The 144179-nt window shown below is 38.6% G+C and overlaps 1 protein-coding gene across 1 annotated transcript; it reads left to right on the top strand.

Annotated features, from left to right (window-relative positions):
* The first annotated feature begins 34359 nt into the window (after positions 1–34359).
* LRIG3 (leucine rich repeats and immunoglobulin like domains 3) lies at positions 34360–82127 on the top strand. The gene is made up of 19 exons (XM_059403588.1): positions 34360–34714; positions 40374–40445; positions 40649–40723; positions 63219–63350; positions 63903–64046; positions 65071–65214; positions 65530–65673; positions 66097–66240; positions 67174–67254; positions 68178–68249; positions 71123–71194; positions 71678–71841; positions 73834–74154; positions 75280–75561; positions 76702–77154; positions 77941–78099; positions 79718–79861; positions 79961–80236; positions 81467–82127. Exons 1-19 carry the CDS (start codon positions 34446–34448, stop codon positions 81709–81711), a joined length of 3393 nt encoding a protein of 1130 aa, XP_059259571.1. The 5' UTR covers positions 34360–34445; the 3' UTR covers positions 81712–82127.
* Positions 82128–144179: the final 62052 nt, after the last annotated feature.

Below are 144179 nucleotides of genomic sequence, written 5' to 3'. Positions count from 1 at the left end.
GAAATAAAAGAACTAAAATCTAACCAAGTTGAAATCAAAAAAGCTATTAATGAGGTGCAATCAAAAATGGAGGCTCTCACTGCTAGGATAAATGAGGCAAAAGAAAGAATTAGTGATATAGAAGACCAACTGACAGAGAATCAAGAAGCTGAGCAAAAGATGGACAAACAGCTACTGGACCATGAGGGGAGAATTCGAGAGATAAGTAACACCATAAGACGAAACAACATTAGAATAATTGGGATTCCAGAAAAGAGGAAAGAGAGAGGGGAGCAGAAGGTATACTGGAGAGAATTACTGGGGAGAATTTCCCCAATATGGCAAAGGGAACGAGCATCAAAATTCAGGAGGTTCAGAGAACGCCCCTCAAAATCAACAAGAATAGGCCCACACCCCGTCACCTAATAGTAAAATTTACAAGTCTCAATGACAAAGAGAAAATCCTGAAAGCAGCCCGGGAAAAGAAGTCTGTAACATACAATGGTAAAAATATTAGATTGGCAGCTGACTTATCCACAGAGACCTGGCAGGCCAGAAAGAGCTGGCATGATATTTTCAGAGCACTAAACGAGAAAAACATGCAGCCAAGAATACTATATCCAGCTAGGCTATCATTGAAAATAGAAGGAGAGATTAAAAGCTTCCAGGACAAACAAAAACTGAAAGAATTTGCAAATACCAAACCAGCTCTACAGGAAATATTGAAAGGGGTCCTCTAAGCAAAGAGAGAGAGCCTACAAGTGGTAGATCAGAAAGGAACAGAGACCGTATACAGTAACAGTCACCTTACAGGCAATACAATGGCACTAAATTCATATCTCTCAATAGTTACCCTGAATGTTAATGGGCTAAATGCCCCTGTCAAAAGACACAGGCTATCAGAATGGATAAAAAACCAAAACCATCTATATGTTGCCTCCAAGAGACTCATTTTAAGCCCGAAGACACCTGCAGATTTAAAGTGAGGGGGTGGAAAAGAATTTACCATGCTAATGGACATCAGAAGAAAGCAGGAGTGGCAATCCTTATATCAGATCAATTAGATTTTAAGCCAAAGACTATAATAAGGGTTGAGGAAGGACACTATATCATACTCAAAGGGTCTGTCCAACAAGAAGATTTAACAATTTTAAATATCTATGCCCCCAATGTGGGAGCAGCCAACTATATAAACCAATTAATAACAAAATCAAAGAAACACATCAACAATAATACAATAATAGTAGGGGACTTTAACACTCCCCTCAGTGAAATGGACAGATCGTCCAAGCAAAAGATGAGCAAGGAAATAAAGGCCTTAAACGACACACTGGACCAGATGGACATCACAGATATATTCAGAACATTTCATCCCAAAGCAACAGAATACACATTCTTCTCTAGTGCACATGGAACATTCTCCAGAATAGATCACATCCTCGGTCCTAAATCAGGACTCAACTGGTATCAAAAGATTGGGATCATTCCCTGCATATTTTCAGACCACAATGCTCTAAAGCTAGAACTCAACCACAAAAGGAAGTTTGGAAAGAAGCCAAATACATGGAGACTAAACAGCATCCTTCTAAAGAATGAATGGGTCAACCGGGAAATTAAAGAGGAATTGAAAAAAATCATGGCAACAAATGATAATGAAAATACAACGGTTCAAAATCTGTGGGACACAACAAAGGCAGTCCTGAGAGGAAAATATATAGCAGTACAAGCCTTTCTCAAGAAACAAGAAAGGTCTCAGGTACACAACCTAACCCTACACCTAAAGGAGCTGGAGAAAGAACAAGAAAGAAACCCTAAGCCCAGCAAGAGAAGAGAAATCATAAAGATCAGAGCAGAAATCAATGAAATAGAAACCAATAAAACAATAGAACAAATCAACGAAACTAGGAGCTGGTTCTTTGAAAGAATTAATAAAATTGATAAACCCCTGGCCCGATTTATCAAAAAGAAAAGAGAAAGGACCCAAATAAATAAAATCATGAATGAAAGAGGAGAGATCACAACTAACACCAAAGAAATACAAACTATTATAAGAACATACTTTGAGCAACTCTACGCCAACAAATTTGACAATCTGGAAGAAATGGATGCATTCCTAGAAACATATAAACTACCACAACTGAACCAGGAAGAAATAAAAAGCCTGAACAGACCCATAACCAGTAAGGAGATTGAAACAGTCATTAAAAATCTCCAAACAAACAAAAGCCCAGGGCCAGACGGCTTCCCGGGGGAATTCTACCAAACATTTAAAGAAGAACTAATTCCTATTCTCCTGAAACTGTTCCAAAAAATAGAAATGGAAGGAAAACTTCCAAACTCATTTTATGAGGCCAACATCACCTTGATCCCAAAACCAGACAAGGATCCCATCAAAAAGGAGAACTATAGACCAATATCCTTGATGAACACAGATGTGAAAATACTCAACAAAATGCTAGCCAATAGGATTCAACAGTACATTAAAAGGATTATTCACCACAACCAAGTGGGATTTATTCCAGGGCTGCAAGGTTGGTTCAACATCCGCAAATCAGTCAATGTGATACAACACATCAATAAAAGAAAGAACAAGAACCATATGATACTCTAATAGATGCTGAAAAAGCATTTGACAAAGTACAGCATCCCTTCCTGACCAAAACTCTTCAAAGTATAGGGATAGAGGGCACATACCTCAGTATCATCAAAGCCATCTATGAAAAACCCACCGCAAATATCACTCTCAATGGAGAAAAACTGAAAGCTTTTCCGCTAATGTCAGGAACACGGCAGGGATGTCCATTATCACCACTGCTATTCAACATAGTACTAGAGGTCCTAGCCTCAGCAATCAGACAACAAAAGGAAATTAAAGGCATCCAAATCGGCAAAGAAGAAGTCAAATTATCACTCTTCGCAGATGATATGATACTATATGTGGAAAACCCAAAAGACTCCACTCCAAATCTGCTAGAACCTATACAGGAATTCAGTAAAGTGTCAGGATTTAAAATCAATGCACAGAAATCAGTTGCATTTCTCTACACCAACAGCAAGACAGAAGAAAGAGAAATTAAGGAGTCAATCCCATTTACAATTGCATCCAAAACCATAAGATACCTAGGAATAAAGCTAACCAAAGAGACACAGAATCTATACTCAGAAAACTATAAAGTACTCATGAAAGAAATTGAGGAAGACACAAAGAAATGGAAAAATGTTCCATGCTCCTGGATTGGAAGAATAAATATTGTGAAAATGTCTCAGCTACCTAAAGCAATCTACACATTTAATGCAATTCCTATCAAAGTACCATCCATCTTTTTCAAAGAAATGGAACAAATAATTCTAAAATTTATATGGAACCAGAAAAGACCTTGAATAGCCAAAGGAATATTGAAAAAGAAAGCCAAAGTTGGTGGCATCACAATTCCGGACTTCAAGCTCTATTACAAAGCTGTCATCTTCAAGACAGCATGGTACTGGCACAAAAACAGACACATAGATCAATGGAACAGAATAGAGAGCCCAGAAATAGACCCTCAACTCTACAGTCAACTAATCTTCGACAAAGCAGGAAAGAATGTCCAATGGAAAAAAGACAGCCTCTTCAATAAATGGTGTTGGGAAAATTGGACAGCCACATGCAGAAAAATGAAATTGGACCATTTCCTTACACCACACACAAAAATAGACTCAAAATGGATGAAGGACCTCAATGTGAGAAAGGAATCCATCAAAATCCTTGAGGAGAACACAGGCAGCAACCTCTTCGACCTCAGTGCAGCAACGTCTTCCTAGGAACATCACCAAAGGCAAGGGAAGCAAGGGCAAAAATGAACTATTGGGATTTCATCAAGATCAAAAGCTTTTGCACAGCAAAGGAAACAGTTAACAAAATCAAAAGACAAATGACAGAATGGGAGAAGACATTTGCAAACGACGTATCAGATAAAGGACTAGTGTCCAGAATCTATAAAGAACTTAGCAAACTCAACACCCAAAGAACAAATAATCCAATCAAGAAATGGGCAGAGGACATGAACAGACATTTCTGCAAAGAAGACATCCAGATGGCCAACAGACACATGAAAAAGTGCTCCATATCACTCGGCATCAGGGAAATACAAATCAAAACCACAATGAGATATCACCTCACACCAGTCAGAATGGATAAAATCAACAAGTCAGGAAATGACAGATGCTGGAGAGGATGCGGAGAAAGGGGAACCCTCCTACACTGTTGGTGGGAATGCAAGCTGGTGCAGCCACTCTGGAAAACAGCATGGAGGTTTCTCAAAATGTTGAAAATAGAACTGCCCTATGACCCATCAATTGCACTACTGGGTATTTACCCTAAAGATACATACGTAGTGATCCAAAGGGGCACGTGCACCCGAATGTTTATAGCAGCAATGTCCACAATAGCCAAACTATGGAAAGAACCTAGATGTCCTTCAACAGATGAATGGATCAAGAAGATGTGGTATATATACACAATGGAATACTATGCAGCCATCAAAAGAAATGAAATCTTGCCATTTGCGACAACATGGATGGAACCAGAGCGTATCATGCTTAGCGAAATAAGTCAAGCAGAGAAAGACAACTATCATATGATCTCCCTGATATGAGGAAGTGGTGATGCAACATGGGGGCTTAAGTGGGTAGGAGAAGAATCAATGAAACAAGATGGGATTGGGAGGGAGACAAACCATAAGTGACTCCTAATCTCACAAAACAAACTGAGGGTTGCTGGGGGGAGGGGGATTGGGAGAAGGGGGTGGGATTATGGACATTGGGGAGGGTATGTGCTTTGGTGAGTGCTGTGAAGTGTGTAAACCTGGTGATTCACAGACCTGTACCCCTGGGGATAAAAAATATGTTTATAAAAAATAAAAAAATTATATTAAAAAAAAAAAAAAGCTCCCTGACATAGGTCCTGGTAATGATTTTTTTGGATATGACATAAGCCACAAAATCAAAAATAAACAAGCAGGATTATCTCAAATAAAAGCTTCTGCACAGCCAAAGAAACTATTAACAAAGTGAAAAGATAGCCTATGGGATGGGAAAAAATATTTGCAAATCACATATCTGATAAGAAGTTAATATCCAAAATATGTAAGAACTCATACAACTCAAAAGCAAACAAGCAAAAAGCCCAAATAACCCAATTTTAAAAAGGGCAAGGGGCCTGAAGAGATATTTCCAAAGAAGATCAACAAAAGTTAAGGTTTCCGTGAAAAGATGCTCAACATCACTAATCATTAGAGAAATGTAAATTAAAATCACAATGATATATTACCTCACACCTGTCAGAATGGCCATCATTAGACAAGAGATAATAAATGCTGGTGTGGAGGTGAAGAAAACGTAACCTTTTTGTACATTTGGTGGGAATGTGAATTGGTACAGCCATTATGCAAACAGTATGGAGGATCTTCCAAAAAAAAAAAAAAAAAGAACTGCCATATGACCCAGAAATTCCTCTTCCGGGGATATATCCAGAGGAAATGAAAACACTAACTCAAAAGGTATCTGTAGCCCCATGTTCAGCGCAGCATTATTTCCAATAACCAAGATACACAAACAACCTAAGTGTCCATCAATGGATAAATAGATAAGGAAGGTTGTGGTGATTATAGAATATTATTTAGCCATAAAAACAACAAGGAAGTTCTCATTTTGACAGCATGGGTAAAACTTGAACGTAATATGCTAAAAAAATAAGTCAGACAGAAAGGAAAATTCTGTATGATCTCACTCACATGGAGAATCTAAACAAAACACACACACCAACTCATAGAAAAAGAGATACAGGAAAGTTGTCAAGAGTATAAATCCTATAAGATCTCATCACAAGGAGAAATTTTTTCCTTCTTTTTTATTCTTTGCTTGTTATTGTATCTATATGAGAAAATGGATGTTTGCTGAACCTATTTTGGTAAGCATTTCACAATATACGTAAATCAAGCCACCATGCTGTATGCCTTAAATGTAAATAATGATGTGTTTTAATTATTTCTCAATAATATTGAGAGGGGTGCCTGGGTAGGTTAAAGCCTTTGCTTTTGGCTCAGGTCATGGTCCCAGGGTCCTCGGACTAGCCCCACATAGGGCTCTCTGCTCAGCAGGCAGCCTGCTTCCCTCCCCTGCCCCCCCTGACTGCTTGTCATCTCTGTCAAATAAATAAATAAAATCTTTAAAAAAATTAATATTGAGAAAAATGCATTAAGGTGAAACCTGGGGAAATTCAAATGTTAATTTCTTAGGTTTGATGAATATACCATGGCTCTATATAATGTTTATATGAGGTATTACGTTACATAAGACGCTAACATTAGGGGCATCTGTGTGGCCCAGTGGGTTTTAGCCTCTGCCTTCAGCTCAGGACATGGTCTCAGGGTCCTGGGATCAAGTGGGGAGCCTGCTTCCCTTCCTTTCTCTCTGCCTGCCTCTCTGCCTATTTGTGATCTCTCTCTGTCAAATAAATAAATAAAATCTTTAAAAACAACAACAAAAAAAGACACTAACATTAGAGGAAGCTCGGTGAAGGGTACATAGAAAGGACTGTACCGGGGCACCTGGGTGGCTCAGTGGGTTAAAGCCTCTGCCTTTTTCTCAGGTCATGATCCCAGGGTCTTGGGATTGAGCCCCGCATCCGGTTCTTTGCTCAGCGGGGAGCCTGCTTCCCTACCTCTCTCTCTCTGCCTGCCTCTCTGCCTATACTTGTGATCTCTTGACTTTCAAATAAATTAATTTAAAAAAAAAAGAAAAAGAAAAAAAGAAAGGACTGTACCGGCTTTGCGAAAACTTCTCAAAATATAGAATTACATTAGAATAACATAGGTAAAAATTATCATATAAAGATAGTATTTCCATTTCACAGTGAAGAATCTGACTTAGGAGAGAGTTAAAGAGTGAATTTTTAACTTCAGCCTGTCCCTTACTCTTTTTTTATCCTAGTCACCAACATTGTGTTGAGAGACTCCTAGGGAATGAGTGGGCAGAGTCTTGTTTTGACCTCTTTGACCAGTTTCTGACACTTAGAAACTTAGGCAAATTTCCTAGGATATAAAATGTCAGGGTGATTGGCACAACATGTGAGCTCAACAACTGTTAGCCACCTACTGCATACCCAATGAAATCACAGAAGCTGACGTAGCTAATATCCAAGCAGCCACTTAAAACAGCAGTTCCCAAAGCTGTCTAAGCATCAGAATCAGCTGGAGAACTTTCGAAAAATATAAATGCATAGGCCCCATCGCTTGTTTATAAATCTCCCCAGGTGAATCAAATGTGCAGCCAAATTCGGGAGCCATTGCTTTTTAGAATTTAGGTTCACCAAAGGGAGTTCTTTAATAGTGTTCCTTAAAAGTCAAGAATTTAAATCTAAAGCTTCTGAATAAAGAACTGCTAGATTCTTTATAATAGGTAACATTATACATAGTTCTACCCTCTCTGAAGGGAGCATTGGAAAGGGGGCATTTCTTTGTTATTTAAGGAAAGGTGTAACTGCAGGAACTTAATCTCCTAATGAATCCTGAGTGCATATTGAGGTATTCTCATTGTAATCACTTTGTATTTAATCCTCTTGTTTTCATTTTTCAGTTTACCAGAGCCAGGAACATGTCCTTTCATCTAGCTTGAATTTGCTCATTCAATTACTGAGCTGCTGTCATTTTTCAGAAAATGGTCGTGACAAATTTGGGCTCAGGTGGGAAAACCTGCCCGTGACACAGGACAGTAAGAAAACACTGAATGAGTTAAGAAAAAGAATAAAAAAAGACAGAACACTGAATAATGACTCACATTTTCAGCTGGGAGTCAATCCTTTGGTTAGTGAAGATGAATATACTTAAAATATCCATATTCTTAAATATATACACACATCTCCATACATTAAAATATACATACATTATTTATATGTGTAAACATGTGTGTATGCATGTCTATACATATAAGCCATGCACAGGTGCACACGGATATGTACACATGTGTACATGAATATGTAAATGTATGTATGTACATAAAAACATAGGTAGACCCAAATAAATGGTTCTCTAACTTTTAGAGTGCAGGGAATGAAAGCAAAATAGGAAATATAGGAGAACTTACTAGTGGACAAAAAGGAAGCAGCAAGTTGGTTTAGTAAGACTGGGTCAGGGGATGGGACTGATAAAGCCAGGAGAAACAACAGAAGAGAAGTACTGTATGCAAGAAGACAGCAAACAGCAGGTGAGTAACCAAAGGAAGCCGGCCACATTTTCAGCTACTGAGTCTCACCAAGACAATCTTAGACCTACTCACTTTATTGGAACTGGCTTCTGCTGTGAAAATACAGACGTTTGTAGAGAGCTCATCATGCCTTTATTTCATAATGTACCTCCAAATTCCCATATTCGTGCTAAATGCTACTTTAGAACTGAGTTCTGCTTTGTTATTTTATTTTCATGTTACAAAGAGGTATTTGTGAATTGTGATTAAAAACAACACTGCATGTTGTGACTTTTAAACATCTATAGAAGCTTTGCAATCTCTGGCCTAATTTCTTTTCCTTATGTGTGCCCCTAAAAAGCTGCTCTAAGACAGCTTATTCAAAATCAATGGGCAATCCGTGTGTGGATTAGCTCCAGGGGTTTCCTACAAAGATAAGGCTGTGGCTTATTAATGAGCAAAGGTCAGGCTGGAGTTAGAGAATGGTTTCCCATTGCTTGGACCCCTGCCTTCTCTCATCACATCATAAAAGCTTCTAAAACATTGGTATTCCCATTAATTAACTTTTAAAGAAGACTTGGAGTTTATTTGTAGATGTGGCAATTCTTTTTCAAAATTAACTTGTACTCATTGTAATTTTAAATAGCATGACCTTAAAATGTCTTCATAGAAGCAATAATTCTAGACTTATGGAAATCTATCCTAAGAAAATGATAAGAAATGCTAAGATTCACGTAAAAGTAATTTAATCATATCATTATTTATAACATCAACAATCTGTAAATAACCTAAATGCAATTTACAATAATCTGTAAATAACCTTAAAGAGAATAACTACATATAACGGGATGCAGTCATATAATGACCCACTGTGTGACTAAATTATGTTTATGAATTATTAACATTGGAAATCCTTGTTATAATACATTTGCATAAAAAAGCAGATAGTACATCGCTTCTGCAGTATGATTTAAGTTAAATATAAATGAGCATGCATGTGAGACAGCAAAGGGTAATGGTTAAACGTTCAGACCAAGGGGTAAGACTACTTAAATTTGAATTCAATACTCCACCACTTTACTCTACGTGCTCTTTGGCAAGTTACTCAACCTCTCTGTATTTTAGTCTCCTGTAATATGGGAAGAGTAGTATCACCTACTCTATAATATGCTTGTGAGGATCAAATGAAGAAACCTCCAGAAAGCACCTACAATATATAAAGCACTACTCTATGTGCTTATATTAATTTCTTCATTTGATAGATTCAATAAAGAAACTGTTTATTGGTTCATAATTCTCAATAAATGTTATTATAACTATTGGCATGGTTAGTATTATTATATTATGATAATGATTAATTTAACTTATTTTAAATCTAGGAGAAAAGAAGAGCCAAATGTTTACAGTGGTTACTTCTACACAGTAGGTTTAATATGGGACTATAATTTTCTATTCATGTTTTTTTTTGTTTTTTTATAAATTTAGGACAAGATGCATGCAATCTTTTATATTTTTTTAATTTTTAAAATTATTAAATTTAAAAATTTTTATAATTTAAAATTTTTTAATTTTTAAAATTTTTCTGTTTTTTATAAATTTAGGACAAGATGCATGCAAGTCTTTTAAAATAAAGAAAAAAATCACCTGATATAAACATTAAAAAAATATTGGTGTGATTATTTTTAGACCTTGAAATGCCAAAGTGCATGCACAATAGTGATACTCATTGCAAATAAGACTTACGTATAAGAACTTCTAACACACTAGTGTTATTTCTAAGTTACAGATTTCAGCCAGAGAGTAAGAAGGGTTTCCTCAACAGCTAAACTATAATTTAAGCCTGTTCCTGCCCACCTAATTGTTAAAGTTAGACCAACCCATTCCTAATTGATACACTTTATTTATGTCTTCTCTTTGAAGGAATACCCTTAAATACAACACAGTCAGCAATGGGTATTGGTTTGTTTTGCTTAGTTGTGCTCAATCTCTAGCATCAAAAAATATAATTACAATGAAAGACAAAAGTCCAAGGAATAGAAAAGAACTTCCAATTCTGAAACAAAATGACATCAACACAAACTAAGCAAAATTATTACTCCAGGAAAGTGTTGACAAACTATCATGGGATTTAGATACCAACAGTGACACATCTTAATTTGTTTTACACACTACCACCCCCAAGAGTGTAAATAAGATTTGATAAGACCTAGAAGCTTTCCAAGTCTGACTTATTTGTCCCTTCAGTCTAACTGCCTACCACTCTCTGAAAGGCTCAAATTTCCACTCTGGGAATCCCATGTCATGTTTAATTCAGTTGACACATGCAGAACCACCTCCTCGAAGAAAATCTTAAAGTCTCAATTTTCAAAAGAATCTTTTCATATGTTTTATATTTAAATCTATAAAACTAGAAGCGATCAAATTCTGGGACAAATAATATACCAGTTCTAAAATAGGTTTATTTTCATTTTTCTTTTATTTTTTTTTTTTAAGATTTTATTTTTCTAAGTAATTGCTACACTCAAGAGTGGGGTTTGAACTTACAACTCAGATCAAGAGTCACATGCTCTGTCAACTGAGTCATCCAGGCACCCCTCATCTTCATTTTTGTATACCGTACATCATGCCATGCAAATGTTAAAGCCGAAGAAGTCCTCCAAGTCAATTCTCCCGATGAAGGGGATAATTAGGAACCAGACCACTCCCAGCTGGTTTAGAAGAGCCCCCGTAAGGCAGCCAGAAATTGTATTTCTGACAGCCAGCTCCTATCACATACATTGGTAAGAGAACTTTCAAACAGACCTAAATTAGATCATCCAGAGTAATAAGAGGATGTGCCTACTGCAGAGGCCCCTACAACAAAGTATAGATATCCTTTTAGAGGAAAAGGGTGAAGAGAACAAAAAAGCATCCACATGTTTCTCGTAAAGTGCTAACTGTATGCCACAGGATAAAGCACTAGAATTCAGGGCAGGAAGCCTCATTCATAGCTTCTGTTGCGTTACAACCAGCACTATGACCCCAAACAAGTTACCTCATCCCTCCAGATCTCTTAGTTTTTTCTTCATTCTGAAAATGAAGGTTTGGGGCAATAGATGAAAAATATGTAATATATGCTTAAAATACATAAAAGTAAAATTGATTTTTTTTCTCTACTTCTGCCTCATGGATTTTCACTAAATTTGGAGGATGTTTTGGGGGATCTGACTTAAGATATAAGCTCCACAGATTATTCACACTGAAGGCCTAGTGGCATCTCAAACGTAAAACATTCTCCACTGCCAAAGGACTGAGAGAAAATAGACTGTGATTTCAAAGTCAAAAGGACAGACAATCTGAATATCAGGAGATGATTATTAATAGAGCTACTTTTTACTTGGGTAATTCCAATAGCTAGCTCAAGGGTGAAAAGTGGTGAGAACTTATTAGCTTGAAGATTGCTAATTATTTTTCTGGAATAACGCCAGTCTATTTGTAAGACAGATTTAAGTTGGCATAGAGAGAGAAAGGGAGAGAAGTATTGTTTTAACATGTGTTTGCAAAGCACTTCAAGGTGGTCTGCTCAGAAAAGTAGGTATCACTATTTTGTCCATGGCAACTCCATTCCTACTCTACCCCCAACACCATCTCTAAAGAGCCTACTTTATCCATTACCTCCATATTAAAGTACTTTCTACCATTCATCCTTCTCCAACTCCTTTTCAAATCCTAAACACATGCCATGCCTCTCTCCCTCTGTCTAAAAGACTCGACACCTTATATCTACCCACATTCTTGAGAAAGTTGTCTGTCTTTACTCTTGCTGCTCCCACTACGCAACAAAACTGGACTTTCGGTCTTATACCCTGACCAAAGTACCAATGACTTGTCCCACAGCCAAATCAATGATAACCTTTCAGTCCTTGTCCTGGCCCTTTCGGTAGCATTTAATGCTGTTTGACCTACTCTTTCTGGAATGTTGTACCTACGACCATGATTTTCACCACCATCTCCACATTGGTCTCTATCGCTGGCCCTGACTTCACTCACATCAGATCTATCTGCTGATTGTCTATTTCTCCCTGGATGGACCATGGACATTTGACACTCCAAATCTAGATCCATGAATTTTTGCTAAATCTGCTTAGCCTCTTTATCCCATCTATCAGTTGTGACAACACCCTTCACTTAGTCACTCAAACCGGTAGATACCTTGAAGATACACTGATTTCTTCCTTTCTTCAGCACCTTTCTAGCACAGTTCTACACCTAAATTGTTTTTGCTTTCCACGTTGACTTCCATTCTCAATGTTCTCAATAACTCACAGAAGAAACATAGGGCCAATAATAACTGAAATGGTCTCCTTGCCCCCAATCTCACCTGCTCAAATCCATGGCCCATACTCAAGTCTCTCAAGGTTCTGTCCTTGGCTCTGTTTTCTCCCCGAAACCTTTTTTCTGAGTAATTTCACACTCTCAGAATTGTAGTCATTATGCATCAGCAGGTAGCTCTTCTATGATAATCACTAGCCCTAAATTCTGTTCCAAACATCAGTTTAAAATTGTCAGTTGTCTGGTGGATATTCAGCATATAACAAACTAATGACAAAAGCTTAAAAGTTTTTTTTTCCTCCAAAAATCTCTTCCTCCTTCTCCTGCATTCAATATTTGGGTTAATTGCGACACTCAACAATGTCTAAACTGAACTCAATTCTCTTCCTCCCTCCTCATCTTATTTTGGAGAAGACATCTCATTCTTCAGGAAAACTAGGAATCACCTTCAGCTCCTCCTTCTTGATCATCAAGCACATACACCGGTCAAGAAGCCTTAAATGTCTCTTTCAAACATATTCTTGCTTTTCTGTTTTGGTTTTTTTCTTTATTCATTCCTTTCTATTATAAAAAATAATTAAATTGCATTATTTAAAATTTATAATTAGAAGAAGAAAAATAAAATCTTCATAACTTGATAAAACCATTTGTTAGCATTTGATGTATTTTTGTGTTTTTTAAAGAGTACCTTTTAAAACATAGTCATAATCATACATGCAACTTATAATCTGCATATGCTTATTATTATTTTCATCACTTTTCTTTATGATGCTACATAGACTTTATGTTATCATCTTTAATGGCTGCAATAATTAACTTAGTGCCATGTCCCTCATTTATTTTACAGCTTCCCTAAAAGAAATTCTTTGGAACATCTTTTATTCTGATACCCTTTGTTCTGAACCTCCATGGGCAGTTGGAAATCTGACAGATATTCATAAAACAATCTTTAGCCAACAGATGGAACATTTAAAGAATATTTTCTTCAGCTTATCTAAATTACAACAGGCAATGTTTGTTATCAGAGCTTACGTATTTACCACTGGTCACCCAGAGGACATAGACATTCTACTATGTCCTCAAATCAAACTGATCAAGAATATTAGTATCAAATGAATACTTAATCCTGGTGTCACAGTAGGATCTCCTATACTGGGAGTCATTAGGTCTTCTCTTATTCCTGAACCACAGTGAGAAATTGAAAATAAAGGCTATGGAATCAGAGACCTAAATTCAAAACCTAGCTAATTCATACACTTAACTTGTGATTTTGATCCAATTTATTTAGCTTCTTGTGGCCTCAGTTTCCTCCTCATAATATGGTGAAAACAAAGTAACTCCTATATAGTGTTATCAGGAAGGTCAAGAGATGATACGAGAGATATTAAATTCTTGTCAAGTTTCCAGGGTATCCACAAGCACTAAATAAAAAATATTGGCCATTATAATCATTTCTCAAACTTATGGAGTTTGGACTCTGTCATTTATGTTCTTATTGCTGTGAGTTAATAAGCCTGAGCCTAGCTCTCATTTTTCACTTTATTTACTAACACACTTGGGTTTTCCTGCCTGCCATATTCCTCCATCCTTCATCACTGAGAGATGGTAAACAGTCTGAGTGAAACAGTCTCAGTTCAGTCCACAGCTCACCTTTTCTTCTGCCACCCATCAGAGAGAGCTACGGGCATTGTAACCATCAGATCCGCTTTCACAAGGATGCTTATCCTACCAAACCAACACTGAGATTTGCTCCTCTCCATTTAACTCTCAAAAAGCAAAACATACATTCAGATCATTTGTTTTAAGAAGTCATAAGACATTCAACTGGATCTTACCAAACTGAATTTTTTTAAATTGCTATGATTGAATGTATCCATGCTTTTCATCTATGTAAACATTACATTGGTCATCACCTATTTTCTCCTAGTTGTGATACTGTTGTGGAATTTTTCTAATGAATGTATTCCTTGGCAAGAATGTCCATTATTCCATGTGTATTTATTTGATCTTTTCCTTTTCTCATTATCTAATTGGATCGACATATGAAAATGTAGGAAAGACCAAGTGAATGACAAAAAATTATTATTAGAATTGATCAGCCTACCACTACCCTCCATGCATCCCCACAAATTTCAAAGACTAGCTCCCTCTTCAAGAAAATCTAACTTCTCCTCATATGTAAAACATACTAAAATCACCTGCAAAGTGGTTCTATATACACGTTAGTTTGGTGATTAGTATCTTAAATGTTAAAATATTACAAATATGATAAATAAAAGATCACCTACTTAATCAGTTTGAAAATTACTAGACAGATTTTTCAGGTTTTCCATAAAGATGCAAAGTTTCCATTTTCTTTGTCTTTATTTTCTTTTAAAATATTTCTGAAGTTAATTTCTTAGAGTAGCTGTGTATAGCCCCAAGCATTAAATAATCGAATTCAAAAGTCAAGTGAGATTGAAATAGTATCTCCATAAAATATAATTAATAATTTAAAGGTAATATTTCAAGTTTCACCTTGAAAGTTGTATGTTTTTCTCCCAAGGCAATGCATATTTTTAAAATCTTAAAGTAATCCCATCCATGTACCAAGACATGACTTTATTGTTCTTACTATTAAATGGGGGAGAAAAGTTTTGAGCCATTAAAGACTGAATGTTCCCAATAAAAAAATAAAGCAGGAAATTCAACCCTTATCAGCACAATTTGGGTTGTATAGGCAGTTGATTTAAATTATTCACTCAAAACTGTGACAGTCTTCCCTCCTTTTGCAAGGGCTCTTACTTTCCTTCCTTTCACACACACTATTTTTTTATTATAACTGAGCTTCCCACAGGAAAGAGATGCTCACAACTCAGAATTTAAATGCAAGTAAGCCCAGCTTTTACCCATTTATCTCTTGCAGAAATCTAGGAGTGAGTTGTATATGTTCAATTTTTTTTTCTCTAAGGATACACCCCAAATCACAGAAGTATGAGATATGTTCTGTGAAATCATAACTAGTATTACTCAGTGAATGTGCCCTTTCCAAAGTCATTGAAAGAAAAGTAAATGTCTCAAAGTATGAACTAAAATAAATCCAGTTGTTTTATCCAACATTTCCTTAAAGTGATGGAGGAAAAAGCAATACCAGCAAAGCAGCAAAGCTGCAAACTATGTGGCTGATATTTCCACTTCTAAAAATATTATTATAAATACACCCAGATAATGTTAGAGGAAAAAATTAACCAGTTATTTCTTTAAAAAGACCTAATTATATTTATTAAAATATCATATTTTCATTACTTGTTATTTATTTATTACTTGTCAAGTTTTTATTGTGTGGAATACAACACAGTTAAGTACATAAGAGCATTATATTAAGCCCCACAAACACTATCTGAAATAGATATCATTATGCCTATTTTACAGATTAGAAACTCAGCTTTAGAAACATCAAAAACATTGCCAAAGATCACTCAGAATTGAAACCTGGACTCTTAACCACGTAGTAAGATGATCAGATTTCTTCTCATGTTTCTATGTTCTAAGCAGGTCTATTTGTATGGAGCCAGGGGTTGGTTTGTTATTCATTAAATAATCTTAACATGACCTATTCTTTCATTATGTCAAAACAAATGCTATTCAAATTTACTTGGGGATTTTTACAACAAATGTTTGTTTGTTTCTTCTATTTTGTGTTTATTGCAGTAAACATTTCATTTAGGCTCTTCTAGGAGGAAATTACTTGGTTTACTCAAAAATTCTTTAATAGTTTTTCCTTCGTTTTCTTAAATATTTATAACAAGTGCTCAGAAAACATCAAAGAGACCCAAATTGTCAACAACATCATAACAACAAAAGTTCACCTAGCTTATCCATCCTTCCCATTCCCTCTACCCAAGTCCTTTATATCTGTTCCCTACACATGCGGTATTCTTAACTAGACTGCCTAATACTTCTTCCTCCTCTCTGGTTTGTCCTGAGTACCAGAGTAATCTTCCTGAAACACTACTTAACTTGATCACATACTACAGTTGTTGTTTGTTTGTTTGTTTGTTTTTTAAGTAGGCTCCATCCCCATCATGGAGCCCAATGCAGGGCTTAAATTCATGACCCTGAGATTAAGACCTGAACTGAAATCAAGAACTGGATACTTAAACAACAGAGAAACCCAGGTTCTCCAGTTATACACTATAGTTAAATTGATATTTTATTACAAAATACCACATAGACAAAGGTAGATAACATGTATATTTAGCATTTAAAGAATAAAATAAAACCTAACCAAAAGATCAAATGAGTTAAGAACAGCACAGGCCTGTATGTTAGAAGCCCTTATGTAGCCTTCCCAGAGCATATTCTATCACTCCTCAAAGACATGGACACTAGCCTGCCCTTTGTATAATCATTCTATTGCTTCTCAACTGAGTTTTGTCATCTTATATGTGATTCTAAAAAAGGTCTGTTTAGTGTTGTCTCTTTTGAACTTTATTCAGATGGGTTAATACTGTCTTCTGTGGTGACCTATTCCTTTTCTTCAACACTATAATTTTGAGATACATCCATATTTTCACCTCTAGCTATAGTTCACCCATGTTCTCTGCTATACAGTATTTCTTTGCATGACTACTTTAAAATAAATTTATCCGTGTTATTGGTGACATACATTTGAGATTATTCTCTATTTTGCTATAAACATCCTGATATGAACATTCCTGCATAGGCCTCCAGTGTACATGTGCTGGAGTTACTTTATATCACATATATAGAAGTGGCTTGTACATGGACTCCTGGGTTTATAACTTCAAAACATATATGCCCATGTGATTTCTCTTTTCTCTGTATCAGAGGTCAGCAAACTACAACCTATGAGCCAAATGAAACCAGCTACCTGTTTTGTAAATAAAGATTTATTGGAACACAGCCATCAATTGGTTACTTATTGTCCTTGGCGGCTTTCAGGAATCAAGCAGAGCTGAATTGTCACAGATCTTATAAACTTCAAAGCCTAAGATATTTATTATCTGGGTCTTTACAAAAAAGTTTGCCAACCTTTATATTCTTGCAAATACTTGGAATTTTCTGACTTTAAAATCCTTGCTAACTTGGTGCATATGAAATGTTTCATTGTGGGTTAACATAAAAATACACTAAATTGAATTTTATTTAATTACTAATGATATTTACCATTTTTTCATATGCTTATGAGTTTTTCCTGTTTCCTCTTATGTGAAACATTTATTTACGCCTTTTGCCAATTTTTCTATTAGGTTTTATTGGGTTTTCTTCCCAACTTTCTGAGCCAAAGGAATTCTTTACACAAGATAGCAAAAATTTTCAGTGACATGTATTGGAAATATTTTGTGCCAATCTCTGGCTTATTTTTTACTCTTTTTATTTATGGTTTCTTTTGCTAAACCAAATTATTGATTTTAAATGTCTATTAAATATCTTAAGAGATGCTTCCATACCCTAATATCAGAATATAAAAATATCCTGTTATATTGTCTTCTCTAAGTATCTGTTTCAAATATTGCATTTAAGCCTTTAACCCACCTAGAATTAATTTTTATGTTTGGGAGGAGACAGGACTCCAATTTTATTTTTTCCACAGGAATTATCGCTTTTCCCAGCATCATTTATAACATCGTTCCTTCTTTTCCCACTGATTTACAGTGCCTATTCTTCCAAAGGTCACACTCCAAATAGGAAAGGATCTGTCTAGATCCTTTATCTGGTCCGTTGGTCTGTCTTTCCTCTGTGACAATACACACTGTTATAACATCTGGTTGCGCAAGTAACATCACATCGCTCATTTCTGCTCTTCCGTGTATATTTTAGAATTAGTTTATTCAAGTCCATGAAAAATCAAGTTGGAATTACTTTGAATTTTAGACAAAATTCAAAAGAATTCACTTCTTTTTAGTATAGGACCTGAGAACATGGTATATATTACCCTATTTAGATCTTATTTAATATCTTACAATAAAATATAATGATTTTCTCCATAAAAGGCATGCATATTTTGATAGGCTTTTTTGTTGTGGGTAATGGTGGGTAGTTGTTGTTATCAATTTAGAGGATATTAGAAAGAACATATTTTTCCATTTTATTTTAATTACCTTTCCTGATTTTTATTGGTACTCGGATATAGAACTGAGTTTTGTATTTTGATTTTTATACGAAATAAACTTGTGAAACTTCCTTACTGGCTTAACATTGGTTAGAACCAATGATAAGGGCATTTTTGGCTTGTTCTGGATTATTAAAAACATGCTTCTTACATTTCATATTGAGTAGAACACTTGCTGTACACTTCTGTATACAATATTTTTCATGTTAAAGAAGCTCCAATTTATTCCTAGTTTGGGAAGATCTATGATCACGAATGAATTGTGAATTTTGTCCAACTTTTTTTTTACTGCTTTCATTAATATAATTAAACACTTTTTCTCAATTAATGTGCTAATGTAGTAAATTACATTAATTGATTTTCTACTAAACCATCTTTTATTATGAGTATAAACAATCTAAATCATTTTGAGCTCACTTCTGTTGTATTTATAGCTATAAAACCCATACCAAAAGTTAGTCCAGTTTCTACATCAAATTTTTATTTATAGTATTTTTGTTATCAATTAGTTCTAAATACTTGTAACTTCAATTATGATTTTTTAAAATCAATTAGTTCTCTGAAAATGTGTTCCTAAGGGTTTTATTTTTTCCTCCTAGATTCATACTTATTATTAATTTCTAACTTCACTAGATTTAGGAAATATGAGCTGTATTATATCAATATTTATTTTCTAAACGTGGAGTGTAATGTTCCCTGAATGTTAAACAGATCAAACTTGTTAACTGTACTGTTCAATCTTCTATTGCTTTGCTGATGTTTTTGTCTGCTTTGATCTATCAGTTACTGAGAGATATATTATAAGCTCTCCTAGTGCAATTTGAGACTATGTTATTAGATGCATATAAAAATAGAACTGTGACGGGTGCCTACCTGGCTGAGTCGGTAAAGCACGCAATTTTTGATCTTGGGGTCATGAGTTTGAGCCCCATGCTGGGTGAAGAGATTATTTTACAAAACTAGAACTATTTCATCTGAGGGGTGACCTGAAGCCTTCATATTTAGGAATGTTTCTTGACTTTAAGTTTACTTTTTCTGACAATAAAATACTACGTCAATTTGTTTTATTTACCACTAGGTGATAAACAAACTTTTTCTGTCCTTTGACTTTAAATCTTCACCCAAATATTTTAAATACATATACCATGAACTGAACATGGCTAATTTTTGTATTTGGTCTAAAATTCAATCTGAGATTTACTTTTTAATTGGAAAGTTTAACTTATTTACATTAATTATGATATGACTACTACAATGTTTGGATTATTTCTATAATCTTCTTATGTGCTTTCTACTTTTTTAAAATTAAACTTTTAAAAACAAAAAGAGAGGGTGCCCAGGTGCCTCAGTCAGTTGAGTGTCTGCCTTCAGCTCGGATCGTGATCTCAGGGTCCTAGGATAAGGCCCCGTGTCAGGCTCCCTGTTCAGTGGGGAGCCTGTTCTCCCTCTCCCTGTGACTACCCCCTACTTGTGCCCACTCTCTCTATCTCTCCCTCTGCTCTCTCTCTCAAATAAACAAATTTTAAAATATTTTAAAAATAAAAACAAAAAGAAATTTAAAAAATTTTTCCATAGGCAAGATACATTCATCACCGAAAATATGAAAACACAGATAAGAAACAAGAATTTTAAAATTCAATTAAACTTTTCATATTCCTTACCTTTGTGTATAGCTGTCCAAAATTTTACTATTTTTCATATGTTCAGTTAGATTAGGTATGATGATATCTGTACACATATTTGGTGTTAAAGATTTTAAGGATGAAAATCACACTATGAAATAATATTTAAGATTTCCTTAACAATATAGGTTAGATAGGAGGAAAGAGATTAATATAAAATGTAAAATAAAAAGAATGCTGTAGTTTTTTGAGTATAAGATAAAAGCATGGTTAAATGGACATTTGAGCACTCAGCACATACTTACCTTTGATAAATTTGTCACTAAAGTAAAAGCCAAAAAGTCATACTATGTTTAAAAGCAAATCTTCATATCCCCACCATTATTAATGTAAGACAGTGTTTTAAGTCATAATTCAAGCATAGTTTAAAGTCATTGAACCTTGGCTCTTTAATGATACCATAAATCTCAGTTGTGTGAAATAGAAATCAGTTTACTTTTGCAACATCTTGACAAGTGATTGGAAGGTGAATTAGTTAATCTAAGGTCTATTCATCTACATGTCATCAAATTAAATTGTGGCAATAGTTTCACTGAATTAACCAGTTGTTTAAATGTTGCATAAATATAGCCTTAGTTTTAAAATTAAGACCTGGCAGCATTTGTTTTGAGGGTTGCCAAGTCTGGGCTATTAAAGGCTGTTCCATCCCAAGAACTTTCCACTTGTAGCTGTCAAAGATCTTTTTTCTTAATTAAGCCAAAATAGCTTGATGTCTGAGTTACTTCCTGATTGCAAATTAAGTGTCTTTGGAAACCACTCTACATCTCCCAGGCCTAGAGGCCAACCCATGGTGTTCTCAAGATTTCTGTGTACTCTAGTGGGGAAAGTAGGAGGGGGTAGCACAAGGGACAAATGCACTGGACAGCGGGGCAGGTGTTACTAAGAAGGACTTAACCACAGGAGGACATGTGCCCATTGCAGGGTCTGTCCCTGCCAGGAGCAGTTTCTGTAAGCTGTCAGGACAGCCCTGTTGTCCACACTATGAGGAGCTTTTAGAAAGGCATTCAGTATCCTTACCTTGCAGAATGTACCATCCCAGTCCTGAACACACACACTGATCTTCAGTCTGTTCAACAGCCTAGCTCTTCCAGTTCAGGGATCCATGTACTTCTCTGAAAATGGCCACATACCACTTTTTCAGACCTGATACTCAGCATCCTTTTTGTTTTCCAACTTCAAGTTCCTTCCTTTCCCTTTTATTCATTCCATCACACACATACATACAGCCCTTTCCAGCATATAGAATGTGTTCAGTGCTAGGCACATGGCTAAGTTCAGGGGATATCATGAAAAATAACTTAGAAATAACGTATGCATTCTCAGAGCTCATGAATACATACGCTCAGAACACAGCTAGAAAAGGCATTTTCCACATTCACTTTAAGCCTTCGACCTTCCTGGATAACCATACTTCCCCATACAAACCTAACCCAGGAGGCTTTATTCTTGCAATGACTTGAATAAACAATTTTTCTGCAAAATGTGGCGAACCACGGCCCAGACAGACAGATGTCTCGGGCAAAGGCAGCAATCTGCTCAGTCACATTGTATCAGATGTGGGACATACAGGTGAAGGACTCTGAACATAAGCAGTGACTTCACTTTCTCTATACCAAATACAGCTGCTTCTATTCAGCTGCTGGGTGTTGTTTTCCTTTCCCATTTTGGAAAACTCTCTTCAATAAAAATTCAATGGTGAATCATCGAGACCCCACAAGGAGAGAATTGTGCTCCGTGGAGGACACCTGGGCAGAGGGCCACCATGGCAGCTGCCCACAGAATGGGTCTGCTGGGCACACAGCCATCCCCCCCAGGCCGGCTCTGACCCAGGTTACAGTAATGCTAACGATTTGCTTTAATCCAACCAAAATAAGAGCAGGCAATCTTAAAGCTTTTAAAGAAAAAAAAAAAAAAATCTAGCTCTACCTTTGACCCAAGCTATTTTTCTTCAAATATTTAAAGTTCAAAGGCACCATGTGCTTATACTTTTATTTCAAACCAGAAAATCACCCTTATTGTACTTGATCACCCTCTTATTTTAATTTGCAGACTTGCTTAATAATAAAGCATGTACTGCATGTTAGCCCAATATATGATGTATATAATAATACCAGAACCTCTTTTTTCACTTATTAACTAGAAAATACATAAAATATTGACCTTGTGGGTAAATGTCCTTAGCATCCACTTTTAATCATTATTATTTTACTAAAGAGTTGCAAGGTGAGGTTTTAACATGGCTCCTGGGAGAATTATACCAGTCTTTATGGAACACATTGCTCACAGCTGTGGTGAAATGGCCATCACTAAAAATCACAGCACTTTTTATTCCATGTCAATGACATCATTGGTATAACTCAAGTATAATTCACATGTGGGAAGCAGTTGTCCACCAATATGAAATTATCCTCAAACTGAATTCTAAGTGGGAGGATGGGGGACTGTAACAAAAGGAAATTTATTAGTTCATTTGCATTAATCATCAACATTATTTCCCAAACATCATAGATAATATCATCTGATATAGATAATATCATCAACATTATTTTCCAAACATCATAGATAATATCATCCAAAGCCATAGATGCTACTTTTCAGATATTTCTTAAGGTATTAAGAGGAAGACAGCTTTCCATAAGACCACTGTACCACTGAAAAGTCTTCAGCTTTTCAATTATACACGTTCTGAAGTGTCCATTCCATAAAGATAGACTTTCTGTTTAGAAATGTGACAGTGAGGCAGTTAGTGTCTAAAATCTAAACTGGTGTCCTCTGAGAATCTGATGAGAAACCTGAAACATGTAATGGGAAGAATTTCAGTAATAGGTAGATTAGTACACAGAGTATTTAGATCCTCACTGGCATAGAGAAAGAAAGAAACAAGGGACAAAGGCCCATTATTACGTCTGTTGTCTTATTCCTACTATTGCCTTGCTTCATGATAACTTGAATATCACTCTCTATCCTTTCGCTGGGCAAAATTAATTTTCAGCTTATTTTATAGGACGAAATGAGCTCCAAATTGCTTTTTATCTAACAACTGTAAATATGTATGCCCACAACATGGGATCAGCCAATTATATAAACCAATTAATAACCAAAATAAAGAAACATATTGATAATAATACATTAGTAATAGGAGACCTCGATAGTCCACTCATAACAATGCACAGATCATCTAAGCAGAAGATCAATGAAGAAACAAGAGCTTTGAATGATACATTGCACCAGAGGGACTTTGTAGATAAATACAGTACTTTCCAACCTAAAACAAAAGATACTCATTCTTCTCATATGGAACTTTCTCCTGAACAGACCACATACTGGGTCACAAATCAGGTCTCAACTGATACCAAAGGATTGAGATTATCCCCCACATACTTTCAGACAACAATGTTACTTTTTACTTAATAAGAACTAACTTCTCATTAACTTTCTTTCAATCCAAACAGGAAAAAACAAATCTGTTTTGATGGAAACAATACGACCAAGGAGACAGAGGAGAGGACCAGGTAACGGTACTCAACTGGAAGGGGGCACATTCTGCTTAAGGGGAATATTGAAACTGGAAACACAAAGCTTTTAATAGTCATTGAGACATTCAGCCCCATATACAAACCTCTCATTATGTGACTGCTCTGGAGATACAAACATTTAATGAAGTTTCTCTGATTACTCTGCCATGCCAGACAGTGTTGTAGGCATGGAGTTTTAGTGGTAAAACAGGACCAAGTTTCCACTCTGCCAAGGGGCTACCTTCTGGTGGGAGATAGAAGAAGAAAGAAAGAAAGGAAGGAAGAGAGAAAGATAAGGAGGGAAAAGAAAAAAGAGAAGATAAAAAAGGAAAAGGAAAGGAAAGGAATGGAAAGAAAAAGAAAGGAAAAAGAAAATAGAGAGTATGTAATCACTATCAGGTAATGATAATACAAAGAAGTAAAATAAGGCAAGAACTAGAGCTTATCTAGGGGCAGGGAGGGAGGAAAGGGAGGTTATTTTGAAGCTGTGGAAAGGAAGATTCTCTGGGAGGTGAAATTTGAGTAGGGGGTGATCAAGGAAGCACAGCCTAGGCCTGGCTGAATGAACAACAACTGAAACTATCTTCAGGTGAGTATAACCTTGGCATGCTCCAGAAACAAGAGGAAAGAGACTAAGCATGGTGCTGCCAGAGGGAGACTGATACAGTTCAGAGCAGAGAGGTGGGAGATAAGGTTGGGGGGAAGGAAGCAACCCCTGCTGGCCTTGCAGACCACATCATAGGGAAAACTCTGGATTTAATACCAAGTGTGAGAGAATCTGCAGATGGATTTGGAACAGAAGCATAGAGGAGTCTCGTTTATGTTTAAAAAGATTTAGGTTGTTTTGTGGAGAACTGATAATAGGAATTTAAGAGTGGCATCAGAGATGGGTAAGAAGTTTGTCTATTAATCCAGGAGAAAGATGAATGGAGCTGAAATAGGGTTGTGGGAATGGAGGGGTGGAAACTGGTGAGAAGCAGCATATATTTCAAAAATAGAACCAACAGGACTTGCCGAAGTGAGAGGAGAGTTGCAAATTGCGAGAGAAAGAGAAGAGTGGAGGAGAATCCCCAGTGAACAGGCGAGAGATGGTGCCACCAGCTGAGATGGCAACTTGCGACGGTTCCTGGTCTCAAAGACTCAAGGAACTTGTGTCATAGGGAAGAAACCCACACACACACACCTGACAAGTGTTGTAACACAAATACACTCAGGAATTTCCTGATCTCTGGATTTTCCATAACTGTAAGTGCTTCTTCTTTTGCCTTTAGCACAAATAGGTCTCTGAATAGTGCGGCCTGTTGAGATACATGGTATTTTAATATTGGCTGATTGTATAATTGGTTTGTACAGTAACATTATTTATAGTTACGTATCATATAAATGTCTATTGCTTGTCACCATAGAACGTATCCTTCTTGTCCCTGTAAATATATAGGAAAGTATGTTTCTTTTTTGCCAGATTTCCATACTGGCCGTAGGCAACCATGATTACTCAAGATAGAATCATAGTCTCCTTTTCAGTACTCCATAAGATTCATCTGTATTAGACAGAGCAGAACAGGAAGAGAGAGGAGCTTCATGCACTCATGGAAAGGGTTTCGTCACCCATAGAAAGAAAGTATATAAGAAAGGCCACATAGTAATAGGAGAATTAAACCCCCACAATTTCAGAGTGGCAACTTGCAGATTCCCAAATTTTGGAGGGTGTGTTAAAATGCAGATCACCAGAACCTGTCTATAGAATTTTTTATTCAGTACATTGAGAAAGGGGCCAAACAGTCTTTTTGTTTATTAAGCCACCCCTAGAGATCTGATACTAAAGTTATATTGATCACCCTAGAGAAACATTATCATCTATAAGTACCCTTATTTTATCCTGTGCCTTCTAAATAGTACATAGATGAATCATATCCAGTATAAAGTTTTAGAACCAAGGATGACAAAAGAGGAGAGATGTTTTAAAGATTGTCTCACCTAAACCTTTTATTTTTTTCTAATATCAAGTTTTAAGAAACAGATTGCTCTTAACTTCAGATCTAGTCACACATAAAACACATCTTAAAGAAGTAACTATAGTTATCAAATAAGGATTGCCTTAGGATATTTTAGTTATTTTTAATGGAGGCAAGCATGCTACATTTGAGTGATTTTATAAAAGGTGATTTAATTTCTTTTTGCCTAGGGCAAAAACTTTAGAAAGAGCTTTTGTGACTGCAATCAGTATGTTCAAATTATGCATAATTTTGTTTCCAATATTTTCGTCTTGGATCACAAGAAGTCAAGTATAATTACTAACAAGATGGAGAATTCTACCCTCACCTTGAGACATTTAGCATGTACTCTCATTAAAACTATAGGAAAAACTATATATAGGAAAAGATCCAAAGTTACAAGGAAAAAAAAGTAGTACATTTTATTGTTCCCTTTACAAGCATATCAATTTCAATGAATAATCACAAACTTCAGGAAAATGCTCATCAACTTCTAATGCTATAGAATCCTTTTGGGACAGACCCATCAGCATTTATTATAATTAATTATTCATGTTTTCATTAACTTCCTATGGTATACTCTCATTAGGTGAAATAAAGATTGTGTCCATATTTCTGTTCTTAAGATAGGTCTTGGCTTTTAAAAATTTTACCACTGCATTAAATAATTTAATGCTCTAGGAAAACCTGCTCAAATAAACTTTATTTTTAATAACTTACTTAAGAAATAACTGGAAAAAATCAATATACTTTATATGAATTATTTTTGTGTACAGACTCATAAAATCATAGATGAGAGCTCTTAACATTGGATGATAATAAAAATTCAAAAATGAAGTAACAACTTTTAATACTGGGGAGCCTGTGTCTCTAGCACTTTCTCTTATAATATTAGAAAATATAGATTTTTATCAGAACTCCAGTAAGTTCAATTTCATGGTGTCTCTTATATTACTCAGAATAGAAACTATTTGTCATGGTGATGGCTTAATAAGTTTAAATGAAGACAATGAAATTTACTCTCTCATAATTTGAGTTGGGTCTTTGAATGTGAGAAAGACTCTAGCTCAAGCATTACTGAGACGACTTGCACAGAGTTCCCTGAAGAAAGGAAGCTTCTGAGATGTTCCTGGGGCAATGGACTTGAAGGACACCCTTTTAAAAAAAGTTGTTTGGGAAACCAGAATTCAAAACTAGCCAATCTGGGACACTTTAAGAAAAATTCTCCGTACACTGTTAGAAGACTTAGAAAGCATAAAAATTAGCATTACCTAATAAATCAAATGCTTAAAGAAAATTCTGCTACCACATATAAAGCATCTCAACAGTTGAAATATAATCTTTAGTATTAATATTTCCTTTCTCTGGGTTTCTCAGACAAATGTATCCCATTCATGAGTCCCCTAATTAGGTACAGCCCTAGACAAATTGCAAAGAAAGCCAAGGCTGTCTCCTTTTCTGCATCGTTACCATCTTCTGATTAGCAACCACCTAGGTTCTCCTGCAAGCCATTTGGACTTTTATAGAACACTGACTCTAAAATGCCAGTGACACCTTACATGACACTCCTGGAGGTGAGGGTGTATTGACATTGCAGAAGAGAACTTTAGGGAGACAGTCACGTTTGAGCCCATAGTTAATCTCTAATGGCTAGATTTCAAGGAACACTCTGATACTGGGCAGGCATATTAACCTTTATGAATCAGAAAGTAAGGTGACTGATTTAAATATCTACATAAAGACAAACAATTTTCCCTAAACGTCGATTAAAGAAGAGAAGGAGGAAAAGAAAGGAGAGGCAATGACTGTAGTCAGACACCATCAAAAATTACCAGGCAAATTCCATGTATGCTTCCCCTATTGATTCCAACTTACCCCTTCTCTGGAGCATTTAGGCAGGCTTTGGAAACTTCATTCTTCTGACTCTAGTGGAAAGCAGTGTAGCATGGTGCTTAAGAGAGTACACCATGGAGGAAGATTGATTGGGTTGCAAACCCAGCTCCGACATGGGGAAATTCTTAAGCATCTCCATACTTTAGTTTCCTAGTCTGCAACATGGGGGTGATGTCATACAGGGTGGTAGTAAGTAGTAAATGAGGGGACACACAGCAAATGTTAAGAAAATTGTAAGAATAGTGAAAGCTTGACAGGGCTTGAATATCTTCACTTGTCGGGTCCCAGGAGTCTCTTACTTCTCCTTTGCCACACTTACTATGCAAGGCAAATGACCAGAAAAGAGATATTCTTGATCCTCATGAGGGTGTAAGATAGAGGAACAGTAGTGCTTGTGAGAAAGAAAGAGTTGCAATTATTTAATTCACAAAGAAGAAAACTAAGAAGTTATTTCTAGGAACCATTTCTATTTTGCCCAAAGAAGCAGAAAAGCTCAAATGACAGCAAGAGAGCAGGAGGAATTTATTTATGTGGGGCTGTAAGGATGAATCCTCTGACTGAAAAAGGTGTTCAAGTCTGAAAGTATTGCCATGGGAGCGGAGGAGGCTGCCTGCTGCAGACATGGTTCTGCCCTGGCCAAGTGGATAAGTAAGGTGCCCTTGAAAGCTTCTTCAAGCTCTACGTATATATTTCCAAGGGAATCTTTCTGTATGTGTATATAAACATAACAGAAACGTGTAAAGCTTTGGGCTAAAAATTTAAGATTTTAGAACAAAAGTATTTGTTCTGCTTTTACTACGACACGAGCACAGTGTTACATTGAAGCTGACCCATAAAACCAAAATTCTTCTTCATTCTCTATTTGAGAATCCTTCTGATGCGTAATGACATAGTAAACACTGTAGCTTGATAGAGATCCTTATATTTAGCCATAGAAGCAGAGTTTTAATGCAGAATATTCATGACCGAGTCACCTTAATCTGATAGACTTGGGTAAACATCAAGAGTGAAAGAGGATGAATCTATAAATAAAAGCAATAAATAACTCATTTATGAGGCTCTTACAGTTTGGAAATGCAAATTAATTCTTAGAATACTGTATAGACGAACTGCACATCCAAGAAGTGAAAGAAAAATATTCTTCAGAAAAGTTCTCAGGGGGGATATATGAGTCTTTTCAGTAAACATGCCTAATGATTCTTTTTTACCTCATGGCATAAATCATAACAAATTGAGTTATGCAGTAACTTTTGGAGATGGCATAAGAGACCTATTAAAAATCTCATGATTTGTATTGTATGCTGTCATAACACATAGATTAAGGGTCTTATATGAAGGTTATAAAATGTTTTGTTTGTTTTCCGTTTTAAGGTTAAATATTATTTTCCTCAGGACAAATAGTTGAGGGTTTCCTTAATTGTTTCCTTAACTCCAATATTCCACTGGTCAAAAACCCCAACAGCAGAATGTTTCTGTAGTGAACTTACTTTATATACTTGAAACATGGAAAGAAAACAGCAACTTGGGAGTTTAGTAACAGGAACTAGAATCTACACAGGGCTTTGCAGTCACAGCATACTACTGTTTAGCAACGTGTCAGTCTTCACCTGTTTTATAGACCAAAGCTACAATGCATTTGACCTCCCTGTCAGCCTTCTGACTATCTCACATCCTTCATAACAAACTCTCAATCATTTAGATTTCTGCATTTTTGACAGGGTGGGCTATTTTTTATCTGTTGAGATTCCCAGTAGGGTCTTAGTAATACTGCTGGCTACAGAAAAAGAAGGGAACAGACATTGAAAGAAGAGAAATGTGCCCTGAAGTCCTTAAAGGAATGAAGAAACTGGAGACCATTGAAAGGATCTGTTGCGGGAGAATGACACACCACTGAGAAGAATCTGGAGGAGGTCATAGTTCTGAGCTTTCACCCTTTCCCTACTCCCACCTCAGGGCTCCCCACTCCCAGTAGCTCCTGGCTACACCTAGGTGATTTCCAGGGTATCTAGTTCTGTCCACAATATGAATTCTGCTCAGAGCACTCATTATTCCTAGTGGGTGACTTGAGAAATGGGTAAAACAAAAGATAGGATATGTGTAATTTGTGGTTAAATGAATAGAATGTTCAGGTAACATTGTTTTCAATTACAATAATATCACACAGTTGGCCAACTTGAGAGAAACAGATGGGTGGTCATCTTCATTTTTCTAACTATTTTCTGAAGAGTTAGGACATGTTCATAGCAGGGCTTTTTTAAAGTAAGATTCTATTCTCCTGTTCTCTAAGTAAAGCACTGCACTTTTTGTGAGAGAGGAGGGTTATCTATTTCTTTTAAAATGCCTTAATGAATGGGAAAAGATATGGTTAGGTTACAGAGTACAGCAACATTTGCTTTTGGCATCATTATCTGGGGATTTTTTTGTGCTTTTCTTCCTCCTTTGCCTTATCTCTTTTCCCTTTTCACAGTTCACACTTACACAAGCTGTGTCATTCATTGTAATGATAAAGTAAGTACTGAGTGTTTAGCTTTCATTCTTGCCCTGGGATGTTAAAACTGACAGCTTAGCACCTCTATTACTTTTTATCGGTGAGTCATTGCCCTTGCCAACACTCAAGATAAGAAAGTCTCACACTTGCCAGAGAGAGGAAAAAAAAAACAGGAAAACTGAAAAGAGAACTGGGGCTGGGTTACACTAACCACAAAATGGGTGAAAGAAGGCTGTTTTAGAAAAATGGATGGGAATTGCCATTCACCAGGACAAAGTTATTAATGAGAAACTGTCTGGGGTGATGTAGGTCATTCCAATAGTCAGTTTTCAACCACCCAGTTAACCAGTGTAAACCTCTGAAGGAGCACAGAAAGCCAGCACTTGATCTCCTTTTAATCCAAATGTTAAAAGACCTCCGTTCAAAATGAATCTGGCTCCTTCACACTAAATCCTTATTTATGAGAGATTAGCCAAAAGAACGGAAAATCAACATTTGATACTACTGTATTTGTGTGTGTGTGTGTGTGTGTGTGTGTGTGTGTGTGAGTATGAATGTGTGTACACAGATAAACTACCTCATAAGAAGATCAGAGAATTCAATGACACATTAAAACTGTTCCGGGACCACTGTTATCCACCGATAAATTTGAGGAGATTAAACAGAGTTTTATGTTCCTTTTCCTCCTCTATTACAAACGATCTTTCCTGACATTCTGCCTCCATTCCCACTGTCTACACCCCTACAAACGAAATGGCACAGATGTGGAAGGAAACTGCTCATTCAGTAGCCACACCATAGAAGTTCTGAAGTATGGTTCATAAAGGGTTTTAGAAGTCTGGGAAAATAGTACAATGATTTAAAGTTCCCATGTAGAACTAGTTCCCCTTCTATTGAGTGAATTATTGAAGTCATACTGAGATGGAGAATAGCCATATTAATGTGTGCTAAAACCATTTCATGTCATCATTGTTAGCTCTCCCAATGACCATGTGAAGTTCTGAGCAAGCATAAGCCACGTCCATAAAATATCCTCTGCTGATTGATTCCCAATTACAATTACTTTGAAGTGGAAGAAGAACTTTAAAATGCTTGCAAAGCAATCCGTGTGAAGAAATCTCCTAATCTATAATTTCTCCCCAGTTATTCAATTGTCTTGTCCATACCTAATCTGATAGCATTGTATTATAGTAATTACCTTTTAAGAATCTTTCCCAAGTTTCAAATTCATCATTAGCTATCATTAAGCTACCAAATTCATTATTTGTTACAAGGAATAAAGCTACTTCCGGTTGTACTCGGATTTATTTGATTAACATAATACTTAATTCCCTTGTGTAATTATAGACATAAGCAAGCCTGGAACTACTATGAATCGACCTCCTCTCAGAAGGAGCAACCCTGTAAAGAAAGGATGTACTAGGTAGGGGCTGGTTGCATCTAGGTTTCAGCTACTCATAGGTATTAGTCAATAAATCTTACAGAAGGAATTAAAAGTAACAGCTAATCCAGGGAACTGACTTGGAAAATCTAAGCATTATCTAGGAAGTTCCAGAATAAAAATGGCCAATTACATTCCAGTGAATAGTGGATATGCTGGTAGTGTGAGGGATAGTTAAAACAGGATTCAAGGAAGCCTTCTTCAAAAAGAGGAATGCGAAAGTTGAAGCCCAAACCAATCAGATGGGAAAGAGACATAGGCCCCAGGGGATGAGAGAGCCAAAGGCAGAGGGCAGCATGGGAAAAGAACTGCCAGTAGTTCCTAGAGTAAAAGGAACAGGATTAAATAAAATGAATTAAAGAGGTGAGTAGAAGCCAAATACATGTTACGCCAGAGAATTTAAACTTTATTCTGAGAAAAGTAGGAATCGGGCTTTTGAGTCAGAGGCTCCGATTTGAGTCAGAGGCTCCGATTTGATAAGCTTTTGGCTTATCACGTTGAGTGCAACGTGGAGAAAAGACTGAAATGCCAGACAGAGGAGGCTGTAGCAGGAATCCAAGCATGGGCTGCTGGTGGTCTCAGTTTGCATTGTATCTATGGAGATGGATAAGAGATATACATGGAGCTGCTCGCTTCATTAGAACTTGCTGATTGTAGAGGTGATGGGGACCATGAGGAAATATTAAGGGTGAATGAGGTTTCTGGAGTAGTTGACATGGGGACAGAGGGAGGTATCATTCCTCAAGATATTAAACTCAGGAGGAAAAGGAGTAAGGCTGAGGGGTGATGAAATTTAATTCTAGACATGTTACATTTGAATATCCAGGGTGAGATGACCTATGAGTGGTTGAATATACAAGTCTACAGTTTAAGGGAAAGATGTGGGCCAGAAATATGGATATGGTAAATATCAGCGCAGAGGTGTGAATAAATTCACAGAAAATGAAATAAGGAAAGTGGAAAATGGGGAAAGAAACCAAGCCAAACTTCCTCAAAATGGTAGCCCATTTCTCACTACTGCTGTCATGTGGGTGATATGTTAATTAGCAAGTTGCCATACTTATACACAAAGGCATGTGCATAATAGCATACTTCTTTTCAAAAACTCCAATGAACTAAGCCTGATTTTCCTTACATGAAATAGATGGAGAAGACTGAGCTGAAAAATCCATAGCATGACTGTTCTGTTTCTTGACTCCAAGCAGTCAGAATGATCATTCAAAACCAAGGTGCTGTCATTATAAATATTTCCTAATTGCACATCATCAAAAAGAGTGGTGCAGGTGACACTAACAGTAACTGGAAGAGGATGGGATATCTTACCTAAAGTGTTTTTCACCTTCAAAGGGAGTCTTTTCTCTCCCTCAAGACTGGGGTTGCTTTTGCAGGTGATTTGCTACAGTGGAAATTAAAAAGTTAAAGTCTCCACTCTACAAACTATCTCTACTCCTCAATAATGAGCGGTTTAAACAGCCCATACAGAATGCTTTGGCAGACAGCATAAGAAACAATGACTGCAGAAGTCGCATTTTTAAAATAAGCTTCCTCTTTTTACCACAAACAGGTTAGTAACTTTCTCTGGGTATATATCCTCACCTAGAGGAGCAGGGTGTTCACAGATGAACTCTGGGGTTTCCAAAATCCTGCCGCCCCAATCACCTGCAAGAATTAGGTTAGAACATAGACTTCACTGGGGAAGTCCCATATGCCTGAATCCACCCCCCACCCCACGCAGATAGACAAGTACTTCTAGCCTGGTAGCATTCTCAATAAGTATTTGTCATCACTCAAAACTCAGGTAGACCACGGTGCCTATGTTAATCTTTTCCTTCAAGGTCCTAGTTCTCATTTTGCCTTGAAGTAACTGTGACTATTTTTATTATTTCCAGCTATTGCATACACTCTATGACTGCCATCACAACTTAGTAGAAGGTCACTTCCCATAATTTCCCCACAGCTCTAGCCAGTGCACCAAAGGTGGCTGTTTGTAACGCAATATACCATTTCCAACAATTTTATTGTTTTTATATTTTGAGCTAATATATAACGGGAAAAAATCGACCAATATTAATGTTAGAACAACTGTATTTTCACTGAAACCACTGTTTCATCCGTGGATGGTAGGGTAATTTCTAATTCTTTTTCTTTTTTTTTTTTTTTTTTCGATTTGGAATTTAAAGTTTTCCTGATAAAGCTAACTTTACTCCCCTCACGTCCGCCAAAATACCTCCAACTCCGAAAGCTGGCCTAATTTTGTTCAGTTGTTTGCACACTTCCTTTTTCTCTTCAACTCCATCTGATATATGTTTCCCAGGACCTAGTGGAGACTGCTGGCCGCGGAGGCTGGAAAATATAACTCCGAATTTCCTACAATCTCAGCTCCACTTTCTCCCGCGCTCCCGCCCGGGTCTGGAGCCCTGTTGTTGTCACGTGGACTCGGGGCGACGGGGCCGGGCCGGCCAATGGACGCGCGGCTGCGCCGCACACCCCGCCTCCCGACTCCGCCGCGCCGGGACTTTGCGCATTAACGCGGGGAGGAGGCGAAAAAGTTTCTTTGCGGGCGAGAGGGACTTGGGCGCGCCGACGCTGTTCGGACTGCAGCGTCGCTGCAGCTGGCCGTCTGCTCTGGCTTCCCTCTCGCTGCTCCGGGGCATGCAAGGGCCGAGCTGCTGGCGGTAGAAGAAAGGACTTTGTCGGGAGCGCGGGACAAGGGCGCGCGCACGCGGCTTCGAGCGCGGGCGGCCACCCTTCGGCTGCAAGTTGGTGCCGGGCCCCCAGCGCGCGCCGGCTGCGGAGCGCCGGGCAGGATGAGAGGCCGCAGGAGCGCGATGGGCGCCCTCGAGAAGCTCCGCGCGCCGTCGGTGGCACTGGGACTGCTGCTGGGTGCAGTGCTGGGACGCCTGGGCCCGGTCGAGGGCAGCGGTCGGGGCAGCCCGGGGGCACTGGGGCAGTCTTCCGAGGTCGCCGCCGAGCGCCTGTGTCCCGCTCCTTGCCGGTGCCTCGGGGACCTCCTGGACTGCAGCCGCCAGCGGCTGGCGCGCCTTCCCGAGTCTCTTCCGCCCTGGATCGCTCGCCTGTAAGTATTTTTCTTGAGGGCAGAGGGGGACCCGCCTGAGAATCGCGAGGGGCCGGTTCGCTGGGCGTGCGGTTGCCTTTTCTGGGGGAGCTGCTCCTGACCCAGGCCTCAAGCGGCGCTCGGTGGAGATGGAAAAGGAGCCATCGAGGCCTCCAGTTGCCCAGCCCTCGTGCCTAGCGGGCCGCGCGGTGGGCCCTGGGCTTGCCCCACCTGGCCGCAGGTGGGCGAGGGAAAGGAGCCACTGACAACTCCGAGGAGTAGAGTCAAGGTCCTGAGCCCCGAGGCTGCCAAGTGGATTCAAATGCGCGCCCCTGCGTGGGCGGGACAGCAGAGGTGGCAATCTGCGGGTTACTGGAGTTCGCGGTTCTCCCAGAGGGTACGATCCTGTGGCTCAACTACAGTTTCTAACTCTTTCAGGCCCCCTTGCCTGTTCCCAGCCAGTAACTGAATGAGCTCCTTTCATTTGAGAAGCTTCCTCACCAGAGTTCGGTCACTGTCCAAGCTATAGTAGACATCGTCTTGTTCTCGCCCCTGTGCTTAATTTCGCTATAGGAAATTCCATAAAGCTTCAACCAAATTGTAACACATCCTGGTTCCGGTAAGAAGTTGGCGAAACTAATCAGTACATATGGAAAGAAAGGAACTAGAGTTTTCAGAACGAAGGGCGTGATTTCTGTAGCTTTGCAGCAAACAGTTTAAGAGAGAGGACTGGGCGCTGTTACGCAAGTTTTTGGATGGGAGCTGTGAAGTCTGAAAACCTGAAATCACTGCCAACTGCGTGGAAGAACAAGGAAGAAAATGTAGTTTAGTTGGAAGGGCTGATTCTTTACAAATGTCATCTCCTTATTCTCTCCCAGCACTAGTGTTGTTAAAATTGGCGGACTTGTGTAAAATGTAAGCAATTACAAGTTGTGTTTCTTTAGAAAAAAAAAAAAAAAAAGTTATCTTGTCTAAAAGAAATAATGTGCAGTCCATCCTTAACCCTCGGTTTTGGGCCTAGCAGAATTGCAATGGACATTCGACATTCTTAAAACAATTCTACTAGACTATCCTAACATCCTAATAGTAGTAAGAAGTTTGGTTCCATAGTTTAAGAAACTGTTTTTAAATCATTGTGCAAATCAGAATCTTTATTTGTGAATTGTGCAATGGTTAGCCATCAAAATCATATTCTTTGTGTTAATAAACCTTAGTTTATTAAAAAAGTGGAATTATAGAGTTTTAGATTTTCTAATCTCTTAACATGGGATGTCTTGTTTAATAGTTTTTTGTTTTTGTTTTTGTTTTATAATTGAAGAAGGAGATAAGGGCTTTAACCTGAAGCAGGAAGACTTTCAATTAGTTGTGGCTAATTCTGTTCAATTGCCTCTTGTGGAGGTCATGCTGCCTTATTCATGAAATGTGAATGGCTCTATTGACAACATATGGAACTGAACTGGAGGTGAACATGTATGAATAATAGAGAGATGAGAAAAAGAAAATGAATAGCTCTTCCTGGGGTGTGTTTAGAAATGCTTGAATGATTCACCAAAGTTAGCTTATATCAGTAGTTTTTCCTTGTCAAGTAATTTACTGGGTCATGCCAGTGTACAATATATATTTTGTGTGTATATTTGGATGTCTTAAAAAAAACTATTACTCTTGATTAGAAGTTGAGTTAAACCAAAAGGTTTTTGATACCTATTTAAACATTGTCTTAAAAGTAGCTGACCTAATTAAGGATTTTGTTTTGCAGATAATTTGGTGGCACACTAAAAACAAATTACAGTTTATTTGGTTAGCACAATCTTTAATTACATTTCCGCCAGCAGTAAATTGTCTCAATACAAGTCCACATTCCTTAAATATATGTGAAAATAAGTTCCACTTGTACAAATAAGCGCTAGGTCTGTAGTCAGAAGCCCCACTGTGATCACTCATTGGACAGCTCTGTCATTCTTGTACTTGTGTGACTTTTAACCAGCTTTGTAGTTGTCACCAAACCATGTGGTCTACATTCTTTATTGTAAATGTTTCTTTTGTTTGTGCCTAAAGCTCTAGAGATCTCCTCTCTCTGCCTTTGAAAGAGGCAGAAAAACACGTGGAATTGGGCTTTAATTCTCAGTTACTTGGTGTTTGGAACAAGAGGCATAAGATAGCTGTTTCTTAAATTTTACATAATTATATAAGTATTTAGGTAGACTGTTTTAGAGTTCAGAAGTAAACAGAAAAATACATATTGTTTTTTCCCATATCTTAACTTTTTCTCGGGTAATTAAGATAGTAAACCTTTGCCTTAGGACTAATTTATGAAAGCACCATTCAAGGAGACTTTATCTTTTGTATCATTTGTTGAATTTGCAAGTTTAAAAAAATTAATTTCTCTAAAATACGTGTGCATGTATTTTTTCACTTTATTTAGTTGTAACTTACTGCTTTAAGAATCTCACTTGTGAAAAATTAGTTTGAGCTGTAAAATAATATTGTAGTTCTCCTTTCAAATAGTGACTTGTAATACTTTAATGAAAAGTGGCTTTTAAAACAGTAACTATTTGAAGCTTTGCTTAGAGCTGCCTTTAAAGGCAGACTTGAGTGTACATCTAGATTTTGTGCTAACAAAGTGTTCTGAACCTAAAAAGGAGTTGCTGGATGGAATATGTTAGCCAAAAGAGGGAAAAGTTGATCAATTGCCAATGAGAGCTTAATGTATTAAAATCTCACTGGAATTTCAGAATTATTTATCTTATCACGTAGAAATGTTTGCATGAGCTGGACTGAGGCGAAAGTCCGAAAGGTACTTTCTGCTGCTGTGACTTCTTTAGTGTTAGCCTGTTATAAATCGTCTGGTCGGTACCAGAATTGGGGCTGGGGTGGGGGTCATGGTCCTCATGGTTTTCACAGCTGTTTTTCTATATTTTCCAGACTAAAACTTGAACATAGCAGGCTGATTTATGAGTCACTTTGGATCAGTGTCTTAAAACAGCTACAGCCTGGCTTTTTGTTTTTCAGTTTTCCAGATTTCTGCTGAATTAGCAGCTCTGCAGGCCCCAGTGGGATTGATTAAGAAGCTGTGCTGGATTTGCATTTTAAAATTTGACTTGGAAGTCAGATTTCCAAATGCTAAAAGGAAGAAAATGATGGCTGGAACCAAATGTTATAAATCAATTATTTTCATATATATTTATTCGCTTGCTAATGTGCAGGAGGAAAGATATTTTTTTCTACTATGTAGAGTTTGATTTTCCAGCATTTGGCCAGCTGAGTTCTAGGTAAATAACACCTCCCCGCCTTACCACTTATCCCATTTATTAAACTCACTACAGAGTTTTTTGAAAAGGTTTCCTGGGGAAAATGTTCATACATGGAACTCTGAAAATGAAGAATCTTCTTTTCTTACTGAACGTTCTCATGGGTTTAAGAAAATATCGACATTGTACAACTTGTTTTTGTTTTTAATGTGCTCTAGCCATAGAAACAATATAGGGAAGATTTAGGAAAATGTGACATCCTTTAACTAGAAAGTAATCATTTTTGAAACATAAACTGTATTAAACCTAAATTTAGACACATTAAAAGTTTCATGGCTTAAGTATTTAGCAGTAAAAGTCACTTAAGAGGTGATTTTTTTTTTCTCCCACATAATGTGGTTTTAATAGTACACAAAACTCAGGAATGGAAGTGTGTTGCAATAACTAAAATATTTAAGGTTGCCAGCTCCCGCTTCTGGATCAGAAATGAGTGGTCTCCAGCATGTGCACACTTCTCGGAAGGCAGTTTCTCATTTTTAAAGTCTTTTGTTGGAGAACTCGTTCCATTACTGGTTGGGGGGGGGAGTTAAACACCCTCTTTTCTCATAGGATTGCCTTAAAAAATAATCCTTAAAAGGAAGTGAAGTGTGGTTTTCGTTTTTTTTCTAATTAAAAAGAAAACCACCTGTAATAAATGTAAATGCCAGATCGGTTCCCCTTTTCCCTTTACACATTGAAACAATAGGGGATGCAGTTTTTCTGCTGGTTCAATGTTCTTCGTTAAGTGGATCCAAATGAGACTTTCTGTTGATTCAGGCTACCTCCCAGGTGAAGGACTCTTTCTGCTGGTTGTTTTTGAAACCCTGTGGGAAATCTGTGACTGTCTGTGGTGCTAAAAGCACACAGGTTTTGTTTGAATCCTAACATGAGTTGTTGGGCTCACGGGTTCCTTGATGAACTCCAGACGGACGTGAGCTGGGCTGGGAGGGAAAGTGTCTGGCTCCAGCGTGGTGAGCATGCACCGCAGTGGTTGTAATTGCAGGATTTTTATAGTTTAAAGACTGTGCCAGATTTTTTTTTTTTTTCATGTTATAACTCTACCAGAACAAATCTACTCATGTCTGTTACTGTCTGGTAGGTCTTTAGGCAAACATGTTTCAAATAAAACCTTTGCAGATTTTTTTTTTTTTTTTTTTTAGGTGAAATAGAGAAATCCAGGTTTAGTCTCAAAACAAACATGAAAAGACTAAAAGGATCCTTGATTTCTTATTGTTCATTTGGTAGACTGGACAAAGTTTGACGGTATTTCTCTGGGTGTGATGTTTCTGCCTTTTGTTTTGGGTTCATGCTTTGCATCAGTACAGTTTGGTTCTCTAAAACGCTGGTTGGTTAAAAGTAAACACTGAAAGAATTCATTTGGTAAGGGTTGGTAAACCTCTTTGGAGGAGAGAACTTTCAGCCATACAGTTTGTAAGTCTGGTTTTCAGTAGCTGTTCCAGCCTTTCACTTTCAATTCACCACACAACAGGCACACACTCAGTGTGTCAACACATAAAAGAATGTAAGTGAACATTTACTGGGCTTTCTTTAACATTGTGAAGTCTTAAATGCCAAGATGGCCTAGTCTAGGGGTATTGTATATGTAGGAGTTCTGTTTTATTTTTCTAAAAATAACGATGTCTTATGGAAATTGTTAGTAAGTCCGATGAAGTCTCTAAGAAGCAGATTTATTTAATGATTGCGAAGAAATCTGATCGTGGGTTCCTATATAGCCTGCGTTGTACGTGGTTTATGTGGCTTAAATTATACATTATATTATCAGTTACTGAGATGTGGGGAATTCAGGAAAGTAGAGTTGTTGTTTTCGACTCTCTTGACACACATACACACAATGATACCTTCAGTAATTTGGTACCTAAACCCAGAGAAACAAATAGGTGTGAAAAGTAATTTCTATTTTGTTTGCCTCTAATAAGAGCACTGATGCTTAATTTTATGATAATAGTAAAAAGGTTTCTTTAGAGGTTTGAGTTTCAACAGCCTGCCTAATGAGCCACTTTTCATAGGCCATGACTTCATCATATCATGTTGGAGGTGCAGAGATGGTAGGGGAGGGGGAGGTTGAAGCAAAACAACCAGTTCACAAAAGACCTGTTCACCCTTTGCCAAAAAAACATCTCCTAAAACTCTGTGGGCTTGAAGGACTTGAGCCTACCAGCCTCCTAAACTAATTTTGTCCTCAGAATTTGTATTTGTGAGTTTGGCAATGTGGTTGTCATCTAGTTTGGGGATAGGATGAACCAGATCTTTCTTAAATTGTCACTAGTGTCGATAGAGGTATTCCATAAATCCATTCTATCTTGTACATCATTAAACACCACTAGTGATTTTTGGAAACCACTTACAACTTGACTTTTTTTTTTTTCTTGTAGGGACTTGAGTCACAACAGATTGTCTTTCATCAAGGCAAATTCCACAAGCCACCTTCAAAACCTTCGAGAAGTGTGAGTCTTCCTTTCTATTTGAGATTTGAATGAAATATGCTATTTAACCATAAAGAACGTTTGGATTGCAATTAATTAAAGATTTTTTAACTTGGGAGGTATTTTTAAATAATTTTATGAAGTTTTCACCTCTGTGATTTACAGATAATCTAATCAGCTTTTCTTTTTTTTTCTGTTTTTTTGTTTCGTTTGGGCACTTAAAGGAAACTGAACAACAATGAATTGGAGACCATTCCGAATCTAGGACCAGTCTCAGCCAATATTACACTTCTGTCCTTGTAAGTGAATGTTAATAGGATTTTGCATGTATGTTTGCAAGGACCGTGGGTAGCAGTTCCACAGTTCCATATGGGCTTATGAACAAAGTATGAATACTTCCTTCTGTAGATAATGGAGAAGGTTTTTTAAAAAATTGGTTGGCTTGTTTTCCAGCCTTTTTTTTTTCCTAAATTTTAAGTACCATTTTAACAACACACTTTCCTTGTTGCTGTCACTGCTGAACTGGTATCCCAGATTCAGAGAAGCTGCCTTTACCTCATAGAGACATGGGTTTGATTATGTCCTGCAGACTAGGACTAATTCTGGTCATTACTCAGTGGCCGGCATGGGATCTGTGGATTAAGTATTACACAGTTGCTACTGGAGGGTGATCGGAATTGTTTTGTGAGAGGAAGTGGGAGTTGGTAATAAGGCACTGGAGTATTTTCTTTAAAGTGTGGTACCTGTAGTAGAAATCGAGATTCAGAAACATCAACTCAAAATATCAACTTTATACAGTTAAAATTAAGTATGTGATTGAAATTATAAATACCATTGCATGTTGTTTTGCAAAGATGAGTTTTCACATTAAAATTGTGCTAAATTTTCTGTATTTTTAAGACCTAACATGTTTATAGTCACACATTGGAGATGTTTTAGAATAATTTTGACTTTTGGCACTTAGGGGCAGCATTTAGAATGTGCAGTATTTATTTCTAAACTTTAAGTAGCTTGCCACCTTAATCTTGAATAATTTAAAAATATACCTAAGCCACCGAGGTTAAAATATTTTCCTTCCTTAAACCAGTTAAAAGCCCACCGTTGTTGGTTGCTTCTGAGAAAGGTGTCGCGAGGGTTAAAATTATACAGTAAATTTCAGGAAAGCTGTTCAATTAATTAAAGTGATCACTACCCAATTGCTTACATCTGGTGATTTATAGAGGTTGGTTTTTACTGAGGGCCCAGGTCACCTAAGTCACGGGTGCAGCCGCTGTGTCTGCTTCCCTCTGTTTGAATAAGAACTAAGTGACATTTGATACTGATGTGGTTTTTCCAAAGATCAGAAACAGAAAGGAATGAAAAAAAAAAAAAAAAGGAGTCGGTATTTGACAAATAAACACTAAATTTCAAAAACATTTTTATGCTAGCATTAATACCTGTTTTCTTTGTCTTTCGCATTTGCTTAAGAACTTAGAGTCCAAATGGAATACTGGTTTTAGTATCTTAAACAGCTTTAGCTATTCTCATTTGACCAATGGGGTCTTTCTAACTCCCAGGGAATGCTGCTTCCCCCTGCTGTTCTTACTCTGTGTCTTGGCAGATTCTGTCAGCATGTTCAAGAGAGTCTTGAGTTGAGAGTCATTGCATGCTTCATGGCTGAGAGGGTCCACAGTGGAGTTTTGGATTTTTGGGTGGGGTGGAGAAAACAGTCTTCCCTTTGCCTTGGTGTAGAGTTGAAATCCCAAGAACCTGTAAGGAAATCAGAAACTTCTATTGGGAATAAATAACCAGTGATTTTATACTTCCAAGCTTTCATTTATAATTAGAAAACCGAAATGCAGTCTGGAAAGATGGAAACCTTGCAAAATTTGAACTGTTTTCCCTGTTTTCATTTGTTTTATTTTAGTGAGTGCTGAGTAATCTTTACTGACCTTGAATAATCTCACTTTTCTTTCTCCTTAATTTGTTGCATTGCATCTGACCAGGGATTATTTTGTTCATTTTATGTAATGGTAAATACTAATTACCGAGATTATGTAGTATCTGCAGAGGGTTATTTATGTGATGAGACTGCTAATTCAATGTGGGTTGTGAAAAATTGTCTTCATACCTATGAAATAGTTGAAAATGTATTTCTCTGGCTCTTCTACAATGCTTTTCTCCTGTAGGTGTCTTTGGGTGTTGCATATACCATCATTGTTCCTAAAGCACCATTAATTTCTGTCTTGTGTTACATAGGATAGAGCATTTTCTTTTATATAGAAACACATGAACATCAGAGCTAAAAATTGGTACTGAAATTTCAAAAGAAATAGTTCAACTATATACCATGGCTTAGGTTAGAAAATTTCCATGGCACCATGGTTAAATACCATGTCATTCCAAGCAGCTCACAGAGCTGTTTGACTTTTATTTGATCAAGGGTTTTGTTTTGTTTTGTTTTGCTTTGTTTTTTAACATTTTGTGGAGAGAAGCAGATTTTGGGGGTCATTTGCACAAGTTAAATCCTTTGAAAATATGTTAAAGGAAAGGAGAAATCAGTTGGAATCTTGAGCAGAAGATTTAATGTTGGTGCTCCATGCTGTTGCTGCGATGAGCAGTGGGGGGACCCTTCCCAGCTGGATGCAGGGATGTTTACCTGGTGAGAACTGTCCTCCTTGCTCATCTTTAGCAGTAAATGGCACCCCATGTCCAGAGATGAACATCTGACCATATTCAGACCACTTCTGATAATGTCAGTGAAGCCTGGAGAAGTACCAGGGTCTTGGGGTGCCAGGTGGATGAGCATTAAACTCCCCCATTAACAGAGGTCATCTCTCCCCTTTTGGGGGATCTGTGAGAATGCAAAAGACCTAAATAGATTTGCTTTCCTTTGAATCCCACCTAGCATGATTTCAGAAGTCAAGCCCCTGCTAAGGGCAGGACATGGTTTGTGGGTTTTATTTTGCTTTGTTGTTCCTTTTTTCCTCTGTCTTGCAGCCTTGCCAGCCAGGATGCTATATTTTAAGGGAAGAAATGCATAAAGTTTGGAATGAACATATAGTAAAACTATTACCCTGGCATAAGTAAGTTGATTTTTCCGGACATGGTAGTTTCTGTGTCCTGTGAAGCAGCATGAGCCACTCAAGCATGGGACATTTTTGAAAACTGTGACTTGAGTTAGGACAGGTTTGAATCCATGAGCCCTATAACATTATTGTTGAACAAAAGAGTTCTCATTGGTCATTAAATAAAGCTGGTTAGGTCTTAGTCTGGACACTGATGGTTTCTATATAGCACCCAACATGTAAGATGTAAGTACTTATCTATATGTTAGAATTGAAAAGCTTTAGGTCCCTGAATGTCAAAGGAGTACCCCGATTACTTGTCAAAAGATGTAGATTTCCTGACCCTATCCCTAGAGATTCTGAATTAATGAGATGGGGTGGGGCCCAGGAATGTCCATTTTAACACATCTACTTTACCACATCTGATTAGATATTGCATAAATATTTCTGGAGCTACTGATAAACCCCAGTTTGTTATAATCAAATAAGCCTTTTCTCATTATTTCTCATCTCAAAGGTAGAGCATTTCTCCCATATCCACCATGGTCTTCATAGTCTCTAATTTTTCTGAAAATGGCAATGTCATCCTTCCAGAGTGATTATTGTAACTATTGATCACTTTGCTGATAGGACCACAAAATGTGAGTTCTACCGATGGACAGCCAATGAAGAGATTTAAAACAGAGTAAGGTGATCAGTTTTGCTATTTGACAGTGTCACTCTGGCTTTAGTGTGGAAGATGTCCTAGTGGTGGCTGAGGGTGGTATGGAAAGGGCAGATCCCCGTGGGGTCGGAGGGAGGAACCACCGCAGGCCTGAGAGTGATGACAGCATTGTGTCACTGCAGCAGAACAGCCGGTAAAGCAAAGCTCAAGTTGGATGGAATTATTTGCCGCCTCTTCCCTTTGCTAGGTTTGAGATCTTAGTCAAGTTACTATTTATGTTTCCTTATCTCCAAAATGAGAATTATAACAATGCCCACCTTATAGGGTGTTGTGAGGATTTGGAAAAATAATGCCGATAAAACCATTGGACAGATGCTGAGTGCTCAGTGACTATGAGCTGTGATCATCATGATGACAGTCATGCACTTGAGTGAAATTCACTGAATAAATGAGCAGGGCATTTTAAGGGCTGGGGACACAGCAGTGAACACACCAGACAACTTGCTCCTGTGAAGTTTCTATTCTAGTGAGGAGTAAAAGAAAATGAGTAACAATTCTTTTTTAAAAAAAAGATCACTTCAGTTCCTTGGTACATGCTGTCAAGGAAAAGGGAGGAGGACCAGAAGAGCCCTTTAATGGGGCTGGGAAAGGCTTCTGAGTATTTACCAAATCCTTCTATGTGCTTGGGTACTGGTCTAAGGTGAAGGTTCAGCAGTGAACAGACAGATGAAATCCCTGCCCTCACAGAGCTGCCTTCTCATGGAAGGAGAAGGACAAAAAGTCAAGTAAAAGATGTGGTCAGAAGGTGGTGATTGGTAGGGAGGAAAAAGCAGCGAGGAGGCAGAGGAGTGTGTGTGGCAGAATAGGGGTTACAGTTTTAAAGGGGGTTGCAGGGAGGGGCTTGCTAGGAAGGTGACACTTGAATCGGGGAAGGGGGAGGTAAGTGTTGTGTGCAGCCATCTCCTTAAGCCTCCCCTACCCTCTCCAGGTCCATCTTGCCTCTTATATCCAACTCTTACATGGCAATGAACGAGTTTATTTCTGTTTTTCCCCCATGCTATATACTTTGGGGCTTGTGGCTGACTCTCATTTTCCCCAGCACTAAGTGCAGGTGTATGGTGTATAGCTGGTGCTAGGTATAACAATTAAGGAATATTTATGGAAAGCCACATGCACTTAACATTATCCAGGCAGGTGTATTCGTCTATGCTACTGGCTAAAAATTTACAGTGGAAACAAAGCATACCTATGTTTTACTTAACTTCTGTTCAGCTCTGCATGCATGGTAAATAATAGTAATCAATTGTAACAACAGCAACAATAATAAGTAAAAGAAAGAAGTGGTTTAAGTAGGGAAGGGATTCGGCTCACCACTCTCACCAGTGAACACGTGCCCTATAGTGTGTTTGAGATGGAAGTGTGTGGGAAATAAAAGGCCCCTTTTGTATTTGCCTTTTTCAGTTTCAATATATCAATATACCAGGGATGACTTTTGTCTTCAGAGATACAGATTTTTCATAGACCCTGTGTCCAGCACACATGTGAACTACTTTATTGGGTCCTAAACTAAAAATTCAAAATGAAAAATAATAACAAAATAAAAAATCGATCTGTTCCAATACTGAAGAAAAAACTGGCCCTCTAGGACTCAGAGAGGGAGAGGGAAGGAGAATAGGTTCCCATAAGAACACTTTGCTGGTGTTATAAGGGATCTTCCAGGGTGTGTTAGTGATAGATGTTTTCCCTCATGCATTTCAGGGTAGAACTCAGGTCTCACTGAACTATCAGTCCCCTAAGATGCCCAGGCCAGAATTTGGCCCAGAGGAGGTTCTCCTTCAATATCTGAGTGGACGAGAGGAAGGCCCAAGCTGGAAACGGGGCACACGTGTTGTTATCTTGTCTGTCACTAGTGTCTTGTCTGACCTCAGGCAGACTTAATTACCTCTGCTTTATCTGTAAGAGCAGTGGGAGATGTCTGCACCTCTATCTCAGGTAGTTCCAGTACAGAATCGAATGGCTTAAAGCACAGGTGAGGACTCTGAAAAGTGTGAGCCACAACAGTTGGATCTGAGAAGGACAGCAGGAGTTAGAAACCTTATCCTGGCAGTAGCCGGTGAGGGAGAAAGAAAGAACTTTGCATCTGGACTGGGTTATCTGGAAAACTTTTGCTCTCTTCAAGTAGTTCAAAGAGCTGGTAAACACTCAGTTATAATAATAATGGAGCAACATTTCTAGCCCAAGGGCTTGTGCGTCTATAAGGAAGATTTTGAGCTGTTCTGGATGCCCAGCAACACCACCTACTATGTGTTAAGTACTGGGGAACAAAGGAAAAGAGAACTTGGCCTCTGCCCTCAGGAGGCTTTGAATAATGAACAAAGGGAAGATCGACAATACAGACATGCTCCCCATAGGATGATGCCCTGGATGATGGGGAGATGCCCAGCTGGGTCAGTGCAGAAGAGCGCTGCAGCTTCCCTGTGTGCGGAGGGCAAGGGTGTGTGAGGTCTAGAGAAGGAAAAGACACGCGGTGCATTGGTTAGCAACACACTTAGCTGTTTTAAAGGTTTGGGGGACCGAGTGACGTATTTCCTAGGCAGAGGAATGAAATGACTACATTTCACTGATGCACAGAATCATCTTCTCTCCTTGTTTTCAGGTAGTCATTAAACCATGTTCATTTTCAAAATCAAAGGCCATGAAGATAAATAATGTGCTTTTTTAAAAAAATCATAAACAGTTATGACTTGCCAATTACCTGCTATCCAGCCATCCTTAAAACTATCCCAACTCTGAGCCTTGCTCTATGTTAGGGCCATCCATATCTTTCTTTGTCCCCACAAAAGGAAACTGACCATAGGGCAGGTGTCATATCATACTTGTATGTATGATATATGTATGATGTATGTATTATATATATATGTATGATGTATGTATGAATGAAAAGGGTGGGGCTGGGCGAGTGATCAGAAATCAGATCTGCAGTATTCTCTTATTGATGTATTGACCCCAGCACCATATTAGGTGGAAACTTCATCCATAAGCACGCATTTTTCATTGAACATTTCAAAAATCAGCCTAATAAAAAAACCGGGAGACAGTGATTTGAGAGACTATTGCTTGGTTATATCATACCGAGTTTATTTAAATAATTCATCAGACTTACTTTGATTTTTTAAAAACCTATTGATATTTTAATAGTTCACAGCTCAGAGACACAGCTTCATACAGGGAAGGCAAAGTGTTATGTTTTCAAGTGATGATGTAGATAAGTAATTTTGTAACTATGTGGTAAAGTTCAAATAGTTGTTTGTTTGTTTTTAAACCAAACCTATGTAAGTCAGCTTTTGAAAGGAGGTTGCCATTGCATCATATTAATTAGGGAAGTGGGGAGAAGCTTTGGTCAGCATTAGAATTTAAGTTTCTGGGGAATCAGGGAGCTTTGTTCTGATTCAGATGGTAAATCCCATCTTCAGCCATTTGTGGGTATAGATGAGCCCATCGAATTTGAGCCCCTTAACTGAAAAGTTCATCCCCCAAATGTATGCCCCACTGATATGGACACTGATGTGTCTTTGTATTTAAAGGACATTGCATCAGAGGGCTGTAGCCTTCACCAGGATAAACAAACCAGACGTTATGGTGTTTAATGGGAATTAGCTCATAAAGCTCAAGTCCTACAAAATAAATACATAAGCATCGTAATACGATGTTATATTCTTTTATTGGATTTTAAAGTGTTGGTACATGATTTGCACGTAAGAGTTTACTGTACACAGAGATGTATTCTCTACCCTCTGTTTATCTGCACAATTACTCATAAACCAGTCCCCACAACACAAGTTTGCTGGGTTTTCGAACTCTCAATCTAGATTTGAAACATAAATTTGTAATCCTGCTGTGGTGCTTTCAACTGTTGAGGAATTTCCCATAGCTCTTAGGTCAAGAGTAGAATCCATCCCAAGACCTCCAATGGTCTGGATGATCTGAGTCCTCTTTTCCAGTGGGTTTCCTCTAGGCCCCTTTCTTCCTTCTAGCAGTGTGCAAGCTTGTTCTGTGTCAGGCCCCGTTACAGACTTTTCTCTCGGCCTACAGTACTCACTCTTGCCCAGCACTGTTTTCCTATCACCCTCCCTTAGAGTCCACATTATTATCATACACATGGTGACATTTGTATCAGTTGTGTATCTGAGATTCTTTCATGTCCCTTTCCCCCACCAGAATGAAATTTCCTAAAAGCTGAGAGCGTGTGTGTTTTCATCCCCGTGTGTTTTCATAACCCTAGCATGTAGCTCCATGTCTGGCACCTGGGAGGTATGCATGGTTATTGAATGAATGACTCAATGAAGAGCCCAGACCCAGTTAATATTATATATAGTTAATTGTAGAAAAAACTATTCAGTTAACCTTTCTGTGTGTGCCCCTCCATATACACTTAAAAATCATTTTCAGGACTAAAACTTGCTTTTTCCAAGGTAACAACATTCTTAGATTTGACATCATGAACCAGCGGACGACTTTGGTCAGTGGCTGTTCTGGGAGCCCGTGAAATGGTTTTGAACTTGACCTTCCAGCATAGCTTGCCAGAAATTCTCCTGTATGACCAGCATCTATCCTGAACCTGCACCATTTTCTCATCTCTCCCTTCAATGTCATGCTAGCCATTTTGACTGCTGCTTTGAAGTATCAGGTGCAGCTTCTGCCAGAGACGTTTCTGTGCTGAGCCAAACTTGTGCTGCCAAGACAGACAAAACAGTAACGTTACAGCCAGTTGCTTTTTCATGATAGGGGTGGCAGGAGTCAACATGTCTCTCTCCCAGCCTAGTTCCTTTGCCTCCTTCTCGTCCTCATTTTAGTATCTCTGCCATCTTCCACAGATGAGAGGCTTGAGGCTCTAGTTGGGTAGAGAGACCAAAACAATGAAACAGGCTGCTAACCAGTACCTCTACTTTTTTCCTTGGCTGAAAGTCACTTAAGTGCTAAATTCAAAACATGAAAGGAAAGGCAATTATAAGTATAAGCACTTCCTTTCTAAAATCACTTGCCTAACAGTCTCCCTTCCTCCCTGTGAGCTTTAGCTGGCAGATAGAGCAGTCTCTAGAACGAGGATGAAGGCAAAATGAAATATCGAGGTAATATTCATGCTGCAAGTACCCTACAGCACAGGATGAACATGGTGTGCATTCTTGGACTGTCAGTTTTACTGTGCATGAGCAATTTTAAAACAAACATTGGAATAGAATCAAAATGAGCATTTATTTTTTAGGAAAAAAAAATAAGATGCTTTTTGAAGTTAATCACTAATTGCCGTGTAATCCTGCACAAGATACTGGCCTAGGAATAGAGGCAGTGCTTTTTAAAGATGAATGGATGTTTACAAAATCAGGAAATGTAGTCAGTTGTATAAATCCCTCTTTCTCTTGTTCTTCTCCTCCTGTCTTTTTTGCTTTCACTTTCTCACCATCATCCTCATTTATGTGTCGACTAAAGGACGAGAGGAATTAGCAATGGTTTAGTAGATTGTATAACTGATCAAAACCACTTTTTTTGTTGGTTCTGTGTATCTGCTTGCAATCCTGGTAACTTAGAATGGGAAGAGACATCTCTCCCGATGGAGAGATTTCTGGAAAGAAGACTTTTCCAGCCTCCCTTTGAGCCTTTTCAGGGACAAAAGCTTACTTCTTGGTGACACACTGTTCCATTGTGAATAGTCCTAATAACCGGGACTTTTTGTTAAGCTGTACTCTTCCCTTACCTTAACCTATTGTGTCAGTTCTGTGTGTTGGAAAGAATAACTTTGTTATATTTTCTGCAATTTAATACCTATAAGTCTTAAAATTCAAGGTTTTCTTAAAGTCTTCTCTTTTTCCTGGCTCAAATCCCAATTACCCTTTCCTGTGTGATAGACATCTAGACCAGAGCTTTGCAGTGTCACTTTCAGCGGTGATGGAGATGTTCTATATCTGTGCTGTTTGCTGTGGTAGTTACTAGACACATGGATATTGAACACTTGAAATGGGGCTAGTGTACTGAAGAATTCCATTTTTAATTTTATTTCATTTAAATTTAAGTAGCTACACATGCACAATGCAGGTCTAGACTCTTAAAGTCCTCCCATATACACTTCATCTGGCGTGACAGTGTAAATATGGCACCCAAACAAGATAAGCTAAGCTAAATAAATCTGTCAGGGAAAGACAAATACCATATGATTTCACTCATATGGGGAATTTAAGAGACAAAAACAGATGAATGGGGCAAGAGAAGGAAAAATAAAATTAGATAAAATACAGAGAGGCAAACCATAAAGGACTCTCAGTGATAAAGAATAAACTGAGGGCTGATGGACAGGAGGAGGTGGAGGGATGGGGTGACTGGGTGATGGGCATTAAGAAGGTCAGTTGATGCAATGAGGAGTGGGTGTTACTTGCATCTGATGCGTCCCTGAATTCTGCCCCTGAAACTAATAATACATTATCTGTTAACTACATTGAATTTAAAGTAAAAAAAAAAATATATGGATATAAATGAAGCTTCAAATTATGTTAGCCTTTAAGGACCATGTTGTATTATTGGCTCCTATCCAGCTGTGGTCAGCCAAGCTCCCCAGTCTACTGTCATTTCATAGGAATTGCTTTCACATAGGCCTTTTTAAAATGATTGATTAAAAATCCCAAACACTGCCTTATCCCAGCTTATTTCTCTGCTTGCTTCTAGACCATCATGTGAGTACGTTGAAAGGTTTGGGATGCTGATTCATCTAACAGATGCACTATACGTGTAGTTCTGTGACATTTGTACTTGATTATTCCCACCACTGTCCTTGCTCGGACAGATGTTGACCCCACAAGGGCCACAGTCTGACCCAGTCACAGCCACTAGCAGCTTCCTTTTTTTTTTTTTTTATTTTAATTCCAGCATAGTTAATAGTGTTCTATTACTTTCAGGTGTACAGTTTAGTGATTCGGCAGTTCCATATTACCCAGTGCACATCAAGATAAGTGTACTTTTTATCTCCATCATCTATTTACCCATCCCCCACCCATCACCCCTCTCGTAGGCATCAGTTTGTTCTCTGTAGTTAAGAGTTTGTTTCTTGGTTTGTCTCTCTCTTTTTCCTTTGCTCATTTGTTTTGTTTCTTAAATTCCACATATGAGTTAAGTTACGGTATTTGTCCTGCTCTGACTCATTTCCCTTAGCATTTTATACTCTAGCTCCATCCGTGTCATTGCAAATGGCAAAATTTCTTTTTTATGCCTTAGTAATATTCCACTGAGTGTATGTATGTCTGTGTGTGTATATCATCTCTTTATCCATCTCTCGATGGACACTTGGGCTGCTTCCATAATTGGCTATTGTAAATAATACTGCAATAAATATAGGGGTACATGTATCCCTTTGAATTAGCATTTTCATATTCTTTGGATAAATATCCAGTAGTATAATTAATTACTGGATTGTAGGGTAGCTCTATTTTTAACTTTTTGAGGCACCACCACACTGTTTTCCACAGTGGCTGCACCAGTGTGCATTCCCAATATTGCACAAGGTTTCCTTTTTTTCTACATCCTTACCAACACTTGTTGTTTCTTATGTTTCTGAATTTTAACTATTCTCACAGGTGTGAGATGCTGTCTCATTGTAGTTTTGATTCACATTTCCCTGATGATGAGTGATGTTGAGCATCTTTTCATTTGCCTGTTAGCCATCTGGATGTCGTCTTTTGAGAAATGCCTGTTCATGTCTTCTGCCCATTTTTTAATTGGATCTTTTGGTTTTTGGATGTTGAATTATCTATGTTATTAATATATCTTGGATACTAACCCTTTATCAGATAATGTTGTTTGCAAATACCTTTTCCCATTCAGTCTTTTAGTTGTGTTGATTTTTTCCTCCCCTGTGCAGAAGCCTTTTATTTTGATGTATTTCCAATAGCTTATGTTTGTTGCTGCTTCCATTGTCTCAGGAGACATATCTAGAAAATGTTGCTATGGCTGGTGTCAGGTGTCAGAAAAATTACTGCCTATGTTCTCTTCTAGGATTTTTATGGTTTCAGGTCTCACATTTAGATCTTTAATCCATTTTGAATTTATTTTTGTGTATGGTAAGGAAAGTGGCCCAATTTCATTCTTTTTCATGTTATCTGTCCAGTTTTCCCAACACCATTTGTTGAAGAGACTTTTTCCTGTTGCTTATACTTACCTCCTTTTTTGAGATTAATTGACCATATAATTGGTGTTGATTCCTTGTGTCTGTTTTGGGGACAGTACCATACTGTTTTGATGATTATAGCTTGTAGGATATAATCTACTCTGGGATTGTGATACCTCTAGTTTTGTTTTCTTTTTTTAAGATTGCTTTGGCTACATGGTCCTTGTGGTTCCATACACATTTTAGGATTGTTTGCTCTAGTTCTGTGGAAAATGCTGTTGGTATTTTAATAGGGATAATATTAAACTTATAGATTCCTTTCAGTAGTATAGATATTTTAACAATATTTGTTTTTCCAGTTCAAGAGTACAGAATATCTTTCCATGTCTTTGTGTTGTCTTCAGTTTCTTTCATCAGTTTTTTTTTTTTTTAAGCTTTTATTTACTTATTTGACAGAGAGAGAGAGATCACATAGGCAGGCAGAGAGAGAGGGGGAAACAGGCTCCCAGCTGAGCAGAGAGCCCAATGCGGGACTCGATCCCAGGACCCTGAGATCATGACCTGAGCTGAAGGCAGAGGCTTAACCCACTGAGCCACCCAACTGCCCCTTTCATCAGTGTTTTATGGTTTTCAGAGTATAATTCTTTCAATTCTTTGGTTAACTTATTCCTAGGTATTTTATTATTTCTGGTACAATTATAAATGGGATTATTTTCTTAATTTCTCTCTTTGCTGTTTCATTATTAGTATATAGTAATGTATCAGATTTCTGTACATTGATTTGGATCCTAACAACTTCCTTTAAAGATTCATGTCACTCTGGATAAAGATAAAGATAAAGGATGTAAGCTTACCATTTGCCTGTCTGATCATCATCACCACGTTATCCATGTCTTTTTCACAAGAACAATTTAAATACTTGGTTAAATATGGTGTTCTTAGTCCATTGGTCTGTGAACCATATCAGAAAATAAAATAACATTAATTTAACCTGATGTGTTCATACAGAATTAATCTGCATGAGAACTGTTTATTAATTTGAGGTTCAGAATAATGATGTGTTTTCTGGTTTGTACTATCATCTTGAATGAAAATCCTTTGTATAGGCTAATTTTTCATTAAAATATACAAAGCTAAGTTGGGTGAATTTGGGGGTAAAAAAATTACAGTAGCTCTTTTGAGGGAAGGTTTTGTGGTTTATTTTGCTTTTTAGAGAAAAACCGTTTTATTCATTGATTGCATTTCTGTTGAAGACTTCCTATTAAGCCTAGCGGGCTGAATATATTCATTTAACTCTGCTCTTTCTTAAAACTCCCTTAAAATGGAATTAAGGTCTAAAAAAATATACACAGAGAGGAACAAAAATAAAATAGGAAAGAAGACAGTCCAAATAAGAAATGTCATAAAAATTTTGCAAGCAGATGAACAAATTATAACTGACTTAAAAGAGAGAAAATGGAGTGGATCCCAAAAGCAGCAACTTGTTTGTTTTGTTTTGTTTTGTTTTGTTTTCAGTGGAACCATTCTGAGTTCAGAAATTCAAAGCCTATAAGGATACAAGGTAGGACTGAAATTGAGGGAAAAGTTAAAACTCTTTTATAAGAAGCAATGAGACCTCCAAGTTTCTCCACCATACTCATCCTCCAAAACTCAAAGCCTGACATTAGCAGAATAGAAGTTACCCTCTGGAGAGTTGAAAGACTAAGTCTCTAGAATTTGGGACACCAGCCAAGTTGGGCAAGGAAGGGATGAGGATTGAGGATAGCATATTCTGCAATCAGGGAAATTAAATCTCATCTAAACACTGAGGATGACACTTCCTTGCCCCAACTTATTAACTTATTTACCTGTGAGCCTTCCTAGATATTAGCAATCATGCGTGGACCCACCAGACTAGAGACTGGAAGATCAGAGCAATAAGACATGTGGAGATCCCATCATGAAATAGGTCCCCTCTCTGCCACCATGGTGGGACTCACCAGTCAACAAGTCTATTCTGCACATAGTCTTCAGTAAACTTTTGAGTGCTTTTTATTAAATATGAATGGTTAGCTCAGTGATTGCCAGACTTGTGTAGACATTTCGAATAAAATCAAGTGTCTACAGAGTGTCTGGGTGGCTCAGTCAGTTAAGCATCTGACTCTTGATTTCAACGCGGGTCATGATCTCAGGATCAGGGGATCAAGCCCCATGTCAGGCTCCATGCTGGGTGTGGAACCTGCTTAAGATTCTCTCTCTCTCCCTCTGTGTCCCTCCACCCCTCTTCTCCCCGTCTCTAAAATTAAATAAATAAATAAGATCAGTGTCTGAAATAAATGGGAAAAGAGAACCAGAGACAGTGGAAGGAAAAGGGAACCTCTGGAAAACCCAATACGTGCAGAAAGAAAAGAGATGTGATAGCCACAAAGCAAGTAAAGAATGATAAATCATTAGTAATAATAATAATGAATATTGAGAAAATAAGGACGAACTTTTGAACGTTAAAAATATAACAGACTCTTTAAAAGGTTAACAGAAGTGTCGAAAGAAAGTCGAAAACTTTATCCAAAAGAAGAACGGAAAGACAAAGGGATGGAAAATGGGAGAGGAAAAAATGAGAAAATAGGAAAATCAGGCAGAAATCTATTCCCTACCTTATTGGAATGCCACAGAGATGTATGTGGAAATAGAAGGGAGGAAATGATCAGACAAACAAAAAAATATCCCAGAACTAAGAAATACACGTTTCTAGGTTGAAAGACCCTACTGAGTGCAAGCAGTTGAAACAAGGCCTACCACTGGAGATAATACTGGGCAGTCTCAGAATACCAGGAGTAAAGTGAAGCTCTGAGAGGCATAAAACAACACAGGTGACCTGTGGGGGTTGACGGTGGTTCTCCTCATGTGTTGCCAGTGACAGCTGTATCACCCAGGGACTTGGTAGAAATACAGATTCTCAGGTTCCATCTAAACTGCTTTAAGAAACCCCTGTCCTCTGGTTCTCATGTCTGCCCATGTTTGAGAAGCATGGAGATAGAGAATCAGAATGGCTTCTGGCTCTTCTGTCAGTACTTCCATGAATGCTTTGGATAGGGTAAAACAGTGTCTTCAAAATCCTAGGGGAGAATTACTTTGAAATTCTGTATGCACTCAAACTGTCAATCCTATAAAGACATTTTGAAACATGGGGGCTGAGGAGAGCACCTCTGTTCATGGTTACTTGGAAAGCTAGTGGAGGATATGCCCCAGGAAAATGAAGGAGTAAACCAAGGGTGAAGATGGGCAGCCAGGCAGTGGGACTCCCAAAAGAGGTCCCCCCCCAAAGCGAGGCCAGCTTCTGCAAGAGGCTCCATTTTCTGTATAATGTTTGTCTGAAGCCTTTCTAGCAAATCTGATCTTCTGCAGGACTTGTCATCCAAATCCAGAATCACAGCTCTTTAGGCATGCCTGAGATCATTGCATTCAATGTCCTCTTGCTTGACAGGTGAGAAAATCAAGGTCCACAAAGTCTAGTAAATCAAAATACAACCAAGAAGAGAATCAAAATCCCCTTGCTAGGGAACTATGATTGGAATTGCTGCTTCAACAAAATGGCAGTTTTGTGTTTTTTTTTTTTTTTTTAGCTGGCAGCTGTAATGGTCATCCCATTTTCTGATGTACATATGCATTTTGAACCACACTTCAAATAAATCCCTACCAGCCAATCTAAAGTTTGATCTAGAATTTCTAGATGAAGCACTGGTCACTTACGGTTTCAAACCCATTCACTGAACCCCGAGTTCTAGGGGATCAAAGATGAATTAGTCTCTCTGTTCACAAGCAAATCACAAGCCAGGTGGGAAATGCAAACTCACAGCTGAACTGTAACAATGGTCCAGCATATGAAAAAGTGTGTAGAAAGCCTCTGCCTCAAAGAGAAAGGGAAAACTTCTAGTTTACTAAATTTGGGCACCTGGGTGGCTGAGTTGGTTAAATGTCTGCCTTCGGCTCGGGTCATGATCCCAAGGTCCTGGGATCGAGCCCCATATCAGGTTCCCTGCTCAGCGGGTAGCCTGCTTCTCTTTCCCCCTTTGCCTGCTGCTCCCCTTGCACGTGCTCCCTGTCTAAGAAAATATCAAAAAAAAAAAAAAAATACTTGACTGAATTAGAATTAATTTTTATTGTACATAATTAAATTATTTCAGATTAAAATACTTGTTCAGTCTGTCTCTTTGGCATCTTAAATTTTAAGTTGTTCACCCTTAAATTTCTCTTTCCATAAAGAACTAAACTGAATTCACGCTTGGGAATCCAAAAGGGTTTTTTTCTTTGTGATGAAAATGGGTTTTTGACCCCTATTTCTTTTTTCATTTTTAACCTGTATTATAACTGGTCCGTAAATAGGGCCCTGATCACTGTAGGATGTTCGTATTAAAGTATTATGGCCATCTTTATTAATGTTCTTGATCCAAAAGACAGTTATAGTCTATGTTGACCTGGCTTCTAGCTGACAGAATGGACTCTCTGCTCCTTACAGTGCCCCATTTGCTGTTTAGTATTGTTAGTTCTTAATCAAGAATCTTTCTCCTTGCAAAAGTTTCCTCAGTTGGCTTTATTCTTTGATGCCACAGTACCAGGGGACCAGTCTGAACATGTGTTCTTTTAATGAAACTTCTTAATTATCTTTTTTAGAAAAAACATGAGCAAAGAGAGTTTATTTTTTATCTGCATGGGAGAGGTTCTTTTGCTTGCCAAGTCTCTCTCTTAAAAGAAGCCTAATATTATGGGGTGCTAGTTATTCCAGCCAAGGTGGTTTCCAAGGAAACATTTTGTTGGGGCACAAAGGTTATTGTTGGAAATATAAATGACCTTTAATGTATTTGCAAAATGTAGTGTTTTCTTTAACTACTTGTAATTCTTTTATAAATGGGTGCTGAAGTGGTTGCTTGCAAGTTATATATAGAAATCAGTATTTCCTTGGGGCTGGGCTGACTGTCTCAGTACAGTTAATATGCCTTCTCTGTAGAATGACTACAACTGCAGCCATTTGTTACCTACACTAACTGAATTAGACTCAAGGGGTGCGGTTAGTGATACATTCTAAGAAGGGAGGGCATTGCAACATACAAAAAATAGTTTCAAAGTAAGCTTTGCTGCCCACACCTTTGCTAAATGGTCAGTGCCACTCACACATAACCTCTTAATATGCCCAAGATGGTACATCTTTCTTCACATATCACAGTGGCAAAGCCTTAAGCTGCCTTTATCATCTGTAATAGGTAGGAGACCATTGAAACTATTGACAGGTATTTCTTATTCATCAAGAAGCTGCAGTGTCGTTGGTGCAGGAATTCCAGTATGAAAAAACCTGATATTCTAGTTCCTCACAAAGAATATTCCACTCTCCTTTTAGACCTTGGAAATAAACTGACACCATTTTTATGCACTTAAGAGTCCATGAAATTCTTTTGAGACTCTTATGCTTTGTGGAGATAGCAGTGAGTCAGGAAGTAAAACCAATCATCTTACCAAGTGATCATGTCACTAACCTGATAACTTCTATTTTGCTGTTATAATTTAGTCTGGGTTTACATTCAGTGCAGGCGTTCAGAGGATCAGAACAACTAAACACAGTCTTATCTATGGGAATAACACACTTGTCCGTTTTCCTAGTGACAATAGACATTAAAATGGTCAGGAACATCTCACACCTGAGCCAGCTGGGATCCCAGTCCACACCCCATGCTTTAGAAGGCCTTCCATGTCAGCAGCACACACAGAAGTGGTAATGGAGAGTGGATGGGAACTCTAGTGGTGCCAAACTGGGTTCCAGTGTCCAGAGGTTCCAGAGCTGGAAACCTGAGCCTGTATGTCAGTGGGGGAGAAAAGCACAGCCTGTGCTCTGGGGAACCAGATGCAGAGTACTACTTTACCCCCAAAGTGGATCGCTAGGCAGAAGGTCATTGTTATCCCAACACACTGTCTCTGCACCTCCCGGTGTTCCTGCACCTGGTCATGCCTGTGTTTCCCCTACCAGTGTTTCTACCCACTACTGCTAGAGCATACTTTTGTGTGATATAGTCACCCGATTCTGAAATCCCCTGTCCTCCTCCCCCAGCTAATCTTGAGATAAAGGCCCAGTGCCTATGAGGTGTATAGGGTCCCACTTGACCTACATTCCTCTCCTCCTGGCTACCTCACTCCTGGACTTCATATCTCCCTAGTCTTCACCCATGAACTCTCTACCCCACCCACAAGGCTTCCTTTCATTTCCTCAAAGGGAAGCCTTGCCTTCCTCACACTTGCTTCTGCTTGGAACACTAGCCTGTCTTCTTGCCATGGGAAGTTTTGCTGACCGCTGCCACTCCTTTTTAGGAGGCATTTCTTTCTTCTCCATGGCCATCTTATCATGGTGGTTATCACGGTGGTGACCCCTTCCATCTGTCTGCCTCTTCCCCCCGCTAGAAGGTAAACAACATGGATTCAGGGACCATATCCATCTTATTCCTTGGTAGATCTTCAGCACTCTCAGAGCAAATCTCACCATAAGAAAATGGCAGGCAATGTTTGGCTCTGCATTTTAAAGGTATTTGGCCAAGTGGGTTACAGAAGGGGAAATTAGCAACATAGTGAAACCTTGTAGTTGGGCCCAAGAAGCTGAGGCTGAGTGAAACTACCTGGGACTCCTGTTTTTCCTGTGGCCTCTCAAATGCCTGAGGGAACCGTCTGTGCTCTGACAGACCAAGCCCCCAGGTCTGTGTGTGTCCACAAGGGACTAATTATCCTTGACCTTGGCGATGATTTGACCATGGAACACCTTGTACTGTCAACATAAACAGATGACCGAAAGGTTTGCTGTCCTTTTGGGTTGGATTTGCACAACGTTGTGATGCCTTCCAATACTTATATGACTTACATATTGTGATTTTTGAACAATGGAAAGATGGTACTTCTACGCCAAGTCATGGGGAAAAGTATTCACTCAGTTTGTTCGTTTGCTTGTTTTGTTAAAGCATTGCACATCCTACCAAAAATATTAATTAACCACAGTGCTTTCAGTGTGTTCATCGGTTTTGGCATTTATCCGTATTTGGAGAACAAGCTGGAGTTGAATTGAATCTTTATCTTTTAGAAGAAGCTATTTGTGACCAACTCTATTAGAATTATGTTTATTTTGAGGGTTTAGGTGATTTAAAAGATCTTTCAATCTAGTTTTTAATGGAGTTGTCTCCGTTTTTAGAAACTCTTGCATGATACAGAGAAAGTTTGTTTTGTTTAAACTGGTACATATCACGTGGTTATTTGTCAGTCTCCGAGAGCTAATATGAAACTGGTATTTGGATTTAATTCAGTTCCATTAGAACAGAGTTAAAATTCTGTGATACAGGGACTATTATCCTGGCAGTTGTAAGGGATTTTTGTGCGAGGAAGCAGGGCTGACAAAGAGGGCACTGTGCACTCTCCGTCTGTAACAGAGCACTTTCACACTGCAATTTAGGAAGTGTGCAGTTCAGGAAATTGCTGGCTTTGGCTGGAGCATACTTTAACTGCAAGGAAAATTTTATTCGTCACTCAAGTAATTGGCAGTTTTAATACCTTGTTCATAATTACTTAATAAACAAACGAACATATAAACCGAAGATTGTATGGCCTGTTATCTAACTCGTGGCCTTATTTGACCAACATGATAGACACCTGTGGGTCTCCCTCTCCCTCCCACAAAAAACCAGTTTGTTCCATTTATTGCAAAAATCTATAGCTGAGCGTTTGCTTTGTGTTGTTAAATGTTAAGTGTGGCTCTACTAGCCTCAGACAGCCTGGGAGCCAAAACCAGATGCAGAGTGTGATGGGACGTGGTGACTAGGGGCAGGGGAGGGCAATGGAGAGAGGGGGGCATTTCAGGGTTACTCTGCTGTTTGTGGGAGGACATCCTGGTAATGCAAACATTTGGGTTATGTGTTTAAGAGAACATTTTTGTTCCCTAAAGTGTGGTTTTGTTTAACCCACACACCCTGACCCTAAGGCCTGTGGCTTGTCTCTTGGACTAAATCCATCTCCGGGATCTAGAAATTGACTAATTGTCTCGCTTGCATTACCCTGTACCTCACAACTAGATCAAGGAGTTTATACACTGGCAAATCCAGATGTGGGAAATGGTCAAAATCAGAGGTCATGGCTGACTTGACTCTAAACAAAGTCTGTAAGACTTTATGGGAGACTAAGGGGCTTGATATTTGTTACTTGTAAATAGGACTGTTAAACCTTTTTTTTTTTTTTAACCTTACTATAATCACAGACAAATTCAGCTCTTAAGATACGCATCACCTATGCCTGTTACCTTGTATAGGATTACATGAGAACATAGTTAGAGTCCCAGATGACCTGGATCAAAAGACATGATTCCCTGCAGTCCTTAAAAGTAACATACAGAGGGTTTTGACAGTATTTTGAGAAGTTTTGTTAGGTTATTGTAGTTTAAATAGAAAAAGTCCAACCTGATTTCTCCCTTAACTGTTCTTTCTTATGGGGAAATCAGCACCGGACATTGGCACACATTCAGGAAGTTTGTCTTCTACTCTGGTGCATGGCAAACATGTGCACACCCCTCGGTTTTCTCCCTGGGGTACAAGCAAGACTGGGGAGGCCCTGTTTCCAGGGCATCCTTGTTTTTTGCATGGTTATGGCTCTATGAAGCAGTGTTGATTCCCATATTAGTTTGAAACCAGAAGTTCAGCATTTCTTTTTTTTTTTTTTTTTTTTTAAGATTTTATTTATTTGACAGAGATCACAAGTAGGCATAGAGGCAGGTAGAGAGAGAGGAAGTGAAGCAGGCTTCCCGCTGAGCAGAGATCCCGATGCGGGGCTCGATCCCAGGACCCTGAGATCATGACCTGAGCCGAAGGCAGAGGCTTTAACCCACTGAGCCACCCAGGTGCCCCAGAAGTTCAGCATTTCTGCAAGAGTGGGAAGTTGTGGCCCTTTCTGGGCGGGGTTGGGAGAGTGCATCTCCACATAAGAACTTAACTGCCAAATATATTTGACATTATATTCTATGAGACTAACCTTCAGCAATTGCTTTGGTACCAATATGACCTCATGGGTCAAAAACCCTAGTTTCCTAATTTTACAGTTGTCTGTAATAACTCTCTGGGGGAATGTTACTGTGATTAAATGCCAAAAGGCATAATATATGAACAATTCTTAGCCTCAGCTTGACATTTAAGATGTTCTCCACGTTCTTAGGTTTCATAAACAGTCCAAAACAGAGGGGTAGAGACCTATCTCCTTACTTACTTCAGAGGACCTCAGAGAATGGCAGAGAAGATCAGGAGTGTGAAAGCGCTGTGTCAGAACGCAGCATAAGATTTTGTGAAAAATATGCATGAGGGACTCTTAACTCAGAGACCTTCTGAGATGGTGAGAGGCCTGTGTGCTATAATAATGCAAAAGAGCTTAATAAATTCTCAGAGCGCTATAGAAATACATTATTGGTAGAAAGATACACACATGAGATATATTTCCTAAGTTCTCTCATTAAATGAGGCTTACTCTTAGACTATGTATAAAAACAGCAGCATGTGACATGTCACGTATAGAGTTCTTCCTAGAGCCTCCACATTGTTTGATTGTTCTGTGGATTATAGAGAGACCTTCTTTGTAAGTGGACTCTGTTTTCGTCCTGGCCTTCCTACGTTGACATGTTTTCCTCTGCCAAATGATGCTCTAAAAAGTCCAGGCTCCCTGATCTAATGTGACAAATAAGATGGCTTGCACATCAATTTGATTCCTGTTTTCTAGCAAGATTGTCATTTAATGTTGAGTTTCCCCTTGAAAGCTGTTGTATTGATGACCTTTTAAGAGATTTGACTTGCCCCCTTTTTGTTTTGTTTTGTTTTTCATTTGCGGTCTAGTATAGGGCTCACCAAGGGAACTTTCAGTGATGAAATGATCTGTATGTGCACTGACCCACTTGACAGCCACCAAGCACATGTGTGTGTTGAGGACCTGAAATGGGGCTCCTGTGATTAAGGAACTGAATTTCAACCTTTAATTTAGAGTACTACTTGTGGCTACCATATTGGTCATTGTGGTCTGGTGTTTAAGACTGTTAATGTCAAAACTTATTAATCTAATTAACTAGAGATTATTTAGACTGGTGTGCTTTTATGTAATACTTTTATAATATTCAAAGCCCTGGAGCATATCCTCTGGTTTTGAAGACTATGGCAATACCTTGAAACCTGCTGTTTCTTAAAGAAAAAGCTCTCTAGCATAGCTTAAAAAACAATCCCAATCTGATGAGTATTTTAAATTCAGTAGTACCTGTACCTGTTGTGTGCATAATCTCCAGGACAAGAATTAGAAATACATTAGGAATCAAGGAAAAGAATAGACAAAGGAGGCACCTGGGTGGCTCAGAGGGTTAAAGCCTCTGCCTTCAGCTTGGGTTGTGATCTCAGGGTCCTGCGACTTGAGCCCAGCATCAGGCTCTCTGCTCGGTGGGGAGCCTGCTTCCTCCTCTCTCTCTCTCTCTGCCTGCTTGTGATCTCTATCTGTCAAATAAATAAATCTTTAAAAAAAAAAAAAAAGAATAGACAAAGACCACATCAGTTCCTGGAATGCCAACTCAGTGTTAGTCATTTTATATACCATTTAATAAAATGCTAAGGAAGAAGGACTGGTAACAAAAAAAATGTAAAAATCAGATAACTTTTAAGTGCTTAGCATTTGGGTAACCATAGCTGTTAAATACACCCAGATTTATATAGGAATGTTTTTCATACATTTGAATATTATGATTTACTATTTAAGGTGAAATTAAAGTGACATAAGAATTGCTGTTTAACTTTTAAAAGTACCGTTTAGAACAATCAGTTTTCCATATTTTGAAGAACAAATTAGGAATATAAATTATTTTACACCTTTCAGATTGTTGTATTATTAACCCTGTCATCTGTGCTATCTTTAAATTCCAGAGCTGGAAACAGAATTGTTGAAATATTACCTGAACATCTGAAACAATTTCAATCCCTTGAAACTTTGGACCTGAGCAACAATAATATTTCAGAGCTTAAAACTCCCCTTCCATCCCTACAACTCAAATACCTGTAAGTCAAGTTTTCTTTAACAAAGATATTCACCTATGATGACAATACCATGTCATAATAATAAAAAAATCAACTTTAAAATATAATGAAGTCTGCCTTTGTTTTTCAACTGCTGGTGTATCAGCAGTGTAACTTTTAACTTTCTTCTTGACGTGTAATTTGCTACAAACCCAAATACCCACGGTCTTTATTTTGTTGTTATACATTCCGATTATTAAAAAATTAGACATCCTTTGTTAGAAAAACTATGTGGAGTTAAAAGTGCTTCTTTAGAAAATTAAGCCACTCTTTGTTTCATTAATAAATGACTTTTATAAAAATTGGATAAGTATCTGAAACAAATTTTTATACCCTTCAAATATTCCAGTCATTCCTTCCTTAGCAGTATGTGTGAATCATAGTCCGCGTTGGTCCACAAAGACCTAAAGACTTAATTTTTAAGTGTCCATTGATACAAATGATGGTTAAGTTCTCTGGAGATTACAGGGAATTTATGTGTTTTAACTTTCCAAAGAGCCAGAAGGAGAAGCTCATCTTCAAACTTTTTAACAGGTATCTCAGTAGCAACCGAGTCACTTCAATGGAACCTGGGTATTTTGACAGTCTGGCCAACACACTTCTGGTGTTGAAGCTGAACAGGAACCGGCTCTCAGCTATCCCGCCCAAGATGTTTAAACTGCCCCAGCTACAACACCTGTAAGTAAGATGTTCTCTTAGACAGTGTTTCTTCACCTCCTCTAAGCCCTTGGTGTCTGTTGCCTAAAATCCACAACGTGACCAAAGAGGAGTTTCAAAGCAAGAATGTGGCTCTCTTCCCATTGAGAACTGGAGTGGCTGAATTTCTGAATCAGAAAGAGCCTTCGCAGCCGTGTAGTGCAAACTCCTGCCTGACAGGGCAGGTTAGTTTGTTACTGAAAGAATGAACAGTGTCATCATTGAACAGTGTCCATACAAAGGGATCATTGTGGCCCTGGCGAAATCATGGCAGCGCCCAACAGCTGTGGTTTATGAAAATAATACTGACAACTCCAGGAGGCTCTGATAGCTTAAGTGGCTGCAAAGAGCTGCTCGTTAATAGTGGTGGAATGATCTGTGAACAGGCTCCTACAATATAGTGGTTTTCAACCTTGGCTGCACATTATAGGCACTGGGGAGCTTTTAAAAATCCCAATGTCCAGGCCACACCCTAGACCAATTATATTAGAACCTCTAGGAGTATGATCCAGGCTTTGGTAATTTTTAAAGCTCTCCAGGTGATCCCAGTGTGCAACCAAGGTTGAAAATGACTGCCTTGAAGAGAAAGCATTAAACAGAAAAAAGAATTTTGAAAGAGAGAGTAACCAACTTTTGTAAGCAGAATAAGCTTGGCGGCCCTGCCCCTGAATAGATCACATGTTTTAACATAATGTTCAGTATACTAACTCTAGATAGTTTAAAAAACAAATACACTGAGTAGATAAGCGTTTTAAAGAAACTAAAGTGTAGTCTAGTTTCATTTTTCCAAAATATTTCATTTTTCCAAAAATATATCACACATTTCAGGAGGAAATTCACTCCCTGCTAATAAATCAGAATTCTTCTCAATAAAAATGTTTAGAAATTTAAAACTTTCTATGTAATTTAACACTTGCTGGTTTAACTGTATTGTGATAATGTCATATTTTATTACTACCCCCAGAATTTTGTCATATAAACTATTTAACTCTTCTATCCAATGCAGTGAACTGAACCGGAACAAGATTAAAAACGTAGATGGGCTCACATTCCAAGGACTCGGTGCTCTAAAGTCTCTGAAAATGCAAAGAAATGGAGTAACAAAACTTATGGATGGAGCTTTTTGGGGGCTGAGCAACATGGAAATCTTGTAAGTGTGCTTATCACAGTTCCTGCTTTGATAGTACAATCGTGGAGTGCTCAGTGAATATGCCGTAGCTTTGTTTGAGGTCCTATGTTAAAAATCTCATAATTTACAGTCTTATAGTTTAATACTCAGTTTTGTTTCAGGTAAAATGACTGGGAATTTATAAGCCCATGGTATCTTTTGCTGATGTCTTCATACAACAAAAGCTAAACATCTCGTAACAATGGGAATATGTAATAGGTTGTAATCCTAGGTCTCCTTTGCAGAGACTAGATAATGAGCTTGTGATCCTGCTTTTGATTCTTCTTGTAAATGTAGGCAGCTGGACCATAACAACCTAACAGAGATCACCAAAGGCTGGCTTTACGGCTTGCTGATGCTGCAGGAACTTCATCTCCGCCAAAATGCCATCAGCAGGATCAGCCCCGATGCCTGGGAGTTCTGCCAGAAACTCAGCGAGCTGTGAGTTGCCTTTTATTCTCCTCAGGTCCGAGAGCAGGGATCCTGCTGGAGCATGAGCTTCTTACCAGTGATCTGTGAAATTTTCATAACAAAGTTTCCAAGGTGACAGCTTTGTTCACATGCAACCTAGTCATATTTTTGTTGTGATAAGTTGAAGCCAGCTGTGCTGTTTGAGTTCGAGGCCACATGGGCTAAATCAGTGATGGTTTGTTTATTTTCAAATAAAGAGCATTTTTTTTTAACCAGTAGGATTACAAATAATGTTTACCTAAGTGTTATTAAGACAGCAGAGTGTTAAAATAAGGATTATTGGGGTTACATACATTACCTGTTGTTTGAAAACAAATCATTGTGTTGAACTAGAGAATAAAGGCTACTATTTATTTTTTATTCTTTGTTTTTTGTTTTTTTTTTTTTAAACAGGGACCTCACTTTCAATCACTTATCGAGGTTGGATGATTCAAGCTTCCTGGGCTTAAGTTTACTAAATACACTGCACATTGGAAATAACAAAGTCAGCTATATCGCTGATTGTGCCTTCCGGGGGCTTTCCAGTCTAAAGACTTTGTAAGTTACACATTTTACTCTCCGTGCATGCACCTAATTGGTTCCTAAATGTGCCCACTTTTCTCCAAGCAGATTTCCTTTGTTGTGAAGGAAATATGTACAGCCTCAGAAGTAGTGTCTTAATCTTTCCCAGATCAGTTGGATTAAAATCAGTCCATTTCATCCGTATGTGTTTCTTAGATTAAAAAGGACAATGATCAGATTGGTTTGGTGATTATACTTTACCTTCTCAGATCTCCAGGAAGTTGGCAACTGCTCAAAAAGAAATGATTTTAAATCCACTGATTTTTCTAAAATCCACTGATATTTTTATAAATCCACCGATTTTTATAAAAATGCAGATTAGAAATTACCCAGAACAAAAAGATATACAAGGGGAGCAAAGGAAGATGCCTGTTTGGTATACCAGTTATATTCAGGCTTGAACACTGTCCTAAGAGGAAGAAGAGAGAGTCGGATTAATTGACCTTTGAAAAATCTCTGAAATGTTCATTTTATTGTTGTGCAATGGGCTTTTGGTTTTTGCACGGTCAGAAACTTTTGCTCGGTTCACTATTTGAAGCATTACATAATTGGAAGACCTGCTGTGTGCTTTGGCTAACTCCTACTTGTGTGGTTGGATCAGTGGTTTTAAAGTTTAATGTATTTTTCAGACTGTTCAGGTCTTTCAGAATTTAGTCATCTTGATAGAGGAATTAATAGGACAGAATCAACTCTCCTGATTTTGAGCAAAAACTTAGTGTTGGGAGAGAGAAAGTGTTTTCTATTGTTTTGAAAAGGGTGGAGATGATATGGGGGATTATGAGGAATTTATGACGAATTACATGCCACCTGGGTGGTGATCTTGGCTTTCTGAGTGTTCCTCTGAGGAGATGCTTGTATCTTTTGTGAAGAGATGGTACGAGTTTCATTAACATTTCTTCTTATAATTAGGGATCTGAAGAACAATGAAATTTCCTGGACTATTGAAGATATGAACGGTGCTTTCTCTGGGCTCGACAAACTGAGGCGGCTGTGAGTAGGATTTGCTTCATGGTGGCCTCCCTGTCTGACCTACACCCGTTGAACCCCCTGTCTGACCTACACTCATTGAAGTCCACTCTACAGTTTAAGATTTGAGAGAGTTTAGAACTAGAGGCTGAATCTGGTTGCTTCCCTTGGCCATCTCCCCAGATGAGTGTTGCTAGCTATACAAGATGGGTATTAATGTGCTTTTCTTCCTTGGTGTGGCGGTTTTATTCAACACTTTGGGGAGATGTGACTTATTTTAACATCTAGACAAGAATTTTAAATTATTTTGAGCACTTAGAATCTTGGGCTTATCATTGTGTAAAAGGACACTTCCTAATTTCACCATTTTGAAATGAGTGTTCCATTCTGCTCACAGGACTTTTTAAGTGACACGATCCAGTGTCCCCTGATAATACCGCAGTGGGCACTAAGCAATACAGGCAAAAAACAGGCTTCTGTTTGGCCTTACAGTGGCCTTATGTTTTAAGTTTTCAAGTTGAGTTCCATGTAGCCCAAAACGTCTGTGAATGATAAAAGTATCCGTGGGGAAGCAGGGTAAGGAGAAGATCTCCACTATTATCTGCCTCACTAATTATAGTTCTGAAACCATTTACCTGGAAGGAAGTTTCTACCTCTTAAGAAGACTTTGAAAGTCACGGCTTTAATTTAACTGCTGGAGTAACTTTTACTGAATACCTATATTTGCTGGGCTCTCTGTTGAATGTTTGAGATCATGCTGAACTGTATTGCTGAAATAGATGGCATGAATACGCTTGTGAAGGTTATATCATTTAACTGAAGAAAATAGAATTATTCACAGTGATTCCTTTTTTCCACAATGATTTTAAAAGAGATTCTTTTCATGAGAATTCTACCCCCAAATGTCTTTAACTATTCCAATGTAATTTTTTGTTTCCCCCCCTCAGAATACTCCAGGGAAACCGGATTCGATCTATTACCAAAAAAGCCTTTACCGGTTTGGACGCATTAGAACATCTGTGAGTGACTGGAATTTAGTTACCTAAAGGAATCTAAGATGGTTATCTCTTTATGTGTCATGAAAGATAAACTAGAATGTAATTTTGTTGGCATTCTCTCTGAACCATGAAATATATTTTCACATCTGTTTATCTTCTACCTGTTTATCTATGTATCTTTATCTATATGGAAGCATATAGGTATACATTTCCCTTTGCATTTGAGGAACTATACTTATTGGGTTTTCTTTGAGTTATTTTTCTTAAGTAGTGATATATTTAATTTTCAAAAACCGATGCTTTATTGTGCACTTACTATACATCAGGCATTATGCTGGGTATTTATATATAGTCTCATTTAATCCTCATAAGAAAATTATTCAGTAGCTCCTGTTACCTTTATTTTTAATTAAAGAAGTGGAGGTTTTGAGTGTCCACTGATTCTGTTGATCAGTTAAGATGGATGACTTGCATTTTAAAGATTAAAAAAGCAAGGGTGCCCTGGTGGTTCAGTGGGTTAAACCTCTGCCTTCAGCTCAGGTCATGATCCTAGGGTCCTGGGATCTAGTCCCACATTGGGCTCCTTGTTCAGCGGGGAGACGACTGTTTCTCTCTCTCCCACTCCCCCTGCTTTTGTTTCCTCTCTTGCTGTTTCCCTTTCTGTCAAATACATAAAATCTTTGCACAAAGAAAAAAATATTAAAAAAAAATTCCCCATAGTCCTTAGAAGTGACATCAGGAGGGTAGTGACATTACTTTGAGACTTGCATTAGTTTGTCATTGCTGTTGTTTAATTATAAAACATACAACCTGTTTTTCTACCTTCTTTCTCTTGTTCTGTCTCTTGTTCTGTTTTTGTTTTTAATTTTTAATTTTTTATTTTTTATAAACATATAATATATTTTTATCCCCCAGGGTACAGGTCTGTGAATCGCCAGGTTTACACACTTCACAGCCCTCACCTTAGCACATACCCTCCCCAATGTCCATGACTCCACCCCCATTCTCCCCACCCCCCTCCCCCCAGCAACCCTCAGTTTGTTTTGTGAGATTAAGAGTCACTTATGGTTTGTCTCCCTCCCAATCCCATCTTGTTTCATTTATTCTTCTCCTACCCACTTAACCCCCCATGTTGCATCTCCACTTCCTCATATCAGGGAGATCATATGATAGTTGTCTTTCTCCGCTTGGTTTATTTCGCTAAGCATGATACGCTCTAGTTCCATTCACGTTGTAGCAAATGGCAAGATTTCATTTCTTTTGATGGCTGCATAGTATTCCATTGTGTATATATACCACATCTCTTGTTCTGTTTTGCTACCAGCCCATCAGCTCAGAATTGCCTGAGGCAGGACTCATATCAGGACTGCCTCTGCTGTCCAAGTCTTTGTGCCGCTAGCTCTTGTCTTCACAGTCTCTGCGCCATCCCCTCTTAGTAACTGCTGGCACACATTTTTGAAATGACATTTAGGGACACAGGTATTTCCAGCCACTAGGAGGGCAAGCTAGTCACCCTGGATAGGAGTCAAGACCCGCAAGAGCACTGATCCAACCAGCTTCTTAACAACTATGGGAATATTTACGCTTGTACAGCAAAAGTGCAAAGTGGTACAAAATATCTCCACTCTGTGAGGGAATGCTTATAACCAAAAGTTTTAATATCTATTAACCTGGACAAAAGAAGTTCAAAACACATTTGGGCAAACCTGCATTTGCACTGTGTATTGAGAGAGACGATTTCCCTATGATCTGCCACCGTCTTTCTGTCTCCTGACTCACTTATTAGTTTAAGGGAGGTTCAAATTGCTAGCCATGCTGACAGACGCGTTCAGGCTGGAGTAGGGTGATTCTGCAAAGCAGAATTTGGAAGGGCAGACCAGTGTTGCTGGACTCCTTGAAACAAATTATTTTCAAAGGGAAACTAGCCAAAGGGTTTGTCATCTGACCCTTTCCATTTCTGGGAAAGTGGAATTAGTGGATCAGTGGAGCATTAACCTCTGCTTCAGTTTTCAAAACCTTCTTGACTCTCCCAGCCTCTTTTTCTGCCCATGTTTGGTACCTTCCCTCTGCCCTGTGTTGCCCCTCATCTCATTCAAAATCCTTTTTGTATACTCTGACCCCATAAAAGAAAAACAGAATAATAATCGTTGTAGAGACTGCTTTAATTCAAACTGCTTGTAAGCACTAGTTAAAAATAAAGTCAGCCTAGAATGTCCTCTGGTTTTATAAATGTCCTGCCCGAAGTGTGTTTTAGCAAGTGCATCTTGTCTGAACACCTTGCTGTCTATTCGTGAGTTGTGTGTGGCAGAATGGGCTACTGACCAAGAGCATAGATGTTGAAATGGAAAATAATTGAGTTCATATCTTATCTGCCCCTTTCATGCTGAACAAGGTAGTAAAACCATCTTCTTTTGGGTTGCTGTGAGGAATAAATGTAATACTATGTAAATGTAAATCCTTTAACCCAGTGCATATCATAGAAAGTATTATACATGATAGGGTTTTTAAAAAGCGTAACTATGAGTAATTTTACTTGTGTATTTAAAAGTTACTACTGGTTACTAATTTGAATATTGAAAAACAGTAAAATAGTACAGTAGAACAAACCATATAACTACAAAAAAAAGCATATATATATAGCAGAACAGTGTAGTCCCTCCTGAGTCCAATAACATAGACATGAGGATATAAAGCAAATCTTTTTTACTCTAACAGATCTGCCTCTGGTACAAATATTCGTGTTCTTTGATCGAAGCTTCCTAACAGGTTCTCTGGAGTTGCCTGGTTGGTGCACATGGAGTAGTTTGGTGAATGGGGTGGGCAGTGTGGGCCCAGCTTTTGCCTGAGGCAGGCAGTGACCATAATTCGCTCTAATGTATTTGATTTGTTTTCAGAGATCTGAGTGACAACGCAATCATGTCATTACAAGGCAATGCATTTTCACAAATGAAGAAACTTCAGCAATTGTAAGCTTTCCTTTTCTTTTCCAAGAGTTTCAAAGGAAACCTGGTGTCAGGGGGCATGTCAGCCTAGATCACGGGTCTATAAAAAGCATCTAGTGCCTTCTTAGCTTGATCTTTATCCCAGAAAGCAAAGGGAGGTGGGGATCTGTTCCCTTTGTTGAGAAGAGGAGTTTCTTTCTGTTCTTCTTGATGAATTTGCAATTTAAATGTGTGGGACCTAATGTGGTGCAAGGCCTGACCTGGGTAGCAAACCTTCAGGAGTGAGGTATTTTCAGTGTATCAGCACTTCTCCCTCAGTAGGTCAGAAACAGCAGCAACATGGTGCTAATACGTTTCGTACATTTTAAGATGGACGAGAGAATATTTATTGCATGGGGTGTGTATTTGGTTTCCACATTCATTGCTTTGTTAATATTTACTTGAGTTAGTTTACTCATAGAATCTGCATTTCATATAAAACGAATTGAACATAATTACTCTCCTCAGGCATTTAAATACATCAAGCCTTTTGTGCGATTGCCAACTAAAATGGCTCCCACAGTGGGTGGCGGAAAACAACTTTCAGAGCTTTGTAAATGCCAGTTGTGCCCATCCTCAGCTGCTAAAAGGAAGAAGTATTTTTGCTGTTAGCCCAGATGGCTTTGTGTGCGGTGAGTGTGACTGTTGCCTCTGTCTTCATTCTTCTTTTTTTTCCTGCCAATGAATGGTCTTGAATAAGCTTGTGTTGCCTTGATGAAGCTTTTATTTCTGCTGAGGTAGATGAAAATGGTGTGCTGATGATTTTAATGTTATAGATGACAGAGAATGTCCTTAAATGTCTCTGTTTGGACCTGGGGGGGGGGGGGTTGATGGAATGAGAAGGACGTTGGATTTTGGGAACACTGATGGGCAGTCACAGCCCTCCCTTCTTCCTAAATCTCTGTGTCTGCGTCTGTGAAGTTGGACGTGTGCTGACTGCCCTTCCCACTTCCAGGCTTGTAGAGAGGCTGAACTAACCCATGTCAGTGCTGTGTGGGGTACGAAGGGAAAATTATCAGTTCATAATTTACAGGCTGCTAAAAATGTTGCTCCCAGCAGTTAAAGCATTATAAATAATAGGAAGTTTGAATTTATTATCAGTCAGCATAAGGTCCATTGTTCTAGCGTGAAGAATCTCAGTGCTAGAAATCTCAAACCTCAAATCTCACATAGCTGGTCAGCAGATCTGGATCAAAACCCCAGGTTCTCCTCTCCCTGGTGCAGGCTTCTGTCGACTACACTACACTGCTGTTTACTATTCACTGTCATGGAGACCTTTGTAAAAATAAATGCACATATAGAACATAAAATCAAAGTTTGCTTAAATTTTAGTGATATTACAGAACCTAATTTTACGTTGGCCTTTAAAAATTTATTTGAAACTGCTTTGCCTACGATTGTCTAGTCAAGTACAAGAAAAATATATTTTTTTAGGTTGCAGCATTAAACAGTGCCAACGGTTTCTGGAAATAAAACATCTGATGTAGCTTTTGGATCTAAATAAGCTTTTGGCATTCATCTAGAAGGGCCCGAGCCATGCCTTTCCCATGGTGCTTATTTTGCAGTTCTTTAGTCCCAAGATAAGAACTCTCTATTATTTGGGGACGTGTCTACAGTATCCTTGGATTTTTCTTTCAGTCCCTCAACTGTGAATCTAAACATTGATTAATCAGATGAGAAATTTAGAGTAGCCGTACAGAAGCAGAAAACGTCTTGATGACAGCGTGGTATTGGACATGAGCCGCACTGGTCCGTCCTGAGCCTTCCCACAGCCCATTCACTCACACACATGCACCCCCCCTCTCACAAACACGCACACGCATGCAGGCCACCGGGTGTCCTTTCTCCAGAGCGTGCAGATAATACATTTTGGTAGATCTAAACTGTTTCCTTCTGGGTTTAGACCATCTCCAAGAAACTGCAGCTCAAAAAAGGTAACTTTTCCAAAAAGTAACAGAGAACTAAAAATAACCGTTTGGAATGAAAGAGTTGCCCAGCTCTAATTATCATGTAGTTCTGACAGTGAAGCACGGCAGCCTAGCCTGACTGACAGTCCACCCTCAACCCCAGGCTGAAGCCAGGCTCTCACAGGGAGTTTGAGAGGGCCGAATTATTTGTTTCAACTTGATCTAAAGATTACTGCTCTTTAATATGGGTTCTGTTTTTAGTGAATGGGGTGTTAATTACTGTCTTTGGTGATATTGATTTCTTAATTTTGCTGCGGCTTTTTTGTGGATAACATGGAAAAAAATTGCAGTTCCTACTGGTAGCGTTTAAAGATGATCCATGAGTTAGAAGTTTCTTAGCTGATTTCTTCTCATATTTATGTTAAAAAAAAAGTGTAAGGGAACTAGGATAAACTATATTATGTTCCAGAATAATAGTCTCTCAGTTAATGATTGATAAATAGGTGCCAGCCCCTATTTGAAGTGAACAAAGGTGTTTATAAACACCTTCCCAGGCCATCATTTCAACATGAGGACTGGTAGTCCACCTGTGAAACCTACACCGAGTATAAAACCTAAGCCCTCACTTGTTTTGGGTTTCTTGGTATTAAAAACTGAGTAGCATTTGGACTGTCGAGCCTTAAAATCATTCTGTTTCCTCCTCTCCCTCTTGGACAGATGACTTTCCTAAACCCCAGATCACTGTTCAGCCAGAAACACAGTCGGCAATAAAAGGTTCCAATTTGAGTTTTGTCTGCTCGGCCGCCAGCAGCAGTGATTCCCCAATGACGTTTGCTTGGAAAAAAGACAATGAACTACTGCATGATGCTGAAATGGAAAACTATGCACACCTGCGGGCCCAAGGTGGAGAGGTGATGGAGTACACCACCATCCTCCGGCTCCGCAACGTGGAGTTTACCAGTGAAGGGAAGTACCAGTGTGTCATCTCCAATCACTTCGGTTCATCCTACTCAGTCAAAGCCAAGCTTACAGTCAACAGTACGTGATCTAACTTTTCCGTTTGCATTTAAAGACACCTTTTAGATTGGGTTTTTCTCTCTTTCTCTTACTGTCTTCTGTTTGTAGCTCCCCACCTCGCCCTTCCTTTCTCTACCTCTCACTCTGCAAAACTAAGATACTTGGAATCTGCATCAGCGGGGACTGCATTGAGGACCCCACCATGGTGGGTAGCACAGAACCGAATGACACACGGCTTGTGCTTCTTGGGGAGTTCACAATGTATTTGTCGGCTGTGGGAGGCCGTGAAGCATTACAGCACACCACCTTTAATTCAGAGATATGGGTTTGATTCCTGCCACTCCTGCATACAGCTGTGTAACTCTTATCAAAGTACTTAACCATCCTGTGCCTCCCATTTCTACATCTTTCTATTAGGAACAATCATACATATCTTATAGAGGTATGATAATTAGATAAAATAATTGGTGTAAAGGATTAGCCTGGAATACAGTGAATGCTCACCAAATGCAATAAGTATTAGTTGCTGTTAATAAAAATTATAATTGTTTGCTCTGTGTGACCTCAATACATTTTTTATGACAGGAACCTTACCACTGTATTAATTAATCATTTGTACTTTCCATGGTAGAAGATTTTTGTATATGATTCATTAATGCAGTCATTCTACAAATGATTGCTGAGGACTGACACGCAGATCAATTTTGAGTTTAAAGTTGCAGGAGAAAACGCATATCTAAGTCATAGAATGTTAGAGCCAGAAGGGACTTGGAAAAAAAAAAAAAAAAGGAAAGAGGAAGTGAGTCGCCAGGGTACAAAGAGATTAATTGATCTGCCCAAGATCTCACAGATAATTACTGAGGAAACTAAAAAGTAACTAGAAAATAGGAGAAAGACCTTCAGTTTGTACAGGGGATGACCTATGTCTCGGCCTGACTTTATGATAATTTCTGTACCTGTGTGTAACCTTGAGGGAATCTCCTTATCTCAACTTCAGATTCCTTCTCTTGTAATCAGAAATAACCCCAGCCTAACCTACGGTAGGGGCATTTGTAAGTATATATTAAAAAAAAAAAAAAAAAAAGAATGAAAATGAACCTCTAAGACTCCATAGCACTAATGCCCTCATTCTTTCTCTGATTTCAGTGCTTCCTTCCTTCACCAAGACCCCCATGGACCTCACCATCCGTGCCGGGGCCATGGCACGCTTGGAGTGTGCTGCCCTGGGACATCCAGCACCACAGATAGCCTGGCAAAAGGATGGGGGCACAGACTTCCCTGCCGCGAGGGAGAGACGCATGCATGTTATGCCCGAGGATGATGTGTTCTTTATCGTGGATGTGAAGATAGAGGACATCGGGGTTTATAGCTGCACAGCTCAGAACAGTGCCGGAAGCATTTCTGCAAACGCAACTCTGACTGTCCTGGGTAAGTGGCTATTGTCAGATTCTGGGATAGAAATTAAAGATGCCGGCTGACTCAAAGGCCCTACGTGTCAGGAGTTGTAAGGGTGAGAGGTAATCCATAGGACACTGCCCTTCTCTGGAGAGAACAAATGGCTTCTCAGGAATTTTGAAGTCAGAGTACATGACGTCTTAGCCCGTGGCCAGTGAGATAGAGGACTCTGCTTCCTCTGTTCCAAGGGGAAAAGTAAATGCTCTGTTGCCTCCACTTCCTCTGCTCTCCTCTTCCCATCACACAGGCGCGACTGATAGTCTTCACACTGTAAAGCACATATAAAAATACAGAACATGTTAGCAGTTTGGGAAAGATCTACTCTATTTTCTAGACCTACCCTACCATTCTGGAAATCAGAGTTTGTCTTTCATCTTTTGCCTGAATAGGAGCTTTTAAAAAAATGTGAACATGTTCATCATATGTGTTTCTTATGAGTTGAGCAAACTCAGAGTTGAGCAACGTAACCTGCGAACACCAAGTAATAAAAGTCCTTTCAGAATTTATGCATAGGTTTGGACGTCTAGCACTAGAAAGTTTCCCCTTAAAAATCTAAACATTCTGATTTTTTCCACCCATCAACATACCCCCCATGCTTGAAATTACTTTTTTTTTTTTAAAGATTTTATTTATTTATTTGACAGAGATCACAAGCAGGCAGAATAGCAGGCAGAGAGAGAGGGAAGCAGGCTCCCTGCTGAGCAGAGAGCCGGATGTGGGGCTCTATCCCAGGACCCTGAGATCATGACCTGAGCCGAAGGCAGAGGCTTTAACCCACTGAGCCATCCAGGTGCCCCTTGAAATTACTTTTATACATTTGACTAGAAGATTTTGCATTGCCCTTCTTCCACCATTCCCAATCTTGTCTAGAGTGTGAGAGATTTAAAAAACAGTAAACATTATCCTCAACAGGTGGTGTAACAAATGACAGGCAAATAATGAAATGAGATTCTGAATGTCATACCCATGTTTCGGCTCTCACAGAAGCATGTGCATGAATCTGTGGACGAATACAGTATTAGGTTACAGTTTTAGTAAATTCAAGTGGTCAGTCTTACGATATGCAAAACCTGATTTCATTTAGGAGATTGAAAACATAACTTGTCCTTTCAGAAACACCATCATTTTTGCGGCCCTTGTTGGACCGAACCGTCACCAAGGGAGAAACCGCCGTCCTGCAGTGCATCGCTGGAGGCAGCCCTCCTCCCAGACTGAACTGGACCAAGGATGATAGCCCCTTGGTGGTCACCGAAAGGCACTTTTTTGCAGCAGGCAATCAGCTGCTGATCATCGTGGACTCTGATGTCAGTGATGCCGGGAAATACACGTGTGAGATGTCTAACACCCTCGGCACTGAGAGAGGCAACGTGCGTCTCAGTGTGATCCCCACTCCCACTTGTGACTCCCCTCAGATGACCGCCTCGTCGTTAGATGATGATGGATGGGCCACCGTGGGTGTCGTGATCATAGCAGTGGTTTGCTGTGTGGTGGGCACGTCGCTCGTGTGGGTGGTCATCATATACCACACAAGGCGGAGGAATGAAGATTGCAGCATTACCAACACAGGTGTGTAAACAGAAGCTTGGCACGGGGTGCTATAGTCATGTGTGCCTGTGGTCCTGGGGTAATTTTCTTCCAGAATGTGTGTCTCACAGCCCGAGGCCATGTCAGAAGGGTGACTCATTTGTTTCAAGCTGCAGGAATATGGTTAGCTAAAAATAACACCCCGGCCCAAAATAAAGCTGATGTTTAAAGATTAATCCTTTTTGTTAAAACCTCATCGGAGTATCCTGTTGGCTATGAGATATAGTTCAAAGCACAGTGTAAAACAGTCCCACTCCTTCACACAGAGGTGATGGAGAACAGGAGCAGCCCTTCATTTATGAGGTCTACACTCTGCCATAGTTCTCTCTCTCATCACATGTTGCCGTGTGCATACGTGTGCAGGTGTCTAGGGAAGATTCTGTTACTGTGGGAGCAGGCTGTGACCTAATATGTGCCAGCTCTTACATTGATGAATATTAGGTCAGAAATATGGCAGAAATCAAGCTTAATCCAAAAGCTTAGCTACTACCCTACAAAAATTCCCAAGGCTTTATCTCTTGAAACATCTGTTTTTTTGACATTTGGGAGGGGCTTCCTATAGAAGGCAAAATAGAAAATTGGCTTGTGCTTCCCAGAGCAGGGAGCCCTAACCTTCCTAACCTCATGACTAGACAGTCAAGGTGGGTCTTCAGGAGTAGATTTATTTGATTTGTACAGAAACCAAAACAGTATAGAGTGTTCATCAGGGAAGGCTATGGGGTATGTATGGTCGGTCTTGGTTAACAGAATGCTGTTGTTGGATTATAGATGAGACCAACTTGCCCGCAGATATCCCTAGTTACTTGTCATCTCAGGGAACCTTAGCCGACAGACAGGATGGGTACATCTCCTCAGAAAGTGGAAGCCACCACCAGTTCGTCACGTCTTCAGGAGGCGGGTTTTTCTTACCACAACACGACGGCAATGGTAAGTGTTTAAAAGGAACACAGGCTGTAGCTGTCTCAAAACAATCTGATGGAAGGCTCAAGTACAGTATTAATTTTCACAAGCAATCAATACATTCATATGTTGAGTTGGCCCAAGCTCACTGGCAAAGCTGAAATTAAATACTATTATGCCATTCTCTTAAATAGCAGAAAAATCTTTGCTTTGGATAATAAGAGAAGACAAGTAGGAGAATTAAAGTTTAATTTCTCCATGCAACGTGATACTTTCTTTACACTATAAATGTTCTTTGGCCCTGAATGTTCTCCTTTCTTAAATGACATTAACTGGTTTCATGTAAGGTATTAAAAGTCAAATGATTTAAAATTCTGTTAGGGAAATCAAATTCTGACTCTTGCTTTAAGAACTGCATGGTTTTAAGAATAATCATGGAGGCACCATAACACAGACACACACACAGGCTCGGTTCAAGACCCTCTTCTGTCGCTTACTATGTATCCTTGGACAGTTACGTAGTACTTCCTTATTAGGTTGTTGTGAAACTAAATAAAATGATATGTTGGAAAACTGCACGGTGCTTGGTACATATGAAGGGCTCCAAAAGAGAAAACTATTGACATTCTTTTCAAACATTTTGCCATCTTTTCCCACAGGTATTTATTGAATGTGTGCTCTGTGGTGGACTCTGTAGTTGAGAGGGAGGAAAATGTGCTCTCAGTCTCATAGTGTAGGCAGTGGTGAAATGAAAATTGCAACAAATAGTCAAAGTGCTTGGCAAGGCAGTGATAGAGAGTGTAGAGATAGAAGATGTGCACATACAGGTGGGTGTCTGGTTAGACTCATTTGGTTGCAGCGTTGTTCAAATGTAGCAGGGTTTACCCAAAAGACATTTAGGAAAGTTTAAAGCAACAGAACTGGAACATAGTAGTGCTGTGTCGCTTAGATGCTTGGACTGGGGATTGGTCTGCTTTGAGTGCTCGAGGGGCCACTGGCATTAGGGATCGTATCTTACACAGTCTCTTCTGAGACCACTCAGTGCCCAGTTCCTGCTCCCCAGGCACATGGCCCATTGCAACATCTCTCGCCTACACTACATCTCTTGTCCTTCAACTGCTGTGGCCACTCCTAACTGGAGTGTCATTTCTGAGTTGTTTGACTCAAATACTCAGATACTCACAACAGCTTTTTTTTTTTCCCCCCCTTGCCGAGCTTCTCTTTGATCTGGGCATTCAGAGATGATTTGTTGAATGCCACTTCCTGGTCCTGCTCATCTGATCTTCTGGAGGGAGGGGGCAGTGCTGATGGCATTGTGTGTTTCAGTGGCTGCTTTGGCTGCAGTGTGCATACACAGATCAGTTTCTCTGGGAAGCCACTGGGGGCCAGTGCCCTGTGAACACATGCAGTACAATGATTCTCGTCACGTCCTGTCTTTGTAAGATGGCACAGATTTCATTAGTTACTAATCCGTAGGCCTCAGCAAATGTTTTAAAACTCTACTATAAATTTCTCCAGTTTTCCCTCTTACATGCTGTTCAATCCAAACTTTTTATTTACAAATATGGAAAATCCCTGAAGTAGAGAGAATGTTGTAGGGTACTTGAATCACATTCATTCGGTGACTGAAATGTCTGTTTTAAAGGGACGTGCCATATTGACAATAGTAGTGAAGCCGACGTGGAAGCTGCAGTGGATCCATTCCTTTGTCCCTTTTTGGGCTCCTCGGGCCCTGTGTATTTGAAGGGGAATGTGTACAGCTCAGATCCATTTGAAGCCTATCACACAGGTATGCGGTTTTCTTACCTGAGTTCGGTTCTGTTTCCTGGAGAGACTTCCCAGAGGCACTAACTCTGTCTCTTTCTGTTATTGTCCCCAAATGTAAAAGGTTGTGGCCCTGACCTGAGAACAGCCTTAATAGACCACTGTGAGCCCAGTTACATAAAGAAAAAGGAGTGCTACCCATGTCCTTACCCTTCAGAAGAATCCTGTGAACAGAGTGTCAGTGACATAGGATGGCCTTCCCATGTGAGGAAGTTAATCAGCTCTCCTTACTCTCAAAATGAAGGACCTGGAATGAAAAGTTTGTGTCTAAACAAGTCCTCTTTGGATTTTAGTCCAAGTCCAGAGCCTGCATCCGTTACTTCAAGTAATTCTTTCATGGGTAAGTTTATTAAATTATTAGACACCTTGACTCAGGACTCCTATTCCATATGCAAATGTGGGAAAGCAGTGAGACTCAGATGTCAAACTTGTGAAAATGTGTTTGTTTGTTTGTTTGTTTGTTTGTTTGTTTTTAATCATGTAGTCATGACATCCTGTGAGTTAGTATATGTGTTTCTAAAGGCAAAGTCAGACATAGGGGATTTTACTTGATTATGTGTCTAATCCGTAACTAAGCCTTAGACGCTTTCTGGTTAACTCTGTGTGTGGTATCATCTAGAAGACAAGTTTTGGGAGTGACTTAGGAGCTCCATTTGTCACCCATGTGGAAAAAGTGGTTTTGGGCTACAGCAGCTCTTGGGGTGGAGTTGTATGCGCTGCATGATTGTGGTTTGGGATGTCTGGTGGCTCACCCTTTGACCACAGTCAAAGAAAGGGAGGGTGGACATCATCCCACCTGGCAACAACTGCTTGTCAGCCAAGCTGACTGCTTTGGCGGAGAAGACTACCAGAGCCTTTAAGCATAAGTTGCGGGTGGTAGACGGTGGCTAGCGCCAAGACTTGCTTGTGAATTTTTTTGTCTGTATGTGGGGATAGTACATGGAAAAACTGAGATCATTGTTTCACTGAATGGAGATATGGGAAAATGAACCACAAATTATCTTGTGTTAAAAAAAAATTTTTTTTTAATATTTTACCCAGCTTTTATGAAATTTTATGTTTTGTCACAGTGTAATTTTTTTTATATTCTTTTGTTTTTAAAAAAATGCAAATATGTTTTATGTGACTGTGACAAGAGTTTGAGTCCGTTAAGTAACATTCTGCCAGTAAAGAAGAAAGGGCAAGGCACAAGGATTATTTTGAAAGACACTTTCCATATCCAGGCACAGTTTACTTATAAGCAACAATCCAGATCTCCTTCATAGAGAATTGCAGACTGGCAAGAACTAAAGCCAGGATTTGGAAGAAATTATATTGGGGAACTTCATTGCTCAATGATTACTATTACTGTGAGTAATGAAATGAAATAAAGAGTGGACATATGTATTCATTCCCCAGCTCCATTCTGTACGTTCTCCATACCAGGAATGCACATACTCCTGATACCGTAAATGGCTTATAGAACCTACTTAGGCGTGCTTACGGGCTAAGATGCTCCTCCATTTGAAATGTATTTTGAATGAAATGCTAGCCAAAGGACCCATATGCTCAAGGGGTTTCTTCCTTTCAGGAACATTTGGAAAGCCTCTGAAGAGAGCTCATCTGGATGCCTTTTCAAGCTTTGGACAGCCAGTGGATTGTCAGCCAAGAGCCTTTCCCTTGAAAGCTCGTTCTTCTCCAGACTTGGACTCTGAGTCAGAGGAATATGGGAAAGAAAGGACAGATTTTCAGCAAGAAAATCACACGTGTACCTATAAACAGACCTTAGAAAACCATAGGACTCCCCGTTTTCAGTCTTATGACTTGGACACATAGACTGAATGCGAGCAAAGAAGAGCTTAAACATACTACCTCAAGTGGACTTTTATTTAAAAGAGAGAATCCTATGTTTTTTTAGTGGAGTTATGAATTTTAAAAGGATAAAATGTCTTATTTATACAGATGGACCAAAATTACAAAATGTTATAAAAATTTTATACTGGGAGTAACTTTCATATAAGAATACCTTTTAAAACTATTTTAACTTTGTTTTATGCAAAAAAAAATCATATGTAAATTAATGGTATGAATCCATGACTATTTTATGTATTTTTATAATGCCAGATTCCTTTTTATTGAAAACGAGTACTAAAGCATTTTAAATAATACCTGTCTTGTACCCTTTTTAAATAGAATTCACTTAATTTTATTTTGCACACTGCATTTAATAAAATGTGTCATTTTGATCCCAAGCCCCATCTATACCATTACAGTTTTTATTGTTTTCAACACATTTTCGGCTTAATAATTTCATATTATCATGTCTCAAGTTGATGGAATTATACTCAGCACATTAAAATATGAGCCAAATAAATGACCATTCTGCCTATCACGCAAAGTTGGGGTAATACAGACTCAAATCAGATTATTGTATGTGAAAACACATTATAAATGAAAAAGAGCTGCGAAGACTTGAGGTACGTTAATTTATCCCTAACTTTACAAATAAAAAAAGATTTGTTGATATAGTCTGGTATAATGCAATACAGCCACCATGGCTTAAATCACCGTTCAAGCCATGTTTCTTTAATTATAATAATGCCTTATGTGGTCTAATGCTTTGTGCTTTTCCAAATAGTTTCACATTCACCATCCCTTTAATTACAAGAGCGTGGTTTATTGCACATTTCTATAGTTAAAATGGCTATGACAAAGGTGGATTTTCATCTACTGTTCCCTGTGATAATGGGATTTTGATGGAGCTGTTGGCTATTCTTACTGATTTTCTGCTGGATGAGCAGTTCTAATAGAAAAGGCACTTTTAAACTGTTCTGCAACATTCTTTAACAATTAAATTATTTTTCTAATTTGGTCATCCTGCTCTACTTGTTAAAAACTAAGTATCAAATCTATTAAACTATTTAAAGTATTTGTTTTAAACAGTATTTAGATAAAAATGGCATTACATGACTGGCATATATACATGCACAAAATGAATGTAGTCATTTTTAAAATTAAGTGACGTTTCAATAATTGACATAAACTTAAGTTTGATAATTAAAATGATTTTTTTTAAAGCAATTTCTTGCCTACATCTGGTTTAAAGACAAATCCATTTGCCCAAGAGAAATTAAATACATGTGGGAAGAGTTAACATAGCACATTAAGCTTTAAAATCTTACCTTAAGAAGGTGTGAATTTATGTCATTGTCAGTTCTTTGAGTTAAAGTGAAAGCAGATATTAGAAAAGCAGGTTCCTCTCAGGGGATATATTGCTGGTGATGTTTTTCTGCTTTGTGAGTGTACAGCTTTGTTGTTTGTGAGCCAGAAACCTGGACCCCAGATTGCAGTTAAGATTTTCCTTCTTTCATTTGGACACCAGAGTCCAGGAAGTTGATCCTTCCCTGGACCACTGCTGACTAAGTGCAGAGAAGTGATTTTGTAGGCTTTGACTTTATCATCCTGCCAGATTCTCAAAATCTTATTAATTTGTCTTCATTATTGCCAGATGTGATGCAAGCATTGATAGGGTTCTATTCAATGTTTATGAACCCCTTTTAAAGGATTTAATTCTTCTGGACTTAGCCACAAGGGTTTAAATCATTAACACTTGAGATTCAAAAATTAGATTAACTTTACATCAATACCATTTTCCCCTTGAACTGTGTGTGCTAAAACCTATGGATAACATGTATTTTATGTTATATGTTTCTATAAACACATAACATATGTTTATGTTATATATTTTTATGTTACAGGAGGAGCTCAGTTTTTCATGGATATATAATATTGAGATTCCATATTAAAATGCATCTACTAGGAATTAAAGTGTCCTAAAATAATACAGACTTCAGAAAAGAGATAAATATCAAATCATTCGGCTTATTTATGAGAAGAGATGCCTAAAATTTCAGTTTAATCTTTCTGTGCCTTTTGATAGAGACTAATTCATGTACAACATTTCCTTAAATAGATATTCACCCAATTTTGGCATTGTTTTTTCTTCATTATCAGCACTAATGATAACATCATTAATATGTATAAAGAATCTGTTTTTTAAGATGTTCATAGATGACTATTCCTTAATTGTGGCAGGCAGCATTTTATAAAATATAATCTCTGGAACATTTACAAACTTATTTTCACAATCTTCTTACAGGAAGAAACCAAAAGGTATTCCTCAGAATAAAGCCATTGGTACTATTTTTTAAAAAACTTGGTACAAAAAAAGAAAGTGATGTGGTATTTGTACACACCTGAGGGGTTTTGGTCTTTTTGATTTAATGTGATAGGAAGTAATTCATAGCCAATATTACAATAGATGTGCTACGGTGGTATTTTTCAAAGAGAATGAGAACCAAATGTTACTGCAGAGTGCCTGTTCTGTGCCTCCCACTCTTGGAATCTTCAGTGGCTGGACTTGTGTAAGAGGATAATTTAGAACTCCCAATTTTTTAAGACAGCATTCTATTAACACATTGAATAACTCAGTGTCCTGCCAAAAAAAAAAAAAACTATTAGAGTCTTCAAAGAGGGGTACAATTTCTTTGTGAATTGAATAATTTCAATATTCTAGAAATATCCAGTTACCAGAACTTATCTTTTCCATGAGGCATTTCTTAAACTAATATATAAAAAGAAAGTCCTGAAAGAATCTCAAGAAGTTTTATATTTGTCCAAAAATGGCACAGAGGTACTTCAGTTAGGATTTTCTTTTAAGAGAGAAGAGGTTTGGAGTGCCTGGGTGGCTCAGTGGGTTGAAGCCTCTGCCTTCGGCTCGGCTCATGATCCAGGGTCCTGGGATGGAGCCCCACATCGGGCTCTCTGCTTGGCGGGGAGCCTACTTCCCTCTCTCTCTGCCTGCCTCTCTGCCTACTTGTGATCTCTGTCTGTCAAATAAATAAAATCTTAGAGAGAGAGGAGGTTTTGCCAACATAATATTTACTGAGTTATCCCAATATTGGGGGCCATTTTTATTTTTGAGAAATATGAGAGTGATGTGTGTCTTTTAGTAAAGATGCTTGATTTTACTTGAGATATATTAGGATAATAAACATGAAAGTATATTGTAGATTGAAATGTGTACCATTTCTCAAATTCTCACTTCTGTAAAATTGCAAGTTAATTTCTTATTCCTACTGTAGTTTCAAGGGTCTGAATCCTATACCCTCCCATATGGTAATTGATATGCATGAACACAGAAATTATAAGCAGTATTCACATGTAGCTTTTTATTAGAATTAGATTTTTTTAATTAAAGAATTTTGAGAATGCCTTTTAAGGAATAAGGCAAAGCAATTCACAACTGTTACAGTTTCACTCCTGGATTGGTATAATTTTCTCATATCCTTATTGGATTTCATGGTTGACTTTGGCTTTTAACAAGTTTAACTTTTTTTAATCCTGTTTGAACATAATACCTAAAGCCTTCATGAGATTATTGCCATTGTTTTGGTAGTTACTTTGATGTTTCTGCATATGATTGTGTTTTGATCTATCTCAGAGTTGAAAACTGATAGCATACTATCAGTTGTCAAACATTTCATATATACTCAGTTGTATATTTTGAATAGGTGATGTAGAAACAAGGAAAGTGGTCCTTGTCCTAATTATCAGTGGGACAGGAAGCAAATTCGTAAATATTTATAGTACATTGTGTTAAGTGTTATAGCTTAGTAGGGCCCCTGAAACCGACACTAATTTTGTCTCTAATTCTAATTGAACTACCTAGAAGTGTTACATGCACTTCGCTCCGCATGTCCTTGAGCACGTTGATTTCTGGGTTTTTCCATCTGCATCCCAGATCAGTTGCAGTTCTAGTACTCCCTTCCATGTTTAATTATCAGTAATCACCACTCCTATGGATCTGGCACCTGAAAGTCCTCAAGATTGTTTATGCCTCACTTCTTAGCCCCTTGCCACTGCCAGCTTCGGATCGGTCTCTGTCTCATCAGTGTCTTCTTGCCCTTTGTCTCTGTCTTACCCAATTCATTGTTTCACAGAATTATTTTTCTAAAGTAGATCTGGATTTGTTACTTTCCTGGTTAAAAACCATTGATGGCTACACTTTAAATCCCAGTTATGGTATATAAGACCTTTCACTCATTGATCCAGCCCACCCTTCAAGCTATACCCCATATGTAACCCCCACCTGTCAGCTTTTCACAGTACAGTATGGTACCCCTGACCAACCCCTGTGCACCTTTGTGGCTTTATGTTGACCTATGTGCAGCTCAAAGTTGAAATTTGGCAACAGTACACTTGGTCCTTATGCATATTGTCTCAGTTTTGTTTCAGAAACCTTTGAGTATCTGTGATAGGTCCTATCTTAGATGTCTGGGCTATTAACATACAAATATTAAAATAAATATTCTTCCCCAAAGAAACTCCTAGACGTATAACAAAATTATTCTCCTGAGGTGTTTTTTTTTTCCTTTGTTAGAATACAGAACCTCTTTCAAAAGCAAACCTTTCCTTTTTGCCCCACACATAGCAATGTTTTCCTATAGAACTTTATATGAATTGTCATGAGAAAATCAGAGGAAAGCTGTTACTTACAAAGCCAGCTGTGATGTCACTGTATGAGAAATACTAAGAACAGTTAGCCTGTATGTCAATAGGACATCTAGAAAGAAAGGAAGTCAAAAGATCTGTATTTTTTTTTAAACAATCACCAGATGATGTGGTCTAACAGTCGGTGGGAATATCAATTCCTGTTCAGTTTACTAAAAGTAAACAACAGATGGCCAGGTGTGTCACAGATTTTTTATTTTTTATTTTTTTGGTTGGTTGGAACTGCACATATGGCTGCCCAGCTACTGTACATTTCTCAGTTACCTTGCGTTTAGGTGTGTCTGTAGCCATACGACATCTTTCCCCAGTGGAATGTGAACAGAGGTGTAAAGCACTGTGTTCAAGCCTGGTCGACAAAACCTTTACACACACCCTTCCATGTCCTTTTCTTGCAGCTATCTGATCGGAAAGCCATAGCCCAAGAACTACTCTTTCTTGACCTCACTTGTAGAAGAGACTGGGTCTCTCAATGGCTATATGGAGTATGGTCTCCCCACTAACCCAGAGTATTTGCTTTGAAGCCTAACTTCATGTAAGTGAGGAAAAAGTTTATTGCACTTGGAAAATTGTATTTTGAGTTTACTTACAATAGCTTGTCTTGCCCCAACTTGAAATAGTAATTTTAATATGAAGAACTGCCTAAGATTCTTATTGATGTTGTTATTCATTAATTTGTAAAGCTCCCTTTTAAAAATGAACAGTGTGGCCTCAGTGAGCGGCCTTAGCACAGATGCCAGGACCTGGGTCCCACTGTTGTGGCAGGTCACTAAGCCTTTGACCCCACTAGAATTTACTGAATATTGCAATAGTATATCCTGTAGCTGTTATAGTGTCCTATTTCCATCTCAACTGTCGATGCAGTTTTAAAGAAAGTTTACTGAGTATACTTGGTCATCCAGATTTTTGCAACTGTGTTTCAGGGTCTCTTAGCTCCTAAAAATACGTAAGTTCCAGCAATGTGTTAGGCTCTGGGGATATCAAAAATGAATGAGGCATGGCCTCGATCCCTGAAGAATTCTTGTCCTAAGGAAGTCAGACCCTGATAAAATGATTTTTTTATGGTAAAGTTCACAATAAAAGTAGATATCAATATAATCAATTAGTGTATGTGATTTGCCTTTAAAGACGCAACTGGTTATTATCTGATCACTACCAGAAAAAAAAAGGGCTGTTGCCCACATAGCTTACTCCTTTGAGTGGCCTTATAGTCTACATATCACATGGAAGCCAATATCCAAAAAGCTCTTTGTCTATAATAATAACAGCTACATAGGAAAAGAAAAGCCATTAAACCTATGCAAAATCTCATTTTGATTAAAAGAATTTAATCAATAATGTTTAAATTTTATAGCTATGCATTTATAACTTTTAAAACTTTACTATTGACTTTTTTTTAAATCTGAAAACTGCTACTAGCTTTCCCATTTTTTTTTTCCTCATTGAAACACTGATTATTGAAACAATCATTTTCAGACGTCAGACACTGGGAATCACAAAGATTTATTTTCCCTAAGAAAATAAAAATTAATGAGGTGAACCCTATAATAATTTCCTGTGGCCCAGGAAAAGGGAGCCGAATGGAGCTCAGCCATCTATCTGAGTCAAGAAGATAGAGCTGGGAGTCTAGGCTACTACATAAGAGAGGATGACACAGAGAATTCCAGACACCTGCAGAGGGTCCCCTTTGAGTCTTCAGTTGAATACCCACTAGCACATGCATGTGAGGCAAATACCCAAGGCCAAGAAAAGAAGCATCCAAAAGGATTAGAAGGAAACATTCCTGAAGTTCCCACAGGGCCAGTAGTTTTCCTACTAACCAGAGTGGAAAACCTTATAATTCGTGGGCATCGGGTGGGGTATTCAGGACTCTGCCTCAGTAATGGGGCAAAATTAGCCCTAAAGACTGTTCTGGTCCCACCTAAAAGAATCAAGGCTCAAAAGGATCAAGCTACTTCCAAGTAACTTACCAGTCTTTGAAACCAAAACTCAAGAATATTTACAGAAATACCAAAATATTCAGCACTCAACAACTTCAAATCCATAATATTTGATATAGAATAAAAAAATTACCAGGTGTGTAAAGAAGCAGAAGAACATACGACTTGTAATAAGGGTTGGCGGGGAGGACTCCATGGCTAAAATCATACCTAGAAATGACATGCATAATAGAACTGGTAGACAAGATATTTAAAAAATTATAACTATATCCCATATATAAATAACATATATTCTTCTTATCATTTATTAATGAATACAATGGAATGAGAGTTTAGTTCTCATAGGAGAGTCAGACAAGATTTAACAAAGGAGAGGATATCTGAGCTAAATCGAAACAGATGAGTAAGAAGTGGCAAAAGAGGGAAAGGAAATATTATGCCTTGGGAAGAGTAACCATTATCAAAAAGAGGTAAAGGTATGGGGTTGTTCAGGGACCAGTGAGTGGCCCCCTGTTAACGAAAATGTAATTTATGTGGGGGCTGTAGATGCAGCTGGAGAGACAAGTTGCCACTCCTTCATTTTAATCTCTTTGCCCTGAATCTATCAGTATGGTTATATGAGTCCTATAAAGCAATATTTATCTTCCCTCAGCCTCACTTCTAGATTATCATTTCTCCTATTTTTCTCAAACTTCTCAATCTGAGAGAGAGGAATTTGCTCAAATTCAATTGAAATTGCTTTTGCAACGGTCACCAATAGGGATCACCAATAGGGATCACCGAACTTCCAAATTTCCTCGTGTGTTTAGGTTCTCACTTGACTGACCTAATACATAGTTGCATGATCCTTACTTTCTGAATCTCTACATTCTTCTTCTTCTGCTCATGTTCTACCAATCATTTTTTTTTTTTTTTGTTTCCTCCATGGATGCTTTTTCCACGGCCCACTCCTTCAAAAGTGGTGTTGTTCACTGCTTAAGCCAATTGGAGTGTCCAGTATGACTCTATATATTCTACACCAACTAATTTTCTATTTCCTTTGTGTATCTTTTCCAATCCTGTCATTTTCCATTTTTCAGTGTGATTTGAAAAGTATAATTTCACTTATCTGAGGTATCCAAAGTAATCACATTCATAGAAACAGAAAGTAGAATGATGGTTACCAGGGCTAGGGGGAAGGAGAGCTCTACTCTAATAAGGAGAGTTTCAGACTCACAGTATGAAAAAGTTCTGGAGATCTGTTTCATAACAATATGAATACACTTAATGCTATTTAACTGTACATTTAAAAATGGTTAAGAGGCTAAGTTTTTTTTATTAACATATAATGTATTATTTGTTTCAGGGGTAAGAGGCTAAATTTTGTTGTCTTTTTTGCCACAGTGAAAAAGTATCTTTTATAATCAGAACATACTTGAAATTTTTCCCCGATATGGTTTTTAGTTTTTAGTAGAAGAGTTCAACTGTTCCATTTGAGGTTGCTAATATATTTGGAAATATTTTTACCATTTTATTTTGTTCTGTTTCCTATGCTTTCTTCATTTTTCCCCTTTCCTGACTTCTATTAGATTGCTGAAATTTTTCTTGTTCATTTTTCTATTCCCTTGCTAATTTCAACATATTGTTTGTACTTTAATTCTTTGGGAATTAACTACTAAAATTTTAAGATGCATTTCTCTCTCATATTTTTTTCTAACAAGAGGTGAAGCTTTTCTGTCCTTCTTTTAATGACTTCAGCACATTTTTCCTACACACTGAGTTCCTACCACTTCCTACCACCCCCACAATCTTCAATGTTGTTTCTAGAATTTTCTTTCACATGAGTTATAGATTGCCCAACATAATTTTACCATTCCTTCATTTTGTCTTCATATTTGATTTCATTAATTTTGATTTGTTTTTCTTATCAATGAACTCTATCCCTTAACAATTCTTTTAACTTGTTGAAAGGTACATTTTCATGGCATTTATGAGTTTAGAAATATCTTCATCTTGTCCTCACTCTTGATTGTGGATTAGCTTGATATAAAGTGTTAAACTGATGGTAGTTTTCTCCTGGCATTTCGGAGATAGTGTTGAAATAAATTCTAAGTATAATTGTTATTCTTTTGCTGCTAATCCATCTTTTCTCTCATAAATTTAAAGACTTTTTACTTTATCTTTTATGCTTTTCAGTTTCACTGTGATGGGTATAGATGTGGGTTTGTTTTTGTTTACCATACCTGAAACAAAGGATGCACTTTTAGTAGGAGAACTCTTGTCCTCAAGTCTGAAAAATTAGTTTCGAGAAAATTGCTTATACGCCTTTCTTTTTGTTTTTGAATTCTCAAATTCTTTAAGATGTTTTTGAATTCTCAAATTCTTTAAGATGAAATTTAGAACCTCAAATTATCTTTTACATTTTTCATTTACTCTCCTGTGTTCATTCTAGGCGAATGTTCAATAATGCCTGAATTCTCTAATTCTTTGACTACATTCTGGAAGGTCCTTTTTTTTTTTTTTTTTTTTTTTTTTTAAAGTCAAGGACTGTCTACATAACATGATTGCTAGTTATGTCTGTTTTTAACCACTTCTTCTTGAGTTATATCTGCTGGTTGGCATTTCACAATTTTCTTCCCTGGGTCCTCCTTTTCTTGTGTCTCTGAGAATCTTTTTTTTTTTTTTTTTTAAGATTTTTATTTATTTATTTGACAGAGAGCGAACCCAAGTAGACGGAGAGGCAGGCAGAGAGAGAGAGAGGGAAGGTGCCCTGTGTCTCTGAGAATCTTAAAGGATTTCAAAATCACATATAAATTGTTCCCTTATTTTTTTTTTTTTTTTATGACCGATACAGTCTCCCACTTGTCAATACCATTGACTGTTGCTTTTAGTGGTAGTTTTAGTTATCTTCTTTGGAATTTTCATTTACAGGTTTATAATTTTTCTTTGCTTCCTTTAGGACCACTTTTCTTTTTTTCCTCTCTCTATAGTGTTTTTTATGATTGCCTTGAGGGCACAGCTGGACCTCTAGTTCAGAAACAGTTTGTATAGTAGAAGCTATGGGTGATACATGGCACTTAGCAAATTCAGTCTTGGCAGCTGGCTGGCAGCTTGGTTCACGTCCAGTGTATCTCCTTCAGGCATTACAAGTGTGTTGATAAACACCTTCACCCTGGTCATGAGTCACTGTTTCTTCCCATTGTATTTGCAGGGAGAGAGCCCTGCCTCAGCGTCCAAGTTCATGCAGTGAGTCTGGCTGCATTCTCTTTGACACCTGAGGAACTTGTGGCTCTTGGTCAAACTTCTGGTTATAACTGCCAGTTTTCTAACTTAAAGCTTAATAGAACAAAAACTAATGATGTACTATATATTGGCTAGTTGAATTTAAATTTTTTAAAAAACTGTGACTTAAACCTCTGTTATTATTGTGTGTGTGTATGCATCTTATACACATAGGCCCATAGATATATGTATAGATGTTTATATTTGCTAGCTGAAGATGGAAACAAGAAATCAAAATGTCATCCTGGCCAAAAAGAGGTCTTCTAATTGAAGTTAGAAATAACTATCATGGAGAAACTGCAGAAGACACCAAGTTCTAACTTTTATGATTAGATAGATTATGGCATCATTAATTGAGCTAGAAAACATGACAAGTTTGGTAGAATGCTATGAATTTTATTTTATACAATTTGAGGACCTTATTAGAAAATCACATGGAATGATTAGTAAGTACGTTAGTCTAAGTCCTGAGAAGTATGAGATGAAGAGTTTGTAGAAGGAATAAATAAAAGAGCCAAAAGGCAGACAAACGGGTAACATGGGATTAACATTGAAGCCTCAAAGAGTTTTAAGAAGGGTAAAAGAAAAACAAAGAGCAGAAACGAAATTTAAACTGCAGTAATTGTCTAATATTCATTCATTCAGCAAACATGCAGTGAGCACTTTTTCATATGTCAAGCACTGTTCCACTAGCAGGGAATGCAAGTACACACGAAATGAAAATTGCTGCCCTCACCGGCATACTGTGGAGGACAGACAATAAGCAAAATAAATGAGTCCAATGTATGGTATGGTACATAGTGACAAATGCTAAAAAGAAAAAGGAAGGGAATGTGCTTAGCAGTGAGACAAAATTCAGGATCATTTGAGCTAAGTGCTGAAAACAAGTGAGGGAATCCGCACTGTCGGTATCTGGGGGCAGAGTGCTCTGCATGGGGCAGAAATAGTACAAGTGCAAAGGTGTCTGAGCAGGAGCTCGTAGCTGTCAGGGGATGGCCAAGGGCGAAAAGAGCTGGAGAGGATGCCAGAGAGGTCACACAGTTCAGACTGTGGGGCCTTAGGGGTCATCGCAAAGACTGTGGCCTTTTCCCAGTGCAGCAGCCATTAGACTTTGAAGGGTTTTCATGAGAGCAAAGATTTCTATGTTAACAGGTTCATCTAGTATCTGTGTTGATAATAGATAAAGAGGATGAGAGATTAATTATGTGACTATTTTAATAATCCCAGCAAGGAGGCCTCTGGACCAGAGTTACAGTTATGAAGGTAGGGAGGATTATATTGTCTACCTATTTTGAATTGAGAGTCAGCGGGATTTGCTGATGTGTTGGATGTGGGGTATGAGAAAAAGTAAAGTCAAGAATGACCATAAGTTTTGGTCTGAACAACCTGAGAAATGGAGGTGTCTGATCTCAGAGGGGGAAGACTGCAGTAAAATCAGGTTAGAGGAACATACCGGCCCAGTTTTGGAACCACATCAATTCTGAGTGACAGAAAAGTGGTAATGTCAAGCCAGAAGATGGATATACAAGTCTGGGAAGAATCTATAAATTCAGGAGTCATTAGCATAGAGATAGTTTTTAAAGTGCCCAATTCAACATTCTGGGACACAGATTCTGTTACTATGTATATCAACCTGATTTTGAGGACCTGTATTACTGGCTCTATGATGCCTCTCTAACTTGGCTTCTAGAATCCCACCTGTCTCTCCACATCCCATGAGAACACTGTAGGCTAAGAGAGGATTTCTAATTACCATTACTTTGTAAACAGAAGTCACATTATAACCACCACAGTGCTATGACCCGGATGAGGCATGATTCAGGCACCCAGTTACCCAGGTGTGAATGACCATCTTCATGCCATGGCTAAAGTGTGCTAGGTACTCTGTGACCCAAGACCATAGAGACAGAGGCCCACAATGACCAAGTACTGCTGTGACCAATCCCCATGCACACAGGCAGAAGAAAACGAGCATACTCTGGCCAAGATCTACTATGACCAAAGCACACGGTGCCACTACAAAGATGTACCATGCTGAGAGGGGTTCTGTGGCCAGTATGCTGGGACTGAGACGTGTGGATATCAAGGAGCATGTAGCACAAGCATGGTGTGACCAAGATGCCTTCTGACCAAGGTGTATCAAGTCTAAGGGGTGTAAGTGAGGCAGGTTGTGATCAAAGCATGTGGTACCTTGTGACAAAGCATGCTATGAACAAGGTATACTATAACCCAGGCACATGGAAATCAAGGAACACTGCAAACTCTGTGAGCTCTGCAAGCCAGGCACACTGAGCCCAGTTCTGCCACGAGGACCTCTGCTGACTAACCAGTCATTCTCTGAGGGCAGTAGAAAGGGGCAGGCCTTTCCTAGAGTTACTCTCAGCTGTAGTTGCCCCATAACTAAAAGCCTAGAAGAACCTAAGGAACTCCTCCCTTTCATGATACAGCGTTGTGGTCTCCACACTCACAACATGCTCATTTCCTATCATCTTCGATCCCTGCCCTATACCTCTTGCAGAAGCTTCACGATGGCAGTGTGTAAATTGTTTCAAACTCATATAGCAACGGGGCCAGGCACATAATCTCATTGTGTGCCGTGAACCAGATATGATGCATTAGGAGGTGGCAGGGAGTGTGGTTTCCATCAAGGATGCTAACACCTAAAACCACATTGTCCAAGACGCTCTGGGAGCACTGCTATTTGGGAGCTCCTGTCTAAAATATCTGTACCCAAGATCCAATGTTGTAGTGAATGAGTGTCTTGGGCATTCCCTCTATGGTCCCTTCTGCTGATTTCTCCAGTCCCTCAACTTGGACCTAACCTCAGTCCAGGTGTTTCTAAATGAGTAGTAGAGATTTTTGTTTCTAATCCAGGAGGAGGGGAATCTGAGTGTAAAAAAGAGCCATTAGAGCTAACTACTTTATTTGTAAATGAAAGCTGACAGAGGGAAACATTTTGAAGGCCTTTCTAGGTTTTGTTTTGATTTTTTTTTATCCACACCGCCCCCCACATTTCTCAGGGGGCCAGGTGTTCTTTACAGTTAAGTGATAGGGCCTGGCAGGGAGAGGCTAAGCTCCCCAAACTTTTCACAAAGTAGTAAAAGCTTATACTGGCCTTGTTAACATCTGTAATTTTAAACATGTTGCCTAAAAATAAAACAAAAGGAAAACCCAGTACCTTTGTTCGATTCTGTTTGCAAGTCTCCAATGCGCATAGGAAACTCAGCAATTGGGTAGTCTGAAGTGGGCCCAGGCTCAACCCCACCCTCCACCTCATTCCTACAGATGCTAATATAAATCAATTAGGGGCTGACACAGCAATTGGCTGCCTGACAAATGTTCCCTAATAATGCAGCTCAGGAGAATGTGGAATTTCTGAGCTGCTGGTTATAACGCTTTCAATATAGCTGTAAATTCCACGCCATGTCAGCACAGGTGGAAAGCTGAGTCGTAAATAAAATGTTTCCCCAATTCCTAAAGAGCTCCCCAGATGATTGACCAAAGCAAGTTGTGATTTAATTTAACCACTTAAACTTTCTGGGAGTAAAAACCAGACTTTCATCAAATTCAGACCAAAAACGGGGGAGGGAGGAGAGACGGTGTGTGTAGAGAACAGAGGGAAGGAAGAAAGAGAAAGAACACTGGCAGCCAACCATTAAAATGAGCAAGGGCCGCTCCAACTGAAGCAATTAGAGTACTCATTATTTGGAAAATAGTAAAAGAAAAGACCATGGCTAGACATGTGCTCAGTTCCGTGGGAGTAATTAAAGGAGGCACACCACTTCTCCCCCTCTGTGGACCACAGCATGTCATGCATGCGGTGACTTAAATTTTCCACTGTATTTTAATGGCTAATGATGGAAGCACTCATGATTCATGTGGCTCTACCAGACCCTTCCTTTCACTTCGAGGAGCCTCACTGTCTTAAGCCAATTACCTTAGTTGAGTGGGTTAAGAAAGGAGAACTGTAGTTCTGAGTTTTCTCTGGGAATCTTCCCAAGGGCAGGTACTTCTCCATAGCTTTTAACATAACTCTGAGAACATTGTAGACACATCAACGCGACAGTGAGGAATGAATAAAATCGAAGGGGTGTCCTCGATGATGCAGGGTTTCAGGACACACAAGATATGTAGGACACTAGTAGCAAGTTTAGTCGAAGACCTAAAATCTGAACATACCCTAAGTGCGACTTTTTAAAAAATGAAGTCTCATTACCTTGTCATCTCCGCTCTTAATTCTCTACAGTTTAAGATGTCATTATATCCTAGTATCTTTCGATTATTTGTGGGAAGGATAACAGTCTCCTAGAGATATAAGTATTGGAACATATTACTATCTGAATTGATGCTAATGCATACTCTTATTTTCAGAGGGTTGCTAAGCAGAGTGAAAGAACTCTTATTGCCAAGATAGTAATTGGTTTTATTTTTATGTTCTTCCATTTCACATTTTATCTAGCTTCCCTGCCAAAGTTATGAATATCTATGTATGTGAATAGATGTGTGATTGTGTAATTCTGGGTGTGCTCTTAGGATACTTCTATTAAAGATACTAAGTATCATAACTATTATCAAATTCCTCTCTGATGTAATAGCCATAGAGATATTGCAGAGGAGCTGAAGATAATGTAGTCTATTATTTGCAAAATGATTAACACTTTTCATATTTGTGAATTAGAGTTATGCTTACTTTTCTTTTCATGGGATTAACTGTGACTTTCACTGGGGACATCAGGAATTCCCAGTGTATCTGATTTCACAAATACGTATAAATCTCCTAACCCTTGACTTGCACTTCAATCATCCTAATTCACCAAGTATTTTTATCATCAACATTGACAAGACCAAACCCTTATAAAATGGAAGACCTGAAAAGTGACTCTTCTACCCATCTAACTCTACAAACTCAGTTCTTCTGCTTTGCTCATCAAGCACTACGATCAGCAATCTTTATATGTGTTATGCTTTTTCTACTTCCTAGGTCTTATCACATACTTATATTCCCTTTTCCAGGAGGTAAGTCCCCTGCCCATTTGATTAACTCCAACTCATTCTTAACATCTCAATTCCAGATCCCTTTCTCCAAGAAGCTTTTGCAGACTCCCTAGATAAGACAAGCCCTCCCAGGCTCCCTGGTTGTTTTTTGGTTTTTTTCCTCCCACACTCCTACCTAGATGATCATTTAACTTCCTCTCTCCATGAGTTTCCCCAGCTTCATCAATCCCCTGTTCTCACTCAGCTGATTTTGTTGAGGAAACAGAAAAGCATTTTCACGAACTCCACCACTACCCACCTATATGAATCTATGCCCGAGTAACTACCTGTCTTTCTAGATATTTTTGAGGACTGATCAGTTATCCAGTCAAAAGCCAGAACCTTCTGTCCTATTTCCAGCTTATGCATCACCTCAGATCAAGACACTGACCAGTGGTCCTCTGCCAGGAGTCACCTAGCCACAGCTTACACAACTAAAGAAAGAGGTACCGGCTGCCACCACAACTGCTGTTCAGACAAGAGGTCACTCAGGGTACTGCTCCGAGCTTCCAGAATCACTGCGGATAACAACCCACTGGCAAATTCCCTACTCGTTTGGATACATGCCCTTCTCTTGCCTCCTAGCCTGAGTTTTCAGAGGGGAGGTGTGAACCATTGAGCAAATCCTGCTCTGTGTGGGGACTTCCTAACTTCTTGGATACAGCATCTCTGAAGATGTCCTACAAGGACAAACAGCTGTGACAGTTGGTCACAAAGCTGCCGTCAGATTGGTAATATTCTGTCATATTTGTTTTCATTTCTTCCCTACCACATGCCCTTTATCCTCATTCCTATTCCTGGTGATTTTGCCCTCCCAATAAAATGTTAACATATGAAGCTTTGTTTTTCTGGAGAACAGCACTAAGACCCTCGATCTTCCCTTGCCTTCTCAATGCCCGTGATCTAGTACTCTCTCCTCTCCTGCATCATCAATTTTTCTCTCTATTCTGGATTTTTAAAATGAGGATACATACCAGTGTCATTTCTCTCATATTAAAAATAAAACTCTGGATGCCATCTGGACACCATGTCCTTCTCCATATGCTTCAATTTTCCTCCCCTCCTCCCCCGTCCCCCCCCCACTTTTTTCTATTTTTTTAAACCACAGAACTCTGGGAACAGTTGTATCTAACTCCTCAACTCCGGCTCTTTCATGGACTCGCTCCCTTCACATTTCCACACCCACCTCTTCTCTAAACTTGCCTTTGTTACGGTTTATGGTCACCTATGACTTCCATGTTTCCAAATCTAGGGGCCACTTCTCAGTCCTACCAATACCTGATCTACCAACAGCATTTGACAGTTGGTCGATCCCACCTCCTTAAAGCATTCTCTTCTCTTGGCTTCCAGAGTGTTTTCCCTCTACCCAAGGACGGCTCCTTCTCACTGTTCTTTGGTGGTTCCACCTCCTACTCCCAGTCTCTTAACACTGGAGCCCGAACCTCTCCTGGTATCTGTCTATACCCAGTCTTTCTGACTACTAGCCTATCTTATCCCTTTGAATACCACCTAAATACTGATGATGCTCAGGTCTGCATCAGCCCTAATCTCTGCCCTGAACTATTTCTCTGTCTCATTTACATCTCCTTTGAGAAGGCATTCAGACATCTCAGCCTTTACATGTCAAGCACTGAGCTCCTCTCTTCCACCCTCGAAAGTTGCTCTTCCTATTGTCTTCCCCATTTTATTTAAGGGCAACTTCATTCTTTCCTTGCTTATGTTAAAAAAAAAAAAAAAAAAAAAAAGTCACTTTTTAACTTGTTTCCAATCCCTCAGCAAATTCTGTTGACTCGATTTTCAAAATATATCCAGAATCCAGCAAATTCTCACTTTATCCCTTGCCTCCAATCTGTTCCAAGCTACCTCCACCCTCACCTAAATCACTGCAGTATACTCATAGTCAATATCCTTGCTATTGTGTTTGCAAGAAAATAACAGTAATCCTACTATAATGTATGGGTCATGCCCTTCCTATGCTCAAAGCACTGCAGTAACTTCACAGCAAAAGGCAAAGACTTTTATATTTGTCTGCAAGGCCATATAGGATCTGAATTACTACCATTACCTACTACATTCTCTCCTCCCTCATTACCTCCAAACACACGGACTGCTTACAGACCTTGGAAAACACCACCACACTCTTACTTCAGAGTCTTTGCCCTTGCCGCACCCTCTGTTTCTGCCTGACTCCCCTTCCTCTTCCTTTCTCTCTTCCAAAATGCTCCTACCCTAAATATTCACTTGGCTCATTCCTTTCACTCCATTGGGTCTTCAGGCAGATGTTATTTTTCTGGCAGGCTCCCTTTATCTTTTATCTGATTACAGTTGCTCCCCCACCCTTTTTCCTGCTTTAGATTTTCTCGACATCTTACCTACACTGTAGTTTCTTTCTTTCTTTTATTTATCTCTCTTCCCTCACTATAGTGTAAGCCCCACCAAGGCAGGGATTAGTAGGTTCCTGGTTATATCCTCAGAGTGTGTGGCAGCACCTTGTACATAGTAGACACTTTGTAAATATCTAGTGAGTAACAGTATGCCCTCCCTTCCCTCATTTTAACATCTGCCCTACTCTGCAGCAAACACTTGTTACATTTCTCTCTGCTTCGCCTGAGGGAGCATTTTGCTAGAGCAGGTTAGAGCCTTTATTCTTTTCTGTAGTATCCGCTGAGACCTAGCTAAGCACTGGCATGGAATTAGATGCTCAATAACTGTTTGTCAGAAAACCAAATGCAATTTTTCTTATCACTCGTATGAGTTACTAATTCATATGCATTTAGGTGGGTGATTTGCTAAAGTTTAAATGATGTCAATGGGAAAGGTAAGAAGTTGCCCTTTGTCTTAGCTCAGGACATTCACAGCCTTACCTTGGTTTTAAGAACCATTCAATCTAGTTAGTTATAAATCAATGAACAAGGGTTGGGTTGGCCCTCATCACTTGGATGAGGTTCAGCTCGAGAGGTAATGCTCCTCCCTCTTCCCATGTTAGAATTTGAAACACATAGATATCTAAAACCAATTTCTGTTACATGCCTGTTGCATTCCCCATATCGTCTTTGTATCTTTTTTCCAAATGTTATATTTATTCCTAACAACATCCACCTGAATTAGAGATAAGGAAACACATTTTTCAGGTTTATTTCATGTTTTACAATTTTTTAAAATTTAATTTTATTTTTTCAGTGTTCCAAGAGTCATTGTTTATGAACCACACCCAGTGCTCCATGCAATACGTTCCCTCCTTAATACCCACCACCAGGCTCACCCAACCCCCCACCTCCGTCCCCTCCAAAAACCTCAGTTTGTTTCTCAGAGTCTGCAGTCTCTCATGGTTCATCTCCGCCTCTGATTTTCCCCAATTCACTTTTCCTTTCCTTCTCCTAATGTCCTCCTTATCTTCTTTGTCTTTTTAAGGAAAACAATAGCAATGAACTTATTATTATTGTTCTTATTATAAAAGTAATCACTGTAAACTTTAGAAACAATTGTTAAGAAAGAAAACTCAAATCAGTTGTCATTTCTTTTGTTCAGTGATAAGCCCGCGTGTACACCATATTTATGTATTATCTACATATAATCTGATATTTTTGTGCCTTGTTTTCTACATAGAACATCATATATACAAATTATATATATATATATATATAGCATTAAATATAATGTATCTGGTATATATACAAATATATATTACATGTATATACTTAACACATGTATACTTTTAAAGAATATAATTAGATTTACTGTGGTGAGCATTTCACAGTATATACAAATAACAAGTCATTATGTTGTATACCTGAAGCTCATATAATGATATATCTCAATTATACCTCAATAAAAAGAATACCTGTATCATAATTTACTTAACTATTTTCATATTTTTGGACATTTAAGTTACTTAATTTTTCCCTAATGAAAACAATATGTTAAAAAACCTTACTCTTTTTCTCAGAACAAATGTCTAGAAGAGAAAATAATAGATCAGAGGATTTATACATTTTAAGGCTGATATATTCTTTTGAAAGAGTTTATCAGTTTATACTCAATTGGCAATGTACATGAGAAACTAATTTCCCAGTCCTTCCTTACTGGTAGTATAATGATGCCTATAAATTTTTGACAATCTGAAGAGTAAAAAAAATGGATCTCCATTACTATTTTAATTTACATAAAAATTATCCCATGTTTGCTATTAAAAAAACACTTTTTAGAGCACTTAAAATGAATTATATTATATTATTTGATCCTCACATTAATCCTATAAAGTAGACACTATGAGGTATGCCCTATTAATACTATAATAAGACCTCATGGTCTTACCCACATGCATGACTCAGAGGCACACAGGTCTGCTCAAATGTGCACCCCACTGATGACAGGGAGCAGAGGTAAAGATTCCTCGTTCTTCAGTGATTCTAGTCAGACAGAGTGGCTATCACCTGTTGAGAAAGATGTCAGATATCTCAGAGATGGTCCTCACCTTCAATATCTCCTCAATTTTTGGTCATAGAGACGGAAATTTGCACCACTTCTTGAGTTTTGACAGCTCTTTTGTGGTTATTCAAAGAACCTCTGGAAGAGTTCTCAAACTCAAAAGGTGGTGCCCTCTCAGTCACGAAGACAACACAAGTGTAGGATACATGTACGCTGATGCCTTCAGCAAGATACATTCTTCCTTATCTGAATCCCAGCTCACCTGAAACCTTTCTTACACAGATAAGGGTACGCTAGCCTAGTTTAGAGTGATTTGTGTATCAGGTCTCTATTTTCCCAGAGTAAGCTCTGGAGCACAGTTTTGTTACCTGGTCCCATGCCTTTCAGAGTAGTTACCCAAGGTATGTGAGTTAGTTGAACTATAAGTCAGTGTTTGGGAAAGTTATTAAAGACAATAGGAAAACCAGCTTCTAAGCAAAAAAAGAAAAGAAAAAATATTTTGTCATCCCTTTATTTTTGTCCTGCAGAATCCATGAAAGCAAAATGTATTTATTATTACTCAGTTTTCCACGGTCATGCCCCAAAACATCTTCTGGTGGTTGCTTCCCATTATTCCAGAACAATTTCTACATCCTCTCCAGCACGGTAGAGGTAGGAATCTATCACTGATTCTCAGTATAGCCTCTCTCTCTCTCTTCCATGCATCAAATGCTGCCCATTTTTAGAGATCCTCCTCAAAATCAATTTCTCCTAAGTCATATATTCTTCCTTAAAGAGCTGTCCACATCTATAGCCTTTATGCTCCTTGTTACTCACACTTAACCTAATTTACCGAATGGTATTGTTAGTTACTTTTACATGCTTATGTTCTTTCTGTATAGCTGGACATTCATTCTCTGAGGGAGTGTACAATGTCTAGGCCTTTTAAAAATCATCTTTTAAAATTATCCCAGTGCTTCAGTTAACAGTAAATAAATATTTGCTAAATTAAATTGCCTTTGCAGCACACACAGTATGTCTAAGAGTCTTGATAGGCAGCTTAAACACTCTCTCTGGAACCTGCCCTTCACTTTCTCATTCATTTCTCCTTTCTCTTCTTCCTGTTATAGCCCATTGTACCCAGGGGCTGCTCAACAAATGTTAATGACCATGATCTTTTCAATCAGCAATTTGTAAAGTGGGTGATTATTGTCTATAAGTGACAAGGGAAACACTATTTTCTATTCATGCAAATAAAAGACTAGACTTATGAAGACAGTATCTACAAACAGTGAATGACAAAACGAAACTCCTTAGCTCTTCCAAAGCAAACTGGGGCCAGATTGAGGACAAAGAGTGACACCTATTGTTCAAGAGATGCTCATGAGGGTTTCCTGTAGTTACCACCTGCATTGATTTGTGCCTGTGTCAACAATATGAGCCATAAATAATAACATGTCTGAGGCAAAGAGTATTTGCTAGCTCTTTGTAGCATGGGACATCTGACACCAGGAACATTTGGTTTGTCAAGTTTATTGGCAGTTCGCACATCCAGGAGCGGTTTTATTTTAATCCATGCCCATTTAAACAGCAAGTCATTAAGGATGGGAGATGGTCACAACTAAGGCATGTTTTTAAAATACTAAGGGAAACTATGAATTATGATTACACAATTTAATGAAGGACTGCCTGGTGAAATATGACTGCTTTGGATTAAATTATAGTTCTCTAATTCTGAAGAAAAAAATGAAAAGTTTAGGGACGCCTGGGTGGCTCAGTGGATTAAAGCCTCTGCCTTCGGCTCAGGTCATGATCTCAGGGTCCTGGGATCGAGTCCCGCATCGGGCTCTCTGCTCAGCGGGGAGCCTGCTTCCCTCTCTCTCTCTCTCTGCCTGCCTCTCCATCTACTTGTGATTTCTCTCTGTCAAATAAATAAATGAAATCTTTAAAAAAAAATGAAAAGTTTAAGTTTTATGTGACATATGACCTATATAAAAAATAACTTCTCCTAAAAGGTCATTGTCAAGAGCCAAGAGGACACTGACTTTTATGTACATCTGTATCTTTTTGAAGATGGAGAATGTCCCAGTGGGGATGGTCTGTCATTCAGCCTCAACTTTGACACCTCCAGCAGCAGAAATTTTATGACACCTTGAAGCAGATAAGACAATATAAAATGGCAGGGTGCCTGGGTGGTTCAGTGGGTTAAAGCCTCTGCCTTCGGCTCAGGTCATGATCTCAGGGTCCTGAGATCGAGCCCCGCATCAGGCTCTGCTCAGCGGGGAGCCTGCTTCCTCCTCTCTCTGCCTACTTGTGATCTCTGTCAAATAAATAAATAAATAAAATCTTAAAAAAAAAAACAACAATATAACATGGCAATATGTGCCTTAGCTCTGCTATAGTACCCCTGAACATATCTAATGACAAAGTATATATGAAAGCATTTTGAAATGTGTGTAATTCTCTTACAAGGCATAATGAAGATGATGAAAGCCACATGTATCAAGAATTCTAAAGGAATTATTTAATCTGTATGATGTAACATCAGAATCTGATAATTGCTTTAAATATTACACAATACATATTGCAAACTCTGCTGGAGATCAGTATTTCTAAAGTATGTAACCCATCTTTGGAGTTATTTTTTAAAAATTTTCCCCAAAGGTGATTTAATTTAATTTCTATAAATGGCTCACCATCAACATTTTTTTCCACTATCAGCACTTTAAAAGAAGATGCTCATTTATATATGTTTTATATATTACAAAACTATATTATTCACATTTAACACAAAAGAGTTGCTATGTTCTAGTTATAGTAGAAAGTGACAGAAATTCCATACCCTTAAAATAGCCTCAGGGCACCTGGGTGGCTCAGTGGGTTAAGCCTCTGCCTTTGGCTCAGGTCATGGTCTCAGGGTCCTGGGATCGGGCCCTACATCAGGCTCTCTGCTCAGCGGGGAGCCTGCTTCCCCTTCTCTCTCTGCCTTTCTCTCTGCCTGCTTGTGATCTCTCTCTCTCTCTCTCTGTTAAATAAATAAAATAAAATATTGGGGTGCCTGGGTGGCTCAGTGGGTTAAGCCTCTGCCTTCGGCTCAGGTCATGATCCCAGGGTCCTGGGATCGAGGCCCGCATCGGGCTCTCTGCTCAGCGGGGAGCCTGCTTCCTCCTCTCTCTCTGCCTGCCCCTCTGCCTACTTGTGATCTCTGTCAAATAAATAAATAAAATCTTTTTAAAATAAAATAAAATATTTTTTATAAAATCAGCCTCAAAATGAGTTGATTTTAAAGCAATATGGAATAAGCAAATCAGGGAACAGAAAATGGAACATCTAGACCCAAAGGTGCAGAAGATATAAGGGAAAGATTCCAGAGGAACTGTTAACGGTAACTGTTTAGGTTTTGTTGATCAGGTGAAATTAGAGGGTGCAGGATGAAGGGACAAGGAAAGGAATTCTAGGCAAGGAAACAGCATGAGCTGAGACACAGAGAATAACCTGTTTTACAAGGACTGGCTAAAGAGAGAAGAAGACAAATGCAGCTGAAACTATGGCCGATGTATGTTTCTGTTTTGTTTTATCATGTTTAAAGGCTAGGAGGGAGGGGCCAGGGAAGATCCAAGGTTGTAGAAAATAAACAGAGTCAATATACTAAGGGAGATGGAGAGAATCAATGTAGTAGGAAGAATGAAATCAAGTCAAAATAGAGAGTTTGGTCTTAAACATGAGAAAGGACACATTATGGTCTGTGGAACGGAGGGAAGGAGAACAGAAGAAGGTGAGTTTATGAGGAAAACAATATTCAAGGAGGTTCACATAGGATCAACTCTTAGAATATTTGCCATTTCTTTTTTCATTTGGCCAGCTTTAGTGAAGTATAATTCACATATAATAAAATTCACCAATCTAAGTGTATAACTTGATGAATTTTTACCAATATACACAGTAGCATAATCATCACCACAATCATGACATAGAAATATTCATCACCCCCCCAAAAATCTCATCATGTGTCTTTGCAGCCAATCCTTTTCCTCTATAACCTAGCCCCCAGAAACTACTAATTTGACTTCTGTTGCTACAATTTTGCTTTTCTAAAATTCCTTTTTTTTAAAGGGTTTTTTTTTTTTTAAAGATTTTATTAATTTATCGGGGGGGGGGGGAGAGCGAACACAGGCAGACAGAATGGCAGGCAGAGGCAGAGGGAGAAGCAGGCTCCCTGCTGAGCAAGGAGCCCGATGTGGGACTCGATCCCAGGACGCTGGGATCATGACCTGAGCTGAAGACAGCTGCTTAACCAACTGAGCAACCCAGGCATCCCAAAATTCCTTTTTTTTAAGATTTAATTTATTTATTTGAGAGAGAGAGTGAGAGAGAGAGAGAGAGTATGAGTGAGGGTGGGCAGTGGGAGAAGAGAGCCCACTGTGGGACTTGATCCCAGGACCCTGAGATCACTACCTGAGCCAAGAGCAGATGCTTAATCGACTGAGGCACCAGGGTGCCCCTTTTTCTAAAATTCCTTATACACGGGATCATAGTCTTCCGTGCCTGGCTTCTTTCATTTTAGGTTCAACTGTGTTTCTGTGTTTCAGCAATTCATTATTGCTGAGTAGTACCCCGTGCGTTAACACACCAAAATTTATCAATTTATCTCTTGATGGAACATTTAGGTTCTTTCAGATTTTAAGCTTTTATAAATAAGGTTTCAACAAACAATCAAATACAGGTTTTTGTTGACATAGATTTTTATGTTTCTTGAGAAATGCCTGTTAGTGGAGTTGCTGGATCATATCAAATTTCTTTTTTTTTTTTTTTTTTTTTAATTTTTTGAAGAACTTCGGTGGTGTTTTCCATAGCAGCTGTACCAATTTACGTTCTCACCCAGAGTGCACAAGGTTCTCTTTGTTCCATATCCTAATCAACTCCTGTTATCTTGTTGTCTTTTTGAGGATTGCTCTCCTGATAGGCACAAGGTGATACTCATTGCAGTTTTGATGTGCATTTCCCTGATGATTAGTGATACTGAGTACCTTTTCCGGTACCTGCTGGCCATCTGCATGTCTTCTTTGGAAAAATGTCTACTTGGATTCTTTGCCCATTTTGTAATCAGATTATTTCTGGTTTATTTGTCTTATTTTTTTATTTTTATTTTTTTGCTATTGAGTCGTAAGAGGTCCTATTTGTTTTGGAAAAGTCGAGTTAGATGGAGGCGAAAGATCTCGGTTTACTTTGATGTTCTGAGAAAACAGGTGCTGTTATTTCACTATTGCTCTTATTTTTTATCAGAAAAACAAGAGGAGTGAGTGGAAACTCTATTAAATGGTAACTAAATTCTCTCTTCCAACGTTTCCCTCTTCTAGACAAGTTTTGTTTATCATAACAATTCTTATTAACTTAAACTCATATCAATAATTCATTTCTTTTTGTTCATCTGGAATGTCTCTGAATATCATAGGGTGGCTCTCTGGTCCTACAGAACAGACTTGGTAGAATCTCGTGAGCTACTCGTGAGCTGTGTGGCTGTGTGGCTCAGCTACCCTTTAAAAACTTTGGTTTCTTTTATTGCAATGTAATATATTGTAATGTAATATAATATAACAATAGTAGGGCTATTATTAAATGAATTTATGTATTTTCCCAAGTAGAGATTAAGACTGTAATATTGCAACTGCTGTTTTTGTTTGTTTGTTTGTTTGTTTGTTTGCTGCCAAAATCAGACTGAGGAATAGATAAACGGAGCAGTAGGAAAAATGGGAGTATTTTCATGTAAGAATATAACATATTTAACTTTCATTTACCAAATACTTCAAAATCCCTTCTCAAAAGTGTGTCAGTGTCTATTTGTCCTCTTGAAATACAAAGAAACTTTATAAAAAATTAAACAGACAAAATAGAGCAATATAAATAATGAGATCTAAGTTTTTCTGCATGTATTGGGAATTTCACCTTTATTTTACGATTTTGCACCTAGTAGCATGAACAATTTGCCCCTAACAAAATTAAAAGTGCCTTCAGGACTATCACAATTGCATACTGGAAGAGAATTTACCAGCAAGAATTTTATTATGAAATGGGGTTGCACTGCAAAAATACTTGTTTCAACTACAAATGGGAAAATAGCTTCAATTAGTTCTCTGAGGAACCTTGATTTATGTAGATTAGATGGTGAATCAAAGGAGTTTAAGTTACTGGATTTACTAAATTCAATTTAAGATACTACTTGGGACATTGCATAAAATGCTTCACTCAGTATTTATTAGTAAGACAAAATGAAATAATCACTTTATGCTTCAAGAAACTATCATGATTTTATACCATTACCTGGAGAAAAAAATAAAATATTTAAACCCTATATATATATATATATATATAATATGAATTGAAATCCATAACTGTGTTAAAAATTTATAGAAACTAGAAAACTTGATATATTTGATGTTTGCATTTAAATGCTATCTTTTTTCTTTAATCCTCAAGAAAACAACTCAGAGACACCTAAGAGTCCAGACAGACATATTTCCATACTTTTTTTTTTAATTTTTTATTTTTTATAAACATATATTTTTATCCCCAGGGGTACAGGTCTATGAATCACCAGGTTTACACACTTCACAGCACTCACCAAAGCACATACCCTCCCCAATGTCCATAATCCCCTTCCCTTCTCCCAAACCCCCTCCCCCCAGCAACCCTCAGTTTGTTTTGTGAGATTAAGAGTCACTTATGGTTTGTCTCCCTCCCAACCCCATCTTGTTTCATTGATTCTTCTCCTACCCACTTAAGCCGCCATGTTGCATCACCACTTCCTCATATCAGGGAGATCATATGATAGTTGTCTTTCTCTGCTTGACTTATTTCACTAAGCATGATACGCTCTAGTTCCATCCATGTTGTCGCAAATGGCAAGATTTCATTTCTTTTGATGGCTGCATAGTATTCCATTGTGTATATATACCACATCTTCTTGATCCATTCATCTGTTGATGGACATCTAGGTTCTTTCCATAGTTTGGCTATTGTGGACATTGCTGCTATAAACATTCGGGTGCACGTGCCCCTTTGGATCACTATGTTTGTATCTTTAGGGTAAATACCCAATAGTGCAATTGCTGGGTCATAGGGCGGTTCTATTTTCAACATTTTGAGGAACCTCCATGCTGTTTTGGATGAAGGACCTCAATGTGCGAAAGGAATCCATCAAAATCCTTGAGGAGAACACAGGCAGCAACCTCTTCGACCTCAGCCACAGCAACATCTTCCTAGGAACAACGCCAAAGGCAAGGGAAGCAAGGGCAAAAATGAACTATTGGGATTTCATCAAGATCAAAAGCTTTTGCACAGCAAAAGAAACGGTTAACAAAATCAAAAGACAACTGACAGAATGGGAGAAGATATTTGCAAACGACATATCAGATAAAGGACATATTTCCATACTTTTAAAGCAAGAGTTTCTTTATGTAGTGCTAATGCTCTAGAAGCTTCCAACAGACAAAAGGACCCAAGAAGTTGCTGGCACAGACAAGATGCTGCAGTTCTAAGAAACATTTCATTCACAGAGATGGCCCTTTTCCTTAGGATATGTGGGTGCCTTGGTGTCTCATTTGAAGTAAATGCCTTCGGCTCAGGTCATGATCTCAGAGTCCTGGGATCAAGTCCCACATCAGGCTCCTTGCTCAGCGGGGAGTCTGTTTCTCCCTCTGGTCCTTCCCTCTCATGCTCTCTCTCTCTCTCAAATAAATAAATAAAATATTAAAAAAAAAAAAGTGAGTATGTAACTAGGGCAGCACAGTCCTCAAGACGGTGTGGAAAAGAGAATAGAAACAGAGACCTAGTTTTTCTTACCTCTCCTCCTGCCAGCCTTCATGTTGGAGGCAGGGCAGTATTACGGTGAGAAGACTTTGAGTGCATGTAAGAGAAACTCAAGTCGAAATGCTTTAAACAGGGACACCTGGGTGGCTCAGTTGGTTAAGCGTCTCAGGTCATGATCTCAGGGTCCTGAGATGGAGCCTTTCATCCGGCTCCCTGCTCAGTGGGAGCCTGCTTCTCCCACTCCTTGCTATCCGTCCCACCCTTTGCTCGCGCTCTGTCTCACTAACTCTCTCTCAAATAAATGAATAAAATATTTTTTAAAAATGATTTAAACAACAAGGAATATTCATAAAATGAGGAGTCCTGAGAGAGGGCAGCTCCTAAATTGGTCAGTTTAATGGTTTAAACACATCATCCAGGAACCAGGCCCTTTGTACATTTCCAGACATAACACAGCAGGAGATAAAAAAGAGTTCCTTTAAAGTGGTGAAAATCTGCCCTCAAAGCCCCACAGTTGTCTTCTCCATAATTTCCTCACTGACAATGATTGGTAATATGCCCTTTCCTAAATCAGTTAACCGGCAAGAGGAACGGGCTTCTCCTCTTTGCCTTAGACCAGGGGCAGGCAATCTTTCTCTGGAAAGGGTTGGATGATAAATATTTTAGGCTTTGGGGGCCATACCATCTCTGCTGTACCACTAACCTTTGCTGCTGTCTGCAAAAGTCACCCTATATGATAAGCAGAAAGGCATGACTGTGTTCCAACAAAACTTTATGGATAAAAACAGTTCACAGTACAGATTAGGTCCATGTGCCACAGTTTGCGGACTCCTGCCTTAGAGTCATGGAAATCTACTTTACTGTTTGGGTATAAACCTTTCGCTTTTGTTCTTCTGCTCCAGGGACACACCCAAGAATTTAGAGATCTTTCCATGAGTTCTGAGCTTGATGCTTAACCTTTTTTTTTTCTTGCCTTTTCTACTAGAAGGAGGCACTGGGGAATCTTAATACTCATTTTCCCATTTTTGTTTCCCAACACTTCTGTAAAATAGTATACTTGAGAGTTATTTTAAGGAAAGGCTCTTGGCTCAAAAGAATCTCCTACTTAGTCTGTAATTCCACCAGTTAAATTTAGATTAACGGTAAAACATCATTAATAGTAGCATCAGTTACTTACAACTTAATATATACATCATTTAGTTTGGTTGTTTTTCTCTCCAAACTCTGATAAAAGGTAGGAAAAAGTAGTGAAAATTAAGGAGTGGGTTTCTAGTTCAAGATTGTGAACTGAGTGTGTTTGTCTCTTTCCTTCCTCTCCCATTCTCAATACTATATTAAAATGAAAATAAGAGAATAAAAATGTTATAAATCCTCAGCAATGAAAAGAATGGAAAGAACCTTCAGCAGATAATGACATGAGGACATTTCTGGAAAATGGATTTTAAAAAACTGATGAAACAATGTAGAGGAAACTAGAATCTACTCAACATGTGAAGAAAAGGGGCTACAGGTAAGGAAGGTGCCTGTGTGCCCAGCTCAACCTTAGAGAGGTTTCCCAGTTAGCATGGTGGGATGGTTGGTATCATGAAGCATTAAGGAGGGTTGAGAACAAGGGGACAGAATAAATACGTATGCTGAACCCTGACTCTTCCTGATTCCCCTTTAATCATCTCTGTGTTCATAATGACTAAGCACTTACTCTATTGGAGGATTCATCTTTGAAAAGAACCTTCTTCTAGTCTGTTCACCATGAAGTAGACCTCTGTAATCAATGTTCTTTCCTTGTACACAAAGTTCTATCACCTCATTCCTTCATTCATGTACTCATTCAATTTATTTGAGAATCACCTATTGAGAATTTAATCAGCAGTGGAAAAAGAACAGAGTCTCTGTTCTCATTTAACTTACGATATTAAAAGGATTACCAGGCATGTGAAAAAACTGACATGAAAGAGAAAGACCAAATATTTTAATAATCTAAAATAAAATACACTCTGGATTTTCTACTCAGAGTATCACAAGGCTTGGGATCAAAGTGTTGGCCCGCTTGAATTCTCATCCAGAAGTTCTTAGGAAAAGCCAGTTTCTAAGCTCATTCTTATTGACAGAATTCAGTTCCTTGTAGTTGTAGGACTGAGGTCCCCATTTCCTTGCTGACTTTGATCTGGAGCCATACCCACACCTAGAGGCCACTTACTTTCCTGACCAAGTGACACCCTCCATCTTCAAGCCAGCAATGGCGCATCAAATCATTCTTGTGTTTCCAATCTCTGGCTTCCTTGTCTGTGACCAGCAAAAATGCTCTTTGTTTCTAAAGAGCTCATGTAATTAATTCAAGTCCCCAGTAGTCTCCCTATCTTTTTTTTAAAAAAAATATTTTATTTATTTACTTGACAGAGATCACAAGTAGGCAGAGAGGCAGACAGAGAGAGAGAGGGGCTCGATCCCAGGACCCTGAGATCATGACCTGAGCTGAAGGCAGAGGCTTAACCCACTGAGCCACCCAGGCACCCCAGTAGTCTCCCTATCTTAAGGTCAACTGTGCCATAAATGGAACCCGGTTAATGGGAGTAAAACTCATCACAGTCACAGACACCAGGATTCTGTATGGTATCTAGACAAGGAAAGTGGAAAATCTTGGGAGGCATTTTATAATATTGCATTTCATACAAAATTTCAAAACACCAAAACATTAAAAGATTCCAGAATTTTTAAAAAAGCATATTATATACCATGGGATGAGAAACAGACCATTATCAGACCTTACATCAGGAACAACAGCTTTTAGAAGGCATTAAAACAATGCTTGGGAATTTCTAAGGGAATTCTTTTTTTAATCCAAAATTATATTTCTAGTAAAAGAATCACTCAAGATGATAAGCAGAATAGAGATAGTTTTAGATATGCAAGATAAAGATTTCATTTATTGATTTGACAGACAGAGATCACAGGGAGGCAGAGAGGCAGGCAGAGAGAGGAGGAAGCAGGCTCCCTGCTGAGGAGAGAGCCTGATATGGGGCTTGATCCCAGGACCCTGGGATCATGACCTGAGCTGAAGGCAGAGGCTTTAACCCACTGAGCCCCCCAGGTGCCCCGAAGGACAGGTTTCTTCAGAAGCTGAAGAAGAGGGGCACCTGGGTGGCTCAGTGGGTTAAGCCTCTACCTTCGGCAGGTCTCAGAGTCCTGGGATCGAGACCTGCATCGGGCTCTCTGCTCAGCTGGGAGCCTGCTTCCCCCCCTCTCTCTGCCTGCTGCTCTGCCTACTTCTGATCTCTCTCTGTCAAATAAAAAAGATCTTTAAAAAAAAAAAAAAACGCTGAAGAAGAGATAGAAGACACTTAGTGCTCTGACTTGTCATTTCCCTCAATTCTCCCAAGTGAACCCAAATAAAACTAATAAGAACATCATGCTTTGATACAGATAAGGCATATATTGTTCAAATGTTACATAAAGATAAAAAAATATCTCCAGAACAAATTGCTGTTTATATTGATCTCTCACATATAAACTAAGTAAAGACTTGCTGTGCCAGCAAGTGCAGCTTTAGAGATGGGGTGTGCCGTGTGGTGCACGAATTCTAGGTCTTCCCTGGAGAGAGTGCAGGGAGGCAAGATCCATGGAGGTCAGGGCAAGCCCGACAGCCTTCTTCATTCACTGCTTCTATCAGGCTCCATTTCCCTCCAGCACAAGAGGAACAGTAGCCATACTCACATATGCAGCCCAGCTGTCACCAGAACAAGTGTGGACTCAGAGCCTACGTGGACACCAAGTAGCACCCCAAATGCTGAAATCTCCTGGAGAGGTTCCTGGGAGGAGGGTTCAGGCAAAGACGAAGTGACTGACTTTGAGCAGTCTCCATCCATTATTCTGTTCATTTTGAAGCTGGTAAGCTGTAGGAGTTTTACAGATATTGCTTATAGTTTGGAGACCATTAACTATATACTCATTGAACCAGGACTTGAGCACAGTGCTATCCAAAGTGTGGACTAAGGGCCAATGTTGGCCCAGGAACTCTTTGCTACCCGTCTGTGATGGTAATTGGTAATTGAAGGGGGCAATTTGACAGAGTAACTTTATACCTTTTGAACCAAATCCTAAAATAGTTGAGTCTGTATGCTACATCCTCTTGGTTTTTAAAACATTTCATTTTCCTAGTAATTTTTTCTTAAACAAATGCGTCATCACAAAACTAACAGATTGGAATTCTGAAAAGTCCTTCACAAGGGGTTATTTGAGACGTGCTCCTTGAGAGTGCCTCCTCTAGGACTTGAGAGGAATTGGGTTCTAGTTCCCCACCTGATGGCCCCAGAACTTGGGTAAGCCATTTGGCTTCTCTTAAGACTTCATGACCTCATCTTTCACACAGGGCAATGATTCATGCCTCAGGGAGCTGCTTTGGGGGGTGAGATGGAATAAAGCATTTGGCACTGACTGGTGCTGGTAAAGAGGGAACAATTCCACGGGGACCAGGGACCAGGGTCCCGTAGCTGTTCTGTACAGGATTCAAGTATGCATCTCTGCAATTTCTGTGGGAAATAGTACTTCATAAAAATGTTTGATGTCTTCACTCATTGTCGGGTTCTTTGACAAAGAATCTCAGTGCAACAACGTGGTTTGTGTTGAGCTGTGCAGGAACGGGTTTCTTTTTTAGAGTGATTAGTGAATGAGTACCCCTGCTCAGGTTTTCATCTCCTTTGCATTGTATTGTTGCTTGTTGGCATCATCTTGCATTGTTAATTTAGTGGATAATGAATGAAACATGGTTGGCAAAACCTATAATGTTGAATTATAATGTCATTAATCTTTCATATCCCTTCTGCTGATCTTTTGTAAGCCAAGTGGACCCAGCTTACCTTCAGAGACTCATCCAACGACCTGCGGGAATGCAATTCCTTTAAGTTCTCTTTTCTGTTCTGTTTTTATAGAATCTTTCATTTCAGTAACTTACTGAACTGGGATCCACCATGAGAGAGGTTTACAGAATTCGTATCCAATTAGTAGTTAGAGATGCATTTGTTGAAACTGTCAACCGTAAGTTTACATGAATTCATTATTTCTTAACTCTTTTCAGACTTTGTGTTCAGGATAGAGATTGCCTTTTTCAAGAACTTTTACCTCTCTGAGCGTAAATCTGTAATATCTTGGCAATAAAATAGCCCCCGAGGAATAATATTGTACAACCATTTCAATCTTTTTACCAATTAAATTGGTATGATCTATCTCACCGACGTCACACAACACAGATTTCTAGGCCATCAACCCACCTCTTGCTCAGAAAAAGCCATCAGTTTATTTGGTCCTACTCAGATTTAAGATCATATATCTTTTTTTTTTTTTTTTTCAGAGCTTTATGGCTTCTACTAACAACAAAAAGGCCTGATGCAAACCTATTTTCGTGGCTGCCTTTCAATCAGTGTGGAACATACTTTCCATTTTGTCTTTACTAGAAATAAATTGTGCTTTAAATCCCTGTTCTCCTTAAATATGTCAAATATGTGCGATATGATATCATCTCTAAAGTGCAAACTTCTTGAAATGGCATTGTTAGGAAGGCCTCAAAAAAGTATTTTTCAAGCCTGTAACATCATTCTAGAACAGGTTTTATTGCCTCAGAAGATACTAGCATCCTCCTGAGATTAAGAAATTGCTATAATTGCTGTGTGAAAGAGCAGACAGAGAGAGGGTTTTTGTTGATAAACTTTAAGATGATTTAGCAAAGAAAGAGAGAATAGCTTTAAATATATAACCTCTTTTCATCATTCCTAATTGCCACATCCTATTCCTCCACACCTGTGTACCTCGTCCCCCCTCTAATGACTTCAGTTCACATCAGCGCTTTGTGACATAACTTTAATAATATTCATGCAATTGAGTCACTCGGAGAGACACCTGCTACATTCACAAGGAAACAAGCTATCATAAACAGGGCTGAATTTATTGATTTGGAAGGCCACGGGTTTTGTATGTCAATGTCCAGGAACAAGAGAAGCGTGAAGTCTGGCTATAATTTATACCATGCCATACATTCCCCCACTCTACACTTAATGCTTAATTAATTGCTTTTATCGGTTATACTCACTGGCAGCATTTTACCTTTTCTAATAGCTGCTCACTTCCCCCTATCCTTCCCCGAGTTTTCTTTAGCACTCTCTAAAGGGTATTATCCTTCTTATGTGACAGATGGACATAACTTTATAAGAAGGTGATTTAGTCATTAACATCCAGGTACAGACTTCTCTTGCTAAGAAAACACCTTAGGTAAGGACACAAGAGCAGTCTGGCTTTAGAGAGAAACCATATCTCATAAGTTGAAATGGAAAAATTATTTTCATTAGAGTTATTTGTGAGGGGCAAAGATACAGACGGAGAAGGCAGATCATATAATAAAGATTTTTCCATTATGACCTTTCAGAGTCTAGACGTGGTAGTTGTTGGTGGCAGAATGTGGCAGAAGAGTCAGAAATGTGAAGTGGGAAAAAACAAAACAAAAATGACAACAACAAACAAACAAACAACTGTGGCAATGAATTCTGGAAATACTGGATCACCACAAGTAAAGTTCTCATTTCTCTATCCACTAGATATGGCTGCCTCGATGGAGAATTGACCAATGCCAACTGGCCTTATTGACCAGGAATGTCCTAGGTTCATGCCTTTCTCTTGTTCAGGTCAAACCTTATCCCTTCTCTCTTTGAAAGGAAGTAGATGGTACATCCTCAGTGTCACGAAGGACATCATTAATTTTTTTCACACAAACCATAATACTCTTTTTTACGTACCCACTTCTATATTTCTATCAATCCATTTTGGGTTGTTAAGAATGCATTCATCTCTTTACTGTAGAAATATCTATCGAGTGGCTACTATGTGCCATAGACTGAATTAGGTGCTTGGGAAGCTCCATGCCTGATCTTAGAAAGTTTACAATCTATTCTGCTATTGTGAGAAATTTGGGCATAATATGAGAAATGAATTAAAACTTAGGGGTGCCTGTGTGACTCAGTTGGTTAAGCACCCAAATTTTGGTTTCGGCTCAGGTCATGATCTTAGGAGTCCTGAGATGGAGCCAATGTCAGGCTCCACATTCAGCAGGGAGTCTTCTAGAAGATTCTAGTCCTCTGCACACACACCCTCTCTCTTTCTAAAATAAATCAATAAATCTTTTTTAAGAAACCCTTAAAATGTGAGCTATAATCACAGAAATAAATTAATGTACCTTTAAGTCAGTCTCTGCTGTGGGGCAATGTGTTTTCTTTTGAAGCACTTCTCTTTCATAATGTGGCTTTTTTTCTGTCAATACAAAAAAGTGAAACTTTCCATCTTACAGGTAATGGCACTAAGGCACAAAAGATTAGGTGGTATCCCAGAGTCTCAATTGTACATACTCATTGTTCTCTGTCCTTAAGGCACATATGTTTCCTTATTATCACTTTATGTAGTAACTTGTTGATGTTAAATTAGTGATTAATCCTACTTTCTCCTTTGTGATTCATAGTGGAATTCCATTTTTTATTATTCAGATAGTGGTTAACACTATGTGGATATGTTGTCCTAAAATTTTTTTCATGTACGGTTTTAACCAAGCATTTCAAAAATATAAAATTAATGGGAAATTATGAGTATTAATACAGAATACAAAATATAGAAATCCAGAAAAAAAAGTTAAGGTGTTCAGTGACTAGGCAATTAAGTTGATGGGAAAGAGGAGTTAAGATTTTCTAATTGGGATGATGGAATTTGGAAAACAGTTCAGATGTGAATTGTTCTGTAATCCCACAAGTGACCCTTTAAAATGCTTCCAAATCATACCAAGTTTCCAATTGTCTAACATCTGCATTGCAAATTTCCTAAAATTTTAACAACAGGTTGCAAGCCTGTAAGTGCTGGCTCGAACACATACATCTCTGCATGGCTATGATATTCTGTTAGCGAAATCTTTTAATATCTTTTATTTTTCCTTTTTTTTATTTTATAAAGGGAAAAAATGAAATGTTAATTAAGGACAAATATTACAGTGATATAGGTAAGCTTATTTCATTGTTAATGAAGATTTTTTTAAAAAGATTTTATTTATTTATTTGACAGAGAGAGGGAGAGCACAAGCAGGTGGAGGGGCAGGCAGAGGGAGAGGGGGAAGCAGGCTCCCCGCCGAGCAGAGAGCCCAACTCGGGGCTCAATACCAGAACCCTCAGATCATGACCTGAGTTGAAGGCAGATGCTTAAGCTACTGAGCCACCCAGGAACCCTGTTAATGAAGACTTATAACGCATAATCATACAGTTTCTTCAGTTACTTTTCCTAACAAAATATTAGGTCATCTCTTTCATTTATGGTTGAAGGTCAAAGGACTCTAGGACAATCATTGAAATCTATATAATTTTTGGAGGTTATTTGATTTTACATTTGAAGCTTATTCTCAGGACCAGGTGTAGTAGTGTCTTCATCAGATGTTGATGGGATGCCCGCTCAACGATTACCAGATTGTTACATTGAAGCTACCTTAGTAAATTCTCTGAGGCTCAGTTTCCTCCTCTGCAAAGCAGAATCCACAATGTTCATTTCACAGGGTTGTGAAATGTCTATAAGATTTCCAGACCCTCTTGGTGGGATGCAAACCGATGACAGGCAGATAGCTGGTGAAAGGCAGAACTCCAAGTTACTTACAACCCCACAAGAGAGCACAGGTTTGTTCCCCCAGGAGGGGCAGGGGAAAGAGCAGCTTTTGTATGGAAAGACAGGTGGGATAGGTTTCATAGGCTCTCTGTGGACTAATTTGAATAATTTTTCTTGGGCTTCAGGTCATAGGGCCTGTCTCTTGTTGTGTGATATCTGGTGCGGGGGTGATGGGGATGGATGCATAGTGACCTGGAGTATGGGATGTGGGCTGGATCAGCTGCATGGAACTGACGGAAGCTTTAGCCCCGGGCTCACTACTGAACCTTGACAGCATTGGATACATACAAAGAGATGGAGAGAGGAGAGAGAGAATGTCTGTGGTAGTGCATGTGGAGAGCTGGCAGCGCACCTAGCCCCAAGCATACTTCTCTTCCTCTCACACCCTCATTTAAAAGATTCTCACAGGGCGCCTGGGTGGCTCAGTGGGTGAAAGCCTCTGCCTTCGGCTCAGGTTGTGATCCCAGGGTCCTGGGATCGAGTCCCGCATCGGGCTCTCTGCTCCACAGGGAGCCTGCTTCCTCCTCTCTCTTTGCCTGCTTCTCTGCCTACTTGCGATCCCTGTCTGTGAAATAAATAAATAAAATCTTAAAAAAAAAAAAAAAGATTCTCACAGAACAGTTAATCTATAAATTGAATGTTGGGGTAACAGTGATTCTTAACATTTTGGCATCAGAGGCTCATTGAGAATCCTTTGAAAGCAATTGACAGCCCCCTTCTGAAATGTGTAAGACTCAGACACAGAAATTTTTGCCACAGTTTATGTTGTTGCTGTAGAACCTACACTTTATATAAGGATTTACTTTGATATTAGATAGCTCAGAGCACCCTGCCTCTACATTTTCTACTGAAACCTCTTGTTCAGAAGAGATTACAGGACTTCAGTAAAAGCATGTGAGTTACTGCAAGGCATTGATATAGAATATTACCAGATTAGCATGGGTAAAATTATCCACCAAATAATCCAGGTCAGTAATGAGTCGCTCCTTGTCAAACTGCTTAGAACAGGCTTTCTTTAATCCTTGTTAAGATTATAACTTCTTCCTCAGGGTCAGTGAAGGCATTTGAGATTTGTCTTCTGGAAAATCATGGATTTTTTTTCACATGATGAAAAAGAAATTTATATTATTTCAATTTCTTGGAAGCCACTTAAGAAATTCTATTTTTCATGAAGGCCACAACGTTATAACTTTAGACAAGGTTTATTTCAAGATAATTAAAAAAAAAAACCTTTGATGCCAATACATTCTGATATATTCATAATAAATAATTTAGCAAATATGTATTAAGTACCAAGTACATATCATAACTTCTAATAGACTTTGGGATATGGCAGGGAATTGTTAAGATAATTACTGCTATGCACTATGATGATGTGCAGAGCTTCTATCTTCAGACAACGAAAAAGCCCAGATGTTCTGCCCAAACATTTCAAATGCTCTACTTAACCATAATGTCCCAACATTTTTCTTTCAGTCAAAGGCACTGTATTTTTCTCTTTAACAATTCAGTCATCAATTTCCTTGAAGTTTCCAGAACAGACTATAAAAAAAACAATGCATTTTTGCTGGTATCACAGTTTACATATCAAAAAAATATGTCACATACCTACTATGTGCTATTCATTGTGGATGCAGCAGGAAACAGTATAGACCTGATCCCATTCCCTCTAGTAAACTGGGAAGGATGAAAGTGAGGAATTATCTGTACTTGCTGACATCAGTCATTCCACTCAGTTTATGCTGAAGGAAAGTGGCACATCTGCCAATTCCTCTAAGACCTCCTTCAAAATATTAAGTGAAATATCTGCATTTCTGGAGGGGATGATGTAGACAGAGGCACAAACCACAAACCAAGGCACAAACCACTTCTCGTATTTCTAAAGCATGGATTCCTTGAAGCCTTTCCAATTTATGTCACATCTCTACTTGGCAATATAATTAAATAAAAAAAACTCACAGAGAACTGTAGTTTTTGCATTGGGACTTGGAGTGAGCATTTATAGGTTTGTCTGTCTACCACACCTTTCTCAAAATTTTTCTTTCCTGTAAACCTATATTTGAACAACACCTACCATGATTTTGTAAAACGATCCTATTCAATGGCTACACCATTGAACTAAGGGATGGGCACCTGATCCAGACTGGACAAAGAAATCTTTCCTATAGCAAAGTATAAACTTAAGAAAGGGATGCTAGAATTACCTAATCAGAGTCTATTATCTTTGGTTTAAAATATAAATCACAACCTATTTCTCCAATGATAAAAATCACACAACAATTTGCCATTGCTCTTAAAATACAACCCATTCTTCACCCGTGTCTTTATGTCTCTCCAGGACAGCTGCTGCCTACCTTCTTGACTATATTTTTAATCATTCTACTCCTTGTCCAGGCCCCCTATTCCTTCTATCTCTGAAATATGGCATGCATTATTGGACTTGCATTATGGTTTTCCTTTTCTCTAGTATCTTTACTACACCTGATATTATAATATTATGGTGGGTTTTTTGTTTTGATTTTTACTTCTTATCTCCTTTCCCCTCAATTAGAAAGCACTCCTCTAGTTGATTTGTGTGGCCAGTTCCCTACTATGGCCCCAAGGCCTATCAGCGCACCTGGCACACTGTGACAATCAATAATGAAGATCAGTAAATATTCACTGAACAAATGAAGGACTTCAGTCTTCTGTGTTTTCTGCCAGTTGAACCTGAGAAGTAGAAGAAGGTGCAGAAGGAAAATGAAGCAGATGTGCTAATATTAGGTTTAGTGGGAGGTTAAGTCCTGAGAGCACTTAAATCCCTGATTCCAGTTCATGCCTTAACCTTATACACATTCCTCTTGTCCTCCCCGAAATTCTCACAAATCCCAAATCACAGATTTTTTTGCTGTAGTTAATTTGAGTAAGATTTGTTACCTCTACTAAAATTAATGATATTTTTTCTTAAGTTGAAGTGTAACTTCTGTCTAATAAGATGCACAGATCTTAAAAGTTCAGCATGATACATTTTTAGATTTGTAAGTCTGGGTGTATCAACTACCCAAAACAGAATTGCTGGTTTGCACCCTTGGGATTTCCCGAGTAAACTGGTAAACTGGCCTCTGTACCCAGAGGGCAAGGAGAGACCAAAGGAAAAGGCAGGTCATGTCAGACGGGTTGGTGGCAGGATTAATAAGCAAGGGAACTTACATACGAGGCTTGTCTTGGGTGGTCACAAGATGAGTAGATTCTTTACCAACCCTCCAGAATTGTAAAAGTTTACATAAAGGTTTTAACTGTATTATGTATGTATTATGTATGTATTAACATAAGGGTATTTAACAAATACCATGGAGGTGATCTCAACAACACATCACTCTCTTAGGGCTATGTCCTCGGAATAATTCATAATCTGGGAGCAGTGGGCAGAACCTACAGTCCAAGGGTCAGGAGAGAGCATGAGGAGTTTCCCATGGGTCTGGCCCATAGAGTCAATGAGCAGGAATATCCTCCTGATGACCTTCTCCAACAAAGGTATTTTGTTGGATGTTTGCTTGTGTCCCTTTTTAGGAAGTTGTTCATTTCCCACTCAGAGACAATCATCTCTGACTTCTATTACCATAGATAATGTTTGCCTGGTCTTCTCATTAATATAAATGAAGTCATACAGTATGTGTTGTCATGTCTTGCATTGTCCATTCAGCATGTTTTTGACACCAGTATCTTGCATCACTGAGTCAAGGCGTTTCCTTTTTATTGCTGAATAGTACTCCATTGTATGAATGTACACGACTTGTTTTTCTGAGAAAGAATTTTAAGAACGACATTGCATTTTGGCTGAATAAAGGTAGGGTGGAGGGTGATAACCCCTTACCTAAGACCAGGAGAAGACTTGCTCTCCTGGTAGTAGCATAGTATTTGGTTAGCCATCTTCTTTTCTATTTCATATCCAGGATTTTTAGGGGGGTTGGTGACAAATATCAGAATATTTCAATATGTTGGCTACTTCTTTTAGCCTTCATTAGAGGTTTTTCACAAAAGGAATAACGTTCAGTTTGAGGTGGCTCAAAGGAAAGCTGCTCAAGGACAGTAGTAGATATTTATAACCTCTGCCTTTGACCAGTTGGGGATCAGTGAATATCTTACCTTGCTGAGCTGCAAAAATCAAATCCTCTGCTCCATTGTATTCTGAAATTAAAATCAAGAAATTCCATTCTAGAAAATTCAAGAGAAATATCTGGGAAGTCCCAAAGAACTTAAGGTGCCTCCCCTCCTAAAGGGTGGACACACTGATGACCCTCTCTTCGTAAAGTATATTTTTCTAGAGCTGGAATATAGCTGGGGGTCGAGGGCTCATTACAGACTAAAGGCACAAACTTCCCTGTCCCAACCCATTGTTTTTCATTCATGAGAAAGATTGTTCGACTGAAAAAGAAAGGGAGGGGTTGAATCCTAAACACTGGTGCTTTCAAGTGGAATCAGAAAAGAAGACCCAGTTCTGGCTACAGGTTCAACTCAACACATTCCTTTCATTGGTTATTTAAAAATAGAATTCTCTCCAACGAAACTGACAGGGTTGAACAACATTTTATAGAAGTTGTATTCACAGAAAAGCAAGCCCCAGGTACAGGCACTGATAAAAATATGAATTACAAAGGTGATTTAGAAGGGATTCTCCTAAATTCCAACCTCAAATGTCACTCCTGGGGTGCCTGGGTGGCTCAGTGGGTTAAAGCCTCTGCCTTCAGCTCAGGTCATGATCCCAGGGTCCTGGGATCAAGCCCCGCATTGGGCTCTCTGCTCAGCGGGGAGCCTGCTTCCCCCTCTCTCTCTGCCTGCTGCTCTGCCTATTTGTGATCTCTGTCAAATAAATAAATAAAATTAAAAAAAAAAAGTCGCTCCTGAAGAACACTTGTCATAGGAAGCCCTCCCAATCAGTGGACGGAATAATCAAGGAACCACTTCATTTCCAAAGAAGACAGTTAAAAAATGCACATCCAAGATATTTGCTCATCTTATAATTTACCTCCTATCCCTCTCCATCAGGATATGATGAGAATAGACACTGCAATTTTTTCATTTTTTTTAAAAGATTTTATTTATTTATCAGAGAGAGGGAGGGCGGGGAGAGAGCAAGCACAGGCAGACAGAATGGCAGGCAGAGGCAGAGGGAGAAGCAGGCTCCCTGCCGAGCAAGGAGCCCGATGTGGGACTCGATCCCAGGACGCTGGGATCATGACCTGAGCCGAAGGCAGCTGCTTAACCAACTGAGCCACCCAGGCGCCCCATTTTTTCATTTTTTTAACCACATACAAGTTCTATTATAATTATGTTGATTTTCTTGGACATATTACATGTTAAAAAGGACTACATAAATAAATGATTGAGACTGAATAAAATAGTACTAGGCTGCGCTCATAAAGCCTGGCCACAGAAACTTAATGCATAGGTCATTCTATCAGAATGCAGGGCAAGTAGGATTTGGGGCCAAAAATAGAGTTCACCCCGGAAAGTTGGAGTACTTTAGGCAGGGCCCACTTGTAGTTGTGTGTAGAGAAGAACACTATACATATGCACTGGGGGGCAAAGTGTGTACAGTACATTTCTACGCATTAATAGCAAGCATACCAATTCCTTTCTAAGAACTTACATGACACCTTTCATCCACTGGTGACAGCAGGAACAGCTGTGTTACTATACTAATCTTGGCCATGACTGATCAGTTTATGGATATATACCTGCCCCAATCTAGGTCAGCTGGATCCCTGCCTGGGAATTTTCAGACTAGAACAGTACAAAACCAAAACCAAAACAAAACAAAAAAACAACAGATCCTTTCTGGATTGATGAACTTATTCATTTTATGAAAAATATGGGTATGTTGGGAGCTGTATTTTCCTATCATGTAAATCCTAGACCAGAAAAACGGTTAAAGCTGATCTTCAGAGAGCATAGAATAAAGCAAATGGACAGAAATGAATACAATAAAAAGAAAAGTATTCAGATATTTAATATCTCTTGTTCTAGTTGTTTTCTGGGGTCTTAGTAGTTCTTGACTGCAGTATAATGAAATAACCTAATATAAAGGTAATACATTTTTTTGTGCTTGAACTAGTTTGAGTTAAGGTTCTGATGGTTATAAATGAAAAAGTGTAAAGTTCCAAATTTTCAAATTGAGCTTTCTTCCTCCTGAACCCCACATTGTTTAACATACATTAGAAACATGCTTAGTTGACTTTATGCTTCTTTTGGCAAGAGCACAACTACTCAAGAAGCACTGTTTCTATCCCATAATTTTTGGCAATCAAAGTAAAACCAAAGTATCTGTAAGTTTCATTGTACCATTTTTTTCCTTCGACATTTTCTAACTTGAGCTGTACCTTATATGAGAGGTCTGTACTGAGATATTTATAGTTATAATGGTAGGATACATTTTTCCCTAATGTTTATCAAAGAAAAATTACTCTGGGCATCATAACATGGCAACAATGACAAGCACATATCATTTAACTGTCTCTAGTAGTGTTTCAAGCTACTGTACAGTTGCCTAAATATATACTTTAATCATTGGACCTCAATAATTTGACAACAGTTTGCCTAAAGGATAATTTTCAATGCAATAAAAACTAAATGAAAGAAAATTTGTTTAGAACCACCTGTATCCTATCCTTGGACCTCTTTGGAGGCCCATGTTCCAGGCTCTTAGAGGATGTATTTTCCTTTCATTACCCAAATGTTCATTTTAGATACCTACTCCTTCCCAGCCCAGAAGTTGGCTTGGCTCTCCAAGGCAGAGAGAGCGGTCTCCCATTGGCCTGGAATATTAGTAAGAACTGAGGTCCGTGGATAAAAGAAAGTGTTGGCCTTGTGAGTCATACTCTCCTTCTCTGGGGGCCAGATACACAAGGACCATAGGATCCAGCGTGCACTGGGACTTCTACCATCCCCGTGGCTGTGGCTTGGTTCCTTCTCTAGTCTGACATACTAGCTTCACTATAGTCCAAAGTTTCATTTTTAAATGCATGGTTGCTTATTCCAGTCTAGGGTATGGGGAAAAAGCCACTCCAGCTTTTCTTGGGTGATTCCACATACCCCAAAGACAGTAATGATGGTCTCCTTCCTTTCTGGCCTTTCTTTTTCTTGGTTAATTTGTGTTTAATCTAGAATGTATTGCATTATCACAGAGCATTAAAGCCAGTAGGGCCCTTACTGATTATCAAAGGCCTTCTGTCATTGTTTAGATCACTTGAATGAGTTTCAGAGAGGGGAATGAATTTGTCCAATGATACACAGTGAGTTAGCAGTGGAAGTGGGGTCTTGTGGCCAGGACTCTTGACTTTCAAATCATTGCTCTTTTTAGGACACCAGTTTTTTTGCAAATAGTTCAGGCAGAAAGATTTCCAAGTTTCTTTGTATTGTCAGAAATCAGCTATGTAATATTTCTCTAGGCAGCAAGCTCTTACCCATTACTTTTTCCTGAAAATTTAAAGTAATTCTCATGAATTATTCTAAGCACATGGAAATCAGGCATCAAAGGAGAAAGGCAGGAATAATAGAACACAAAGCTGCAAGCAGGTGCCTCTCCTTTATACAGGGAATATTTATTTAATTTCTAATTACTGGTCTGCAAGAAGACATCCAAACTGTCTCAGCTAGTTACGATCCAATATGAAATCCTCCCTGCTGCTTCTGCTATTCAACATTTCATTTCTTCTTGTAACCACTCCTGCATTTATTTAAAAAAAAAAATCCAGGGAGATAATCCTTGTCTTGATACTCAATACTTGGTATTGTTATACAGAGCAAAAATATGTATCCTGTTCCTAGAACATTACTTTTTTGCTTGTACTCTTTTTCATTTCTTTGGCTTGAGTTGAGGTATTGGGAATTTCAATCACTGTAAAATGGGCTGTAAATGCTGTTCTCATGTTAAAAAAAAAAGATAGAAATATGAAGCAGATCCCTGAGGTTACATTAGAAAGCTCCAAATGTGCAGAATATTATATAGTTATCATGTTTTCAGGACCACACCATTTCTCCATCTTCCAAGAATTAGACTTGGATGCTTCCTATTTGCTCCAAAGGACTCATATTAATAAATAATATTGTCCCGATAAATTCCTGGTGCTAACCTGCTACATATTTTAATAGAAGTTGCAAAATGGCACTCAAAGTTAAAGACTCATGGAGGTAGAGCTGTTGGGTTTATTAAGTATAACTGGCTTTATCCTCAGCCTCAAGGATGGAGGAGTTTGGAGTTAGGGAGGGTAACCCAGGAGGAGCTCTCTACAAATGTCATCAGATTGAGGACTAGGCTAAAGGAATTTTCAGGCCTGTTAACATGGCTTTCTCATGTATATATTGCCATCTCCCATTTTAATAAAGTATTGTTATTTCACAGGGGAACAATAAGTTATTACACTTCTTGCTAATAAGAGGTGGTGTGTCCTACCAAATTATGTTTGCATTGGCATGCTCAACCTGAGCTCACAGAAACACTTAGGAAACACAAGCCTTCTCTATATCCATTAATCTGCATGTTAATTCCTGAAAATAATCTCTAGAAATAAGGAGCAACCAGAAACTATGATAAGATAAAGGCAGATAAAATGAAATGCTAAAGCAGAAGAAAAACTCTAAAAAGAAATAGACTTATTTCTGACTTAAATGTTGCCAGGGAAGCAGATTCCTCGATGTATCTTGGGGCTTGAGGCTGCCAGGAATGTTTTCTGGGTGGTCACAGAGCTCATTAATCACTTCTCTGTGTTCACTAGCCTGGTGGCACATTGATGTGCAGAATCCTGAAGGAGTGGGTAAACCTGGCAAATCTCATCACTTCATTGGATAGCCCAAATCCCTTCAAAGCCCAAACCCATCTGCATGGCATATGAGGCATTTCCTGATGTAACTCTAAACCTCTCTTCCATACCATCTTCAACTATTCCCTTTGTCCTCTCCTACATTTTCGGTTCTGCTTCTGTGCTTCTGTAAATTCTGCTCCCTTGTTTATAATACCCCACCTTCCCCTGCTAACCTGGTGAACAATACAGCTTTCAAAACTCAGCACAAGCTTCACTGACCACAGGCAGTTGAGGACTTCCTGGTTCTATCCTTAGCATGGGAGTTTTGTAACTTGTTTACGGTTAAAACTATCACTTGCTATTGTAACTGCTGCTTACTCTTGCTTACTAGTGTAACTATTCTATAAGCACAGGAACCAACTCATTTATGGTTTTATCTCAGTGCACAGCAAGATACTTGTGCTTAATGAATGTTTGGTGAATATAGGAGGAAATGATCCAGCCAAAGGATGTCTACATGGTATCCAACAATCCTAAAGTTAATCATATCTCTGTTGTAGAATCAAACTGTCCACCAAATCTGGTGTTCTCCTTTCTAAGTGTCGAGAGTTTAAGTTTAGAAATAAGGTCGAATCAGATCCAAAACCCCAGCTAAGCATGGGAATTGGAAGAAAAGTTCCAAGACAGAGTTTAGCCTTTCCTGAGAGAGAGAGAGAGAGAGACAAAAACACAAATCTGAAGTCAGAACTGAAAATGGAGTAACACAAGGAGAATGGAAAGAAGATAATCATGGACAACAATGGTCCAAATTATGTTCAGGTCCCAAGTACCTGGCTATGCAGAGCAGGGTTACAGAAAACACTTTGGGCTGAGGAACAGAAAATTCAGTCATGAAAGGCAAAATAGGAATCCAGTGTAGAAATATCTCAGGAACAAGGAAGAAAATCTAAGAACTAAGGAATAGATCAACAAGCATGTCTCTTGCCAAGTCCTTTACTTGTTTGTTTCTATTTCATTTTTTTTCTGCTGTGAACAAGCCCCAACCACAGAATTTGGTGAGATGGTGTTGAATAGTTAAACTATGGAGTCAGACTGCCTGGGATAAAAGCCTGAGTCCTTCAAGTTCTAGGTGGGAGGCATTAGTCAATTACTTCCCCTCCCTGAGCTGTAGAATGGGGCTGAAAATAGTACCTCTTTCAAAGGGCTATTGGGAGAATTGAATGAGGGAGTCCCTGGGAAGAACTTAATTCAGAGGCTGGAAAATTCAGAGAAGGGAGCCAGGCAGTAAATTGCACGTTGAGGGAGGTTCAGGGTAAGAAACTCACATTTTACTCTTTTGTGTAGAACTCTAATGAGTTCTCTTTCTATTTATTTGCTTTTATCAAATAATTATCACAATGTTCTTTAGAAGAAAAAAATATCTACCATCTAAAAAAGATAGCTTTTAAAAAAAGATTTTGTTTATTTACTTGAGAGAGAGTGAGGGAGAACTAGAGCATGATGAGCACAAGCAGGAAAGGGGCAGAGGAAGAGGGAGAATCTCAAGCAGACTCCCCACTGAGCAGGGACTCAGATGCGGGACTCTATCCCAGGACCCCGCACCCCAGAAGGGAAACTTTTGATGGAAATAAGAACACAGAAATGTATAACCAATCTGGAACTTTATAAAAGCAGTAGAGTTTCATTTCCTAGTTGATATATTAATTCTAATAAAGGTTTGTTTACACTTATTTTTCAGTCAGTTAAAAAATAATACAAAATAACATAATTTTGTGTACTTAGGCAATTAAGAGTTGAACACACACTTTGCAGTCTTCTGGATGCTTCCAGCTTTTTTTCCCACCATCTGTAAAGTGAACCATCATGGTCCTTAGAATTCAAGGTAGAGTTCTAATCATCACATAGGCATTGCAAGAACCAAAACAAGAGGAAAAAGGAGATACACATTAGCTTTAAGAATGTATGCCAGACGGGTGCCTGGGTGGCTCAGTGGCTCAAAGCCTCTGCCTTTGGCTCAGGTCATGATCTTAGGGTCCTGGGCTCGAGCCCCGCATCAGGATCTCTGCTCAACAGGGAGCTTGCTTTCCCCTTCTCCCTGCCTGCCTCTCTGCCTACTTGTGATCTCTCTCTCTGTCAGATAAATAAATAAAACCTTAAAAAAAAATGCCAGAAATTGCCACATCCCTTCCTTTCACTTGTTACTAGCCAGAACTTATTCTATCATGACTAGTAACAGAGAAGACTGGGAAATAAAATCTGTCTTCAGGTGATGATATATCCATCTCAAAATTAGGGGTTTTATTGCTGTAGGAGAAGAGGAAATACTGGGACAACTAACAGCTCTTGCCAGAGCTGACTCTCCAATCTCCATGGAGACCGAGGTGTTAGTCTCATAACTCAGCTACAGTAACAGCATCTGTATGAAGGGAATTTGATTGCTTGTCAGTAACTCATTAAGTTAAAACAACTTGCATGTGCTTTTCTGTATCTTTGTACTTTGTTTCAAGCTAATAGATATTTGTCAGTTTTTTTCTTACTAAAATCACTTTTTCTTTTTGTGGAACTATTTCTTAGCCTAAATGGCCAATATCTCAATCAGAAACAGTATTTGGGAGGTGTTTACTCCTAGACTGAAGTCACAGAATCCTGCAGTATTTAAAACTGCTTCATAAGTATGTTTTGTCTTGATCGATGACCCTTTGTCCATGTTGTCCCCATGCCTGGAATTACCTCCTTTCCATCCAGCAAACTCACACTCATTCTCCAAAACCGACCTTATTCTTCCCATTTTTGTGAAGTCTTCTCCAAGTCTCATGGGTACATTTAGCTTTGCCTTCTCTATGTTCCCAGAGCATGTTGGTTTTTTGGTTTGGTTTGGTTTGGTTTGGTTCTTATCTCTGGTGTCATGCTTGGTACATTGCACTGTGACTATTTGTATTCTTGCCCTCTTGAGTCAACTGTGAGTTTGGGGAGGTACCCAGCCACTCAGAAATATTTGGCTGATGAATGAAGAAAATGACCCCTCCCCCACTAGGTGATGATTTATGTAGGATTATTTCTGAAAAAGTTCCTTCGATGAACATAAATACAACATGAATACTAATAACCACATTGATAATCGTAGTACTGGTAGCATTGGTAACTAGTGCTATTTGTCTTGAGTATAACAATAGTGACTAAATCAACATTACTGATCATCAGGGAAATACAAATTAAAACCACAGTGGGATATTACCTTACACCAGTCAGAATGGCTAGTATCAAAAAGTTAAGAAATAACAACTGTTGGTGAGGATGTGGAGAAAAGGGAACCTCTGTACACCGTTGGTAGAAATGCAATTTGGTGCAGCCACTATGGAAAACAGTATGGAGTTTCCTTAAATAATGTCCCTTGTCTCAAGGGACACAATAAGTGTCCCTTGAGAGATGATGAATGGATAAAGAGGATGTGGTGTGTATAAACACAATGGAATATTATGCAGCCATAACAAAGAATGAGATCTTGCCTTTCATGACAACATGGAGGGACCTAGATGGTATAACTCTAAATGAAGTAAGTAGACAGTGTAAGATAAAAACCATATGATTTCACTTACATGTGGAATCAAAAAACAGACTCACAAATACAGAAAATAAACTGGTGGTCACCAGAGAAGACAGGCCGAGGGGGATGGATGAAATTGATGAGGGGGACTAAGAGGAACACATTTTCAGTTATAAAATAAGTCACAGGGATGAAAAGTACAGCATAGTTGTACTTTTTATAGTTAATACTGTATTCATAGTTGTACTGTATATAGTTAATAATATTATAATAAGATCATATGGTTACAGATGATGTCTACACCTATTGTGGTGAATGCTGAGTAATGTATAGAATTGTTGAATCACCATGTTGTATACCGGAAACCAATATAACATTGTTTGTCAACTATACTTCATTAATAATAAGAAGAAAAATAAGGGATGCCTGGGTGGCTCAGTCAGTTAAGAATCTGCCTTCGGCTTAGGTCATGATCCCAAGGTCCTGGATTTAGTCCCTCATCAGGCTCTCTGCTCAGCTGGGAGCCTGCTTCTCCCTCTGCCTGCCACTCCCCATGCGGGTGCTCTTGCTGTCTCTCTCTCTCTGAAAAATAAATAAATAAAATCTTTAAAAAAAAAAATAAGAAGAAAAATAAGAGTGCCTGAGTCCAGAACTTGATATATATCCTGTCATATCTCTATAAAACCTTTTAAATGAACTACTATCCACATTTTGCAGCTAAGAAAATAGAGCCCCAAGTAAGTTGCTTAGCCTGCAAGTGGTAGAGCTGTTTACTCCAAACGCTATGTCTTTTTTTTTTTTTTTAGATTTTTATTTATTTATTTGACAGACAGAGATCTCAAGTAGGCAGAGAGGCAGGCAGAGAGGTCCCTGCAGAAAGCAGGGTCCCTGCCGAGCAGAGAGCCGATGTGGGTCTCAATCCCAGGACCCTGAGATCATGACCTGAGCCAAAGGCAAAGGCTTAACCCACTGAGCCACCCAGACAGCCCTCTATACTCTGTGTCTTTATTAGCAGTTCCCTATCCTGGATTAGACAGACAGCTGGTCTACCCTCATTGGACATCTTTGTAAATGCAAACCCTCCTCAGAGGTACTATTCCTCAAGTCCCTGCTGCATAGGTGAGCTTCCTTTTTTAGATTCCTTTCATTAGGATCAAAGGAGCAGGGGCAGCATAAAAGCACTGAAGAAGGAGAAAGGGTTAGAGAGTGCAATGGCCTATGTTCCAGTTTCACAGTCTAGCCTGGGATTAACTTTCTCCAAAGGATGAGGCTATATTAGTGAAAGTTTTTATTCATTTCCTCCTGGGCCAGCTTTCCTGAAGTCCTAACAACAACTACTTTCCTGTGTGTTCTCTTCTCTGGCAGTCCACGTACACACTCACATGTGAGCACATAGATGCATCACCTCCTTTCCACCTTCAAGGCAAAATAAAACCAACAGGCCAAGAAAGACTTCACTTTCCTGCCATCAAATCGACAATCCTTTCTGCAGCCTGACGCCTCATCTCTCCTGCTTCCGTTTCTGCTCATGACAGTTCAGGACATACCCCTCCATTTGTGTTATAGCTCCCACCACCCGCACCCATTTTCTAGAACCTCAGATTATTTGTTTTGTTTTGTTTCATTTTTTGCTTCTTGTTCTTTTCATTTCTTTCTATTGCACCCTTCCCATCATCATTCAAACATATGTAATTCACCTTTTTTTTTTTTTAAGACTTTACTCATTTATTTGACAGAAAGAAGGGGAGAGAGAGAGAGAGAGAGAGAGAGAGAGGGAAGGAGGGAGAGAACATAAGCAGGGGGAACAGCAGGCAGAGGAAGAATCCAGTCTAGCTTCAGGCTGGATTCCAGGACCCTGGGATCATGACCTGAGCTGAAGGCAGGTGCTTAACTGACTGAGCCACTAAGATACCCTTGAATTTCACTTTTGTATTAAAAAGAAATCACCATCTTGGGCTCTACTTCCCTTTTGATTGTTGCCGTTTTTTCCCCTTCCTTTATAAAGCCTTAAAAAATTGCCCATATTGCTGATCGCTCACCTGCCTTTCCTCACCTCGCTTCCGTCTGTGTTTCTCTCCCAATCCTTCATCATGAAGCCAAGGGGCATTTTTCTGTTTTCCTATTATTTACCTCCCTCAGCAGCGCTTGAGATAGTGGAGTACTCTGACCTTTTTGAAACACTCTATCCTGGGCTTCTGTATCACCAGACTCCCTCCATCCTCTTTTACCTCTGGAGATAATTCCTCTCAAGGTCCTTTGCTGTATCACTGCCCATGACCCGGCTTTTTAATCTTGTTGTTCAAGGCTTTAAATGTGTTCCCTTCCTCATCTTACTTTATCTTTTCTCCCTTGTGATTTTCTCCATGCCCGTATCTGTAAATGGTTTCAAGTAAGTATCTCCATTCCAGAGTCCCTCTGAGATCCATCACACCTAATAAACTGCCGACTCAGCATCTCCAGCGGGGAGTCTGAATCACCACATGTTTAACCAACTTAACCATATCCATAACTGAACTCATGGTCTCTTTTTCAAACCCAGTCTTTTACCAGTGTTCTCTTGCTTAATAAATGACATTACAATCTATCCAGTTGCTCAACCCAGGAGTTATATTCTCTCAAGAAAAGAGTACAGTTCTGCGTGGCCTGACTTCCTATCAGCCCAAGATGACTTTGGCATATTGTGGTAGGCAGCGTCTGAGATGCCATCGATGATCCTGCCCCTGGTATTCGTTCTCTCCTGAATGCCTGCCTCTTGTGAGTGGGTTGGTCTCACTGATTCACTTGCAATCAATAGAATATGGCAGAAGTAATGAGATGTCCTTCCAAGATTAAATAACAAAAAGACTGACTTACATCTTGTATCTCTCTCCTGATCTCTCTTAATACTTGACTCTGAAAAGTTAGCTGCCATATCAGGAAGTTACGTAGAGAGCCCTGTAGAGAAGCTTACACATCAAGGAACTGAAAACCTCAGCTGCAAATGGTATGTGAGCAACTAAACAACAACTTCCCAGTGTTGATTTAATTTGTATTTCGCCATTGACATAAACACAGAACATCTTTTCATATGCTTATTCATATACTTATTCGTATGCTATGTATCTTTTTGTTGAGGTATCTGTTAAGGTCTTTGGTCCATTTTTAAATCGAGTTGTTTGTTTTCTTACTGTTGAGTTTTAAGAGTACTTCATATATTTTGGATAACAGTCCTTTATCGATACGTCTTTTGAAAATATTTTCTCCCAGGCTGTGGTTTGCCTTTTCATTCACTTCACAGGTCTTTCCTAGAGCCCTGCCAATAATCCTATGAGTGAAGCTGGAAGTCTTCCGTCTAATTAAGCCTTGTGATGACTGCAGACCTGATGGCTTGGTTGCAACCCCATGAGAAACTGAGCCAGCTAAACTGTTTGTTCTTTTAATTTACTAAGTCTGGTTAATTTGAAATACAGGAAAAGATAACTACTATACATTAGAAGGAGAACATGCTCTTGTGAACTTAGAGACAGCAGATGGATCCCTAACTATAATAATTCTACCATTTTGTAGAGATTGTAAAACAGACTTATGCTTAGAGTATTGCATAGGGAGTGACCTAATTAAAAACACTTAATTTGCATTTTCTTATAAAGTCACTTATAGCAAAAATTTGATTTTAGTGTGTTTTTTTTTTTTAAAGGCTATTTTTAGGGGCACCTGGGTGGCTCAGTCAGATAAGTGTCTGGCTCTTGTTTTGGGCTGAGGTCATGATCTCAGGGTCCTGGGATAGAGCCCTGAGTTGGGCTCTGTGCTCAGTGAGGAGTCTGCTTGAGAGTCTCTCCCAACCTCTCCCTTTGTCCCCCCTCAACACGCTCTCTCTAAAATAAATAAATAAATATGTATAAAATAAAAATAGAAAGGGATGCTTTTTAGAGAAATTCTAGGTTGATAGTAAAATCTGTTACTTCAAGTATCTGATTTTTTAAAAAATGGGTACAGAGTGGGTAGAAACGTCATAGAAAAAATTACTATGAATATATTAGACAAGCATTGCTGGAGACAGTATTATTTAGGAGAAATCATTAAAGCAAAATGAAAAAAAGACTTTCTTAGTACTGATGTAGTTTTTAAGTATAGGTGAGGTTTGCTGGGGTCTAGAGCCTACGGCCAAGAAAGAATTCTTGAGAGGTTTTCGGTGCAGTGTGGTGGTTTTATTAAGGCCTGTGGACAGGACCTGTGGGTGGAAAGAGCTGCTGCCTCCTGCTGCCCAGGTATTATGAGGAATATACTTTTGGGGTTGGGGGAAGTAAAGTTAGGGGAAGTTTCAAAAGGATTTTCTTATGCTAAAGAAGACTCACAGGATACAGAAGGGCTTGCCATTTATTGTCAAACTAAGGTTGTTTTTCCCTTTAGCAAAGCATTAACATTAAGACAGGTAGGAGCTTCCTCTGCTTGCCTCAAGTATTTGTCAATGGGCTGCAGGTTATAAGGACATTTAATCTATGTTTCCTTCTACCTTTGTTTCCCACATCAGTACAACTCAGCCATTCAGTGTAAAATGTTAGCAGTTACTACTCTTCTCCATTCATCTTTTCATGAGCTCCAGGATCCCTGTGAACGTGGCACATGATGGGAAACATTGATCACAGCAGATCTTTTAAAACGGCACCAAAGAATCTTTCACTTTGGATACTGCTGATAGATGGCCGGTGGCATCCATCCTTCAAATGAATGTGAAAGCCACCTTTTATTCATTGTGTTTTCTTGACACACACAACCCACACAGGTACACAGTGTTACTGACATCTTTGTTCAATTAGCTTAGTAGACAACTAATAACGAGGCTGAGATTTTTTTTTTAAATGCCCAGAACCAAGAAGTCCCCAAGGCTTTGCTGAATGGCTCAGTGTCTGTTCAGGGACTTGCTTTAAATGCTCAGGCAGGCAGGTGACAACTCTGTCTGTCTTCACTTCAGGATTGCACAGAGCCGCAAAGTCAGCCAGAGGTGAGATGCTGTCTTTCTCAGGTCCTTCCTGGGAAGATGCAGGGCCCAACTCATACGTGTTGCCTTCTAGATTCTCAGGAATGCATGAGAATTTCTTGAAACCTTCCTCTGGACATTTCATTCTCCAGGTATTCCGACTGAGTGCTTTGTTCCCCTCGTTGTTTGGCCAAACAGTTAACATGGCTTCAAGCAGTGTGATGTTGAACAACTGTTCCTGATTGCTTTTGACAAATGCCCCAGGGAAAAAGTCTGCTCACACTGACACAGCTCTGAGTCAGCTCCAATAAAGACAAGTTTGGTGAAAGGAATTTTTAGGGAAGTGCCAGAGAGTCCAAATAATAGTTATCTAGCAAGGTGGCCTTGGAGGAGATCCACCCATCTTTTTGTCTCCAGTGTCTCCTAGGCTGCTGCCTTTCCCCGTGATTGCAGTCTTGTTGTTTACGACTTTAAAAAAAAAAAAAAACGTTTTATTTATTTATTTATCTGAGAGATAGAGAAAGAATGAGCAAGTGGGGGGAGGAACAGAAAGAGAGGGACAAGCAGACTCCATGCTGAGGCAGAGCTTGATGTGGAGCTCAATCCCAAGACCCTGAGATCAAAATCAAGATGCCTACCTAACCCACAGAGCCACCCAGGGACCTGTTGGTTAAGACTTTTAAAGAACTGGGGAAGGTGGGTGGGACTAGAACAAGGTAAGTGCTGCAAGGTTCTTCTTCTTCTTCTTTTTTTTTTTTTTAAGATTTTATTTATTTATTTATTTATTTGACAGATAGATCACAAATAGGCAGAGTAGCAGGCAGAGAGAAGGAGAAGCAGGCTCCTTACTGAGCAGAGAGCCCGATGCGGGGCTGGATCCCAGGACCCTGGGACCATGACCTGAGCTGAAGGCAGAGGCTTAACCCTCTGAGCCACCCAGGCGCCCCTGAAAGGTTCTTCTTATGGAGATTTAGCCTTTGTTCCTAAATAAATGCTCCCCAGATGGTTGCAAGCCTTTGATAAATTTCCAGAGTTCTTCAAAAGTTAATTTGGACCGTTTGTGGGAGGGCGGTATTATGCTTTTATGGAAGAGAGGATTTTTAGAGGTTCTTACTCTGTCATTCCCATTGCCATTCAGTATCAGTTCTTGTGATGACGTTCTTTTTCATTTATGACTCAAACAAGTTATAGTCAGTGGATATATAACATACCAAATATATTTTTTTTAATTTTTCATTTTTTATAAACATATATTTTTATCCCCAGGGGTACAGGTCTGTGAATCACCAGGTTTACACACTTCACAGCACTCACCAAAACACATACCCTCCCCAATGTCCATAATCCCACCCCCTTCTCCCAAAACCCCTCCCCCCAGCAACCCTCAGTTTGTTTTGTGAGATTAAGAGTCACTTATGGTTTGTCTCCCTCCCAATCCCATCTTGTTTCATTGATTCTTCTCCTACCCACTTAAGCCCCCATTTTGCATCACCACTTCCTCATATCAGGGAGATCATATGATAGTTATCTTTCTCTGCTTGACTTATTTCGCTAAGCATGATACGCTCTAGTTCCATCCATGTTGTCGCAAATGGCAAGATTTCATTCCATCAACAGATGAATGAATCAAGAAGATGTGGTATACATACACAATGGAATACTATGCAGCCACCAAATATTTTTTATAACAAACTTGTATTTGTAGTTGCTTCCTTATTCCCAAGGCAAATTTTTGAAGTTTAAGACTTTTTTTAAAAAATAAAACTTTTGACATGTTAATAGAATTCAAATGAGTTAACTTTTAGATAGGCTATCTTGGTACACAGGGTCTCCAAATGATGACTTGGCTTCAAAACCATTAGGTTGAGAAGAAAATGATAATCAGAGTTGGCTACCATTATTATTCCTATGATTATTTATATTGATTTTAACAGTGATATATTGAGCTTTTTTTTTTTTTCAAAGATTTTATTTATTTGTCAGAGACAGAGGGAGAGAGAGCGAGCGAGCACAGGCAGACAGAGAGGCAGGCAGAGGCAGAGGGAGAAGCAGGCTCTCTGTTGAGCAAGGAGCCTGATGTGGGACTCGATCCCAGGACCCTGGGATCATGACCTGAGCCGAAGGCAGCTACTTAACCAACTGAGCCACCCAGGCGTCCCTATTGAGCTTTTTTTATGTGAAAAACTTGACATTACATTTTGGGGGGAGAAATACAAAGCAAATAAAATTATACTTACAATTTAAAAAACAAATTCCACTACATTATTCATCATTATAGTTGTCAATTACCAGTGTTTAAACATGAGATTTATTACTATAGATAAGTCAATAAATCTGGTGTGTTTCTCTACTTAAAGTAGTAAAAAAAAAAAAAAAAAGATGACAGGTCTTAATGATTAAGAAAGATTGTCTGCACTATAGCTTTCCTTTTCTAATATAGAGTACATAATTTTTATAATAGCAAAAGAAATGTAATCTTTCCATTGGTGTTTATTTACTGCTTTTATTTATTTCCATACTTCCTAGCATTTCTTCATGAATACAAATAGCACATTTTTTTTGACGAATATGTTCATAATTTTATATTGTGGGCTTAGAAAAGAGTATTCAAACCAAACATAAACAAGAAAGCATTTGCTGATTCCCTTAATACTCAAACTATCAGATGGCAGTCAGTTTGGTGATTCTTTCCATTACAGTTGTGTGTGTGTGGGCAGAAATGCAGCCCAAGTTTTCATTCCTTTTTCTGTTTCTTGTCATGTTGGTTTTAGACTATGGCTATTAGATCCAGCCGAAACTTTTCTCCCAGTGGGTGGGCCTGGGGATATTTTCTCTCCAACTCTTTTTTAATCCCATTACCCCATTGGTGGTAGGCATCCTTACTTTCACCCAACAAAGAATCTATTTGCTTTCTGGCTTTTATTGCAAGAGGAGTATTTGACCCATAAAGATTGAAAAAATACTTTATAGCTAGAGAAATTTTGATGTGAAATAGTGGATAGACATACTGCAATCCTTTCAAAAACCTTTCATGCAGTGTTAGATTTGAATACTCCTTGTGTTTTCTCTTCCCAACCATAAATTGGCAATCCTTAAAGAAGTAAAGTACAATCTTAAATTTGATAATAATTTGGTCCAATCTATTTAGAATCTTGGGTCCTTATAACTGAATTGAACCAAACACTAAATTTTTTTTTCCTTGATGATTCTGAAAATTAACTTTGTGGTAGGTGAGAAGGTTCTGTGGGAAACCGTGCAAATAGAACTATAGCCACCATGATAAAGAAAAGAAAGAAGAGTAAAGTGTAAAGAAGTAAAAATTTACAACTAAGTTTCTAGTCTTGATTTCACCAGTACAAATTCCCCATTTACCTACTGGATCTACAAAATAGGGGCATAATGGGCTAGCGAACTTGCTCTTTATTTCCTTTCACGTCCTTTGTTCTTGTGGTAAATACTGAAAAGAGAAGGCATATTTAAGGAAGAAGACTTAAACTGAATGTCAGAAAACCGAAGTTCCAGATTTTTATTTCTAATCTAATAGTTTCCATGATGTCAATCTATATTATTAATTGTTCCTTTAAGAAGGATAATAATACCTACCCCTCAAATTTCAGAGAGATGTGGGAAAAAATGAAGATCAAAACACTTCCACATGCCCAGCATTACTGCAGATATTTGGTTGTAAAGGAGAGAAATGGGCAAAAGTTAAAACCTTGTTAGAGCCTGAGAATAAGAAAAAAAGGAAACCAAGCCATCTAATACATCCCTCAAATATATTGGAAGTAAATTTGAAGTGTGGTTATCATTTTCCTCACATAACAACCTGAGATTTTCATGGATTTATTTGACATTGGTCATTTCCACTCCTATCCCATTTGCCTGAACAAGGAAGATATAAGACCCATGGTTATGTGGTGCTACTGGTGGCAGATAGTCCTAAGCATTTACCAGACTAGTTTCTTTTGCTGTGGGGTACACAGGCCTGTAGACCACATTTCTCAGCTGCCTTGCAATTAGGAGATAAATATGGCTTGATTCTAGATAAAAGAATGTGTGCAGAAGTGATTTAATGCCTTTCCAGGTTTGGACTTTAAATTGCACCCATGTGTAATTTTTGTGCTCTTTCCTTATCTTCCAGTTAAATAGAGAGGAGACCATGCACCCAGAAAAGGGAAGCCTCTAGGAGAGGAGCCTAGGTCTTTTCTTTTATTTTTTTTAAGATTTATTTTATTTATGTATATAGAGAGATTGAGCATAAGCAAGATGGGCAGAGATAGAGGGGGAGAAATCCCAAGCACAGAGCACACCAAGCACTGTGCTCACCACTGAGCACAGAGCCTAACATGGTACTCGATCTTAGGGCCCTGAGATCATGACCTGAGCTGAAAACAAGAGTCAGATACTCAACCAAATGAGCCACTCAGGTGGCCCCTGCATCCTTTTTTTTTTTTTTTCATTGTGCTAAGTTACTGAATTTGGGGATTGTTTTTTACATCAGTTAACATATTTTACTAATGCACTCTCCTAGGATTTTATATAATTAATTTTAAAATTCTGTCTGTATACATTTTGAAAAAACTGTCCATGCAATCAATTTGAACTAAATATTTGCCATGATTATTTGACAGGTTATGAACTAAACAACTGGTTATTGGACCAAACATATAAAAACTAACTTACTAGGGGTACCTCAGTCAGTTAAAGATCCAACTCTTGATTTTGGCTCAGGTCATGATCTCAGGGGCATGAGATTGAGCCCTGCCACACGTGCTGGGCATGGAGACTGCTTAAGATTCTCTCCTTCCCTGTTCCTCTGCCCCTCCCTGCCAATAAAAAAATGTTAAAAATTAACTTGTTGTTTTGAGTGTTGTGTTTATAAATGTAGCTAAAGTGCCTACTCTCTGGGAGTCAATGTAAAACACAGTTTCTATATTGGTACATCCATGAGATATAAAGAGTGGCTGAATGTCTGGGCTTCCTTTGTGTGCAGACTTCTAAGCCTCATGGAGGAACTGTAGAAACAGTGCTAGCAGCTGGCCTTACCTCTAAGACTTTCAAGGATGGGGAACAAGTGAAGAACAAGAGGAGGAACTGATGACACCTTTAGTCAAGAAAAACCATTTGAACAGAATTTCTACCAACTTGAACAAATGTTGACTTGGATGACAAAGTTAAACAAAAAGAAACAAAAAGATAAGGTTAGGCTTAAATGCTGAAAATATTAGCTGAAGCTTTCTTGAGGTGAAGGGACAGTCACTGAGGCCACAGCCCATAATGAAGCATACCTTATTCAACCTCCACAATGAGCCTAAACTAGGAGGAGGACTATCAAGTAGTTTGAAAGAGTCAATATTAATCTTCTAACATGAAGTCAAAGCTCATCCATGAGAAAAAAGAAGTCCCATTGTTATTAGTCAATGCTTTTTTTTTTTTTTTTTAATCATGAAGGAAAAGACCATTAACAGTATGATTGTAACATGAACTTAGGGCATTTGAGTTGTTGAGTATTATAGGTGAAAATAACTATACAACTATACAAATGGATATACTGAGAGATTAAATGAACACTATGCCACCATTCAATATTCCAGTAGATACGAAGAAAAATATTCTCAAAGATTCTCTGACTCTCGGGTGTGAAAGTAGAGAGTTCAGATATCACGGTGTATGTAGCAATATGGAAGCACGCAGCAGGAGCATGAGAATTTGGATCTTCAAACTGAAAGAGGCTGTCAGAAGGATGGATCCTTTAGTCTGGGGAGACTCCTGTCTAAATTACAGAATTATGGTACCCACAAGGAAGTCCAAAGATACAGTATGTAAAGAATAGCAAGGTGGATTTGTAATTATGTGGATGGAACTAGAGAGTATAATTTTAAGCAAAGTCAGTCGGTCAGAGAAAGACAAATACCATATGATTTCGCTTGTACGTGGGTTTTAAGAAACGAAACAAAGGACAAAGGGAAAGAGAGAGAAAGAGACGGACAAACCAAGAAACAGACTCTTAACTATAGCCAACAAACTGATGACTAGCAGAGGGGAAGAAATGAGGAAGTGGACTAAACAGGTGATGGGGATGAAGGAGGGCACGTTTTGTGTGCACTAGGTGACATGTGGAAGTGTTGGATCACTATACTGTACACATGAAACTACTGTATGTTAATTATATTGGAATTAAAATTAAAAAGAGTAAGCAGCAATTAAAAATTTGTCAAATTTTAAAAATGTATCATTAAAAAAAAGAATAGTAACACGGGATTGCTTAGTCTGAGGGAAAACAGAGAGAGATCTTTCTACAATGTGACAACTTCTTAAGCATTGCACATGCTTAGTTTCACGCTATTGTCCATGAAATCAGTGATGGCTCAGAAGAGCCCGAGATTGATACACTTAATTAAGTTGTTGGAAAGGGTCAATTTTAGTAAGAGAGTAAAGGTCCTGTATCTTAGTGATTTCATCCTGTCACTAAAGAGAGGCAATTTTAGTCTGAAAATATTGGATCCTTTTCTCTGCGATTTCCCATTATTCAGAAGCCTGGTTTTTCTGGAAGTGGTAAGAGATGCTTATGTTAAAGACTTCTCAAAACTGCGACTTTTACTGAGGTCACTACCAGCTAATATTCATATTAGAGATATAGATATGGATATGGTGCTCTTGAGGAACTACCCAGTTTGTTGAACTAAATAATTATGATTCACTGGTTAAGAGAAACAATGAACAGCAAACATCTTACAAATAATAACATTCAATAAATATGTACATTTTGAGGTAACTAAGTGTCAAGCCTTTATCTTGTGGAATTAGGTAAAAATAAGAGGCAATTGGCTAGATAAATCAGAAGAATATATATATTTAATATATACATATACTATATAATTTTTATTGTTTTATAAATGACAAAGGGACTCTTATATGAATATTTTCCTAGAAAATGTTCCAATGACCATTTATTAATGCTTGAAAATAGTTGTTAAAAAAAGTTACCTTTTATTACTAATACCTCTCTTTTAAAAAGAGAGAGTTTGTGTCAGGTTTTAAACCACCTGATATGAGAAAATGGTGCTTTTATTTCCAGGGTCTCCATGTTGTTTCCAGATTTTATTCAAATGGCTTTCAGGAAATAATGGTACATAAAAGAGAATTAGAGTGGGAAGAAATATCAGATGAAGTTTCCTAAAGGGGTGTGACACTAGTACAGAGCAAGTGTTTGTAATTTACCTCTGGCAAATGCACAGTATATTCTTAGACAAAAGCCTACTGTCCTTCTTTTCAGAAACCATTGTTCTTATTGGTGTTTTATATGTGATTACTTGTATGCTGGTCTTCTGCAGCAATCAGGAAGAGGTGTCTCTTGGTTTCCTTTTTTCCATTCAGTTTACTCAGCCACTGGTAAATGTCTACATTCAAGGGTACTGAGGAGTGGCACAGGGAGGAGTATGCCCGATCAAAGGACAGCTTCCTATGGGAGAGAATGTTTGTCTTGACAGCCACTGATAGGTGGGACTTCCACTGTGTTTATGTCTGTAGTCATGTCTGAAGATATCTTAAATTCTTATTCTTGGTGTGTTTCTTTAAAAATTATTTATTTAATAACAACAGGAGGAGTGAGAATTTTATGTTATTTTTCTATAGAGTTAAACATGAATACATTTTTCTCTACCTCTAACTAAGCTGCCTGGGTTCAAGTGTCGACTCTGCAACTTACTAGCTTTGTAGGTAAATTATTTAATCTCTCTACACCTTTATTTTATGTGTCATAAATGAAGATAAAATTCCTACCAATCATTTAAGGTGAGGATTATATGAGAAGTGCTTGGAAAGCAGTGGGTACAGTAGAGGGCACATAATAAGCATTCAAATAAATGTTGGTCAGACAAATTCTTGTGCTTGTGGTTTTGGTATTAACCTATGCCTTAAAGGATTTCTGCCCCACTTGCAAATAAAGGAATTTACCCTACATCATCTTTTCTACAAACCTGCCTGTATAATCCATGGGCTCTCTGTGTCTTTAAGGACTCGCTTGTTATTTTTCAACCAGTTATTTCCTTGCTGTAGGATGTTTCATATCGACTCTTGGAAATTTCTGAAACTACTCAAAGATTATACAAGCAAGTCCTCATCACACTTATTTCTAAGGGCCATTGGTTTTTCTTCAGTATGCTAAATAAAATAATGAACCTAATTTCTTGTTACATAAAAAAGACCTTGTTTCTCTGCCAGCATTTCTTTCCTTCCCAGATATCCTTAGTGCTCGCTCTCACCTGCTTCAGATTTTCCTTAAATTAATCTTCTCAGGGAGGCCTTTCCAGACCCACCATTTTAAAATCTTAACATCTGCCCCTTTCCTCCAACTCCCCAATCTCTGTCTCTCTTTTTCTGAATAATTATCCTCTATAGCATTTGTCATATTCTGACAGCCTCTGTTTTGTTTATTTTTATCTAACTTTTTACTATTTGCACAAGAATGTAAAATCCAAGTAGGCAAATTTTGTTTTCTTCACCCACTATTCTATTACAAGAGAACAGAACAACACTTGGCAGATGGTAAATACTCCGCATTTGGCATATGTGTAAATGAATGCGTGAATGCGTGAATGAACAAGCAAGTGGAGGTTTTGGTTCCTTTCCTCTCTTTCTCTCTCTCTCTGTCTAACCTGAAGGTTACTTTATTCGTCACATCTTCTTACTTCCTGTGTCTCCATTTGTGTCTCTTACTTCCTGTGTCTCCATTTCATATGTATGTTTTGATTGCTCAATATGTTCTAGACATAGGTGCTGAGTACTGGGATTAGTTTCTAAGGTCAGTAGTCAAAGATTGCAAGATTTCTGCTAGAGGCCCTGATACACTCTACTTTCACGCAACATTGACTTCTTTCTGCAAACAAAAGATAAAACTCATTTTAAAGTGAGAATTTTCCTGCAATAATAATTAATGCCAACTCATAACTGTAAGGGATGCAGTAGCCATATAATATTTTGGTTTTCTTCAAAACCCATCAAATCCAAAATTAGCAGGATTTGACTTACTGGAGGCTGTTTAAACTACTCTCTTGAAAACTATCCTGAATATCTGCCGTTCAGACAAGATTCTGTCTGTGTGTCAATGTTTTCACATCCCCTACCTTTTATTCCTAATCTGAGCTCTGTCTTCAATTTACTTTCCTGAGTCCTACTTGTTTGTTACGACTTAGTGTAGAGGCTACCTTTTGCTGTGATGTGGTCCCTTCTTAAATGCTTCCCCAGCCATCAGTTCTTCACCCTTATCACCACGGCTCTCATAACCATCTATAATTGCTTATATCCTTCTCCATCTCCTCTCTAGGCTGAGA

This window comes from Mustela nigripes, chromosome 6 (assembly GCF_022355385.1).
Source record: "Mustela nigripes isolate SB6536 chromosome 6, MUSNIG.SB6536, whole genome shotgun sequence".
Taxonomy (NCBI): Eukaryota; Metazoa; Chordata; class Mammalia; order Carnivora; family Mustelidae; genus Mustela; species Mustela nigripes.
Note: the sequence above shows the minus strand (reverse complement) of the source record. Positions and strands in the feature narration are given on the sequence as shown.

Excerpts from the sequence above, each read along its gene's own strand:
- LRIG3 (XM_059403588.1), top strand. The coding sequence starts at position 34,446 with ATGAGAGGCCGCAGGAGCGCGATGGGCGCCCTCGAGAAGCTCCGCGCG. Across the intron at positions 65,674-66,096 it reads TGCCAGAAACTCAGCGAGCT|GGACCTCACTTTCAATCACT; the intron begins GTGAGTTGCCTT and ends TTTTTTAAACAG. Across the intron at positions 71,195-71,677 it reads ATGAAGAAACTTCAGCAATT|GCATTTAAATACATCAAGCC; the intron begins GTAAGCTTTCCT and ends TACTCTCCTCAG.